The 132,500-nt window shown below is 43.2% G+C and overlaps 5 protein-coding genes across 5 annotated transcripts in view; 2 read left to right on the plus strand and 3 right to left on the minus strand.

Annotated features, from left to right (window-relative positions):
- Positions 1-7,263: 7,263 nt before the first annotated feature.
- Positions 7,264-19,620, plus strand: ace (angiotensin I converting enzyme (peptidyl-dipeptidase A) 1). The gene is made up of 25 exons (XM_044013635.1): positions 7,264-7,669; positions 10,488-10,658; positions 10,758-10,845; positions 11,285-11,428; positions 11,509-11,700; positions 12,084-12,181; positions 12,298-12,467; positions 12,588-12,811; positions 12,907-13,051; positions 13,467-13,565; positions 13,916-14,038; positions 14,124-14,329; positions 14,598-14,734; positions 14,843-15,001; positions 15,186-15,273; positions 15,399-15,542; positions 15,662-15,853; positions 16,202-16,299; positions 16,413-16,585; positions 16,760-16,983; positions 17,080-17,224; positions 17,336-17,434; positions 17,638-17,760; positions 18,416-18,603; positions 19,084-19,620. Exons 1-25 carry the CDS (start codon positions 7,436-7,438, stop codon positions 19,281-19,283), a joined length of 3,864 nt encoding a protein of 1,287 aa, XP_043869570.1. The 5' UTR covers positions 7,264-7,435; the 3' UTR covers positions 19,284-19,620.
- A 409-nt stretch (positions 19,621-20,029) lies between these two features.
- itga3b (integrin, alpha 3b) lies at positions 20,030-45,826 on the minus strand. Its single transcript, XM_044013636.1, has 26 exons — positions 45,386-45,826; positions 31,096-31,223; positions 29,842-29,924; positions 29,026-29,272; positions 28,837-28,929; positions 28,491-28,695; positions 27,955-28,148; positions 27,598-27,686; positions 27,380-27,516; positions 27,155-27,241; positions 27,006-27,073; positions 26,755-26,900; positions 26,527-26,673; positions 26,345-26,442; positions 26,076-26,244; positions 25,182-25,256; positions 25,019-25,098; positions 24,870-24,947; positions 24,667-24,769; positions 24,180-24,353; positions 22,799-22,930; positions 22,577-22,690; positions 22,353-22,451; positions 21,901-22,026; positions 21,548-21,696; positions 20,030-21,206 (listed from the first exon to the last, which is right to left on the minus strand). Exons 1-25 carry the CDS (start codon positions 45,562-45,564, stop codon positions 21,586-21,588), a joined length of 3,162 nt encoding a protein of 1,053 aa, XP_043869571.1. The 5' UTR covers positions 45,565-45,826; the 3' UTR covers positions 20,030-21,206; positions 21,548-21,585.
- A 16,568-nt stretch (positions 45,827-62,394) lies between these two features.
- dlx3b (distal-less homeobox 3b) lies at positions 62,395-64,885 on the plus strand. Its single transcript, XM_044013303.1, has 3 exons — positions 62,395-62,926; positions 63,523-63,707; positions 63,890-64,885. Exons 1-3 carry the CDS (start codon positions 62,584-62,586, stop codon positions 64,211-64,213), a joined length of 852 nt encoding a protein of 283 aa, XP_043869238.1. The 5' UTR covers positions 62,395-62,583; the 3' UTR covers positions 64,214-64,885.
- A 6,530-nt stretch (positions 64,886-71,415) lies between these two features.
- Positions 71,416-75,809, minus strand: dlx4b (distal-less homeobox 4b). Its single transcript, XM_044013309.1, has 3 exons — positions 75,142-75,809; positions 74,169-74,362; positions 71,416-71,837 (listed from the first exon to the last, which is right to left on the minus strand). Exons 1-3 carry the CDS (start codon positions 75,473-75,475, stop codon positions 71,583-71,585), a joined length of 783 nt encoding a protein of 260 aa, XP_043869244.1. The 5' UTR covers positions 75,476-75,809; the 3' UTR covers positions 71,416-71,582.
- Positions 75,810-122,987: 47,178 nt separating this feature from the next.
- Positions 122,988-132,500, minus strand: part of mrtfba (myocardin related transcription factor Ba) — a 32,116-nt gene continuing 22,603 nt past the window's right edge. Inside the window, exon 18 of the transcript XR_006358243.1 lies at positions 122,988-123,003. The gene's annotated coding sequence lies outside the window, so the exon portion shown is untranslated. The remainder of the gene's footprint in view (positions 123,004-132,500) is intronic.

The raw sequence follows: 132,500 nt of genomic DNA on the forward strand, positions 1-132,500 counted from the left end.
ACATACTAACCCATGACATTTTTGTCAAATTTTGGACGACTACTTATCTATGACATATTTGTCAAATTTTGGACCACATAATAAAGTATCCACTTTTTTTATCAAAATTTGGACGACAAACTAAACTTTGAATTTTTTTTCACATTTTGGACAAGATACTAACCTATCACTTTTTTGTCACATTTTGGACGACTTACTAACCTATGACTTTTTACGTGATTTTGTAAGACATACTAACCTATGACATTTTTGTCACATTTTGGACGACATACTAACCTATGACATTTTTGTCACATTTTGGACGACATACTATACTATGACTTTTTTGACTGATTTTGGACGACATACTATACAATGACTTCATAGTATAGTACAGGAGTGCCCAACCAGTCGATCGCATTCTACTGTGAGATCACGGACTGATCCCTAGTTGACAGCAAGGGGTGTTGGAATAATAAATAAAAATAGAAAAAAAAAATAAAAAAATATATTTTTGTGGGTGTATGTGTCTTATGTGACGTTGGCAAACAAAAGGAAACTCGAGCAGCATTTTAAAACAGTACACAGGAGCTACAAGAGGGATTTCCCTACAAAAACGCCTTTACGTGCCACAAAAGTCAGGGACTTGAAAGCACAGCTTGCAGCACGGCAGTCAATCTTCAACAAGCCCAGGAAGACCCAGGAAAACACCGCAACTATTGCTTTTTATCACGTCAGTCATGTCCTTGCTAAGCACAAGAAGCCATTCAAAGACGGCGATATGGTGAAGGCAGCCTTTCTTGAGGCAGCGGATAGCCTTTTTGTCAACTTTAAAAATAAACCGGAGATCGTGGAGGCCGTTAAAGAAGGCAGAGAAGCAGAGACAGAGAAGCAGAGATGCAGAGAGAGAGAGAGAGAGAGACAGACAGGCAGAGAAGCAGAGACAGAGAAGCAGAGGCAGAGAGAGAGAGAGGGAGAGAGACAGGCAGAGAAGCAGAGACAGAGAGAGACAGGCAGAGAAGCAGAGACAGATAGAGAGGGACAGGCAGTCCCAGTATATTTTGTATATTATATCTACCTTTGTTGTATCTGTTTTATTATTCTATTTGGTTCATATTAAGGTCAGTTACACACACATTATCCCTCATGCACACCTTACACTACTGACTGCACTGATATTCACACCATATGTATATAGTAGTATTCCATGTAGTAAGTATAGTAATTATATAGTAAATATTTAGCTGTTCAATAAATTACTTTGTTATTCCTTAAAGTGGTGTATCGCGCATATTTGTCACGCCTTTACAGTCAGGGTGTGACAGAGGTTAGTTACTGCATGCTGGAAACTGTGTGTTGGTTTGCAATGTTGACACTGGACTGGTAGATCTCAGGAGGTTGGCCATTTGAAAAGTAGATCTTGGGTCAAAAAAGGTTGGGCACCCCTGGTATAGTATGTCGTCCAAAATGTGACATAAAAGTCATGGTATAGAGCAGGGGTAGGGAACCTATGGCTCGGGAGCCAGGTGTGGCTCTTTTGATGATTGCATCTGGCTCGCAGATTTCGGCTTTTCAGATAAAACATAAAATATTATCACTTGTTTTAATCCATCCATCGATTTTGGAAGTGGAGGAAACGCAAGTGAATGACATAAATGCAGCACCGTTCTATTCCCTGGCTTTGGATGAGTCAACAGACGTAAGTCATTTGTTGCAGTTCAGTGTGATTGCAAGATATGCTGCTGGTGACACACTGCGTGAAGAGTATTATAACAACATTATTTAAAAGAATAAATTCAGAGGCTTATTATACTCACATTTAGTTAAATTCAGTCTTAAAATATATTATATGGCTCTCACTGAAATAAATTTGCAAATATTTTGCTTTCATGGCTCTCTGAGTCAAAAAGGTTCCCGACCCCTGGTATAGAGTGTCGTCCAAAATGTGACAAAAAGTTCATAGTATAGTACGTCGTCTAAATTTTGTCAAAAAGTCATAGTATAGTATGTCATCCAAATTTTGTCAAAAAGTCATAGTATGTAGCTAGCTAGCTTCTATGCTATATTTGCTAGGAAGATTGGTAAGTAGGTTCAGGTTCAGGTAGGTAGGGGTTTCTGTGTCCCTCACTCGGCTCTTGGGAGGAGAAACTTTCCCAGTTGTTCCTGGCAATGACACATTGCTCAATCAATTGATTTTTCTGTTCTGTGGGATTGGGTGGTGTATCAGCCTATCAATACTTTCCCCAAGGGGATTAATAAAACTAAAATTCTGACCCCTGGAAGAAGTGGGTGTGTGTTTGCCTGTGTCTCATTTGCATATAAAGGGACCATGCATGAAAACCGAGCGTTCTGAAAGGGGCGGGTTTAGCAGGGTTATTGAACTGCTATGATTCTTCATCCTTATGGTAATTTGACCAAAGCATGTCACTGACATGTTCATTAGGACACCAGGGAACTATTTTAATGGGGGAAATAGGGTATAATATGTCCCCTTTAAATTCTATTCACATGCATCCTCATAGCATGATCCGATGGTATAAAGACACCTACGTCAGCTGAGCAAAAGCAGAACACTCTCTAGTTCCATCTATGCCCCCTCACTGACCTCAGACATTATGTCATTTTCATGTTAAGCCTCCAAATGTACAACTGGGATTTGCAACCCTCAGTAACTCCTTCAATCATTACTCTGCTATGTGCACTTTTCCCCTCTGGAATCTCAGAACTGGAGAGAGGTTAAAACCGTGAAGAATAAACAAGTTAATTTTGTATATCATCAACTGCCTGAAAAGCTCCCGCTGCTGTCAGTTACATGTGGTACCAGTTGGGAATGCAAGAACAACACTGTGAACTGCACAGCACTGTCAGAAAATATTCCCTTTCACTCACAGCAGTATTATCTTTGTAGTAATAATACAGGTAAAAAGTGTTTTAACGTATATATCTACCGTATATTAGATCTGATTTGACAGCTTTTGACAGTGTCAATCATAGATTTAGATATATAAATGAATACATATTATGAGTCAATTAGTTAAATCCTCCCAATCAAATTTCTTCTTTCTTTTTTTTAAGATTTAATTCGTAATAGCTTTTTACAACAGGGACGTCATCGCTGACTCTTTTCATATGTTTCAGTTTCACATGTAAAGGATTTTCCAGAATGAATGTAATAGTAGTAGTTCAGTGTGTGGTGGAAGAAACTACACAACAACACACACTCACACAGACACACATATCCAACGATGTGCAACATATACCTGGGTGTGGAAGATTGGATGTTCTGGGCTATCACAGTCTCTCCACACTCCACAGACTTCCATTAAAGGAAAAGCCAAATTCAATTATTGTGTGGGAAACTGCAGGAACACTACTCTGTCCAGGCAACACACACACACACACACACACACAGACAGACACAGTTAACACTCTCTGTGGACAGTTTTACTGTCTCCGAGTACACACAACTGCAAACTCAATTCCAATTATTCTCCAGGCACCTGCTGTCCTCTCCCCAAACTTTTATCAGACCATGAGTCACTGGCTTTTTCTTGTTCAAGATCAGAAATGATTTTTGTCATTCCTTCCTTCGCTTCGCTGTTGATCGCCTTCCAAACTTGACTCTGTCATGACCCGGCGTTATCATCCTCCAGGGTGAAGAGTCTGACACGCCCACCGCTGCCTGATCACTTCTATCAGCTCTGCGAGGACGTTCCCTGTCGCTGCCACAGCCGGGTCAAACGTTTGACACGTGCCTCAAGGTTTAGAGAGGCGTCGCCACATGAGTGCATCTTCACAAGAAGATGCTTTATGGCTCGGCAGATATTGCTAACATGGTGCTGGACAGTGCATGGTGATCTTAATCTGGTAATCTCAATTTGAACGGACTGTGACCTGTCCCCCACCCCGCCACACACACAGTGTGGGTGACGTGATCCCTGTCATCTGCTCGTGGCTGGCGTCCTACATCTGATGTATCGTGGAGAAGCCGTCAAAGGGTCACGTACAATCGTGTGCCGTGTTTTTAAAAATGAGTCCTTCTGCCTTGACCTGACAAAGATCCACACAGCAGACGACAAACAGACTGAAAGTCAGTTTTAATCAACCGTCAGTCGGTAGATTAAATGTTTCACATGCTGGCTTCAGAGTGTTGAAGGCGGTAAACAACTAACACCAAACAGAGGAAGGTTTCACATATTAAGCTGGTTTTTTTGTGCATAAAGATCATATCAATATTTCAGTATATCAAAATGTTTAGGGCTACAACCGTTATTCAGTTAGTAAAACAATCGTTCGCTTCGTACAACAAAGAAATCATGAAAACTGATTAATTTGTAGTTTGAGGACAAAACAAACACCAAACAAGAACTCAATTTATCGACAGATTAATCGATTATGGGAAATAATCATTAGTGGCTGCCCCAAAACCTTTGTTATATTGCTATTAAGATGAAGTCACAACATGTATTGTATTATAGACCTACGTTAAGACCTACGTCACCGTTTCCTTTAACTGTAGTGAACTATGTTATGCTTTAACCTTGTGTAAGAACCATACAAGGTTTATATACTGACATTGTTTACCCAAAAAAAGTAGAACGTCAGCATCATTAAAACGACAGCTTTATCTTGTGCCGGCAGAAACTCATTATCAGCAGAAACTCAACTTATTCCCGCCATAAAAAGTCATCTGTTTTCTCTTACATTTCAATTTGGAGACCTTTGAATAACGATAAGAATAAACTGAATATCATAAACATAATTAGATTAGATGTGGATATAAAGGTTGAACCAAAACATGTTTTGCTGATACGACACGTGACACGTGACACGTGACGCGAAGCTATAGCCGCTTTGCAAATAAAAAATATAAAACAGCAGTCGTCAGATAGATTTTATTTTTCATTCATTCTACAGTGTTAGATATACAAGGAGTACGTGTTTTAATTAAAGCCGAAACTTTGAAATTGAAGTTTCTAACGGACATCGTTAACATTTATGACTTCTTCCTGAGAAGACGATAACTCACTTAAACATTAACAGGTTTCATGACATCGTTCGATGTCACAAACTCAGTCTGTTTTTGAGCCTCGGTCGAACACACAAACATGTTTTGATGCGCTGCTGAATTGAACTCCTATTTCAAAGTCCAGTCATTTGAAGTCACGTGTCCAGTGTCGGGTGAACGATCAGCGGTGATGGCACCGTTACCTTTATGCTCGGCCACAGCGTCAGCTGAGAAGTGTATGCAGTGTCAGGTATTGTTGCTCGTGAGGATGAAATCGCTCCTTCCCTTTCGCACGATAAACACGACTCACTGAGACTGATGAGGGGCGATGGAGGTGCAAAGACTGGCCTGTAATGCGGAGGTGAAGCCTATGTGTTACAGGACAAAGGCAGGAAGAGAGCGGCAGTCAGGTCACGGGTTTGCAACCTGTGGCTCAGGAGCTGCATGTGGCTCTTCAGGCCCTCTGCAGTGGCTCAAGGCGAGAAATGAAAGTCTTTTAATACTTGGGTTACTAAAAACACGCGTCTCATCCCAAGTCTACGGCAAATGCGATATTTAAAAAAAAATGAAAATGAAAACCTCCCCAAACGTGACAATTGTATGCCATGAACATGGAAAGCCATTTCCAACTCTTACAATAACATGTGGAGTCTTGTCCATCCACATGCGGCTTTGTTCAAGCATGAGCTACATAACATCCAAACAAATAACAGAAGGATCTACAAAGTTCTGTGGTTTATTTGGAGGTAGGCCGACATGTGCCAGTGTTGAGTTAAAAACCGCATACTAACTATAGTTTCTGTGGCTCCTGATTATTTATATTTGGCTCAAAAATGTCTCTTCTGATTCTCTGAGCTAGAGGTGACAGGTCAACAGTGATGCTGATGACATTGCTGTGCGATAAAACAGCTGATCACACAATTAACAAGCCCAGTCTTTGACAGCAAATATTGACACAGACAGAGCACACAAGTCCTCCTGACTGAACATATGCTGGAGCTTTGTTTAACCAAAAACGAGAAGGAATACAGAACTTACAATCGTGAGAGACGTGTACCCACAAACACAATGTCAAATGAATGGAGTGAAAACTAGGGCTGAGAATCGGGATCGATACTGGTCAAAATCACTGGATGGGATATCGGAAAACGGAAAACGGAAAATCCGATACTATCCAAAAATCCTATATACTGTATATCGCATGCTTCACTGTGCACAGACTGTAAAAACAGCTTCTGAGTTCATCAGTGGTCTAATCGGACCAATATCGGTATCGGTAGATATTCAAGTTTGTGATATCGGTATCGGGATCACAGGACACAAAAAAAGTGGTATCGTCCCATCCCTGCAGAAAACTGTATCGTCAACAGTTTTCCGACTCTGGATCAACCTCACAAGGTATTAAGTCATATACAGTCACAGAGAAACGGTTGGTAGGCTTTGTGTTTGGATAATGTGACTCATGCGCAGCAGATGATTTGATATTCTTCATTAAGCACTTAGATCTGCACTCCAACTTGTTATACCTGTTCTCTAACAGCACTTTGGGTTTATTAGAGCTCAGTGTTTTGTGATTTTGTGGCACTGAGTACATGAGCAACACTGTGGCATCTGTACTCCCTTTCTTGAGAAAGATGTGTCAACTGTCTTTTCCAAAAATGACTTTCGACGATGCAGGGCATAAGGAAACATGTTGCAGCACGTTGTCTTCCTTCTAACAGATGTGCTGCATTAATCCCAGCGTCTTTCAGGGGGATCGAAATGATCGCAGCCCCTTCAGCATTCTGTGCTTCTGCTTCACTTTTTCCCTGCAAATCTAACCTCAGTCTTCAAATCCTGTCGGTTTTCCCCCCATTTTTACCCCTCTGTCCCCTCTCTCTTTCATTTCCCCTCTCTTTGTAACTCCCCCTCCCACTGTTGTCACTAAGTTGAAGGAGGGATCTGAGAGCAAAGTATGTGGAGTCCCTCCCCAGACACTCCACTGCTGGTTATTGAGGAGACACCACTCTGCAGGCAGGCAGGCAGGCAGGCAGGCAGACAGGCAGGCAGGCAGGCAGGCAGGCAGGCAGGCACCCTGAGCTGCTGTGTCATATCTTATCTCTCATCTTCAACAGCAACTTAGATCCGATCAAAGGTGCTACAGCCTCTCTCAGTTCGGGAAGACCGGTTGACAGGAAAGAGAGCAGAGGGAGGGAGGGGGACGGGTGGGGGTAAGGGGGGGGCAATGTGCCCAGTGCTGTAAAGTGGTAAGAGTGAAGGCTGCAGAGAAGTGTGGGCTGGGTTAAACTGGCACTTAAAAAGAAGCTCGCGTTGGCTGCTGTGCATTTCACCAGCAACCAGGCGGGGACATACAGCTCTCTTCACAGAGGAAAGTGTATCTTAGCTGATCCTTAGAACTCCACCATCTTAAGTCTTTCTCCTTCACCCTGTCTCTGGAGGGAGCGAGCCATGGGCACTGGTGTGGACAGGTTTCTGTGGTCTGTGCTGCTGCTGCTGCCAGCCTTGGGACTCTGCGGGGCTCTGCCAGCAGACTGGCTGCCAGGGGATTATGTGGACAGTGTGGATGATGCACTGAGGTTCCTCAATGACTACAACAGCACGGCTGAGGAGGTGTTATTCCACAGCGTCACTGCCAGCTGGAACTACAACACCAACATCACAGATCACAACTCCATGCTTCAGGTAGGACAACTCCTGGAGGGGGGACGTGTTGGCTGAACACTACTGTCGCTTAGAGTTCTTGGCAATACTGACCCTCTCATCGACGCAGATGCAGTCGTGGTCAAAGGTTACCGTGGAGCTGAGACCATTGCTATTCATCTCGCTCCAGAATTACATGCTCAGTTTCCTCTCACTGCAACTCGGCTTGTGTCTCAACGCAAATATGAAACTGACCTGAATGCCCGTGTTGTGAGCGTCTCCAAGCTTTGAGTACATTCTTAGGGGAGTGTTTTTGTGCACTGTTATTTTTGTTTGTGTTTTATTACATATTCAGCTTCAAAACACAGATGCACCTGTTAAAGGATGCTGTTTCTTACGCAAACTAATATTATCTCCGCACATCTGTTTGTGAGGCGTTTAAAAACCTTAGCTGATGGCAAATGTCGGCGATATCAGAGTTGTACCTACCATGTGCCTGAGGAGCATTTGCAGTAACACAGGAGATGAGGGCGAGGAAATTGTCAAAAGGCTGTATTTGTGCAAAGTCTGGGATTGTGTGTGCCCATATTTCTTTTTACCATCTCTTTAGGAGCTTCACTGGCACATACACTGACCTTGTAAGGACCAGTAGTTCTCATGGAGACCAAAACCTGGTCCAAATGAGGCAGATTTGTGAGGAACTGGATGAGTTTAGGGCTAAAATTGAATTGTAGTTACGTTGCAGTGAGGGTTAGACGTATGGCTTTGTTTTGGTTGTCCAAATGAATGAGTGTTAATGCCGTGTCCCGAGAAGAATAGTGCAACGTGTGTGTGTGTGTGTGTGTGTGTGTGTGTGTGTGCTTGGACAGCTGTCACAGCAGGACTTCACCACACTCTTCACACTTTGGGAAATGGTCTCCTAATGGACTAAACAGGTGTAACCACACCAGTGTTAGAGAGGTCAGGCTGCAGCGTGTGTTTTGTTCTCCGTGTGTGTGTGTTTCTCAGAGACGTGACGTGATGTGAGGTGAGGTGAAAGACGAGCGGGCTTGTAGCTGCTGTGTGTGGGTACGATTCCTCTCTGGCATTCTGCACAGTTCAAGGGATGCAAAGTGAATCCGAGGTCTGAGCTCCATCTGATCTGGCAGCCAGGGGGAGGGGGCGGGTGGTTGTAAGTGGCGGTGACCACTGAGCCTTACACATTTTCTAAGTCTGGCATTCAAATTATGCCGCAGATTATTAAAATAAACAGACAGTAGTGGAGAGAAGAATAGGAACGGATTAAATATGTGTGTGTGTGCACTCACCACATCTTTCAGAGGTTAGGAGGTCGACGATCCATCTTCTTCTACTTTTATCCTCCACATGAGGATCGCAGGCGCCAGTCCCAGCTGACATAGAGCGAAAGGCGGGGTACACCCTGGACCGGTCACCCGTCCATCACTGGGCTACAAAGGCACAAACAACACTTACGGTCAATTTAGAGTGTCCAATGTGTTCGAACTGTGGGAGAAAACCCACGCACACACACGTGGGGAGAACATGTGGACTCCATGCAGAAAGACCCTTAACACAAGCTTCTAAACGTGCTGAATTAAAAAAAAAACGGTGATGAACGTGTATATAAGTGACTGATGCTCTTTGGGCCCCATTAAAAAAAAAAAAAGAACATAAAAAAGTGTCACAATCAAACACTGAGGCTCATTTCTCTGTCGCTAGCACAAACAGTAAAATACGTCAAATGTATCTCAACACGACAAGTTCATATTTAAAACACCACAAATTCTATTGTATTGTTCACTTTTGAAAGCAGTAACGTGTTTAAAAGGCGATCGTGGGAGTTTATGGACAGGTCCCAAAACATTTACAACACGGACCGCAGCTCATAAAACGCAAAGGGCCTTGAGTGAAGAGACATTTCACCCTTATCTTTATTATTTGCCGAGAACGTGATTATCTCGGTGGATGAAAAAAAAAAAGAAGAAGACAGAGATTGAGAGGAAGTGCGAAAAGGTCAGAGTTAATACTTCACCTCACTGTCAGTGGTTTGCCCTCCTGCCGCCTGTTATTTTAATGAAGTCTGGAGGAAAGCAGGACATGACAACGCTTCTGTGAAAACACTGGTGTTATGTCAGTGTTATTGGTGTGTGTGTGTGTGTGTTATACAGCTATGGGAACCAGTTGGTCTGCTTTTTATCGTGTGACTCAGCTGGGGTTGCTTCACACCATAAGTAGCATTTCCCATTATTTATCATGACACAGTGTCAGGTTTTCTCAGCCTTGACCTCATCCATCCCAGCACTGACATTATTGAATTGAAAACACATATATATCCTGTGTGACCTTCCAGTTTGCCATAAAGAGACGCTCTGGAGAGTCACTGAGGCCAGATATGGCCATGTGTACTTGAGCTACAATGGACTTTTGTTCAAATATTATCCCGGGGATTGCAGGATATTTTGTTTTTGAGCGCTAAAGCATTTTTTCGATCCCGCGAGGAAGCTGCGGTGGAGCAGCTGTTCAGGAACACTGAGCCACGATGAAGACATCCCGTGTGATTTGAATAACATGAGGCTGAGTGGTTATTTCTTGAGACATTAATGAACGGTCAAAAACATCTCTGGGGGCTATAAATGTGTGCCACAGCATTTGGTAAAAACAAACAAAAACACGGAGGGGGAAATTTGAAATGAATCAAAATCATTTGCATGAATGTGTAAAGAAGCTAAATGGCAAATGCTGCTTCCTCGCCCGGGGCTTTAAATCTGAATTTCTGAAACACTGTTCTGTTATAGCAGAAATAAATAGGTGCCATAGATCAATGTCATTTATTTCCTCCATCTTCTCCTCTCACCTTTAGGTAAATGCGTCCCTTGAAGAGCAAGCATTTTCTGAAGCCTGGGGGATGAAGGCCAAGAATACCTTCACTGACGCAACTATCAACAAACTAACAGACCCAAAAGACAGGACACTGATGGGAAAGATCAAGATACTGGGACCTGCCAACCTGCCCGAGGAAGAGAGAAAGAAGGTTTGTTTCTGCTCGATATTTTTCATTAGGGAATTCACTGTTCTTTTACTATTTGTCTGTCTCTGCATCAACGTCTCTTCTCTCTCGCCCCTTTTGCAGTATAACACCATTCTCAGCACGATGGACAGTATTTATTCAACAGCCAAGGTGCATCCACAGCCAAACATAAGCTGGAGCCTGGAACCTCGTAAGTAAATATGATGCAAAAAAAATGCTCAGTTTAGGGGCTAAAATGACATTACACAATACAGATGTTGTGGCGTTCTCTGTAAGGAACAGAAGGGACAGAGCAACGACGAGGAATACGGTGCAGAGGGGAAGTCTCTGAGCAAAAATAGTTCTAAGTGGTTAAGATGTTATCGGCTATTGAGAAACTAACAGGATCTGCTAAATGACTCTGGAGAGGTCACCAAAGGAAATGTTATGTTATGTTATGTGCCCGTGAGTGCTGAGTGCAAAGCTATAGAAACAACACCAGGAGCTTTTAACAACAACCACCCCGAGACATAATCGTGAGAAACGATTGCCAACACACGAACACATTGTTGACCAAAAAAACAGGAATTTCTTCGAAAACAATTGAGAAATAAATGAAGTTTGAGCTTTTTTTTTGTCTTTTTCTGCAGATCTCACAAATATTATGGCCAATTCCAGGAGCTACAAGAAACTGCTATACGCCTGGGAGGGCTGGCACAATGCATCTGGTGTCCCTCTCAAGAAGCACTACCCTGGGTTTGTGGAGCTTAGCAACAAAGCCTCCAAAGCTGATGGTAAGAACGCCATCTTCACAGAGGGGCGCCATTATCAAAGAGCAAGAATGATATCAAATAAAAATGTTTGTCCTTTTTAGGATTTGCTGACACTGGAGCTGACTGGCGGTCTTGGTATGATACTCCGACATTTGAAGCCGATTTAGAAGATCTTTATAAGACCATTGAGCCACTCTACAAAAACCTGCATGCCTTTGTGAGGCGCCAGCTCTACAACCAGTACGGTTCCAAATACATCAACCTTAATGGACCTATCCCGGCTCACCTGCTAGGTACAACATGAAACATGCTGCTGACATACACTGTCTCCCGTTGAGCGCTATGATTATATTCCAAAGAGGATTGGTCAGATGCATTGTTGGTGCATTGTTACCTTAAGGCAGCAAATGACTATAGTGGAAGGGAGCACACCCTAAATATACCCATGCTGTGCACAAACTATAGGTTTTAACTTATAGTCAAAGCAACACCAAGACAAAAAATGTAACAAGATGTAACAAGAAGTAAATTTGATGAGCTCGAATGATCTCCATGTAACGTTAAATCTCTGATATTCAGAGAGGAAACTTCTACAATATCAAGAAGTCTAAAAAAAGTGTATAAAATCATCATACACAGTGTTTGAATCATAAGATGATTTCTTCCTCCCTCACAGGAAACATGTGGGCCCAGACCTGGAACAATATTTATGGTTTGATGATCCCATTTCCTGAAAAACCCAACTTGGATGTGACTGATGAAATGGTCAAACAAGTAAGTGTGCTGACGAGATTTTGTGTGAAATGCCATAATCCCAATAGATCCCGTTCTTGTTTTTTTTGGGTGCTCGTAGTGTTGGAGTGAACAGTATGACTGCTGAATTTTCACAGGGCTACAATGCCACGCACATGTTCCGCGTGGCGGAGGAGTTCTTCACCTCTCTGGGTTTGAAGGAGATGCCTACAGAGTTCTGGGAAGAGTCTATGCTCGAGAAGCCCGAGGGTCGAGAGGTGGTGTGTCATGCATCTGCCTGGGACTTTTACAACCGCAAAGATTTCAGGTAGTAGAATAATTTAGATACTGTATGTGTTGATTACTTTTACATTTCATGTACAATCTGAAAAGATCTGCATTGACCCACTTTTAAAGAAGTTATTTTTTGGCGTTTCTTCCTGCGTAGGATCAAGCAGTGCACCACAGTGACGATGGAGCAGCTCTTTACTGTGCACCATGAGATGGGGCATATCCAGTATTACCTGCAGTACAAAGACAAGCCTGTGGGCTTCCGTCGCGGTGCCAACCCCGGTTTTCACGAGGCTATCGGGGATGTGTTGTCTCTGTCAGTTTCCACTCCCAAACATCTGAAAACCATCAATCTGCTGGAATCTGCGACCTCTGACCCTGGTAAAGACGCAAAAAAAGACTTTTTAAAAACAGATCTAAAGCCATCATTGAATTAAAGTGTGAACTCATTAATCGTGATCAAATGTTTTCTCCAGAAACTGATCTCAATTACCTGCTGAAGATGGCTCTGGAGAAGATTGCCTTCCTTCCCTTTGGCTACCTCATCGACCAGTGGAGGTGGGGTGTGTTCAGTGGAAACACTCCTCCAGAGCGGTACAACTCTGATTGGTGGTACCTCAGGTAGGATTTTATCTTCAGGACAATAAAGCCACATATTCAGTAGTTCTGGTGTAATGTCTAATCGTTAGTGACATCCAATCATTTAGAAATAATCAGTGTAATTATCACAATCTGTTTGATTATTGTTATTTTTAAGGTTTATTTTTGGTCTCCACCAGTTCCTGAACACAGTTTGCGGATTCCACAGATGCGTTGCTTTGTAGTCAGGGTAGAAGGCAGTGGTTACTCTGGCTAACGTTCAAATTGAGGTGTGCGAGTGTTTGTATGAAGTAAGGTGTTTCTGGGAGAAGAACACACACACACACCCAGCTGAGACTGAGGAAAAGCAACAATTATAGGCAGGGTCATTTTCCCAAACTTATGTAACCACGTGCCAGAGTGCACTTATCCATCTGTTTCTTGTTTCTTTTCACAGGACGAAGTATCAAGGCATCTGCCCACCCACCAGACGTACAGCTGATCACTTTGATCCCGGGGCAAAATACCACATTCCTGGAAACACACCGTACATCAGGTATAGCATCACAGCTTCAAAAACAGCACATTCTTCCGGAACAGTCATGACAACGGTGTGCATGCAGATACAATGTGCAAAAGTGAATTAACAGGCAAGACAAGGCTGGTTGGCTCCAGTGTGTTGTGTGTAAATTCCAGGCAAATGGCTTTGAACAATACAATAGCAGGAAGTTTGCTGTCGAGGCATTGTAAGAAAACGATATGACCTTGTTTTCTTAAATAACATGTGGGAGGATAGTTAATGGAACATACGTTTTGTTAATCGGACAAACACATTGTTATGATTTCTACTGTTGTTAGTATTTTTTTTGAACGTGCACTAAGGAGATGACAACCTTTCCCCTGCAGGTATTTTGTCAGCTTCATCCTGCAGTTCCAGTTCCATGAAAAACTCTGTGAAGCAGCCAAACACACTGGTGCTCTGCACACATGTGACATCTACCGCTCCAAAGAAGCAGGCGCCATTTTACAGTATGTGATCTCATGCGGCCTCTATTGTAAACATTAAAGGATTGTGGTGGCAGTAGTAGTGTAATTTCCTTTTTACCTCCCCCAGGAAGGTTCTCCAGGCTGGCTCATCTAAAGCTTGGCCTGACGTGCTCCAGGAGGCTATAGGCACCAGAAAGATGGATGCTGGCTCACTGATGAGATACTTTGCCCCCATTATTGAGTGGCTAGAGAAGCAGAATGAAAATGAGACTTTGGGATGGCCTGACTTCAACTGGGTCCCACCCATCCCTGAAGGCTACCCTGAGGATATTGGTAAGCAAGAACTTATCAAAGATAGTGATGTGGTAAACAGGCAGGCATTCGACAGAAGAAAGCAAAACATTTATCCTGCTAAGATGTAACAAAGATGTTGTTTTTTTGCTTTTTTGCCTTAGTACATTTTCTGTAGTCAACTCTGCATGCACACAAACGGAAATGTTCCAACACTGCGGGGTTCACACATTATAATCATAACTCAAACATCATAATTCTAGTTAAATGTGTGTTTTCCAAACTTAATTACATGGATCATTTTGTACAGACAAGAACACGGATGAGCTTGATGCAAAGACCTTTCTGGAGGAGTACAACAGTACAGCTGAGGAGGTGTGGAACGCCTACACTGAGGCCTCCTGGAAGTACAACACTGACATCAATGACGCCAATAAGAAGGAGATGGTGAGACACTCTGACCTCTACTGGGATCGTCTTTCTTTTTTGCACCAAATTCGGGAACTCATGAAGCGTGTCAATGAATCAATAAGTGAGTCTATTCTTCTTCTCTAGCTTGAGAAGAACCTGGCGATGGCAGACCATTCCTTGAAGTACGGACAGAGGGCGCGTCAGTATGACACCACCGACTTCCAGGACGCCTCTGTCAAACGAATCATAAACAAACTCAGTGACATCGAGCGTGCCGCGCTGCCTTCAGCACAGCTGGAAGAGGTGAGGAGGATATGGTTAGAGTGACAACATGAGTTTGAGCCAGAGTTACAGGGTACAAAAAGCAGCTACTCCCAATTGATGACTTATCATATTGTTTTGCACTGTTCAGACCTGTCGCTCGCTCTGAGCAGGTGTAGAACACACCCAACAATCTAACTCTTGGTGGACATGTTTGCCTTTTCAGTACAACAATCTCCTGTCCAACATGGAGACCAAGTACAGCGTGGCGGAGGTCTGCAGAGAAGATGGCACCTGCCACCCACTGGATCCAGGTAAGACAATGGAATAGGTGCCATTCCGAATATAAATTGAATAGCTAAAAGATTTTCAATTAAAACATCGGGGAAATGCATTGTGTGGTAAGTTGCTGTAGTATAGGAGTGTGTTGGTGTTTCAGACCTCCAGAAGATCATGGCTGAGTCCAGGGATTATGATGAATTGTTATTTGCCTGGAAAGGCTGGAGAGACGCTGCTGGAAAAGAAATTCGTCAGGATTTCAAGAGATATGTTGAATTGGCCAATCAAGCAGCCAAACTCAATGGTACGATCACAAATGGATCCTTCTAAATCCAACTTTTCCAACAACTCACCCTGACTGGAAAGTCTATTGGGGAAATACACCTGACTCTTGATTGTGTTTATCCCTGGTGCTCTTTTCAGGTCACTCTGACAATGGTGCTTTCTGGCGCTCCCTGTATGAGACCCCGACCTTTGAGGAAGACCTGGAGACTCTATGGAAGGAGCTGGAGCCACTCTATCAAAATGTGCATGCTTATGTGCGCAGGGCTTTGTACAAAAAGTATGGCTCCAAGTACATCAATCTGAAGGGACCCATTCCTGCTCATTTGCTGGGTAGGTACCAGGAGGAGACTCTCCGTGAAAGAGCTATTGCTTCTTGAATTGGACGCAGTATTCAGAATGTGTGTATTGATCATAGGCTCCAAGTATTTCAGGAGTTTTTAATTATGAAATCCAATGGAAACTAATACTGCGTCCAAAAGTCTTCGTGTGGAGACATATCCCACTGATTTCAGTCTGGATTTCATTTGCTTTTGGAGACATAAAGGATGGGTTTGTGTATCACAGTCAGACAGTTAGACTGACTTCACTTGTTGAAATGCTGGCAGAGGAGAAGATGACTCGTCTTCTTAAGACAACCTCTTATGCTTAGAAATATGAATCGTCTTGTCGTCCTTTCAGGCAACATGTGGGCACAGACCTGGTCTGGCATCATGGATTTGGTTATGCCCTATCCAGATGCAACGCAGGTTGACGCAACGCCAGCAATGGTGGCAAAGGTAAACCAACCAGTTTAACCAACTGTTATCATGGCCCCGTGAAAACACGTGAATGTGTACATTTATTACACAGCTGTTGCTGTTAACACATTTCCTTTCTTTTCTCCACTCAGGGGTGGAATGCCCTCAAGATGTTTGAGGAGTCGGACAAATTTTTCACCTCTCTTGGTTTGATACCAATGCCAAGTGAGTTCTGGGAAAAGTCAATGCTGGAAAAGCCATCTGATGGACGCAAGGTGGTCTGCCACGCCTCGGCATGGGACTTCTATAACCGAAAAGACTTCAGGTTAGTGCTGTATAAACGCCACCATTAACAATCGCAGACATCTTTGTAGAGTGGAATGAAGTTATTTTGAGGGGCAAGGAATGCAGCTCCTTTATACGAGTGCTTCATTTGCAGTGCTACCAAGTGAATGACGTCCAATAGAATGTAAAATGAATGCCTCGATGGTGTCTCCAGGATCAAACAGTGCACTGTGGTAACCATGGATGACCTGATCACCGTGCACCACGAGATGGGCCACGTCCAGTACTTCCTGCAGTATAAAGACCAGCCTGTGTCGTTCCGCGATGGAGCCAATCCCGGATTCCACGAGGCCATCGGCGATGTTCTGGCTCTTTCTGTGGCCACACCCAAACATCTGCAGAGCATCGGCCTCCTGGATAAAGTTGAGAGCAACTACGGTGGGTGACTGTTACTGTTAGTGGTCCCACAAAAGCAGGGGGTTTTAAAACACAGTGTTCAGCTCATGATACAGATGTTTTTGACCGTTCCTTTAGAGAGTGACATCAACTTCTTGATGAACATGGCGCTTGATAAGATAGCTTTCCTACCATTTGGTTACCTTATGGACCAGTGGAGATGGAAGGTATTTGATGGACGCATCCCTCCGACTGAATACAGCAAGGAGTGGTGGAACCTCAGGTAAAGTTCACAAGTGCTTTTACGGTCATCTTGTAAAAGTAGGTGGAAAGCAAATTGTTAAATTAGTAAATTATTTACTGTCATAACCTGTCGACACACTTTGCGTTGCAGGATGAAATACCAGGGACTGTGTCCACCTGTAACCCGCACTGAAGATGACTTTGATCCCGGTGCAAAGTTCCACATTCCTGCTAACGTGCCCTATGTCCGGTAAATTTCTACTGATTCCACAGAACAAGCACGACACCCAATAATTGAGCACAGAGCAACTGATAAATCCTTCAATGCAATCTAATCAACCGTGGATTGATAAGATAAATTATAAAGTGGAACATAAAGTGCAGATAGACACTTTGCTCACAAAAGCGCAGGAAGCATGATGTGACAGTGTCTGTTTGCTGATCTTCATCCAGGTACTTTGTCAGCTTCATCGTTCAGTTCCAGTTCCACAAGGCTTTGTGTGATGCTGCCAAACATACAGGGCCTCTCCATACCTGTGATATTTACCAATCGAAAGATGCTGGGAAGCTTCTCGGGTTAGTGCACACACACACACACACACACACACACTATTGTGTTTCTGACTGTCATGTCTTTTTCAAATGCAAATGAGGGGCTATATCCCAGATTATTTTTACATTACATTACATTACATGTCATTTAGCAGACGCTTTTATCCAAGGCGACTTACAAAAGTGCATTTAAACTTTTGGGTACAAATAAGAGCTAGAAGTAAGTAAGAGCTTCAAGTAGAACAAACTATGAAGTGCAGAACAAACTATGAAGAACTATGAACTATTTAACTTGGATGAACTGGCTAAAAAAAAAACTTGCTTTTCACACTGCCATTGGTTGTTCCACCCTGAGGTGTTATTCTTCCACCACTGCTTTACCAGTGCGTGAAATGTGATGTTACAAGCTCAGCTCTATGATTTTGTTTTATTACGTTTTGTATGGAGCACAGTCTGAAGTTGAGAAAGGGTAAGGTTATGTAAATGGCCTGTAAGATGAAACTGATAAAAACTCACATGCACTGCAAAGCAGGACAGAATTGGTCCTGGGAGTGAATACAGATTAAACACATTACAACTGGTTTAAACTCTGGGAATAAACGTGCAGGTGATGTATATTATCTGTAGAACACACTGACCCGGGTCTTTGCTGAACCTGCCCTCTGCCCTGTGGTTGCAGTGACTTGATGAAGCTGGGTTTCAGCAAACCCTGGCCCGAGGCAATGAGCATGATCACCGGCCAGCCCAACATGACTGCCCAGCCACTCATGGAGTATTTCAAACCTCTCATCGAATGGCTGGAGAAAGAGAACGACAATAACAAGGACGTTCGTGGGTGGCCCGAGTACGACTGGAGGCCTTCGGCGGGTACGTCCTTGCACACTCACAGCATCCACACACGCACACAGGCACGCATTTAGGGAACACTATTTGCTGGATGTTTGGGTAAAATAAGTTTTCCTGCCTCCAAGCCAAATGGTTTTTGAACTCTTTCCCAGAAAAAGGAAAGGCACTATAGCTTCCCACAGATGCATTTGCGTTTTGTTTTTCCTCCTCTGCTGCGTCCCACGGTGAAATCAGTCGTCGGCTTCCTCTTGTTTAACTGATGAGGTCGCCGCTGAAAAGGATGTAAACACATGAGATTAATAACAGTGTCGAGGAGACGCAGCGGCAAAACGAGAACACAGCTGTTGTTGCAGAGATCAAGCGAGAAATGGAGACGACGAACCCCCTTTATCTGGATTTTGAACACATCACAGCAGAGACTTAATGTCATTTTTAATGTAAATGAAAGCGTTTGTTATAATGTCACTTACATTAGTTACTTATTTTTTGGTTTGTGTCCAGATGAAGTCAAAATAGAAGAACCCAAACCAACCACAGTGGACTTCCTGGGTATGAATGTGAACAGCTCAGCTGCCGTCGCCGGCCAGTGGGTGCTGCTGGTGATTGGCCTCGTCCTCTTGCTCGCCACCATCCTACTCGCCTACAAGTACAGGAAGTCAAAAAAGTCTAAAAAGTCCAATTCCATGATGGAGCTCAAGTGAAGTGACTCGTCGTCGGTGGCGGCTTGAGTAAATCCTGACTTACTGTAACCATAACAGTACCAACCTCAATGTGAACATGTGTGTTTTGTGTACTGTACATGTATACATGATCCAATTTGTTTTTCCTTGTGGTCTGCCTCCCTCTCTCGTCTTGTATATATATTATATACACTTGAAGTCGAATTGTGTTTTGCCTATGCAAGAGAACATTACTATTTTGTAATTTATTTGTAATATTTGAATGTTTTCAAATGAATGTAAAGTTGATAATAATTGTATTCAGATTGTTTTTGTTGAATCCCCTCTGCATTTCTACAATAAAGAGATGAAATATTGATTCCGCTCGTGTCCTCATATAAGATGTGAACGCCACAGATTGTGAAAAACATTTTTTTTTTTAATTACATTGAAACTGCACATTTAAAAAAAAAACACACACACACACACACAAAACCACAGAGAGGAGAGTTGTGCATTAGTTTTCTGCCCTTCCCACATTACTCCGAGTCAAAGGAGCCTCTGTGGAGGCACAGTCTCAGCTGTGTGCCGCCGTCGGCTCTCAGGTAGCACAGACTCGAACGGTAATGCAACACGTTCAGTGATTTGTCTTCTCTTGATCCAGTACAGCGTCAGTGCTGCAAGTGTCCGTACTGTCTTGTACAGAAACAAGACAGATCACATGCTCATTCATTCCAACAGTTCATTTCACATAACTATCTACAAATAATGGTGAAACTACGCTTAAATTGCAATATCAGACGGACCGATATAACACCGCGTATTCTTTAATCCAGTGTTGCGACTCCCTGTATGTGATATACCGTGTTTAAAGTTAGAGTGAAACACAAGACGGGGCCATAATAAATAATTACAAAGTGTGCCGAGTAATTTTGGAAAATTCCACATACAAACAGGAATCCATTGTTTCTCAACTTGTTGCTGGAGGAATTTAATGTGGGCAAATAAAACGTGTCCAGCTGGGCTATAAAACACTATTGTCCTCTGAAAACCATGTCTTCTACTGCCACATTTCTCACATTTGGGCAGCCCATGGTCAAGTGGAACGTGAACTTGGCTTGTAACTGGAGAGGGTGCCGGTTTGAGACCCCACCAGGTCAAAAAAAGGGGCTGGGAAGGTGCCCAACCCTGCCCGATGCTCCTAATTCTAGGATGGTTTCCAGTAGGGGATGGGTTAAATGCAGAGAAGGGACTGATAAAGGACCAATGTTCTAATTATTTATTTGTTATTTCTATGTAGCTTGAAAAATGCAGACATACGTCACGCTCCGCAAACGAGAGATCTCGTGTTTGCCAAAAGCCGACATGGACGTGCTGAAGGAGACACTCTTTTCCACTCAAAACAGAGTGGATTCTGGTCATAAGTGCAACTGAAGAATGATATCGCACGTGGTGATCGGCGTGTATAATCGTAGAGGAAATCAACAGACCCGGATTGGAGAGGGAAAAAAGAGATATGGTGACGATAAACTATAACAGGAATGTCCAATAACTGCTCATAAAGAAAAGAAATGACAGTATATATGAAATCTCGAATCGTAAATTAAAACAATTTACAAATATTGAATGCAACCCCCAATTCCAATGTACAACACAACATTCTTCAAAAATACAATCTCTGAAACAATATGTTCAGTATGCCACGGCAGAGTCCATGTGGCTCAACCCGAGCCCAGTGCTCTTTGTGTGGCCCGTGACAGAGTGAAGGTGAGTGGTTCGGGGTTCAAAGTAAAGGACTCAGTAGTAGTAATGCTGCATCTCTGTCCAGTTTGTGATCCAGTACTTTTTCTGGGGCTCCTCAGGCTGGAATCCCAGGTTGAACTGATAACGCTCAGCCTTGCGAATTTTCACCCCCTGGTGCTTTGGCATCATCCGGTAGTAGGCGGCCCGCTTAAAGAATCCAAGCTGGAGGGGGAAAAACGGGAGAGAAGGAGGTGACTTTTTAAGAGGATGCTGTTAAACAGCAGGAAAGCTGGGATTAATGAGGGAGAAGATTTAAGTTTCAGGGGCTGAGGAAAATCAGATTAGGTAACAGAGAGAGCCACAGACAACGTCAGTAAAAACAAAAGCCATGAAAAGTGATCAGCAGAGCATTGCACAGTAGAAGACTGGAAGGGAAATGTTAGTAACAGTAATAAGAGCAAGGTGGGCTCAAGTGAGAAACAGAAGGTGGAGCGTGAAGTTGAATCACACGCCAAGTTGAGAGCTAAAAGACAAATTCCATTTCGAAAGGGGTTTGTTTTTACCCAAAAAGCCCCACTGGTGTATGCTGTTTGAGACCCAGTCAGTAGTCCTCAGTCAACCTCTCTGTCTCAGAGGGCTGGATCTTCATCTCAGCCTTCTGGGCTTTGGCCTCATACATCTCCCTCCTGCTGGCCCTCTGGAAGAAGCCACACTGGGGGTGTAGGAGGAGGAGGAGGAGGAGGAGGGTCAAAGGTTAGACTAATGGCTTAATGTGAAGGTCACAGATGACAGACGAATGACTCGGCATGTATCGTATAACCCTCTGTGAGGGCCTCTGTGTAGTAGGAGTGGAGCGTGTTCGCAGGTCATACAAAGTGTCTTTGTGCGTCCAGTGTGCGATCGGTGCTCGTCTCACCTTCCATAGGATAACAATGATGATTCCTAGTAGCAGAACTCCGGCGACAATGGCCGAGATGATGATCCACAGTGGGAGCTCGTAGGGTACTTCCACTCGCTCCACGGGTTCTATTTCCACCGCGAACTACAAGAGAGGTGGAGACGGTCGAGGTAAGTTAGAAATAAACAAACTGCGGTTCTAATTTTGTTCATTTTACTGTTAGCTAGCTGCTAGCTCGCTATCTAGCTACATAGCCTATAGACCAATTTACAAATCTAGCTAGATAGCTACCTACCTACCAAGCTAGATAGATAGACAACTTAAGTTCTAAACCTTGTTTTACAGTATTATATATATATTTATTCAAATCTTCAACTTGAGATTCAATATCAGAAAAATCGAGTTAGACCTTTTTGTCCAGCCCTGAATCAATACCATGATCACAATCATATCAGTCAGAAATGACGCACCCTGGCGGTCTGATTGACCATCTTGATGGTCGATTTATCTGTAAGGAGCGTCAACGTGGCACGGCCGATGACTGTAACTCTCAGAACATTGGGATAGTCCTGAAAAAACAAACACACACACATGTGGAAAAGAAAGCAGAGAGGCGATGTTATGCTTGGGTTGGGGGTGGGGGCCTAAGGAAGGAATGCATTGTCCTCGCAGCTGAGTGTGTGTGTCAGCTGACCTCCAGCATCGTACTGTTCCACAAACGGGAGCGGACATATATCTTGGCCGAGTCTGTCATGTTGAGCAGCGGGCAGACGAACGTCACACAGTTTGCTGTCCTTTCAGCGCAATCCTTCAACAAAATAATGGGAGACAACTGTGAAACAAAGTCAACAAACACGGGCGTCCACACTATTCTGCTATGGATCTTTGGGAGTGTTCGGGCAGGTCCACTTCTCACCAACTTGTGGGTCTCCTTTCGAGGAGTGAGCAGAGATAAGGCTGCCTGCGACTCGACGGGTTGCGGCGGACTCGTTTCACGATCGCCCGCCGCGATCTGACGCCTGGCGCGCTTTGGCCTGCTCTCCGACAACTGCAGGACAAGAGAGAGAGTGGAAAGACAAAATGACAGAGGGAGGCAGAGGAGACAGAGACGTTACATCACAGGGTGAGTGGTAATTACTGGTTTTGATAAAAAGGACATTACCCAGTTCTCCTCAGAATAGCATTGTCATTTCCATTTGTCTATATGTGGGCCTCACACATTATGATTTTTCTATTTGTGGCTCTGTGAGGTTTGCATGAGGCGACACAAATGTTTTCCCCAAAATGTATTTCTGAACAGCTGTGGTTTGGCCTCAAGGCCATTTTTCACACCACTTCTCCACCACTGAAGTTTCCTTGTAACGCTCAGACTGCTCACTTCATGCTGACGTCAGGGTGAATTTTCATGTCACAAGACTGTGCGCGGCTGAATCACCACAGTGGATCTTCTTTTCTGCACCGATAATTTGGCAGAGATTTTTTTTTTTTTACTTTGAATGACCTTCATGACACAACCTTCTCCATTTATCGTGGCTTGGGAACAATGCCAGGAGTACACTTCTGTTCCCCCAGAGTCTGCATAGACCAGTACATCTGTAGAAATGAGCCCAATCAATTCCTGTGATCTTTTGCTGAGCGAGACCAAACCTACCGCCCTAAGATTTACTGCCCCGTCAGTGAATGTGTTCTTACTTAATATCAGTCCGGGTCAGTGAGGTTGGTCGTTCACCAAAGGCATTAAATCAACAGAAATACTTCCACACAATACTGGAATGAGAGTGTAAGACATTCCCCTGTTACCTCAGCTACACACATAAGCAAAAGTCAGTGTGCAAACACAGAGCGAAACATGTCATTATCAGCGCCTTAGTGTGCTGACGTCAGCATTTAGGTCAAAGGCCTCACAGAGCTGCTCGCTGTACACTCTGTCTACCTCTATTTATTTGTTATCACGATTGTGGCTTTTCAGGAATAGGACTCAAATAGAATCTCAATAGCAACCACAGATGGTGGTATGTGGACGCTGTCTCCAGATTCTAGAGTGAAGACAATGTGGAAAATGACATTTCAAAACAGCACGATTCTATTTTTAATCTATGGTGCCCTTTAAAGTAATGGAGATGCTTTATTATAATAATAAGAGGACACTCTCAGAGATCTATCCCTCACTTCTTCCCCAGTCTAGCTTCAAAATTGAAAAACTCGAGGCAGTTCACAGACGACGTCAGTCAACTGCGTTCATGCTCCGTTCCATCACTCCCTATTTCACTTTTCTCATTTAAAAGTCTGAGCCTTACAGCGAGCTTCAGCGGGTTGACTGCTTCCGGAGCGTTGCACTCCGTCTCCGATTGCCCCTTGACGACAATCTTGGTGAGGTACAGCAGCCACTTGCCGTTGGCGGCCTCAGAGGGCCAGTCAAACGCCAGAGCCAGGGTCCCCAAGTCTCCCAGGGGCTGCCCCCTCATGTTCACCTGGAGGAGAAGCAACAAAGAGAGTGACTTCACAAGGAAAAAAAACAACGTTGTTAAATATAACAACGTCAAAGCTGGACGGTAGCTTTGTGACTCCAAAAACGGTATCCACCCCCACTCACGCTTACACCACAAACCATGTCTCACATAGCAATCTTTTCCCCACGCAATATTAAACTTCTAAAAGAAGGAAAAATGTTGGCTTCAAAGACTGGGTGGGGAGGATGGAAATGTGGGTGAGTCGCACACATACTGTAGATGCAATATACCATCATGGACGTCTAGTATAGTCTGAGTGGCAGCGGTGACTCACGTTGAAGGTGAACTCCACCAGACTGCCCACGTCACTGGTGTTTACCATGGCCGACATGCCCATCACTGTCCCACCGAACTGTGTCTGCACCAAGGTGTTCTCTCTGAGCAGAGGGCGTTCAAGAAAAATGATTTGTACACACAAATGAGAGTGACGTGACATTCCTTTGTGTTTTATACAGCACGTTAGGTAACGGCACTCACATGGAGAGGGAGGGCAGGATGGTGTTTTCGATCAGCAGGGCCACGGGCACAGGCGTCAGGTCGCTCTGCTCACTGAGACTGAAGGAAACACACGTCACCGTGACATCAACGCGTACGGTAGAAAAACACGCACCTTCAAAAGCACTCACGTGGACAGAAGCAGCTGCGACTCCACCTCCTGTGTGTACAGATCGATGCCCGACGTCTCAAACTTGAGGGCGAGTGACACCTGATCCGGAGAGCACGGGCTCAGTGTCAGAGAACAGAGGGACAAAATCCATGAAAGATATGAAAAACGCCATGGATACTGACCTTGTCATTGCCTTTCAGTGGATTCCCCAGCTCACAGATCACTGTGACGTCAAAGCTGCATTGCACGTCATGGTCCTGGACAAGAAAATGACAAACAGAATTAAAGAATGTGACTCTTTAAGTCATAATTATGGAAGCCCATTTCCGCCAGAAAAAAACTTTTTAGCGACTTTTCATTTCATAATAATGAATTTTTATCTCTTAATAATAATGAATTTTTATCTCACAATAATGAATTTTTATCTCTTAATAATAATGAAATTTTATCTCACAATAATGAATTTTTATCTCTTAATAATAATGAATTTTTATCTCACAATAATGAATTTTTATCTCTTAATAATAATGAAATTTTATCTCATAATAATGAATTTTTATCTCTTAATAATAATGAAATTTTTTCTCATAATAATGAATTTTTATCTCTTAATAATAATGAAATTTTATCTCATAATAATGAATTTTTATCTCTTAATAATAATGAATTTTTATCTCTGAATAATAATTAATTTTTATCTCATAATAATGAATTTTTCTCTCTTAATAATAATGAATTTTTCTCTCTTAATAATAATGAATTTTTACCTCATAATTTTGACTTTTTATCTCATAAATTAGACTTTTTGACTCATAATTTAGACTTTTTATCTCATAATTATGACTTTTTATCTCATAATTTAGACTTTTTATCTCATAATTATGACTTTTTATCTCATAATTATGACTTTTTATCTCATAATTTCAACTTACTTTGAGGATATTTATGTTATCAATGTTCTTTTCTGGCACAAATGAGCTTTCATCCATAATTTAGTCATATCATAAAAAAAAGAAGTCAAAACTTGGATCGAGGGGAAAAACAAATAGACATCTGCTGCCCTCTAGTGGACGCACCGTGGACCTGACGCCGGAATATCTCAGTGCATCAGGGAAGGTGATGTTGAGCGCGGCCTGATGGGCGTCCTCGCCGAGTCTCCCAGCTGAAGGGAAGTTCGTCACCTCCACCATCAGCCGTATTATCTTCATGTTGCTGTTGAACTGCAGCACCTGGAATTTGCCGTTCCTGCACATCAACACATTTATGTTTTAATTAGTATTATGACCAACTCAAAAATCCATTTATCTAAATAATGGTGTCAGGAGCTTTAAGGATTCCATTTTACCTGGGGTAAGGCTTTTCTTCATTGTCAACAAACTGAGCCGTGAGCTGCAGATTACTGCTACATTTGTTGTCTGAGCCACATTCATTCTGAAAATTAATCTGTGGGAGAGAGCGGTAAATGGGATTACATTACACCCTACAGTGGCGCCATGACACGCACAAAGGCCTGAACACGTACTGTACCTCGGTTCTCTCAGTGAGTTTTTGCTCCTGGCTCAGGATTGGAAAGGAGTCCAGGTTCTGCACGGAGCGCCGGGACTTAGGTTTCTGCTCGTGCAGGGACAGCTTGAGGGAAAAGACCACGGGCTCCAGTTTGTCCATCACAGGTGCCTGTGAATTTATCCAAGTATTTAGTTAGTCGCTTTTCTTCATGAAATACAAATGGATATTCATATATAACCTCTCACTTACGACAACAAACAGCTTCCGGGTGTCACACGTGGTCTTGGAAGCGGGCAGGCTTATGATGCCAGTGTAGGTGTCAGAGTTATTGTCCTCGAAACGAACCCGAGGGCTTCTTCTCCTCTCCATGTCCGCCTCCACTGTGTACTGCACCACTATACAAATTGTAAACACAAACAGCGCTCAAGCACGCCGCAACACAATGTGTAACAATAACAATACAGCCGTTTCAGATGATGGCGGCAGAAAAGACTACTTACTGACGTTCTTCTTGAAGTCTTTGTTGCCATTGCTCAGCGTGAACGACATGCACAGTGTCGCCGTGATACTGTAACACACACACGGAGCGACGGTGTGAATTTACATTTTTAAAAAAAGTGACCAAGCTTGACATGACACGACATCTCACCACGGTGTATTCCCAGGACACAGATTAGGATCCACGATCTTCGGCTCGACGCGGAAGTCCTTCGTCAAGTGGATGACCGGTCGAGCTCTGAAGACAAAGAAAACAGATGAGACAATTATGATTTACTGTCGTCACCTTTCATGTCACATCTCTTCCACATTCTAACTTTTACAATATAGTTGTCCGTATAAATGTGTGCCGACACCCGTCTTGTTGGTGTTTTACCTGAGCAAGGCAATGCGGTCGTCCAAAGAGCCGACTAAGATGTCCGGGTAACTGTTGTCGTCCATGTCCATGCCTCCGTTCAGGGAATAGCCAAAGGTCTGGAATCCACCATTGGCAACCGTCTTGCCTTCAATCACCTGTAGAGGGCAGAATTACTTTCAAGACTTACTGTACATGGACGGTTACACTGAAGCACATCCGTCAGAGTCAGACGTTACCTGACTGGGGCTCTCAGAGATTCCCTTTTTACTGCCCATCCATATGTAGACCTTCCCCGCGTCGTGGAACGGCGCTCCGACGGCAAAGTCTGCAGACAAAAGCAACAGACTGAAACGTCTCAGGGACACACAGAGGGAGAAAGACAAGCTTTATGTAATGCCCTGCCACTCATCACTAGGTGGCAGCATTGCACCACCTAGTGATGAGTGGCAGCATTGAATCTGTGTCAAAATGAACAGTCCATGAAGTTTCCCATCTGAGATAATTGTGCATAACATATAAAGTCTTTAACCAGTCAAAACAACATTAATTTGGTTTTGTCCTTAATTCTGGGTGCATTGCATTCACTGTCATACCTTGGAATCCATCTTGGTTGACGTCACCAATAGCGGCGACGGAAATGCCGAACCCAGAAGCCGACGGACCCTTCAGGACGACGGCGGCCGTCTTCTGGAAGGATCCATTCTCGTTCATGAAGATGTACACGGCTCCGCCGTGATCGTTCATGCGGTCGAAGTAAAACGGCGCGCCCACAATCAGGTCATTCCAGCTGTCAGGGGCCGAGGAAAATGTGCAAAAATCAACATTCATTTGTCTTTAAATAACACAAATCTAACCACGTAACTCCTGCTTACGATTTAACCGCGATGTTACGATGTTTCTTTCACCTCTGCTCATCGTATTTATAGGATATAATAATTACTTAATATTAACCCCTTAAGCCCGAAAGAAAACGACCGCCGTATTCATCCGCTGTAAAAACAAACTTTTTCTTTTTTTATTAAGTGTTGCTGAAAGTTCAGACCCTAATACTAATAAAATGACATAAAGGACTGATGAGTATACATTTTAGTCTAAATCCTCTGAGAGTAACTGGAGTGAGGAAACATACTCGTCGTTGTTGAGGTCAGTGATGGCCATGCTGCTTCCAAAGTACGAGCCCACTTGTTCCCCGGGGATGATGAGCACAGGTTTGATGCTGTTGTCGGTCTTTGTCCCGAACATCACGGAGCCCTTGGACTCGTCCCTGGGAGACCCCGTGACTACTGTGTAGTCGTCGTGGCTGAGGAGCTTCTTCTCCTCGAGGACTGAATAACCTGTGGCAGAGAGACAATGAGACAGTCGGCGTTAAAAGTTCACACAGGCCTTTTCTTTCGCAGTGTGGCAGTTAAAGCTGGATTTCCTCTGACTCTTTTTCCTGTTGAGTATGATGTAAAAACGACGGCATATTTATTTACCAATATAACTGTTGCGTTTTTTCAGCTGGCCAAAGTTCTTGTTAATTGAGTCCCAAGCGTTCACTGGATCTCTCCATGTCACGTGGACATTTCCTTGGTAATAAAAGCAGAATCAGACAGCGGTGTTAAAATCAGTAACAGGTTTTGCCAGGCAGAGAATCATCCCGGCGTGAACTCCTCGGCACCCACCTTGCCACACGTAGCTCCCCGTGGCACCGATGTAGACGTCGTTGTCCGTCATGCCGCCAGAGATGCCCATGTTGCACATGCCTTCCAGCTCCATGTCAAAGTTGGGGTTGCAGACCTCGTAACTGTCAGTCTGCCAGTCGTCGTTTTGATCGAAGGTCAGATCGTTACTCCGCACGAAGCACTTCCCGATCATCCGCCGCTGCTCCTCTGCGCCGCCCTTGATCTTCACGTACCGGTGCCCACATGCCTGGAGAGATCAGGGCCAGTATATGAGTGTTAACATATATGCATTTTCAGATTATCTATACATCTGTCCTTCTGTCCGCCAGTCTATCTATCCATCCATCTGTATAAGTTTGAATATATATAACAGTCTGAATATATATATATATATAATGAAAATCTGAATAAAGATAAGGACATTTTTAATATATATATATATATACATATATAAACGAAAGTCTGAATATATGTATATATACATGTATATGTGTATATATATATCTATATATGTATATATATATAATGAAAATTTAATTATATTCATGTATATGTGTATATATGTGTATATATATATATAAATAAATGTATATATATATTTATAATGAAAGTTTAATTATATACATGTATATGTGTATATATGTGTATATATATATATATATATATATAAATGTATATATATAATGAAAGTTTAATGATATATAAAGAAAGTCTGAATATATGAGAGCAGGAACCTCTCAGGATAACTTCTAACTTTTCCTACCTGCATTTCTAATTCTGTCTTGTTTAACACAATACAACAGGGCGTCATCTCACCAGAACGCGTCCGGCCTTCTCCACCCTCTGACTGGCCACCGTCACGCCGAGCCACATGCCCTCGACCATCTCTAAAGGGTTCGCTGTGGAGGAGTCGAAACACGGCGGTTACATCACAGGAGACAGAGAGTGCAAACGGAGATTATTATTATTGTTGTCCTTCATTTAGAGAAATACTCAAAAGGAGTACGAGGTGCAGTCCACTGTCAAGCATTTCCCATCATTCATTATATATATATATATACAAAATCATCGTGATTACGGAGTTAATCACAGTCACAGGAAAACCCGGCCCGACAGTAAAGCATCATTCGGCCTTGGTTCATGCCCTGACACATACTCTATTAACCTCAAAAATGTACTGCCACTGCAGCAACAGTCTCTCCGAGCTCAACATCAAACAGGGATGAGGAATCCTTTCATTACAGTTGTTACTTAGAAGCCTCTGGTGCTGCCATATTCCCCCTGAAGGTGGAACAGCAGTAAGCATATCAGCTAAATAACCCTCAATTAAGCAAAGATGCACTTTCAGAGGTTTGTGTCCTGTGGCGCTTTGTGTCGACCCAAAATGGTGTCAGTTATGCTAGTATAAAGAAGAAGTTAGCTGGTCATGATTGGTTATAGTTTACATTCCCTTGGTTTAATATTCAGGGGAAATTACCTGTGTGTGTCAAATGGAAACTTATTTTACTCATAAAGGTCGTGTTCATGTCACGGGGAGTTTTAGATGACGCTTTAGCATGTCTGAGGAAAAACACCTTTAATTTGATTGATTTGCATTAAACTCTGAGGGCATGAAATATGTGTAAACTAGACAATACATGCCAAACAATGACGCTTTAGGATGCATTTAAAGACTTAAAGGAGTATAGTTTTTGGAGTTTGATTGGGCTTCTTTTTCAACTGGAAAACCCTTGGTGGTGATTGTTTGACTTTTCAACACATACTTTCCACTGCTTTCAAACATTAACAGACAGGGGGGGGGAATCACGGGGGCAACCTCACGATACGATACGCGATACATAGCCCAGGATACCCATAATATCGCGATACGACGATTCTGTGATAATCAAAATGTGAAGAAAGCAAAACATTAACGTGAAAAGTGAAGTGCTTTTTCAGGATTTCTCCAGTTATTCACAAGTTACCCATGAGCCCTTGGTTATGACGAGAGGTCATGTACATGGTTTGCTCGGTGTGATCGGGTGGTAAAACACCGCTCACACACCTGTGCGAGATGTGCTTCACACTTACTCGTGGTGACCAGGTCCATTCTGGAGCAGTCGGTGGCGTCCGTAGTAATGGGACAGGAGTAGACGGCACCGGTTTCGTTCACATTTGGTAGGGACTTTGCCTTCTCTTTGGGCGCTCCCGTCAGAAGCCTGAACACACACGCAGACAAACAGATAAAGAGAAGAGCGGGACAGATAAAGATTACTACCACGAGATCATATCAGGGTCGTGTCACGGTGTTCTGCAACGTAAAAGAAGACTAGACGATGGCCTGATAAGCCGGCTGGTCTAAAAACAGAGGGGGGGAGGGATCCTGCGGTTTAATGGTCTGGAGCGTCTTCCTACACATATGACAATTTGATGCTGAGATACTTTTCCATGACGAAGGCGGTTGAAATTTTCAAGCATGATTCACTTAAACTAGACAAGTAAAGACTGAGCCGGTGCGCGGTGACGTGGAGAGTGGAGCAGTCGGTGCGCGACCCGGAACAAGTCTGGGCACCACATACACAAAAGACAAACACGGCTCTCGGTGATGGACCTGTGTCTTTTTTGTCCACTCACCCAGACACTCCCTACATCAGCACCTTTTCACACACACACACACACACACACACACACACCACACAACTTTGAAGTCGAGGGATTAGGCACTCTGTGGGACACACTATTTACTGTCAGCACAAGATTTATTAGCTCCACTTTGTAGGCGGAGAGGTGCAGACGCGGGGCTCGTTTTCGGTGTGTGTGCGACACATGGTTCGCCATAGTGTGTGAAACAAACAGTGTCCACGTGATGTGTGTCGTTCTTCTCTGTCAAACTTTCTAAAAAAGATGTTTCCTGGTACGAAAAAGTAAAAGACGAGGAGTCAAGTTTGTGGCTACATTGATATCGGCCTTCCTTAAATGCACCGATAAGCATGAATAAATACAGATAATGGGACTGCAGACTTAAAACAGACCTTTTCAAGGAGGCTATAATGCCTTGAAAATTAAAATCACAAAGGCAAGATATTTTTCTGTGGGATGAATCATGGCAGAAGGGCTTGCAGTTTCCATCCCTCTCTCCACCACCATTTCATATACAAGGTGCCCTCATACTGTATGTACTTGCAATCTAGTGATGAGAATAATTCACGAGCCCAGACACAATATCCTCTCTTTGATGTGTCACCTGAGCGCAAACGGACTCAAAGTTTGTCCTTGCAATGGAAGCAGTTACAGTTTTAACCTCTTTCTAGCCTCATTATGACCCAAAATAAAAAAAGTAAGTAAGAAACTATACAGGCACAAACAGGGGTGTCAAACTCATTTTTAGTTCAAGTGGAGCCGCACCACTAAAATAACAGCATAGGTATCTGGAAATGAAAAATATAGCGTTCCACATTATGAAGTTTGTATATTCTTATTCTATGTGAGTGGAGGATAATAAGGTCGTTAATAAGAATATTATTGCTCAATGCACTGTGAATATGACAAATAAATGTCATTAAACTTGATTAGACTCTAATTCTAATCAATCTTTTATCCTGTGGGCCAGATTACACCCTCTGGTGGGCCGCTTCTGCTTATCTTTAAAGGGTCGTTGACTGGAGCTAATCCTGGCTGAAATTGAGCAAAAAGGTATAAGCTGCTAGACATGCGGAGACAAACAGCTGTTAACTCATTAAATTAGAGTCTCCACGTAACCTAATCCCAATCTGCATGTCTAAATATAAATATGGACCACAGCTTATCTAACAACATCAACAGGTACAAGTGTTCTTTTTTTCTGATACCAGATCAGCTGTGAATAACAATTATTTCATAATACAATCATTTTTAAAACACTGCCAGAGCTAAGACGGCCACTGAGGGACCGGCAGTTTTCAGTGAACAGGGAGGAAGTGGCTGCAAAGTCTGGTAATCACTCAGTCGTGTCGACAGCACCTGTGATTCCATAGAAGCAGTTACTGTGTGTGTGTGTGTGTGTAAAACCAGGGCCAAAGAGTCCCACTGTGGGTGTGGGAGGCCCATGTACGTGTGTGTGTGTGTGTGTGTGTGCTGCGCCCATTCTATAGATGTAAGCACACGAGGAAGTGAGTCTGTGTTTTCAGCCTGCACCACTTCATTTCTACTAAATCAGACCACCTGATGAGCTCTGCAGCTGTTTCCAAACAGTCACACACACAAAGTATCGCATCTTTCTGAGCTTAGAGCTCAGATTAACTTATAAAACATTTAGAGACCGTGGTAGTGTGAACTTTGCTCTCACTAAAAAAGAACTTAAGGAGAGCCGAGGCCCAAAGTCCAGTGCTAATCACACTCGCTTGTGGAAGGCTTGGATAATCTTGGTCGGCGGCAAAACAGACGGGAACGAGAGTTCAAGCCGAGCTCAAAGCGCGTTCGCCGTCGTCCGCGTGTCTCGGCAGAGCCACGTGGGTCACCTGTGTTTGTTGTGGAAAGTCAAAAACCACAGGTCAAGACACAGCGGAGAGAGTGTCTGAAGTTTCATATCAGGAAGACCTTACACCGAGACAGGGATTAAAGAGGATTTGCTTGACAGTTTTGAGGGTCTTTATGTTGAAGCCATCGCCAGCAGCCTGGTATATCAGCTTACCACGCATAGGAGGAAACAAGTCACTCCCTTCACTGCCATAATGACACAGGGACTCTTCAAATATGCAACAGATAGCCTTCATATCATCATTGTCGGCTCAAACGAACCCTAAAACGCCAACGTTTCAAGCAGTTTATGCGAGAGGATATGAAAGGATTCCACTCTTCTCCACCTGTACATGAAAATGACCACAACCTGAGCAAAAGGGTTGACTCAGCCATGACAGTGCATCTCATATCCTGTCCCGAGTGCAACAATGTGTGTGCCTCGCCTCCTATCTGCCTCCCTGCTCATCACCTCCTCATAAACATGCTGTCAAAGGCCCGGCAACGGGGAGGGGAATGGAAGAGGGGCGCCCAGCAACCGCATTCCTCCTCCCAGGACATGTTGAAATTCGCCCCCCTTCCAATGGAAGTGATCGTGAAGGCTGACTAAACCAAACATTTACTGAGGCAAACACACCCAGCCAAGGTGAGAGTGTGAGAGTGCATTCTTGAAATCAGGACTGAGAAACTCTCCAGACGAAGGGAGTCACTCAAACAAATTCATAAACACAGCGCTGGTGTTTGTCGAAAATACACCGGTGCAGTAATCTTATTTAGCAACGCCTCACGAAAGAAAGAAGACAGGACCAGGAGGTGGGATTGAAAAAGTTAAGTAAGAAGTTTGTAGACAACTGGTGTTCGTGTACAACTACAGTGTCTTTTCTGAATAAAACTGTTTGTTTTTCTTCATTTTAAATTGTTAAAACACTATTTTAACATGAGTCAGTCATCAGTCATAAAATAAATCAGTCAATAAATAAATTGTAAATAAGAAAGTTATTCTGGGGGAAAAATGTTTTCAGGGTTAGGTGTTCAAGGGTTAAAAGATGGGGAAAAGTATAAGTGACCAACAAAGACAGAAGGACACGGAGAATAAGTCAGTGTGCACGTGATGGATCGTCTGTCCAGATAAACCTCAGGGCAACCAGTTTGTTACAGGGCGTGCCTGTCGCCCTCAGGGCAAAGTAAAATGAAGCAACACAGAAGACAACCTCAGGGCCCGTGTTTCCCTGCCGTCAAAAAATAAAACTCAGTTCAAACAGTAGTTCACAGAGTTTGAATAATAACGTCAACAACAAGAATCACCAAAGGTTGCGTACTGTAGCTTTATCTGAGAACCATATGCTGTATAAAATATGTGCACAGCAAAAAAAGCCACTTTTAAATCACGTTACTCTATAATAACTAACTCTAAATGTGTCACTCTCTGCTTTATTGTAAAGAACGGTAGAAAAACACTGTGGGTGGGACCGTGTGTGTGTGTGCATTTACAATCAAGCCGCTTCCACAGGATGTGGATTCGTACAAAAACGAAATTTTTATGACCCCGCCATGAACCTGCTCTACACTGTATCACGTGCAGCAGCAGCAGCAGCAGCTGTGATACAGTGACACACATTACTGTTGCCCCTGGTAACAAGGATTCAGAGAGAGGATCGGTGAAGTGAGGACGTTCAGTTTTTAATGATGAGATACAGACATATTCAAATGTATCTGTGATCTGAAGCTGTATTGATTTGGACCAGGAAGCCGAGTAGCCACACTTTAAACAGGACAACTGAAAGGGGGAGGAGCTTCTACATGAAAACTGTTCTGAATGATGATAAAGTGAGACAAAGACTTCAAGTTAATTGGTATAGGATTATTTCTGTTAACCCTTAAACAAGCCTGGCTTTCAATTTCAGGATTACTTTATCCTTTTTTTCATGCATTTATGTGAGGTTGTGTCTATTGTAAACAAAATACTCACACTAACACCCCTATGCACAAAAATTTACTCATGGAAACCCATTCAAATCACTGTTTTTGATGCATTATGACTTAAAACTTGTCAATTTGAGGGTTCTGGTCCAAAAATTCATCAATGTTCGATGTGTAGGTTGATGGTTTATTTTTTTTTTCTTTTAAATGAAATACATTATTTTATAATTTATACAATTTCATAGCTTAACGTGTGTTAGCGTGAGTATTTTATGGGGGAAAAATGCATATAAACAAATGTTTCTGCTAATCTCTCACATATGCCAGGCTGCATGACGTATATTGAAAATGATTGATTTATTGTGCTTTTTAGACCATAAAATGAAGGTGCATCATGACAAATACTTGGCAATTTAAGGGTTAATGTTGATATTTGACATGGAAAGGAATGGTGTTGGTTTAAAACATTAATAGCTTATTTTTTTATGAACACGTTTCAGTGCTCTAGGTGTGTTAACGTAACTTTTTTTGAAGGCACATCTAAGGTTTAATAGATATACCTAAGAACATGTGAAACAAAGGTGAGAACAAATAAAAGGGGATTCTCCCTCTTAGTGAAACACATAATAGGTCATGAAAGTGCCAAACAAGTACAGACGAGGAACAGATAGTTTCAAGCGACTGGGCTGTAAGCAACTCATATTGAGTCCTTAGATCCACGAAGCAAATGAATGGGGGCTGATATTGAATGGAGCGACTCAATTTGTAGATTGAATTAAACATGAGGACGAGAGTGAGCGAGGCAGAGATGGATGTCCATACGCTCTCGTAATGGTGTAATGACTGAAATATGAGAGGACGCTTGATAAAGGCATGGTGTAGTACAGTGTGGTGGGTAGAGGGATGTAAAGTCACGTGATGAATGTGCATGTGTGTGTGTGTGTGCATGCTCGGTGCCCAGTTCAGTTTTATTGTGTTACAACAGCACAATGATAAATCCAGTTCTTAGTCAATTCAGGAAACACTCACAAAGCAGTAGGTGGGGTGAGGAGAGCACACACAGCTATCAGCCCATTCACCGCGAGCACGCCTTGTTCTTAACACACTCTTAACTGTAAATGTGTCTGGACGTAGAGAACATGGTTCACAGATGAGTCGCCTCTAGACAAACAGTGAGCTCAACCTGCTGTAAAAAGAGAAGTGTTGGTCCCTCACAACTTCCCTCAAGACACCTGCACTTCCCTTTCTGGCGTGATCAACTGTTTCTGCATTCATTGAGGGCCTGAGTCATACGGTGTGTTTGATATTTAACATTTTATACGTGGCAAAATATGGTAAACACACAATTAAACCTCACTGCAAAATAGTGATCCGTCTGGTAAACAAGGAATAAGAAGATGATTGTGTTCTCCAATTCTTGGCACATTAACTTTGTTTTAGTCACTTTTCTTTAGGTCAGTACAACCGCCCTTTTATTCACTGCTACAGCAGATAACATAGACTTGTTCGTGCTGGTGCAGAAATTGCCTGACACCAACATATCTTCAGGGATTATGCAAGTTGTACATTGTACTTCATTGTTCTGTGTTTCACTTTCACCACTAAAGAATTCAACTCACACGTATGCAGATGAGTACAGAACACAAAGTGAAAGTACCACTGTTTTGATACATTTTTACTTAAAAGTACTGGTCTAAAAGTAAAAGTTACTTAGTTACTTTTTTAAACAAGGTTGGGGTTCTTTCTTGTGTCACAAGAAAAGAGGACACAAATCTTACATGAATTGTTTTTGATTAAAGGCAAACCAATTCACCTGTCCTCATCATTCACCTGTCCTCATTGTTTACTGCCAATTTTCTTTTTCTTTTTTTTAATCAAATTATCTTCAGGCCAGCTTTTTCTTTTTTTAAATGATGTGATTTAAAACTTAGCAAAGTACAGTACAAAAAAACACACTAAAGTAAAAGTAAAGTTACACAAAAAAGCTACTCAATTACAGTCACACAAGTAAATCACATATGATATTCAGTATCCCGCGCAACATCCATATAATTAATCCAAAATAATCTGAAACATCTCTAATAATCTAAACATCCAAATAATATAATTTAATTTATTAGATTTGCCTACAAAACATATTGTTTTAATATATGTACATCTATAAAATGTAATGTATATGAGAATAATATTTCACAAAGTCATCACACAAAGTGATCCACACGATCTAAAGTCGTATACTTTACACAATGTCCCTGTCGTATTAAGACAAATCCTTCAGTATCACTGTCACAGGGTGTAAGAGAGCAAACACTGAGTGAAAGGAAGCTAAAGGTGATTTGTTGGCACACCTAGCAAATCATATACAGACAACTGAGGCCAGTGGTGGTTAAAATGTAATTTAAAAAACAAACACACACAAACAGCCCACCTGGTGAGATACAGATCACTGGCTTCAATTTAGTGCGAGTTTTCACACTATGAGATGCATTCATTAGTGATCAAAACAGTTAAAAATGAAAGAAATCACTCTGCACTCTGTGTTCTACACAGACACACACACGTGAGCGCCAGTCTACCAGCGGTGAATCAGCTGGGCAAACATCCTGTTTGATGACCACCATCTGCCACGAGTGAAACAGTAACAGGAGAGCAAACTCATTTAATCCCATTTTGACAAGCTAAACATGGCGGGCTATTCCACCCACACACCCCATGGTAATAAACTAACGCACTTTTCATTATCCGGGGACAGGGGAAAACGTTAATACAAGCGTACGACTGACGCTTGGCCTGTTAACTGTGGTCACACAGAGTCAGCAGTCAGCCACTGGATCCCTGATGTCAAAATGGTTTAGTCCACACTCTCAGCTTTGTGCAGCATTGACTTCCATTCATTTGGACACAAAAGCACTATCCCTAACATTAGCCATAACCACTTAATGCCTAACCCTAACCAGATCATGACACCGGCTTCCTGTGAGTCAAAGGACAGATTTCAAAATCTTACTCTTGCTCTACAAAGCACTGAATGGTCTTGGACCCAAAATACATACTAGACTTATTCGTTTCCTATGAAGCATCCAGAGCTCTAATCATGAATCATGAAGCGGCATTCAGTTATTCTGCTCATCACCTGTGGAACAAACTCCCTGAACACCTGACGTCAGCTCATTTGAATCAGGCCTGGAATCATCATTATTATTTATTTATTTATTTATTTATTTAACTCGTTCCCCAGAAAAGCAGTTACTGCCTCATTAGGACCACGTTTTGGTCTCCATGAGAACTTCTGGTCCTAAAAAGGTTAACAAATACAGTCCGTGTACACACAAAGAGTCTGGACGCATGTTCTTTAGTGACCCCCCCCACATCACATTCACGCGAGCAAAGTCACATTAAGCAGCCATGGGAGAATTCACCAGAGACTCACAGTATCAGTAACAGCGTTCCATTAACATCTTGACCCTGATTGTATATACAGAGAGACGGGGGAGGGAGGGGAGCGAGGGGAGGGAGGGTGTTACAGGTGGACGACCTCACAGCTGTAACCGTGCTTAGAATAACAGTGGTAGCGTGTCTGCTATGTGTCAGGTTTTCACTCAACTATTACTCAGCGTATATAAAAGCAGCACAGGTGTGTGTGTGTGTGTGTGAAACATGTGTTTCTACCTGATGGAACTTGGAACACCTCCAGTAATAATAAAAAAAAACCCACTGGAGCAGATTTGAATGCTTGTTATCGATCAATAAAAGGTCGTAGTAAGTAGTCGGGAGACTTTTTGTGTTGTTAAATGTACAGTAGGCAGCATTTTGAAGGCATCGCTGATCAACAAATCAATAATAACCTCTCAGCAGTGTAAATCACAATGGACAGTGACGAGGAAAAACACAGTACAATTTTATTTTTTACTTCTCTGATGCTAATATCACACACAACCTTGAGTTTCTGGTGATACCAATATTAGTCAGATTTCTTTCTATTTTTACATTGTTTAAAAGCTGTTAACAACACATTTGATGTGTTACCACCTAGTCATAATCAGCCAATTCAAAAACATACTCACCAGGGGGGCCTTAAGTATACCAGGGTATACCAGGGCCTTAAACGTACCAGGGTATACCAGGGCCTTAAGTATACCAGGGTAAACCAGCCATAATCAGCCAATTCAAAAACATACTCACCAGGGGCCTTATATACCAGGGTATACCAGGGCCTTAACGCACAGGGTATACCAGGGCCTTAAGTATACCAGGGTAAACCAGGGTGGGCCTTAAGTACAGGGTAAACCTTACCAGTATACCAGGGAGGGCCTATAAACCAGGGGAGCTTTAAGTATACCAGGGCAAACCAGGCTTAAGTATACCAGGTAAACCAGGGCAGCATACCAGGGTAAACCAGGGGCCTTAAGTATACCAGGGTAAACCAGGGCCTTAAGTATACCAGGTAAACCAGGGGCCTTAAGTATACCAGGGTAAACCAGGGGCCTTAAGTATACCAGGGTAAACCAGGGGAGCCTTAGGTATACCAGGGTAAACCAGGGCCTTAGGTATACCAGGGTAAACCAGGGGGGCCTTAAGTATACCAGGGTATACTAGGGCCTTAACAACAACACTTCTACAGATCCTTTCTTGTACCACAGCGTTAGCAAACACTTTGACTTGGACAATATACTCAACAAAATCCACGTCCAATATCAACAGAGAGTTTCAAAGATTGAAAAAAAAGTGCCTCTGGTCGTCATTTGCATGAGAAACAAGCTAAAAACAATCTATCCATGCACAACGGGTCGGTGAAGCTCACACAAGAATGCTATGCTCCCAACAACATGACTATTTTCATAAACTGTGGTTATAAACTCTCAACAATCCACTATTTTCCCCAGAGATCCTGTCTTCTGCCGCTTTAAAGACCACATGATAACACGCACCCAGACTTGTGCACAGACATACCGAATGTAAACCAATACTCGAGGATCATTTCCCCTTCAAAGATGATAAATGACATGACGAGACAAAGGTATTGAAGCATATAGTTTTTCTAGCTGCAGGTAACCCTCATTAGCCCAGAGGCCAGCTCCACCACTGTTTCTCATGCTGTTTCAGGGCATTTTGTACGAGCAGGGGAGAAAATGAGGATCTCTTACATTTTTGTTCAGACAGCAACAGTCCTCTCTGCAGGTATTTACCAGTGAAAGCGCGACCATAGAGAATCTCTTCAGCGGAGATTAGCAGGAGGCCCAGTGTCCCGCTGGGATCCATTTCATCGTGTTATTAGAAGCTGTCGCTCACTCTGTCGCTACACAAAATGCAGCCCATGCCATTAACAACTGATTGGATACAGACAATAAATAGCATAAAGATCAAGGTCAGTCACCATGGACAGACTAGCGTGTTGCTACAAGGTCTAAAACCTTGAACTACTGTCCACACGTTGTTCACAACGTCACACTATTTTCATTAGATTTTTAATTTCACATTTTCCGTTAAACAGGACAGCTGTGAAAAAATAAACCGTATCATTATTAAAGTTAAGTTATGAGGTGTACTTATTTTATTCTAACTAATCTAGGAGATTTTACACAAACCAGCAACTGATCTACAAAACAACTGTAAATTAAAAAATGTTGATCCGTGTTTCGTCAAACCTGGAAATTGAGGTTCTCAAATGTCTTGTTTTAGTCCACAAAATTATTCCCTTTTTATAGTTTCTTTGTTATATGGCGCAAAGAAATGAAGAAAATATTCATATTTAAGATGCTGAAACAATAAGAAATCTTGTTTTAAGCATGAAAAAAGCTTAAAACCGATTAATCAATTATTAAAATAGATGATGATGAATTAATTAATCTAGTAATCTAAATTATAGTATAACTACGGGAGAGGATTGGGATCAAATGTCTGCTGATAAAAACCTTGCAATGTTAATAAAGTGGAAAACTGCCACAATTTCATAGCAGCTTCTATGTCCACAAAATTCCACAGAAATTGATTTTGCAGTTTTTCAGCAAAAAAACAACACAAATTCCTTGGTGAAGATATTGTTTTTGACAAAATATTCTGCCGCGCAATACAACTTCAATACAACACAACCCAGCGACAGACTTTCGGTCGTTACGTAACAGCAGATTGGAATCCTCCAAGTATGAAGAACAAATATCTCTGTGCTGCTGGAACACAAAAGAGAAACATCAGTAACAACCTGCGCAGCCGGGCTCTGGTCTAATACATGCATGCATGAGGGTCTAATGCACAACACAGGATCCTTATCTGCGAGTGTGTTTCACTGTGGCATGACCGTGGCGCTCTGACAGAACCTACTGTACTGCAGAGACAAAGACGAGTGTCGTGCGTATGACGAGGAATGTTGGAGCGCGGCCAAGCTGGGTCAAACCCACCTGCGCCGCTCTCATTAGCCTGTGCTACAGGATGTAATGTAATATAACACGTGAGGTCACTCAGGTGACGTTAAAGCAGCAGTGTGTACATTTATGTTATTATAACAATCTAACGTTATTTATTATTATTTCTGCTTAATTTAAGCATTAAAGGACCAGAGAACATCCTGTTACTAAGTGCTTTTTTTTGCCCAGAATAACTTCCAATATTTGGCAGTTATTTACAATTTACTGCATGTTAAAATAGTGTTTTCACAATTAAAAATGAAGAAAGATAAATTGGTTTGTTATGAAAAACACTTTTGTGCATGTTAAATTTCACATTTGAACATTTAAAATAACATGTGTTTGAGTCTCTGTCTCTCAAATGCACAAAAACTGGCCAACTCTCTGCTCTCTGGCGAAAAAGATGCTGATTTATATAAAAAAATACGCTCTGTCAAGCAATACTATCATACCCGCACAAAAATGCCACTTCTGCTGTATGAGTTAGCTTCATCTATCTATATTTATTTACTATCTATCTACCACTAAATCTTTAGTTACTGCTGACTGTAGACACGCACAGAGAGAGGAACACTGTGACCACACAGATAACACCTCATCTGTGAAAAGAGTGTCTGATCATAAGTTTCCCCTTATTTTACGATTCAGTTTCACTGTTAATCTTCAACACTTATTTTTTGTGACGTGTTCTGGTGATATCCAGCATCTTTTCAGGCTGACTTTAGTTACTTTTTATTAACAGTAGACACTGCCACACGATCGGCCAACACAAGAGTATGATGATGGCAAGAATGACAAAGACAGGGATAGAGAATCCCAGTATTTGCAAAAGGCAAAAACAAACAACTATGCGTATTCAGCTACATCTGAGTGTATGTGTGTATACAGCAGCAGCGCAGGGGCGAGCGAGGGAAACAAACTGCCCTAGAATTCACTTATGAAAGTTTTTGTGGCCGTCTGTACTGACATAAAACCATAGGCGAGCCAAAACTGCTCTATAGAGAAATGTAATGTGCTTCTGGGTCTTTGTGCAGTGAAAGCTGAGTCCTTGATAAATGTCCACATAGGACGGTATATACAGTACACACAATACTATGGCAGTGTGGACCCATTCACACGGCTTCCTGCTTGTAAAACTTGTTGCTGGCGCGATAAGAGAGAGCATATTTTTTCTGCAGCCACGTTTCTGCACCCACTGAAGTAAACCAGAGCATGTTGAAACTACACATCAGCCTGTTTGTGGCTATAAACCTCACAGCGAGTCGACCAATCTGATATGCACCTCGCAGCAGCAGAAAAGGCCGCATTGGGGGGTTGGGGGGGGTGTTTTGGTGGCTGACAAATTAAATGGCTGACTTTCACGGCCTCGGGCCACGGCAGTCAGACAGGGATGAGCTGGAGAAGCAGAGGCACTTCAACTCTGATTAAATATTCATCAGTCAGAGGAATTAAACTCTTAGACTCAGGTCTCACAGGTTTTTGTCTGTGGGAGAGGATTCTGTGTGTGTGTGTGTGTGTGTGCGTTCCCCAGTCCCCACAGTCATCATTCTCACTCATGTCTTGTCTCAACCTGAAACCTGGCAGGTTGTGACTGTGCAGAGAAGGGTAATACATTCCACGCATACCATGGGGTCAGGGGACTAGAAGAGCCAATAGGTGGCCAGCTGACTGCCCAGTTCCTCCTCCCCACACAACAACAGAGAACAAAAAAAGTCTCTTTAAACAAGTGATTCAAAGAGAAGGGGGGGGTTGAATACCCTGAACAAATTGGCCTCAGGTAGCTCCTATACATTTATATATGCACCCATAATATTCGCATAATAGCCTGTACCTTACACGGTTAAGAAAACATTCATTTACACCCTGCTGTAAACGCTGTGTGAAGGCAGATTTATGTGCCAAGTTATTCCCACTCCGGCTCACTGTTAGTGATGTGGGAACCTGCGACTAAAGAGTGCAGCGAGACACACGAGTGGACAAACACGGAGGAAACAGGCTGTAAAGACTGTGTTAAAACACACACACACACACACCATCAAGACATCTAAATGTCAGAGGAGACGCGCCCACAGTGGAGTCTACTGTCTTACAGTGAGCACTGAGAGGACGCTCCTCAAACAGGAGGTGCCATTGAAGGAAATAAGTGTACATGACACACACGTGACGGGACACAGAGCCTTCTGGTGAGGTGATAAGGGATTAGGAGGCAGTAGATGTGGAGGGCAGACTTCAAAAGTGTAGAGTAAATTGACTTCCACCAACATTCGTCCAACTCTCATGGACGTACGTCCGACAGCAGGTGTAGTTTCATGGTCCTGGTAAAACAGAAGTGAGGACACATTTGCTGAGGACTTCTTATAACCAGGCGTCCACTCTCATTATCGCAGCCATGTGTTCCCCGTCTTGTGTTGCAGAGTCTGTTGACAGTGACTCGACCCGTCCCTCTGGGAGACAGAACCAGGATGGCACATCGATCTTGTGTCGGATGGACACGGCTATCCACTCAGTTAACTGTGTGTGTGTGTGTGTGTGTGTGTGTGTGGGGGCGGGGGTCTCTGTAATGCACATCAGTCCCTGAGTTGACAGCGCAGGACGTTCAGACTCACTGGTGACGACGCAGAGGAAGTGGGCCCTGGTTGGCAATTTTCTCCTTCTTCAAAGCAGAACAAGGATACAGATAACAGCAGTGAACATGCTCTGTGATCATGGAGGCGGAAGGATGGGGAGGAGGGGAGACACACACACACACACACACACACACACACTGTAATTGGCTGAGGGAAATCCATCCCTAAACAATGATGCAGTTTGGGGAGCTTTTCATTAAAGACGCTGTTCATAGGACGACAGGAAATATGTGAACATGAAACTCCTTCTTTGCAACAAGAATGTAAATCCTCCCAAACACGGTTAAGTCCACATTACGCCGTGGTAATAACAAGCTGCGACAAGAGCTCCCTTTACTGTGGAAATACAAAAAAGTCACTTGTGTTGAAGGTAATAGTCTGAGGGGAACACGGAAACAGACTCATGTGAAACAACTTTTCAACAGTTCATGTAACAATGACGCTCACCTGGCCCCAGATGTTTCACCCGCAGCTATGAAATATCATATTCAGTCATGTAAGCATTTTCCCCCCACAATAAGAGTCAATCAGGGCTGCAGCTGTGTCTGTGTGTGTGTGTGTACGGTGTAAAAACATGAAGTGGAGAATTTGTAATTAAAAAAACAACAACAACAGATTCCTGTTTGTTGTTTTAGAATTCATTTGTTGTAACTGTAACAAGTAACAACGTGTGTCCACAAATGTCTTAGACGTTGCTTAAATAAAACATTTAAACCGGTTTGTTCTATAATGTAAGAAAGCACGTGTGTTAAAGCAGTTTATAAAGACGCGGCAGGTGTTAAAAACGCTCCAAAGCTCGGTTACAGGTTGTGCGTAAAAATCAGTGTCGGATCGAAACGCAGATTTTTTCCGCCACGCTCTCCGCTGCTCTTACGCAGGTGCGCGCGCTACACAACCTGCGTGACTGCCGACATTGTTTCCTGTCGCTGACGGACTTACAGGTTCTTCCTGGAGCCCTCCGTCTGCTGATGCAGCGCCACCGAGAATCCAAAGAAACTCCCTTTGGTTGGTCCCTCCTTGATGACAGGGAAACGATCGTCGACATTAAATCCGCTGCAGGTTCGAGTCCCGCGGTGCGCAGCCAGAGCAGCGCACAGTAATAACAGTCTTGGAGACATTGTTCCGGCTGCTCTCAGTGGGGCAGTTCCCGCAAATCCACGCTGGCACGAGCGTCTCCTCGCGCTGACTGAGCTCCAACAGGTAGGGCTGCTTCACAGAGACCTCCCCACGGAGAACCGCCTGTGACTGTGCCCCTCCACGCTCACTGTGTTCATTGCATAGGTGTCGGTGTGTGTGTGCCTCCCTCTGCTGCTCTGCTCTGTCCTGCTTCCTCTCTCTGCCCCTTCACGCCCACTCAGAGCAAGTGCACACTGTGGAGTGTGGAGGTTAACCGTGTCAAACCACAGTCTCTCACTCTTTATCCCTCCCTCTGTTGTTGTCACGTTATCACAGACTTCCTGAAGTCACTCAGACATCCTTTACCCTTATCTTAACCACCACAACTAATACACCCAAGTCTTAACTCTCAGAAAGTCCTTAAATGTCATCACTTGACAATAAATGTCCTTATATATTATAATAATACTAACTGATAACTAGTTAATGCCTAACCTTAAAACTTAACCAGTTCCTCCAACATGAGGTTCTGCCTGCTGGTCCTGACAACGTCAGTGTTTACTGTAACAAATACACACACACACACAAACTTGTTTTTATATCTTTGTGAGGACACACTGTAGATCTAAGGCATTCCCAAGCCCCTTAACCTTAGTGCCCAACCCTAACCCGAACATAGACCCTTAAACCTGAAAGAGGCCTTTAAAGTTGTCAAAAACTTGGTCAAAATGTCCTCACAAAGATATACATACATACACACGCGCACACACAGCCTCAACGCTTACCTTTACCCTAACCCTAAAGTTGTGAGGATCAGCTAAAATGTCCTCCCAACAATGGTTTTGAGCCAAAAACTTGTCTCCCCCCCACCACACACACACTGAACGACACTGAAACTAATCCGCTTATTTCCAAAACAAAGCACCGAGAACAACATGATGCTGTTGGTTTTGGTTCAAGAATTCAAGGAATTTATTGTCAAACTCATTTTCTTTCGCCCCCGATCTCATTTCTATTTTACATTTCAAACTTGACGCTCATCACAAAATGTCAAACTTTTCCATGACTTGACCTCAGAAAACTCTTAAACCTAAATGATCCGTATTTCACGTCTGTTATCTCAGTGCATTTTGTGTGGGAGGGACTTAATTATGAAAGTCTGGCCTGCTGATAAAACGCTTCCACTAATGGAAGCACGGCCCGCCCTCACGTGAGCGCCCTTGTGACAGCCACCCCTCCCTTGCTCCGTTGCCTATATCGCTCAAACGTCTGGCTTCAAATAGGCAGTTCATTAAACCCTTAATCCCCTTAGAGAGTTCATGGAGCAGGCCGGAGTTTTAAAAGAGTATCCTTTCCTTTCTATGAATCCCCCCGTGCCGCCATTTCACTTTTTCCCCGTCTTTCTTTGGAACCCTCCGGCGTTGAGAGACCAGCTGCAGCTTCTCGCCCCGTATTGCCATCGTCCGACCTTTCATCTTGTCTGTTTTTGTTTTTTGGCTGACTCCTGGCCAAAATCTGACCTCTTCTAATTGATGAGCTCTGCTCCCACTCTGAACGTTCTCATGCTCCATGAGCTCCGGACTCTCCTAAGTCCATCCCAAGTGAAACAATGCCCTGTGGGGAATGTAATGTTGTCCATTGTCCGCCGCTTTCTCCGTGCTAATAAAAACACGGAAATGATAAGAGGAACATGAGTATGTTCAGCTCAGGTTGTTTTATTTTAATATTGGACGACAAACTCCCATTTTCAAGCCTCGAGATTTGACCGTGTTTGCGATCAGAAACTCACAGATGTCGATCATGCTGGTGCGTTTACTGTCCATTTCCTTCTATGAGGGAACATCCGTCCATCTTCTCTCGCTTTATCCTCCACGTGAGGGTCGTGGGGGGGAGCAGTGTCAATCTCAGCTGACGTAGGGGGATAGGCGCTGGACAGATCGCCAGTCCATCACCGGGCCTCATCGAGACCATCCACTCTCACACTCACACCTATGCTCAATCTAGAGTGTCCAGAGTGTCCAATTGATCTAATCCCCATATTATATTGCATGTTTTTGGACTGTGGGAGAACCTGGAGATAAAACCCACGCACACACAGGGAGAACATGCAGAAAGAGCCTTGTTCCAACCGGGTCACTAAGGCAAGAGCGCGAACCACTACACCAACCGTGTGGTCCATGTGGGTCAACATATTTTACAGAACATTAGACCATTAACCTGCCAAAATGTTGAGATTTAGGTTCCATTCACAACTCATGGAGTCGCCCTCTTGTGGCTTCACTATTTAAACCAGAATACTAAATCAATATTTGATCCAGTCTATGATTGTTGTGGGTTTACAGGAAACGACAACAACAAAAGTGGTTAACAACCCTGCATTGCACTGTACTCATTTCTCCAGAATTGGACTTTTAAACTGTGTTGAATCCTGGTTCATGCCAGCTAACGCGACATGACAACATGCCCGTGTGTACACTGTCAACAAGCGTGCAGCCTGATCACGGCCACAGCACTGACGCTGAACATGCAACTACAAAAACACACACCGAGAGAGAGAGAGAGAGATTGACAGGAATCCAACCAAACGACAATAGAACAGCAATCTGACCTCGCACCTGATCTGCAACCCCCTCCAGGTCTCAGACCCGCCCATTAACATACGATAAGCGTCGCTCTTCAAAAGTGACAGGTGATACCGTCACGCACTCTTCCTATGGCGTGATCAGTCTGTGGAGTGAGTTCGCGGCAAAATAAAATCCCAGTCCCAGCTTTTAAATGTGTGTGTATTCCCCGGACCCGACTGTAAACCAACACCAGCCTCTGTGTGCCACGGGGGACAAAGACCCAGATGCAGTCCTCACTTCCCCCAGACTTCCCTCAGTCTCACACAGCCCACACAACACATATGGAATGTAATTTGCAACTTATCTCCCCGTTTCCTGTTTTCTCCCCCCCTCCACTCCCCTCCCCACCAAAACCGACCACCATCCTCCCCCGCCGCCAAACTGTACAGAAAAAAAAAAAACCTCCTCAGATTTTCTCTCTGCCTCATAACAGCCGGTGTTTAATCGAGGAAAGGTTCATCTGACATAATTACAACATGTCGCCCTCTCGACTTTCCTGAGGTCTTTGTGGTTTGCCGTATTCACCGAATGGCTCCGCAGAGTCCCCTCAAAGCATCCTTTGAAACGGAGCCGCGGGCCGAGGGGACGGGGTGTGTGTGTGAGTGGGACGCTGTGTTGAGTTCCCGATGTGAGGACGTGATAACAGCAAATCCATAATGGGCCCAGTGTACTGAGAAAACTCAGAACGTGGGTTAGAAAACAGCAGTGGCACAGTGCCGTAAACACGAACACAAACGGGGGCCTCAAAATAGCTAAATGTCAGCCTCACATCGATGAATATTAATCCACAGCAGCCACGCTGGCCAACCCACACACACACACACACACACACACACACACACACACACACACACACACACACACACACACACACACACACACACACACACACACACACACACACACACACACACACACACACACACACACACAGGAGGACATTGGTTGAATATGAGACACAGCACGCTCTCTCGCGCCGAGCCCTCGCTGCAGAGAGGCGACAGAGCCGGCCGTTGCCATGGCGCCGGGGAGTTGCTATGAAGCCACTATGTCCTGAGCCGTGATAGCGTCTGTGGAGGGAAGACAGTGTGGTCTGTTTAAACTCGGGGGGCCAGGACTCTCGCTGGGCTCAGATGACCTTTCACAGGTCCTGTACCAACAAACTGGGGAATTTACCACAGGACAGAGACAAAAAAAAGACACAATTCTTAAATAATATGTAGTTTCACAGTCACAAACATACCATGTACCAGGGGGTCAAAGAATAAAATGATCTGTCCAGTTTGGTCAAGAGGGGGCGACGTAGAGAAAAAAATCAACTCTTCAGTCGCTTAAGATTATATATTCATTGCGATATTTCACAGAATTTCAAAGTTTTTGATGTAAAAATAAATCTTAATTAATAAATAAATCTAAAATGAAGTCAATAATAATGTTGACAACTGTAATTAAAACAGCAAACAAGCTTATATGTATACAGTATTATGCCATCATTATAAACAAATGTCTTATTGTTACTAATATCATTATTCTGTGTTTAAGGGGCTGTGACGTGATATTAAGTAGGCCGCATGTGGCCCACGAGCCGCCAGTTTGACAACTCTGCCCTATACAGTCACCACCAGCCGCTTTAATAGGTACACCTCGATGCATTCACACGTGTATTCAGAACGGTTGATTCTAGTGACTTTGAACGTGGCACGGTTGTTGGTGCATGACAGTGTTTGAGTAACTGATAATCTACAGGGATTATTTTTGGCTGTTCTGTGGCTGAAAAACGTGCCTCGTTGATGCCTGTGGTCAGAGGAGAGTGGTTTTAGACTCATTGCAGAGCAGGTGTGAAGAAGACTGGCACTTAAAGCATCACAACATTGAAGCAGATGAATTAAAGCAGCAATAGACCACATTGGTCACTTTATTAGGTACGTGTATGACCTTAAAAGGTAGTATATGAGAATTTGTTTTTACCATTGTTTGCACACGTGTATCGCACATGCAATTTCTGTGTGTGTTCACATTTGAGTGAGGGGGCTGTATTTCACATATGCTCGTGTGTGTGTGTGTGTGTGTGTGTGGCAGGAAGGAAATGCAGCAGGGGTTTGGGACCCACACAAGGTCTCGCTGTTCTTCTCCAGTTCGTGCCTCGGTACAGGAATGTATAGCCCGAGGTGGAAGGCGTGGATCTGAACCCTCGTCTCCCAGTGTCCTGTGGCACCTGTTTTTCAGCTTATAGCTTTCAGGCAGACAGACAGACAGAGCGATGGGATGGGAGACAGTCGGGGATCACAGTCGCCGTGTTGTGGAAACAAGAGCTCGTGTTAGAGGCGCGTTGTCAGTTATATTTTCTGGTTTTGTTAAAGGGAGTAGTTAAAAAAAATGTCAAACTCACATATATATATAAATATATATATATATACACACACACACATACATATATATATATATATATATATATATAGTAAATAAATACAGTCAGGTTCCAGCACGGCCTAAGAAAGTGGGAAACAAGAAGTCATCCTGTTCCTTCTGAACGAAACAAAATCAGACTACCAGCATTTCTGCCACTGTTGCTGTTGTGTTACACAAACATGACGCCTCTGATTCTGCAAAGAAAATAACACACAGGGGCAGCATTATGACAATATGACAATATCAAGTACGAACGACAATTTGTGCGTGCTGCATTTGAAATTTGTACCGTACAATAGGATTTTTGTGGAGTGTCTCAATGTTTCTTTGTCTCTTAATGTGCAAAAAAAAAAACAGGCCAAAAAAATGGTTCCTCCCACTCTCTCCTCTCTGGCAGAGCGGAGTGAAATTACCGCAATCGTTGTCATGTATAAAAAGCCATTTGTAAAGAGTAAAGAGTTTGTCCACCTTAAAGTTTAAGCCTTTAACACCTACGCCTTTTTTGGGGCTTATTTTCGAGAACGTCCTGTAAACTAAATGCTTTTGCCCATTTTTTCCAGTCGAAGTTAAAATATCTGGCCGCTATTTACAATTCAATGCACGTTAAAATACCGTTTTAACAATTTAAAATGAAGAGAAACAAAAAGCGTAAATACAGTGATGCAAAGTGCGCTCGTGCCAAAGCGTCGCCAGCTCGGTTTTAAAGGGTTAACCGCGATAACGCTGGAAAGTAAAGCTACGGTTACGATACGTCTTCTCTTACTGGAGTTGATCACTTTATAGGAATGCACTTAGAGCAAGGTCATTTGTTTCCCGAGTAGCCAAAGCAGCGCGCAACAAAAACAAACTATTTCAAGATAAGAAACTGGCAGTAAATAACAGTCACAAACCAACGCAGCGGAATCATTCTCCGCTCCTCCGTCTGAGAATGCTGCTTTAACAGTAAGTTAATAATTAACTCAGGAGGAGGAAAAAATACGATTCTGTAATGTTTAATCTACAAAAAGGGAGTTCCTCCACGTTGCATTCTTCGCCCATAGAGACGCGTTTGTTCGAACAAACAATTCTGTGCAGAGGAGTCACAGGTAAAGAAAGAAATGTCAGAGGGGAGTTTGATCTGGCTCTCTGCCCAGAAGACGGATAACCTTGGGCACAAAAGGACATTGAGGAGCAATAACCACTTCAAAAAAACTTACATTAACTGTTCAGAAGAAAGAGCAGAACGTTACAGGAGCGGGTGGATGAAGGGGGCGTGTCCACGGGGAGCAATAACAACATGACCTTTAGCCGGGGCTCAGTCATAACAGAACCCTCGCTGAGTTACATCACACTGGTTATTCAGGACTGGCTGCTGCGTGAGCTCGAAAAGGTCAGGAGAACATCCAGGATCCCCTCCCCTCCTCCTCCTCCTCCTCCTCCTCCTCCTCCCATGAGACACGTTAACTCAGAATTTGATACTTAACCATGTGACGACCACGCCGTCTCTTGTCTGCGCTGTTTACAAAAGCAGCAAATGTCCGTTCAGTGGACAGTTGCTTGTCTTCACTCTTGTCTAACTAGTAAAATACAAAGTCGGGTTTGTGGGATTCAAACGACCTCCACGCAGCGCTGATAGTATTGCTTGACGGATTGTTCAGATGAAAGAGGCAGAATGATAACATCAGTCCTTTGCTCTCACACGCCCGTCTCTGAAAGTTACTTCCCCGCGTTGACAGAGTGGACAATTATCTCCCATGTTTACATTCGCTTGATGCAATTATTGCTGACGGCCCTCGCGATCCGTCGCCGTGGAGACGAGGCGAACGCATGGCGCAGTAAATCTGATGCGGGAGGCTGCGACCGGAGGCCCTAATGTGATCTCACGGACAGAGCGCTGAATAATGGCACAATCTGGAGGCTCACTGCAGCCGATCTGACCCTGCCAAACACACACTCCGCTCCCTCGCTCCCTCGCTCCCTCGCTCCCTCGCTCCCTCCCACACGCTGCTCATCTTCCCCTCTGTGGCAAAGTGAGTTCCCTATGATTTACAATGCTCCTTAAAAAGCCTCCTTCCTGTCTGCTCGGCGTATGGACCCGCCGGGTCGGCTGACCCCTGCGATCTTCACCGGTCATGCTTTAGACCTCCTGTAAACACACACGTGTCAAAACTAGGGCCACGCGGTGGGTGTAGTGGTCAGAACTGGGGTCTTTCTGCGTAGAGTTGCATGTTCTCCCCTCTGCAAATCTGAGGTGTCAAACTGGTGGCCCGCCGGCCACAAGTGGCCCCCCCAATCGATTACATGTGTCACCATCACTTAAATATCATGTTACAATGAAAAAATGGCATAAATTAAATGTTTTTGACATAATAGATTGGTTCTGCATCACAAATCAAAGCACTTTTACTTTGAAATTCTGTGAAATAGCATCATAAACGATCTCTACTGCAATCTCATGATGGAGTATTGCGTTATAACATCATCTCATATTGCCCACCCGCTACTGAAGTTGCTGTTTTCTACGTTTTTCTCTTGACCTGACCAGATACTCACTGGCCTCTGCTCTAAATTGACCGTATAAAGCGGTAGAAAGTGGGTGAATGGATGGATTCTGACTGCAGTGATTTACACAGTTCTGCAGACTTCTGAATGAATTATTGTTAGATGTTTCTTGTCGTGCTCGTAAAGATTCTGAGTGAAAAAAGCTCTCATTTGTGCACAGGTGAGTGTAAAAATAATAATAAAAATACCAAAGCTGTGCTCTCTCTCTCTCTCTCTCTCTCTCTCTCTCTCTCTCCATGTGTGTTCAGCTTCTTCTCAGGGCCAGTGTGTGAATCCACTCCATCCCTCTCCATTGTGTGAATGCAGAGCCAGGCCCTTTGTTTCCAATGGGAGGGGAGGAGGAGAGAGGGGAGGAGAGGGGAGGTGGACTCCACAGACCTGCACATTTTCCACTCAATTGAATGACCCTCTCAGATCATTAAATGTCCATTCATTAGCGAGGGACACTGGCGGGGGGAATCAGCAGCAAACCAAACACAGAGAGGCCCGTCTGGGGGCACACACACACACACACACACACACACACACAGACACTGTGGCCTGCGACACTGTGGGTGGTTGTAAGATCTCAAGTACAAGTGCAAGCACCTGAGAATGTCCACGTAAACAGGCACGATCCATGATTTAAGCATCTTAATAATAATACTAATAATAATGATAATATCTACGACAGGTCCGGAGTAACATTGAATGTTTTTTCTAATTTCTAGTCAAAATATCTCATCACTCTTAATATAAGAGTAAAAATCAGGTGAGATAAAGGAGCTTGTTTTTAGACAGTGCCTCTTAAATATCATGTTAAGTGGAACAGTCGAGAAAACATCTTGTTTTGAGTCATAGCTCAGATTATAACAATGTCATAAGGTTTTTAAGCTGCTGTGTTATTTGTAAAAGATGAATCATCTCGTTTCAAGAAATAGACTTAACTTGAACTGAGACAACAAATCTGCTTTATTGAAAACGCACGGTACAGTGCGGCTATTTTTCTGTGTGCTGCCTAATACGAGTCAGGAATGCTCACTTTTCAAAATGCCAGTTTCTAATCAGATTTCAAGTCGGCGTTGGACTTGAATCTAGAACAGCGTCACAATTATAGAACTAAAAATGTATTAAATACACTTGAAACAAACAGGAGGACAAAAAAAGATGCTACTTTTGACGGGAAAATGTTGATTATGAGACACAAAACATCACAATACCAGTTAAAATACAGCTAACTTCAAGATCACGCTTATCTTGTAAGGCTTAAATATAATGTCTTATCTCAGGAAATCTTGCCAAGAGAATTTTCACTTATTTTCTTTCTTATTACAAGCAAAAAATATCTTGTATTCATTTTTTTATGCTTATTTTTCTAGTGCAGAAAGTGTTTCTCCCTTGTTTCCTGAACTACAGACGTTGTCATCACTTCCCTGATGACACCTGACCCCAGCACGAACGTTGAGTGGAGGTGGGAGGGAGAGTTTGGCGGGCGCTCGCATGTTCCTGCAGAAAAACCTTAGTCATGTTCAGGTGGATTCGAGAGCCGCTGTTTCAACCTGACTTTAACCAAACTGACTCACTCTCTGCCACATTTGATTTAATGGAGATGAATGCATGAGGTTCAGAAGGTGGAGAGGAGACGTGGACACGGAGGGAGGGAGGGGAACTCCTAACATCTGCTGTGCTCAGGCATGTCTACAGACATGACAGCTCTATAGTGTATGCAGCATTAACAAGCCCAGCAAATCACCAGTTTCATGTCTTACACAAGACTGTGATTTTCATCTCCACTGAAGATTCTCAGTCTTACATTCAGAGAATTTCACTTTAGTTTAAGACTGAGAAACCAAGTCTTAAACTATTTATAATTAATTACATGTCTAATTCATTAAACCTAACGGAAATGATGGTGTATTTATTCTACGGTGCAGACATCAAGAACTTCTGAATAAATAGGCCGTCATTTACATTAGGTTTAATTATATAACCCAGTGGATATATGGACACTGATGCATTTAAAACCCTTTTTAATCCCTGACGACATGTTGGCATAAGTGCACGTCGCATCGCCGTAGTTACGCGACGGTTTGTGCTATCAGGAAAATTCCAGCAGTTTCTGGAAGTCAAAGACGACGTGTGTTATTATGGTAATTTCACTTTACGAGAAAATGAGGGGAGGAGAGTTGGGAAAACTGCCGGTACATACTGTAGTTTCCATTTTTTGACTCAAACAAATGTTATTTTAAACAGTGTTTTACAGTTCAAACACACACAATCTGTTGTTTGTGTCCAACCACAGTTGTTTTTCTTGATTTTAAATGAAACTTTTTTTAACATGCTGTAAATTGAAAAGACGTTATTCTGGGGAAAATGAGGGTGAAGCTGGCCCACCCATGGTATGACTGTGATGTTATTTATGTGGAACAAACGCTTTACGCTTTCCGAGGAAAAAGGAAACTAAACACCGCGTTTGTTGTTTCTCTCGCTCAAAGCGACCGGGAAACATTTGATTGCGTCGCGATTGACCAGCGTGATCAGATAATCAGCAGAAACACAGACACAGACTTTAGTCCTCCGAGCATTTCGGTCTGAGCCAAAAACAAACATGCTTGGATTAGGGCGGAGCTTCCTGTGAGAATCCTGGGAGAGGGCGTCTCGTTCTGGACGACTCAAGGAGAGAGTATCTGTAACCATGGCTACATGTCTTCTGTCTTCAGTGCCGTAACAAAGACGGGGGTGAAGAGGTCGAGATGAACTGTGGGATAGCGGGGACTCGTGTGTCATGGGAGACATTTGTGGACATTTGAGTTCAGTGATTACAGGACTTTTGCTGCTGCACATGACTTTAAAATACTAATCCTGATGACTAAGCACCAAAAAAACAACACACAATCAAAACAAATGACTCGCCTCACTTAGAGACTCAGGCCTCAGTGAATACGGACGTTTGAGTGGACGGCAAACAAAGAGGTCTCGCTCTTTCTTTTGATCACTCCCCGAACAGCTGTTTCTGCGGGACACTCGTCCTCTGAGTCACTCTTGGCAGAGTGGAGTCTTAGAATAGATGCTTCTTTTTGTGTGCGCGAGAGTCCTGGAGCTGCCAGGACTGGGGGGGCACTTGTGGAGAAGCCTGTGTGCGGCATCTGGTGAAGGGGGAAAGATGGAGTGGACTGGGAGAGAGAGAGAGAGAGAGAGAGAGATGAATACAGGAAGTGACCATTTAACGGCATCAGACCTTGAAAACAGCGGCTTTTCTTACTCCACGGACAGAACCAGTGGGTCGTCAGGCTGCTGTTGTCCAGCTCACTGTGTCTCTGCTCTGTCACGACAGACTGGACCGAGCCATTCACTGAACACAGTGCACTGGTCATAAGCCTGTTGTCTCCGTACACGTGTGTACAGTTGAATTATACTGGTGAAAAACTGACTTAAGTGTATTTTAAATACAGATAATGATAGTTATTGTTTGATTTGTATGCCACTAATACACAGACTTTAGCCCGGGTGTGATTGTGATGCTATTTAAGATTTAAGGGGAAAATAACTCACTCTTACTCTTTACAAATGGCTTTTTTATATACTTTACAATTAGGCTCAACATCTCCGGATAGTTGAATTATACGAACATGAGGAAGTCCGGCTAAAACTTCACACAAGCAGGTCAAATAGCCGAAATAAGTGTATTTTAAATAGAGATAATGATAGTTATTGTTTTGTTTATAATAGATTTTCTACAGTATTTTGTCTGATACAGAGGCAAAACATTCAAATGTTCAATGTTTATCCATTTTAGGCAACATTGTTGTCTCTTTAACCATTAATATCACATAATATTCAACTATTTTCAACTAGTTGTCCATTAAATAACTGCTAATTCTCCTTACATGTCAATATATCAGGTACAGTTTTACACTGCATAGACCACGGGCGTCAAACATGTGGCCCGCAGGCCAGAACTGGCCCAGCAGAGTCCAATCCGGGTCCGCAGGATGAATTTGTGAAGTTGTAATGCATAAAATTGTTGAAACTGCACTTATTTTGCACTTATTTTTCTCAAGAAATGTCAGGTTTTTTCATAATGTCTTTGGTAAAAAACACTTAATTAAATGGAAACATTGAGTTCTTGTTATTTTACTGCTCCGGCCCTCGACACCCCTGACATAGATTAACATTATCCCCCCCAAATAAGTCTTTATCACGATAATACTCATCATGAATTTACAAAAATAAAGTGTTTTCTATTCACGCACACACAAAAGAAAACAAATATGAAGAGATTACCTCGACTGTGAATACAACACGGTGTGGCCTAAGTGGAGGAGGTGAGTTAACAGCTGAACATGACCTCAGAAAGACAAGAGTCATTAGTGTGTCATTAAAGTCAGAAGACGACCGCTGGCAGAGGACAGAAGAAACATTGAGCCGAGCTTTAGAACGTGTTAGTGAATATGTTTGTTTTTGTTTTGGGGGTGCCCACTTTAAACATCTGACCACATGTGTTCTCCATTAGCTTTTTTTTTTTTGGTTGACTTCTTTGGCAGATGTGGACCCCGGGGAGCACATTACCTGAGTTCTTTTTCTGTGCAACAGTTCTGGTCCTGGTGTGAAGCAGCCTGAGAGAGCAGCACGGGGTCTTGGCTCAGTGACGCTGGGACAGCTTACAACACTGCTGCTGGGAGCCGGGAAGGATCATTTCGTTCCACAAAGATCCCACTTCACGTCGAGTATTTTTAGTTTCCGAGGGATGGGAGCGCTAAACCGCTGGCACGTTTGAGGGAAATGCAATTACTCAAGTTTTCCAATGGCCATTTCTTTGTGCTATTATTCTGTACACACACACACACAATCGACAAGAATTTACTCATGAAGGAGAGAAAGCATGAGATGATTTGCTGTGGCTGCACACAGATGTGCTTCAAAGTCACTCCCTTTTCTTTTTTTTTTATGTCTAATCAGGACCAAAGAGGGAGGACAAGCCGGAGAAAAGAGAGAGTTAGCAGTTAATAGACTTCCAAGACTCCCACTTATGAGAGCGCCTCGACTCCCTGAGTGCACCGTTCAATCAGATCAACACAAACTGGCCAGTGGTGCTTCATTATCTCACAGAGCTCCACTGCTGCTGCTGCTGCTGCTGCTGCTTTGAAATGTTCAAAGGGAGATGAAATTGCGTTGATGGTTGTGTGTGTGGGGGAGCGTAAGGAGGCAAGTTTTGTTTAAAGTCTAAACATCCTCTGTGGTGTAGGTGTGTGTGCATTCTGATCCATATGTGTGTGTGTGTGTGTGTGTAGGGGGTTAAATCTGTGTCGCTATACAGTTCACATGGAGAGGGGGAAGGATTTCGGATTTAGAACGTCTACTTTTCATCCCTCTCTCTCCATCTATGCTACCTGCGACTCTTCTTCTGGCCTCGTCCCAGACTCGTACATGTTTGGAACAGTTGTTCAGAACCATAACAGACAAACAGTCTTATTGGTAACGACTGCTCCAGTTGTTCCAGTTGACTCTTCCTTCTCCCTGAGGTTCAGTGAGGTCGCGGCACAGAGGATTACTCTGAGACAGAAGGAGTTCAGATTCTCCCACATGTTTCAAAACTGGTTAAATGACTCAAAGTCCAACTGGGAAACGACATTAAAAAGACTTTGAGACCTTTTTGGACACTTTAAGAAGCAGAGATGCTGAATTCTGGCTCTAGACTCTGGACTGAAATACAGCGGTAGGGTTTGTGATGCTGCGCGCCACTCATAATCAGCAGTGCTGTCGCTAAATACACCAGACTCCTCTGTTAAATATTGAGATTTTAGACATTTCCCTGGTAATTGTTGGAGATTAAGCCACGTTTTAATGATTCTTAAGTCTTTTTAACTGATCTACACAGGTCTCTTCCTGTGACGGCGCTCTGACGACGTCACACACAGTACCAGAGCGGGTACTAAAAAAAAGGACCTGGTACCAGTTGCTGTGCGAGTGGAAAACTCAACTGAACCGTGAGCCGGTGGAAACACGGCATAATTAACCTCTGTGTGTTTTTGGACATGTGGGCGGAGAAGACCCACACACACACACACACACAGAGGGAGAAACATGCAAAGTCCAAGCACAAAGGCCCGGACCAGGACACGAACCAGCAACCTTCTTGCTTTGAGCCAATAAAATCAAATCAAATCAGAAAAATGTCCATTTTCCGCTCTCGTTCTTGTGCTGCGAGGACATTCTGGTCATAACCTGCTGTTTGTTCTCTCGTGCTTCCAGAAACTGTTGTGACTAGAGCGCAAGAAAACAGAGAGTGTGTATTATTTATCATCTTGAGCTTTTCATAACACTCGTATCGTCGCTGTCTGAAGGAGAATCAGTTCAGAGAGGAATGTAAGTAAAGAAAGTAAAGCTGTACATCTGGTGCTTGAGGTGAAGGTTATTGATAACTGCAGCTACTGTTCTGTGCGGTCAAGGTCCTGGGAAATGTGCAAGACTGCTGTGTCTCTCATTGTGCCGCATACTTCATGACTGAGTACGGCCACAACCGTCAAAGCTGCCTAAAGTGTTTCCCCTTAATTACACTTAATGAAGATTTGAGAAGTTTAAAATGGGAAATAAATGAGGTCTGTAAAGGGAAATGACTTCATTTGAAAGGTTTTCCCTTTTCTTTTTTTACTTAGACAGTGATCAGACCCAGTTAGCCGGTAATTGCTGGGTTGTCACAGTGAAAAGGTCTGAGCTCTTGTTGGAACCCGGCCAGCTGTTCCACTTTTACTCACGGCATGAGGAAAAGTACAAAACATGTCCCCAAACGCGCTCTCGTGTTACCGTGTTGTGAGGGTTTCATTGGCCGACGACTCAGAGAAGTGTAGGGAGTTCATCCGACTGTGAGCGGGGATTGATTTCCACTCGAGCGCGATGATATTTGAGTGTGAGGCTGATGAAACATCAGAACTCTATAACTGGGTTATGCATATTATCGATGGTGTTGACACCAGTTTGAATAACGTCACACATTTATTATACACACACATTTTAAAAAAACAACACGGAAAAATAATTTTCCTTAATTTTCTCCTTTTCATATGTGAAGTATTTCCAATCTGATGCCACCAAGTTTAATTTTAAGACATATGCGCCATCTAGTGTTGGTTCTGTGATACCACAGCTCTTCAGAGGGGTAATTGTGCACACTGGGTCACACCTACAAGCAATTTTTAAAATTAAATGTGTGTACATAGTGTATGTAAGGAAAGATTAAACTTTAATCTCATAATTCCAACTCTCTTTAATCTCAGAATTCTGACTTTCTCTTTAATCTCAGAATTCTGACTCTTTTATCTCAGATTTATGGCTCACTTTAATCTCAGATGTCTGACTCTTTAATCTCAGAATTTTGACTCTCTCTTTAATCTCAGAATTCTGAGTCTTTCTTTAATCTCAGATTTATGGCTCGCTTTAATCTCAGATATCTGACTCTCTCTTTAATCTCAGATTTCTGACTCTTTAATCTCAGAATTCGAACTCTCTTTAATCTCAGAATTCGGACTCTCTTTAATCTCAGAATTCAAATTTTAATCTCAATATCATAATTCTGAGATTAAGAATTAAGTCAGAATTGTTCAAATCCTTGCTGTTTTCTCTTTTTTTCTGTTTTTTTTTAACACACATGGCCCTAATACTCTTCTGTATGTGTTACATAATCTGAACATTATCTAATTATTATATATATATATAACTAATCTAATCCAGTGTCATTTTGCTGTGTGAGACTGAACAGTCAGACATGAGCATGATGTAAAGGAGAATTAGAAAAAATACATCTGATTTTGACTTTAATTCACTGATAACATGTAAGTGAAGTCAAAGGTGTCTGTGTGTTGGCGCCACCAAATGGCAGGAAATGTCACGACATGAGGCGCCTGTAATAAATGGAACGCCCTCATTTTTACTCCATACACAGAACAAACTATCAGAGCTGAGCAGAGGGAGGAGTTTGTCAAGAGAGAACAAACAAACATTTGACCAGAAATCTAGAGAATCATACAAAAGTATGAAGGTTTTAAAAAGCAAAGTCATGAAACTAGTTTAATTGTTGAATAAATTCAGGATCACCACACTTCATTATGAAAATGAAAGTGCAAAACTAATAATAGTCCACGGTTTAAAAGGAACAAACAAGAATGACACAATAAGCACCAGCTACTCTGAGATGCTACTCAGGTTTATTCTGGGGAACTAACCCTTTAAAATGTCGGTTGTTCGGTGTTACACAAACCAACCAAAAGATGGCAGTAGTTTCTCAGATATGAAAAGTTTCAAAGGAAAAGCGCGAGTCATTTAAATAAAAACAAAAAACATGAAGTTTTCAGTCTGTGAAAAATAAAAATGAATTCTTTTTTTTTTTTACTTGACTGTGTGAAGTGTTTGCAGCTTCCTGTGAAGTAACTTTAAAGCTTTCTCACCATGTGCATGCATCTATTTCACAGCCCCAAATCATATACGAGTACATACAGCAGGGGGCGCTGTGCACCGTGCCATCATTTCACAGCAAAGGTTGGAGAAGAAATGGACATAAACATTACATTTGGCAAAGCAAAAGTATATGTATTTTTTAATGATTTTTACGCGTGCAAATGCATCAAAAAATAATAAAAAAAAGATATTATGAAAAAGTATTTTCACATAATCTACTGCTGACATGTAATTCACGCGCACACATTAAAGAAGAATTAACCCTTGGGCGATATCAGTTGAGTGTTGTGCTTATCTGATCCATCTCTTTTCACGTACAGTTCACAGTCCGCCAGCATCGTTGAATAACAATGGGAGTCTGGGAGCGCGATGTGCGGCCTCTCAATGGCCTGAATGAAGTGCGATCTCAAGAAAAACACTGCATACACACAATTAAAGGAGACACTCTGGCTGCAGGATTGGCCTTTAATGAGGCTCTGGGCTTTCCATTGTCACGGATGCCACTGCAGATGATGGAGACGTGTTTTTCAGTCTGACTCTTCCCGCAGGAACGCAGAGCTGCACGTTGGACCGCTGAGCAGGTATATGCAAATCTGCATGCGGGCTTGAAAACTCGTAGTACTGAGAGGTATGCGTGCCGTGCGGAGCACAGGCGCTCACGGCGGAAGGCTGGGTTTCATCACGGCCTCGCCTGCGGCACAAGGGGGGGGTTGGTGTGTGTGTGTGTGTGTGTGTGTGTGTGGAGGGGGAGGGTTGAGCCAATGGGAAGCCAGCATCCTGCCCCGCTCTCTATAACTCTGTGTCACAGAGGCTGAGCCATGGCACAACTGAGTTTCTGCAGCGAGGAGAGTTCCAGTGGACTACAGACTCTCCAAATCCGTGCGTAAAGAGCGCGCACTCACACACTCACAGACTTACACCACTTTACTGCGCGTTGTATCTTACTCACTCCACAGCAAGAGAATCCACGAGTGGACTTCTTTTTTTTTTTTCTTACTCGGGAGGGCGGCTTTCACCATGAGCGCCGGACAGACGTACGAGAAGAAGATTTCGAGTATTTTGACCGACCTGCCAGGATCTATGAGTTGCCACCCGAGCTCCAAGGACTCCCCTACTCTCCCCGAATCCTCCGTGACGGACATGGGCTACTACAGCGGACAGACGAGCCACAGCCACCACGAATACTATCAGACTCAGGCGTACGGACAGCCCATGAACTCTTACCACCACCAGTTTAACCTGAACGGCATGGGAGCCGCAGGAGCGTACGCCACTAAATCTGAATACCCGTACACGAACGGTTACAGACAGTACGGACATTACAACAGAGATCACCTGCAGGCCTCACCACCGAGCTCAGGTAAATATTGTGACTTGAGTTTGTTTGAGTGCGTCTGTGGCGCAGGACGCATTTGCACAAGAGTGCGAGACTGCGGCTAAACATAGAAGGAGTCAAAGCTCGGCGCAAACACCTCCAAGCAAATGTTGAATTTCTTGAAAATATACTGTGCAAATTGACGGCAGTAAATATGTAAAAGACGTGTTGACTTTACAATTAACGACTTAACAAATCAGCATTAGCCAGTTTATTTGATTTATTATGGGAGAGGGAAAAGAAAAAATCACTACCATGTTTAGCGCCTGGTGTTAATGTCACGTCTTAAAACCATGTGTGCGGGAACAAGGCAGCCATCAACAGCTGCTCATAAAATAATAATGGTTTAATTAGAGCCTAATAATATTCACTCCATCCAACTGTACATGTGAGCTGTGACAATCCAATCCAAAACAAGTTCGAATTAGTTTAGACTCTTCAGCATTTTCCTTCAATCCAATCCAATCCAAAACAAGAGAGATTTAGTTTGCACACTTCAACATCTTCATTTTAATCTAATAAACATTTCTTTTTTTAATTCACACGTTTCTAACAATTTGTCTTTGGTTATTGTTCTGCAGTGAAAGAGGAGCCAGAGCCCGAGGTGCGCATGGTGAACGGCAAACCCAAGAAAATCCGCAAGCCGAGGACGATCTACTCCAGCTACCAGCTCGCTGCGCTGCAGCGGCGCTTCCAGAAGGCTCAGTACCTCGCGCTGCCCGAGAGAGCGGAGCTGGCGGCTCAGCTCGGCCTCACGCAGACACAGGTGAGCAGCATCCCTGAACCCGTGTTCTCCATTCATGAATGATCTCAGCGTCACGTGAGTCAGGGCTCTGGAATGATCCGTCACGCGTAATTACGCACGCTTTTGATATTCGATGCGTGCATCCATTTAATTGCGCTGCTGTTTAGAACTTAAAATGAACGACTGCTCTCTTCTCTCCTCAGGTGAAGATCTGGTTCCAGAACAGGAGATCCAAGTTCAAGAAGATGTACAAGAACGGCGAGGTCCCACTCGAGCACAGCCCCAACGCCAGCGACTCCATGGCGTGCAACTCCCCGCCCTCCCCCACGGTGTGGGAGAACAGCAGCAGCACCCCGCAGAGCACGCCGGTCAGCAGCAGACCTCAGGTCCCGCAGCCGACGCACAGCTCGTCGCCGCCCTACATGGAGGATTATAACAACCACTGGTACCAGCAGGGATCACACCTACAGCACCCGGGCACCGTGCACCACCCTGTCCCGCAGCAGAGCGTGGGAGCCGTGTATTAACAGTGACTCCAAAACAACAACAAAAAAGCAGATTTTTGTTCTTCGTTGTTTTTTTTCCCCCCCAAAAAACGAGGTTTCTCCACCACAGAGACTCTGCAGAGCAGCTGGAGCGCGGGAGCAGACCCTGCAACGTTTGGTAGTTGGATGACCGAGATGTTTCAGAACTGGGTTTTTTTCCATTCACAAAGCACATACGGGATTGTGGTCACATGTGGCAGATTATTTAATGGATATCTGGCGTGGTTCTTTATTTTTTTTCTAATTTTATTTTTGTTTTTCCTAAATTATTTATCGCTTCTGTTGTATTTCCTTCAAATGTCTTTTTTTTGTAAATGAACAGGCCTATGCAAAGCCATTTTTCTTCTTCTTTTTTTTAAAAAAAGTCTAACCACAAACTGAATAAAAACCAAACTGTGCAGTTGATCCATGCTACAATCATCCAATCATGCATGCGGGTTTGTAGATAGCGCCTAAGAGGAAAAAAAAAAAAGAAAAACACTCAGGTCATATTTATATGGATTTGTACAAAAACGTCGAAGGTTGTAAATATGTGTTTATATGCAGAACCACTATGATCATATTATTTGTTGGAACGAGCACACTGTGGCGCCTCCAGAACCATTTTTATATTCATGTAATTAGTTCACTTGTTGCCTTTTTTTGTCCATTGAATAAAAGGTGTTAATAATAATTATTATTATTATTGCATTTGTTTTTGTGCAGAGAATTCAGCATCTGATTTACACTATTATTTGACTTATACGCATTTTTCTAATTCACTTTTTAATACAACTACATGTCCCTTCATTTAATATTCTATATTATTTCAACCGTGTCACACATTTCGGAGCGTTATTTAATTCCCATTTCGCCCACGCGTTGTGACGTCACTTTGTGGCGTAATAAGTGTCAGTGAGGATTATTCATGTCTGTTTTTGTGTGTGTCTTCCGTCCATAGGCTGCTGCACAAAGGAGTGACTCACTGTGTGTGTGTGTGTGTGTGTGTGTGTTACTGCGTGCAAAGCGCTGCAGTAGGAGGCGACACACATGCAGACATGTTGGAGTCACTCGGTTTTATGACTTACTCTGTTGCCAGAAAACAAGCGAGAATCTTTTACCCCTTACCCTAACCACCAGTGCTTAAACCTAATTCTAAACCTAATCTAATACTAAAACCAGGTCTTAACCCTGACAAAAGGTGTGTTTTTAATGGGTGTCAGTCAAAATGTCCTCACTATCCCACAATTAGGTATATAAGGTTTTTACTTCACTAATGTACCCATACAAGAACACACACACACACACACAAACAGCAAGTTAAATGCCTAACCTTAACCTTAACATAACTAATCTTAACAAGAAACCTGAGCCCCTAACTTAACCAGTTCCTCAGAAATGCAGTTCTACCACATTAGGACCAGATTTTGGTCTCCATGAGGACCACTGCTCCTCCTGATAAAGGTCCGTGTTTATGCCAGGAAAAGGGTCCTAAAGAGGCTGCAAATACAAGTCCACACACACTCACACTGGGTGTGGGTGGGGCTCTTCGGTTTTGAAGCAGTTGCCGTGGGCGATTTTTCACGCGTGGGCGTGAGAAACGCTGCCAAATATCGCAGACAATGTCTTCGCCTCTCAATTGTCTTTATTTAAACTTTTTTTTTTATACACTGACGACAGAATAAACACACGCACTTAACGTGTTTCCAGGTAAAGGTGCGTGTGTGTGTGTGTGTGTGTGTGTGTGTGATACGGTGGCGCCTGTGAGAACACACTGCTAAATAAACACCACTTCAATAATATATGATAATGACTGTTATGACAGTGACAATGGCTCTTATTGGGAGAGAAAACAACAGGACTTCCCTTCACGCGCCCTGTAAACTAACAGCGAAACAACAACACGCTCAGAGCTCAGGCCTCACACACACACACACACACACACACACACACACACACACACGAACCCGTGCGTTATTATTATTAAATCTGCTGCACTACAAACTCTCACAGCGATGGAAGAAACCGCTAATGGCGATCTTATCCACATGGACCACCACCAAGTGCCCATTACGCACGGGGAATGAAATGCGCCGCCGCGCGCATTAGTGGGTTTTTATAACCTTTTATACCGCTTTCTGTAAGCGGAATGGTATGCGTCCACGCAGGACCCGGGGAGCTCAACTCTGAGACACTCTACGGCACCTTTGTGTCAAAAAACAAACAAACAAACAAACAGTGTTTAAAAGTGTTAAATTAAATAATATGTCTTGAATTTTAGTATTTAACATTTCTGGATTTAGGAGGAGAAAATCATTTGGAATCAATTATTTTATTATAGCAGCTGATTATGGAACATAATCTCACAGCATGTATTAATAAAAAAAGACTCTGTTTAAATGGCTTAATTCAGTCAAACTGTCCTGAAGACCAAATAGTTTGAGTTAATACATTTTGTGATTTTACAGTGATTTAATTGTAATGACCTACTTAGAAAATAATGGAAATAATTAAATATGGTTTATTCTTCTTCTTTGACTTGTTTTCACCCAGGCATTTTTTGATTTATCTCAATTTTACATTTTTAGCACCTATAGCTACCAAGTACCAAGTCATAATTTCTATGGTCAGTGTTATTTCTGTAAACCCTAAATTTAAACCACTCCAAAATACTGTTGTTATCACATAGAAAACTTAGTGAATGAGGATTTATATTCAACATTAAGCTATGAAGCAGCAAACTTCACACACAAACCCTGAAAAACTGTGACACGGCTCCTAATTCTTCCTCCACTAATGTCTTTCCTTTGCTTTCATTTCCCTGAACTCAACACCAGTTGTCTACAGCATCACTCACCACGCCGTGCACTGTGCTGCTGATCTGACAAAAGCGCCGTGATTGCTATTGCATTCTAATATCAATGAAATCTCATCAGGAGCACATGTGATGTCCCCTCGGGGGCTCCCTCAGCGTGTGTGGGCCCCCGGGCTGTGGCCCGTCAGACGTGTCCATATATGTCATCTCTGGAACATTAAGCAAGTGTAAGTAGCCGCCGAGGTGCGTGTGAACTGCTGAACTTGAATGTGATCTCCTCATGGCCGTGCATCACAAATAGAGCGGCTGCCCAGGCCCCTATAAGCCCCTCTGTCCCACCCACCCTCCTGCAAAAGTTAGCCGTGTGATGTCAGTGCTCGTCTCCTGGGTGCAGCGGTATGAGTTGAGATGGAGGTCGGGGAACTGATCTATGGAAAGACTTCGACGGGGCAGCTGTCCCACACTTAGCCCGGGCCCGGGCCGAGTCCTCAGCTGCATTAGCGTCACTCACTCACTCGGCCCATTTTTCGCTGTGGACCGGGATGAGATGAAGGCGGAAAGGCATCTTTGACAGCTGTGGACTCGTGAACCCTGGCCGACCTCAGCCCGGGCCAGGACTGGACTGGCCCGGGCTGCAAAGTATGTTGTTGACTCTTCCTCGCCATATCATCACATCCTGATAAAGCCTTCGATGCTACCGCTGCTACACCAGCATGAGCTCACCTTGACCTCAAAACAAGACACCGATTTAACCAAAAAGACAAAAGGCTTACGATTTTAACTGATGGGATATAAGATAAGTGTCAGTCACCTGAACGTATGAATTGTTGTTTTCATTAGCACATGCTGCACTGAGTCCTTGTTTTAAATGGACTGAAGGCTGTACCAACGTGATTGGAAGGGAAGGGGAGACGTGAGAGACATTCAGCTGAACATGCAACACCAACAGATGGAGTTAAATCCTGTGCACTGCACCTTTAAAACTGCAAAATGTTATATATATATATATACACATACATATATACTTATATATGCATATACATATATACACATATAAATGAGCAATCTTTCAGGGATGGGACGATACCAATTTTTTCGAGTCCGATATCGCAAAGTCGAGTATCTACCGATATCAGCCCGACCTTTTTAGACCATTTCAAGGACACCATTCTCTTAACTGTGTAAATATTGTCCATGCATAGTGAATGTTTTATCCGATCCAGTGGTTTTGACTAGTATCGGGACCGATACCCGTCTTATACTCGCCAGTCCAGTTGTCTACATCAGGGATGTCAAACTCATTTGTTTAAGTTCAGCGGCCGTCACACGCAGCACAGTTTGATCTCAGGATGTCCGGACCACACGTTTAAATATTAGCATAATAACCTATGCACAACAAATGCCTTTTAAGGATGGGATGACCACTTTTTTGGCCGATACCGATACCACAAACTCGAGTATGTACCGATATCAGTCAGATATAGTCATTTTAGACCATTTATGAACGTATGAAGCTGTTAGCAACACATTTGTGCTGAGTTATTTCATAAAAAAAACTTAGTTATTGAAGAAATAAACAGCAGCTCATAAACATGACTCAGCTAAAATGCTTTGTGCCTACAGTTTTATCCGTCTAATATCTGACGTCACCTAACTCAGCCTTATTTTACTGAAGATTTAGAAGCAATTGAAATTGTAATTCATTCTCTTGTTTACCTCGGGAAAGTCAGTGAAAACAGCCAGAAATGTTCTAGTGGGCACAAATGAGCTCTCGGCCAAAATAGTTTTTGTCATTGTAAAAAGAAAAAGTGAGTCTGTGGATAAATGAAGAATGAAGTTGTTTTTACGATGCTTTCCTATAAAATCTGTGTGTGTGTGTGTGTGTGTGTGTGTGTGTGTGTGTGTGTGTGTGTGTGACGAATTCTGGTTCAAACCTTTCTGAAGGTTAAGACTTGGCGTTAAGGTTAGATTTGGGTTGATGTTAGGGTTAAGTTAAGGGTTAGGCATTTATTTCTCACAGTTAAGGGCTAGAGGCATGTATTTTGTCTATTATAGTGTCCTCATTATGAACGCTGCACTGTATGTGTGTGTGTTTTCTTAGGTTTGTTAAGTCTATAGGACATTTCGGACTATGTTTATCAGGAGCAGTGGTCCTCATAGAGACCAAAACCAGGTCCTAATAAGGCAGAACCTAATTTCTGAGTGTTTTTCGGAGTGTTTTTAAGTAATTAAAACAAGTTGCTGTGATTCTTCAGCTTCTTTGGTTTGTGGACAAAACGAGACATTTGAGAACATCATCAAACATGGTCGTAGGTTTAAGTTATAGACATTCACTAGTTATGGTTAATGATCAAGGTTTGTTTAACTGTTCTAATGAATGGAAGTCAACGCAGTGTCTTAAAAAGAATAGCTGTGTGTGTGTGTGTGTGTGTGTGTGAGTGTGTGAATCATCCTAAACTCAGTCAGGCTCTTTCTTTTCACATGAATCATGTTCACTCTCTAACAGGGATGTTGCTCACAATTAACCTGAGACGTCGGATCACTCGGGCTAATAACAATAATCACCCCCAGAGACCTTGCTTTGCCACTTGCTCCATTCAAAGCAACGCGGGGATTTAATAACAAGCCGCTGTCGCTGCTATCCTGCAATTAAAACCCATCAGACACCTCTCTCATCTGATAACACCGAGGCACTGATACACAGTCACACTCGAGCCTTCGTCGCTCATTTACCCTTCAACGCTTCCCTGCTCTTAGGCTGTCTCTTTCACTTTCTCCTCAATGTGCCCGCGTGATAATTGGCCCCCACTATTGTCTGTGCAAAATCCACGAGCCATTATTCCAATCTGGGAGATGTGAAATTGCCTGTAATTTTCCCTGATGCCCCGTCAAACTATTCCAGCAACGACTTGCCTCTTCTTCTTCTTCTTCTTCTTCTTCTTCTTCCCTGCATGTTTAACAAGGCACAGCATCACCAAGGAAGAGGAGCATGTACATGTATATACAGGAGGGGATACTAATGGCACACAATGCTGGTCCTTAAGTGAGAAACTTAAGAGAGGATCACTGATGGAAACAAGGCTGCACTTTTGTTTCCTCTGGGCTGAGGTAAGACTGCATGACTGAGAGAAAGGTTTACATTAATGTGCTTAAGTGTGTTTGCTTTGCCGTCATTAAAAGCTTCAAAAACACCATGTGTTCATTTACCTCAGTGTGATCAGGTTTTTGTGAATGAAAATCACACAACACTTGGAAACACGCTCTATTATTATTATTATTATTATTATTTTTAATACATGTTAATCCCAAAAAACTGCATGTACTGCGTGTGTGTATGTATGTATGTATGTATATATATATATATATATACACACATACATATATGTGTGTATACATATATATATATATATATATATGTATATATATATATATATATATATATATATATATATATATATATATATATATGTGTGTATATATATATGTATATGTAGTTATTTGCTTTTCTAATCCCTGAGTATGACATCAGACAAATTGTAATGTTTGACATGACAGTGGAGACAAAAGTAGCGATGATGGAGGAGGATATAAAAAAGAAAGAAAGAGGAAGATAAGGAATAAATGAGGCGCTGTTGCGTGTTTAAACAGTGCACATACAGCACGCGCCAGACTGTAAATCAGGCGCACTTTATGGATGACGCAGCCGTTTGCCATTTTACTGTCAGTTTGAGGAGGACGAAGATTTTGGGGGGGGAAATGCTGCCGATTACAGAGAAAATGTCCCCTCTTTTTTTAGAGAGAAAGCTGAGAAATAAAGTAAAGGATGTTGAAATAAAATAAAATAATAATAACAATCATAATAATATTAATAATGATAGAAGTCCGTTTTTTTGGAGCTCAAACGTGACAGTCACTGTGCGTAAAGTTGCCAAATCGTCACCATGGGAACCATTTCTTTTCCCTTTATTTTACGCTGTAATTTGAATTTGTCGTTATATGAGTGTGTCATTATTAATATGCTTATTAGGAACGCGTGATACGAAAGCCGGTTTTCATGACCTTACAGTTGCGCGCTCGTTTGTCATTAATCCAGATTCCTGTGATCAGACGTGTGCTCGTTCACAGTCTGTTGGATAAGACAATCGCGGGTATGGCTTTTTTAAATATTTGACAGCGTGAAAACATTTCACGGATGATGTGGCTACCCAAACAAACGTGCCGAGCAAGATATCAGTCATAACAAAAAATTCAAATAAACGTCACCCCGACAGCTATGTATTTGAATAACGCTCGCGTGCAGAACCGTGAAAGTCAAAATAGAGACCAGGACCCACGAGTCCAAACCAGGTCTCTGAATAGAAACCGAGAATAAATCCACATTTCAGTGACATGATGATGATCCCAGAGAGAGAGAGAAGCATTTAATGCCTGGTAATATTCTGCAGTGACATTATTCACACGGAACACAGTGGACAAGGACACGTCCTATAAAACACACGTTTAAATGGAGTTCACGAGGAGGAGGAGGAGGAGGAGGCCTGGGCAGAAACTGTCCACTCACATCATCTGAGGCCTGGGCATCGCGTCCTGGTGAGCATGGTGGTTCGGATACCAGTGGCCAAAACTGTTCATGTAAGTGTTTGGGTGCATGGAGGCGCCTTTGTTCGCCATGGACACCTCCCAGAGCTGAGGCAGGCCCGGCGAGCACGGGGAGATGGAGCTGGTGCTGTGGAGGTGTTCGCCCTCTGAGCCGCTGCCGTGCTTCATGATCTTTTTATACTTGGAGCGTTTATTCTGAAACCATATTTTCACCTGTAGACAAAAAAAGAAAAAAGAATACCAAATAAATGGAAAAATATGAATCAGAACTTGAGAAGGTGAAACGTTTATTTCTGATGGAATAAAGTACATCCAGTTTGTCTGTATCTCAACTCCCATAATATTGCGGGTGGCTTTTATTAGCACACATTTCAAAAATGGGAGTGAATGTGTTGCACAAATAGACCCAAGGTTGCACCACCCCTGTTGTTGTCCTTGCTAGACATTTTTATTCATTTGAACATCTCGATTTTACACGATAAAGTGCATTTAAATCAAATTTCCCATTAGGACCAAATAAACTCATGTAAAAGTTTTCCATTTAATTCCTTTTCTTACTACTTACATGTAGTGGAACGGTGCTAAATACAACTCTTTTTAACTCTAAAAGGGTTTCACTTTATTTACAGCCCTACTTAGAATTTTAGGTTAAACTGGAGTGTGTGAAATTTAGTTATACTTATTTTATATTCCCCCAAGTGTTGGGGAACTGTTGAAACCTTCAGTTCACATCAAAACTCAAAATATGCCATTTTACTTAAAAAACAACAACAACAAAAAACATGCTGATAACAATACACAAAACTAAACAATATATACAATTAAAATTAAGTATAATTTCACTTTGTAATTTTTGCAATCCTTTATTGCAGTTAAACCCCATGCAATAATATGCTCCAAAATGGCATTTTAATTGTAAATGTGTGGGAGAATTTTTGTGAAAGTGCAGACTTATGAATGAATATTAGCACTATAACTTAAGAGGGTGCCCATTATTCTGTACGTTAGCCCCTGATATGTCTCTTCACGCCACTGTGAACACTCTTTATCTTTCTCTCCGTGCTGGCGCACTGTCGTCCACGCTGCTGCCTCACGGCTCAGTGCCGCTTGTAATCCCTTTAAAAAAAAAACTCAAGCTCAAGCTTCTCCCATGATTGTTTTTATGAGCCAAATGATGCGTGAGTGTGACAGCAACAAGCCGAGACGGAGAGGCTTATTGGGAAATAAAAGGAACTCTACACGGCAACACAAGAGCCAGGAGCCACGTGAGAGCGCGGTGGTGGGTCACTAAAACATTCTGCTGATTCTTTTTTTTTTTCCTTCCCTCCTCACATGAGAACAATGGTGTGGAAAAAAAAAGAAGAAGCCACTGAATCACTCAAACATCTGAGGCGAAAACACCAAAGGCTGCGTTTAATTTGAAGCTAATTGTTGAGGTGACTGTGGAGGGGATTAAAATGTGTTCAGATGACAGAGTGGATATTCCTTTGTTTACCCCCTTATTCTGCAGAGAGAGAGAGAGGGGGAGAGAGAGAGAGAGAGAGAGAGAGCGAGAGAGAGAGAGAGAGAGTCCCCTAATGTGACAGTGACACGTGCACCTGTCTCCAAACATGCGCGCATGTACAAACAAAATCTCCTAAATTTGACTTATGCACACATGACATCTTCTTCTGCCTTATGCATTTACTTTATATTTATTTTTATTTATCCTTTGTTGGTGCCATTGAGGTCAAAATATCTATTTTACCATGGAGACGTGGCCACGAGGACAGATCAACAATAGATCAAATTAAACACTTGCACAAAGACAAAGTAGCTTTTGCATTCATCCAACTTAGAAACTGGATTCAAAACAATGGATTGTGCTGTTGAAATAGACGATATTTCAATATTCGCTGCTTATTTTGGTAAAAACAAAGAATTCTTGATTTACTTATTCTATAACGCAGTGGTTGCATATCCATTTCCAATCCCACTTGTGAATGACACATAACCGCAGTTATAAAAGTGTATTTGTTAAGTATTATTATTTATAATAACTGTCCTAGAGCAGCTATAAAAAGGTAGAGGTTTGGGATAAATAATGATAATGAAACAGCTGACAAACCCTCGCTATGTAGCACATTAATGACTTGAAAAAAATAACCCACATACCTCATAAATAAGGTTTGCATTGTAGGATTGACTTCGCGTTCCACAGCACGTAAAAGGTTTCTCGTTGAATGTATGCTCTATAATATTGAATAATAATTATCATAGTTTAATTTTACATTTAATAAAACGTTTTAGCTTATAAAAACCAACCCTTGGTGCTGCATTCAAAATAATTTACTCTTAATATTAACGCCTCATTATTATTATTATCCATACTAACATGGACCTATAGTATACATACATACATATATATATATATATATATATATATATATATATATATATATATATATATATATGTATGTATATATATATATATATATACATACACATATACACACATGATATAGTGGATTCTCCACATATTCCCTCAGAGGTTGAAAGGCCCACCTGAGTCTGGGTGAGCCCCAGTTTGGCCGCCAGGTCTGCGCGCTCTGGTAAGGCCAGGTACTGGGTCTGCTGGAAGCGCTGGTGCAGCGCCTGCAGCTGCAGGCTGGAGTAGATGGTGCGGGGCTTCCGGATTTTCTTCCCCTTGCCATTGAGACGAATTTCTCTGCTCTCACTCGCCGTGGACTTCTCGCGATCTTGGGGAGTTTTGGAAAACAAAACCAACAAGAGGATTGTTTTTTTTTTTTTTGATTGATGGCGTCTTAACAGACATCAAGACAAACACAAACGTCACAGTTGTCACACTTTAAATAGAGCTGTCTATCTTCTGAGACGGTAAGCAAACAAAATCTCAAACACAGACCAGACAGGATTTGTGACTCTCAGGGCCCTGAATGGACCTGGATATACATCCAATTACTCTAAATGTAGCCAAACCAAGCTGCATAATTTTACTATATGTTATTGACAAGCATGCGAGGGCATAATTATACTGCAGCAGCGACGTCGAGTACTTGAAATGCACTTAAGTGGAGTCCTGCACCAACACTGTGGATGAAAGTTTGCTCCTGAGGTACAGACTCTGGCTGCAGCCTCTATAATTGGACTCACCCACAGAAAATTATGGTCAATAAAATTAATGGCGCCGTCTGCCTTCATTATATAACACGCGTGGTAAAGAGGAAGCAACAGAGTGGGCCTTGTTTGGACATAGGTGAGTGAGAATCTCCATGATTTAATTAAACATACACGGTAACACGTTTATTTTTATATATAACAACATTCAGATGGTGAGCTATAATACATGACTAAAATAATGCATGTTAGAAAAAGTGAATTCTTTTTTATTAACGGGGGAAATGAGGGAGATTGCGCGCCTACTCGTGCGTAATTGCGCACAAGGCTCATGGCAAATCAGAGTTTCACAGCTACATAATAAGACGATTTGTTCAGAATAGTGTGCTGTGTCACATACCTGTCAGCTCTAATCTGCCGCCGCCGCCGCCGCCGCTGCTGCTGCTGTTGCTGCTGTGATTGTTGTGCTGGTAAGGCAAGTACGCGGACGCGGCGTGAGCGTTCACCGTGCCGGGGTAGGCGTAGCCCAGCGCGCGGCCATAGGACGAGCTGCCGGGGAAAGGAGTTTCGTGCTGGGAGTGACCGGCAGCGTGCAAGCCATGGACGGGGTAAATGTGAGAGAGTCCGGGGGAGTGCTGCTGGTGAGCCGCGTGTCCGTGGCCGAACTCGAGGAAGGCCGACTTGGAGGGATCTGACGCATTCAGACTGTCAGGCATGAAACCCATAGACATCATTAGCTAATACTCAATACGCGAGTCCATAAACCCGTCGCTCTGATTGAGGTGTTTCATGAGTTCCTTGCTCGGGAAAACAAATCCACGCTCATGTCCAGCGCGAAAAGCGCTCGCCGCGGTGCGAGGACGCGTCAGCGGGCATGTTCGCGGCTGCGGAGGAGGCTGAAAGTCGGCTTAAAAAAGCGAAAGGGTTTGGTTGTTTCCAGCAGCAGTGGAGGAGCTGACACGGCTCTGCCTGCACACACACGCACGCACTCTCACACACTCAACTTGCTTTTCCATCTGCGAGCTCTGTGATTGGTGTTCAGCTGCAGCTGCTGTCACTGGAGCTCCACCATTGACTTCATTATGTGATACAGGATGCGGCTCTGCGGCCAGCAGGGGCCTCCTCCTGCGTGAGATTATGAAATAAATAGCAGTCGGTATTTACTTCTGAGACAGTTGTGGCACAATTGTGGTATTGTTTATAGTGTCCTAAAATAGACGTGAAAACGACCCAAGAGAAATAACGTGTGGGATCGTTCAATGCTGAAATATCCATCAACATAAATCCCCAAATTATTATTATTATCATTGTTAAATTATAGCCGCATTAGAAGAGGTAAAATATTTGAAATGCCCTATGATTACCAAGATACAAAAGGGTTCTTATTCAATTCACCTCAACATGGATTTAAATGATATATTTTTATTTCTAAAGCATGAAAACATGGTTTTAAACGTCTAATTATGACAGATGATAGTGTGCTATAAACTCATTCTGATAATATCCTGAATTCTGCTTCTTTTCTTAATCTTAATGTGCAGGAAACGCCGGACAACAAATGAAAGGAAACATGAGTCTTGAGAGGGCACTGATGTGACAACAACTGTGACTCTGTGATGACAACTTCACTGCTCATCAAACACAATATATAAATGAGTCAATAACAACAAATGCATTCGTATACAACATGGAATACAAATACCTTCACACTAATATCATTCCTGACATTTTCTATGACCTGGTCACAAAGCTCTGCACCCAGCAAGGATGTTTGACTTTAGTTTGTAGAATTAACGGCCAAAAGAGGGTGGGATTATGGTGCAGACTGCAGAGTCAGCAAAACTTGCATGTGCATAAAACAGTGTGGGATTGAGGAGAAAATAAAACTCTGATTCTGATTCTAAGACACCAACAGCCACCATCTTCTGCATTTCATCAAACACAGACTGAATCCTGTTTTATTCCATCTCAAAACTATATGTTGACCTCCATGGTTCAGCAGCAGCGGTGCAGGCCTTGCTGGAGGCTGCACGGCTTCCAGAACAAAGCCACAACTTATTATCATAGTACAAAAGAAAGAAAATATTCCTCACATTGATATAGAATAAAATGAAGAAGGCCACTTGCAGTCTGTGGGCCACGAGTTTGTGATTTTTTTACACACACAAGGCCTGAAGCTGTAAATCCTCACCACAGTTGTTGTATCTATTAGGGAATTTACTGCAACATTCTTGGTGGTGGGACAGACTCGTAGTAGTAATATCTGCGGCTGCTTACATGTGGGTTGTATTTAGAATCACAGTAAAATTGCCATTTTGTCAAAAATAAAAACAAGCACAGGACAAACGTATAAAACAAGGGTCATAAAAGATGGAGCCAAATCCTGTGCACTATTTCGGCTCACCAAATAAATTTGCAATCTCTTAGGGATTGGACGATACCAATTTTTTGATACCGATATCCCAAAATCCCCATACCAATATCAGCCCGATACAATCATTTTAGACCATTTATGATCATTTTTGCAAAGACATCATTCTCTTAACTGTGTGAAACAAATATTGTTCTCTCAAAAAAGAAGAAATAAACCACCTAAACATGACTCGGCCAAAATGTTTTTTTTATTTAAATTTTTTTCGTATTTTGACCAATATCGGACCGATACCGATTCCCATCCCTATACTCGCTATAAGTCCAATTTCAAACTCAAGCGGCCACACACGCAGCACAATTTGATCTCAAGTGGGCGGGACCACGCAGCCAAATAACCGCAACAAGCCACTCAAAATGTCTTAATTTTATTTTCCCCTGAAATTTCTTGAGGGATTTCAACAATATTACGCCTTGTAAAGTTTCACCATTTACAGGCATCTGGAACTGGTTCTGGCCCACGAGCCTTATGTTGGACACCCCTGGTCAATGACCTGGATAACTGAGAACATTTCTAGATGTAAAATAAGAGTTGATAGCAAACAACTAGTCTGTAAATGAGTATAAATAGATGTGAGGTGATGTGTAGACTGTGTTTGTAAAGCGACTGTAATTTAGAGTCCTTCTGTGACCTCAGCTCACAGCAGTCGCACTTTCCTGATGATGATGATGATGATGAGAGACGCAACAACGTAAGCCCCTGAAGACAAAAGACGCCCATGGGTGTAACGTACTGCACTGTACTGGGATGGACGGGCACTTAAGCAGCTAACCCTGTACAGTTGTCAGGTACAAAGGTGTGAGTGAGCACACGCATGATGGTGGTGCATGATGGAGACACAGAGCGAGAGAGGAGCTTTCTTGTAATTATGTGTGTGTAATTGGTGGAGAACAAAGACGAGCCCTGCAGTTATAGGACAGGGATGGGTCCCTGTTGTGTTCCTCTTGATGCACGCAACAGGGATGCTGCTGCTGCTGCTGCTGCTGCTGCTGCTGCTGCTGCTGCTGCTGCTGCTGCACACAGTCACTCTCTCTCTGTTTGAAGTCCAGACTCACGTTAGTGTTTGTTTGACATAGGTGTGCTGTGCGTCAACACCGTCCGTCTCTCTCTCTCTCTCTGGGCTCTGATGCAGAGTGACAGCATTCTTTATGCAAACCAGAGAGCACATTCCCTCGGCTGTGATCTTCCCACCGCCGACTGCATGGCACGTCATGTTTTACAAGTGAACCCGGGGAGCGAGCTGAGGCCGACACTCGAGGCTCCGTCAGTCCATGACCCCGACGGGGACGCCAGCATGCATTACGTCAGGTTCAGCTCACCACATAATAATAATAATAATAATCATAATAAGACACAAGTATGCAGCCATGTGTCCTTCCTCAGCAGCACATACAGTGCAGTGTGATGGGTGTGAAAGGCGAGGTGTGGTTGTTTTGGACAACGTTCTCCTGAGACACAGGAAAAAAACAAAGCATGGACGAAAACCAGACATTTTCAGTTTGAGCCAGAGCGTCCCCCCATAAGCAGGTGTCCCCTGCAACACCTACCAACCACTGGACGAGGCAGTTGTTTTCCTAGCACATCAACAAAAGCCACTGCCAACAATAGGACTGATGTTTTTCCCCTCTGACTGATCTCCGCCTCGGGGGAAGAGTAGGGGGGCAGAGGAGGAGCCCAGCAGTGCAGAGGATCATCGACCTAATCTCTGCTGCAGGCGCCATCACACAGAAACACTCATATCTGCACGGCCAGCGTGTCATTCCTCAAGTGCAGCCATGTTGTTGCTGCTGAGTGTGTGTGTGTGTGTGTGTGTGTGTGCCAGCAGCATCTGAGGGCCCACAGAGTTCACTGGTGTTACCTGATCAGGATTACGCTTGTGTGAAGTCTTGGGATTTAAAGATTAACGGATATAGAACATTGACACACTTGTTTGTGGAATTTTCCTCTGATGGTGTGATTTTGATTCGTATAAAAAGTGCAACTTATGGGCAATAAATGAGTGTTTATTTATTGGTAGTGCATGGATTTAAAACTTTTGTCTTTGAAACCCCTGATAGATCAGTAATAAAAAAAGGAAATATATAGTGTGTATATAAATTTAAATTCGTTAATTAAGTATATATATATATATATATATATATATATATATATATATATATATATATACACACACATATATGTATATAAATATATATGTAAAAATTCGTTTTTTAAAAGAAAAGTTTAACTTTTTTCTGCAAAAAATAAAGAACAGAAAGGAAAAGAAAACTGGGCCTCGATTTCTATGATTTATTCGTTTTATGTGACAAATATTCAGTTTTTTTAGAGCACAATTTTAGCGGGAATTTAAGTGGAAGTAAAACGGATTTAATCACAAACCAAAATTGAATCGAAAAAATGAATAGGAGGTTAAATAAACGGACCGAGCGCTAAACAAGGCCAAGAATATAAAATGGTAAGTAAAAAAAAAAAAGAAAGAAATCCCAAACATGCGAACAAATAACTACAGTAAAAAATGACTCAACGTGAACATAATTGCGTGGGAAGTGTCGGACTGTGTGTGTGTGTGCGTGTTTGATCTCCACGGCGCGAGCTTTGAATTTGTAATTATTTCCAGACTGAAGAAATAACACGACAGCATCCGTTGGACCTAAACTTTTTTTTTATTTTTACTGATACATAATTAAATTTAATAATAAAAACCGCAGCAAGTAAATAATAAAAAAAGCTAAGAAAAGTGAAAGTTTTTACGCTTAATGATAAGCGCGTGAAATGTCGACGTAAAAAAAACAAAAACAAAAAAACAACCCAAAACGTCTCCAATCGCGCATGGCTGCGGCTGAAATGCGCATTTGGTACCAATTCACACACACACACACACACACACACACACACACACTGACGTGTCTATGTGCCCAGCTGACGGACAGGCAGTGGGACAGTAGTCTCAGTGTATATTGAGTTACAGGCCTGCTTCTATGGCTGCACTGATCACGTGAGTCCCTGCTGCACATCTGGAACAAAGAAGCCAGTCTGGGTCTGGACCCTCAGTGTTTACAGCTCTGTTGTTTTTTCACACTCCTCGCAAAAAGCAAAAAAAAAAATCTTGCCCAAACACACATTCCACACTCAGCGAGCTCAACATGGGGGGAAAATATATAGCAACAGTTTTTCCACTGTAAATCTCACCGCCCGCGGTACCCAGGGGAGGGTGGGGTAGAAAAACAAAGGCTAGGAGCCGGCATCATGGATGAGTGGGGGCAACAAGACGGTGGCAGCGACTGGAGGAGTGTCTGTCTGAAAAAGCAAGACAGTTTTCTCTGTGTGTGTGTGTGTGTGAAAGGAAAAGAATCCTGCCAGGCCTGGTGGCTGAGAAGGCACAGAGAGTTGAGCTGAGGTCAAACACAGCTGACATCAGAAGCTGTGCCATGGATTTTAAATACAAACAAATGTCTGTCGAAACTATTGTCACAAGAGTTAACACAATAACCACTAAGCCGAGCTATCTACTAGATTAGTAGTAGAGTACTGTAGATGTGTGTATGTATATATATATATATATATATATATATATATATATATATATACACACACAAGACAAGACTAATGTGCACTTTACGAACTGAACAAGCTTCAACTGCACAGAAGGCCAACGGATCATTACCAGTCAGTCACCTTTCAATGATGTCATCCACTGTATTAACAAGGCAAAAAAGCGTAAGTGCGTTGTCTTTTATTTTGACAGTTTCCAGCATATTCTGCCGCTGACTGTACAGGCGAATAAAAAAAAAAAAAAAAGACAACAAAGCCAATGTAAAAAAAGTACAAATACTTCAATACTTAAGTACAAGATTCACACAACTTTACTCCATAACTTTTACTCCACTACATTTCCTCTAACTGTCTTTGTTACTTGTTACTACCAAATAAAATCAGAAGAAGAAGAAGAAGAGTTGCTAATGGTCTGTATTTATATAGAGCTTTTCCTATAGTCTTAAGTGTCTTTGCTCAAGGACACATGGGCCAGGAATTGAACCCACAACCTCCCAGCTGAAAGACAACTCGCCCTACCACTTTTACTTCTAAAGTACATTTTGTATCAGGAAATAAGTATAAGAATAAGAATACCAGGACTTTTGATACTTAAGTTATTTAAGGAATATTATAAAAAAAGTATCAAAGTGATTTTATGCCAGATACTTTACTCAAGTATCACCTTTAAGGTACTGCTTCTTGTTTTGATTGTTATCTAACTGTGTTTACTAGCACCTAAGGAGATACCATTAAAATACAGCACTATAGGAAGAGATTGTTTCTGTGTGAGGAAATAAATCTCGTCCAGAAACAATTAAACCGACTCAGGGTTCCCACAATCCCACAAGAAGGGCCAACAGGTTTAATGTGCTGCAGATGTTTAGACAAGAAAACAATACCAGAGGTAAAGCAACAGACAATGATTTGCCCCGAGGGAGTCGCACATGCACGGCCAGTCAACACACACACACACACAATGACAGAAGGGTTGCCAAGCTTAGAGACTGCAGGTCCTGTTAAAGACAGGTTCTCCAGGTCCAAGGATTATCCATCTGAAGTTACCCGGCCCTCTGGGTAACGTGAACCCCCCCCCTTTGTGGCCCGGAGGGCAACAGTGTGCGAGGCGAGCATCAGTTTGAAATGCCAGAGGTGACGGGGATGACAGGGCCCCCCGATGGCCTGGGCGGACAAAAAAAGGGACGCGCTCTCCGGCTCAGACGCTGCCCAACTGTCTCATTTTCTCATATTTAAAATAGGGATTTATTTCCTAAACCTACAAGTTCAAACACCTACAGTAGCTTCGCCGTGATACACAAATACTCTTTGAGTGAATTCATATTTGGCCCGATTTAAAGAGAGCCGACGTGCCGAGAGAGGCCCCTCCCTCCCTCCTCGGTGAGAACAACTTCACAAGGATCAAGTTCAACTCCTGACAACAAGCCCCGACTCCGTCAAGTGTTGAGTTCCATTGTGACCTACAATGAGACACAATGGAGCCGCGGCACCCGGGCCTGCACCGCGCCGCCTATCGTATGACGGCGTCACTCAGAGAGAGAGAGAGAGAGAAAACTCTGAGAGACTTAGCTGATATGAAAGATATGTCTGTTTGTGTATCGTCTGTCCTTTTTACATCACGCACCATGTGAGCAAAAAAAAAAACAGAGGCAGTGACCGTAAAGTAAAGAAAGTATGACAATCTGCTAATTAATAATCAATATTTAATGTAGGTCTATATACACATCAGGCAAATGTCATTTCGAGGGGAAGAACTATTGTAAATAATGGTGAACTGCGGGGTTTACAGACTTAGAAAGAGTTACTATGATGCGACATATCGCAATTATTATGGAATTACTGTACATTTGTGTCAATATTTTCAAACAAAATATCAATTCAAACATTCAAAAATATTGTATTTTATTATTTGAAAAAAAACAAACGTGAGTAGCCAATCAGCAGGCAGCTTCCTAAAGCCCCACCCACAAACAAATAAACCACAGTGCAAAAAACAAGAGTATTTTCAAACAATAAAATACAATATTCTTGAATGATTAAATCGATACATATTCTGCTTCTGCATTTCTTTGGAGGCAACATTATTCCCTTTGTGCTCTGTGTTGGTCTCCACCTCTGCCTGAGGAAAACAGCCCAAACTATAGGTTTGTTTGTCTGAGTTTGTAAAAGTCTTTTCCTTAATAACCTTCGATGATACAGACGGGAACCACAGCTGCATGTTCAGATGGCAGAATATCAAAATAGATTAATTATAAAAATATCCTTTTTAGATGAATTATCGTCTCGACTTGTTCACGTCTTATTCTACAGACTGAAGAGAACAGATCCGCACAAATATCACTAACTGGAAACTAACCAAGTTAATTTCACTTGAACGCTTTCAAATCCAAACCGAGAGTTCTTGAGGCCGACTCTACAACATGCACTTGTAAATTTAATCTGGATTCTTTTTTTAATCTGGTGTTTTCACTGCGTGTCTCGGCCTGAATGAACATGAGGATAATGATGTAAAGATGACCATTCGCTCTGATGTCCCTCTGATGTCCCTCTGATCATAACACAATCACACTCACTGTCAAAAAATAATCGCAGTTACATATTTATTCAAAATCGTTCAGCCTTAAAACACATTTCAGGTGTGAAGCAAAAACACTTCAAGGCAGGAAGTGACGTAAAGCGCGGCAAACCAAGAGCAGCTGATCAGCTGATTTTCAGGGGCCATGACGGACTGTTCCGGCTTAAGTAGGTAAGCGAGGTAGGGGCGGAGCTGAGCGAGGTAGGGGCGGAGCTGAGCGAGGCCATTAAACAGACACTTCAGGCTGAGAGATATATGTTCCTGCCTAAGAGTTCTTGGACCTGGACTTTATACACTCACGGCACTTGTTTTTGTTGTGCATGGGTGAATGTGTATTACTATTTATTTATTCAAATTAAGGGTTAAATAAAAATAAATGTATGTCTAAATGACCGCAAACCTGCCAGTCGAGGCTCAACAGTCCTGAGCATGTCCATTAACGGCGTCCGGACGCCATTCACAGAAGCAAATGAATGAATGAATCGCACCGTTCCCTCGCCGAGAATCAATTTACACGACGTCCATGAATAAGTGAACGGTTGTTGTAAAGCCGCCTACTAAACTAAACTGCCTGGCATTTTAAAGCCGCACCCGTGACCCCGGCTTTGTCATGACCATTTTGCTGCTAGTGCTCCGGGTGTTTAACCTTGTCATATTAACGCTTCTGTCACTGCAGGGCGAGACGGCTGGGGCCAGGATGGGCTGGAGCTTTTTTGGTTTTTTTTTCTTTGCGCTCCCAGATCATCAGATTGTTAGTGACTGTGTCTCAGGGCTGCCAAGAAACATCAAAGCCTCCGAGACTTGTTCACTTCATCTTTGAACCTCTACAAAACATGCCCTCTCTCATGCCTGCATTCCTATCGTACGTCTTCTGTCTGTCTTTCTTTTATTAATAGTAAAAAAAAAAAATATATATATGTGTAACAGAGGGAGTGAGAATCAAATCAAGTGGAAAATGGAAACAGAACCACCTTGTTGAGGACTTGTTGTGGGCCTTGTAGCTGCCGCCATGTGCGAGAGGCTCTGACACGTCAGACGCCAGCACTCCGTCAAAGTGAGGAGACAGTCTGAGTCTGAGCAAGCCCGCGCCGAGAGGGAGCAGCCTCCCCGTCAGCTCTTTGCCTAGATTGATGGCTACCTGAGGCAGAGATCAAAGTCAGACAGGATACATACGCCTCAACGTTTAACTCTTTCATCTGCTGCCTTTTCTACATGAGTCACGACCCTTCACCTGACTATCTGTTTGACCTCTGAGTGATGAGCGCTATTGGCCGCTCTGAAAGACGGCGTTTCTTCTTTACTGGAGCAAAAACTGGAAAACCGCCACAAAGACATGACGAGTCGAAAGTGTACTTTTTTTGATTAAAAGAGTAGCAGTCCTTTAAAAATTTAAATATATACACAGTCGAGGTCAACCGATTAACTGCCATTTGAATTATTTCCACATTTTCACTCTGAAATGTTAAGATTTAATTTAAGATTTGTCTTTTATCCAAAAGGTAAATCTGACAAGTTTATTTTGCTAATACCTGTTATTAATTTAGTGTATTTAGTGTAAATACACTGCAATATTGATTATAGAGCGTTCAATATACAGTTTTTCCAGAGATAAATGTGTTATTTGACACGTCTCATTCCCACAACAACAGAGGAAGTTGGGATTGAAAATTAATAAATAAAATTGACAGAAAGTCGACATCAAGGTCACTTCCTGCTAAGAAAATAAAAGCTCTTTACTGTACTGTAAGTTTTATGAGTAAAACTGGTCAAATTTGGCCGAAAAATAAACAAACACAGCAGCGTCATGAGGATTTTCAGTTTGAGAAACGGCCCTTTAAACATTTTTGTGTTTCACTGAACTCACTGATCAGCATCAGCTTCTAAAATACAGCGTGTAACGGTCGGTTCCTCAAACTTCAGCGCTTTTCTCACACTGGCGGAGGGGCTGTTTGCATTCCAGCAGCGAGAGTGAGGACAATTAAGCCGTTTCCCCTCCAATCTATCTCCCTGCAGCCAGCCCGTCGTCCAGGCAGCCCCGGGTAGATCAATGGGAAGTGCAGCTGCGCGGCCAATGTGTGCCAGGGCTGCAGGACCAGAGAGCGAGAAGATTGGGGTTAAAACCCTCCTGGCCCTCAGATTGGCTTCCATACCTGAGTGGACGCACAGATGAACCGACAGCTGTAGCCTGTAGTTGCACAGTGTCATTTCTGCCACTAGGGGTCTCTCGGTTGAGACAGCGATGTCAGGAAGCCGCGCGGAATCATGGGAGTTGCTGTACAGTAGAACTAGTAATACCAAATATTTCCTTGCACACTGTGGTGTCTCATGCAAGTTACAATAGAGAAGGTAAAGTGGGTGACAATATTACAGAAATATGAATTTCTATGGTGTTGGAATATTTTAATGCAGTAATGTCACATACTATACCTTTAAGACTATTAAGGGATGCACGACATTGGACTTTTTGCCCGATATGCCGATATATCAGGAGTGTCAGGGCCGATAACCCATTTATATTGTGTACTATTTATGTTAACGCATCAAAACAAACACTTATTTTGAAATTACGTGAAATATCAACAACAATATTATTATTTCAAGGTCTATTTCAAAAGTTTGACTTTTTTTTCACGTGACCGGCGGCCTACTGGACAAACCAGACACTCGGCCGACCTCCAGGTCATTTGAGTTTGAGAGCCCTGATTTAGTCTCTTCTGTCGTGAACTTGACATAATATGTTTGGTACTCATGTCGCAGCAGACGTGGATATAAAACATCTTTGTTGGGCCAAAATAAATAAGCATAGAAGTCGAGGAGGTATCCGATTTTTCAGCCTACTGATATCGCCGTTATCGTGCCGATAATATCGTGCGTCCACCTCTTGCAGCAGCATATACATTAATGCGTTGCGTAAAAAAGAAAGAAGCATCAAATGTCATCACACAGTCACATTGTCCTGTGTTTTGTTTTGTTTTTTTTTTTACCCCCGGGCTCTTTAGACTGGCCACTCCAAAATCAATTAGCCAAATCACATTTCACAAAAGTTGCTGGAGTTGTGCTTTCAGCAGCTCGGCCCCTCAGGTGTCTCAGTGGCGGCTTAAAGGTGCGGACCGCAAGCCTTGGTTTAAACTGTGTGGGATTAAACCAAACAAAGAGCCACAGATATCCAGCCACACCTGTGCAACTGGCTCCTCAAGGACCACGATTAGAAAGAGTCTTTAGTCCAAATGGCGGATGCTCAGAACTTAATCTCCCAACTCTCGGGCCATCGGAGGTATCCGTTTCCCGCGGCACAGCGTCCTGTACGGACACAGGACCGTCGTATGACAGGGACTTCCATCTCCCCTCTCCTAAGTCCAGGTGATCAATCATTTACATGTGTAATTAGGAACGGGTGTCAAAACAGAAACTGTACACTCGCTGAGGGACCCTGTGTGTGGTGCACTGACATCAGACTTGGCAAGCGGCGCGTAAACAGGGTCAGAGAGAGACAGGGAGGCAGAGGGAGAGAGCGTGAGGGAGGGAGGGAGGAAAATGAGATGTTGAGATGTTGAGGTCTTTCTGACACAATCAACTTCTTACCACCCAGGGGGCAAAACTCCTCCTTTGGCATATCGAGTTATGTGAGAGCATATCTACTGTACGTATCTGGTGACTGCATTGTGTAGCACTTTAACACAATCCACTGAAGATTCACCCCCCCCTCTTTTGATCATATCTTAAATAGTTTAAAAACAATGTGAAGTGAAGGGAAGCCATGCCGTAAGGGTTTATATATATAATCTTGATAAAGTCGATATGGTTACACAAAAGTGTAGAACCGGCGGACTAACACACGGTGCAGTTGGGAGACAAAGTGCTATTATTTGTGTATGTTCACTGGGTCTTCACTGAAATAATAAAAGGAGCTGGTAGAAAATGTCAAAATCCAGGCCAGAATATGTAGAGTGTATGCTGTGCCAGCAGAGTTAAACATGGTACAAATGGATTTGCTCCCCACGAGCTGCCAGATAAAGCTGTTTTGGGTCTGTGACATGGGGCCATTTCGCCACCTAGTGGCGCGGAGGCAGAAACTTTAATCAATGTATCGCTCGTGCTCGGATACAGGGACATAAATAGTAGCCAAATTAACTCAACGTCGTCGAGTTAGTTTCATATATCTGACTTGTAAAGATCAGCGATATCAGTGGATCTCTCATTGAGGAACTGTTGGTTCCTCAATGCAGTAGTGCTCTTCTCACACTGGTAGCTACTGTAAAGTTAACCGTGTGTGAAAATGTACCGACTGAAATCATGTGCAGAATTTGTTCTGGATCAGCACTAACACTGATCCCCTTTAACATTTCTGGCTTAATTCAAGTGGCTCATTGGTCTCCCGAGTGCCCAACCAGCCATTCAGTCATTGGGAGTCATAACAAGGGATTACACACTGCCACAACAAACATGTCCCTGTGTAAAGTGATGTTTAGAAAAGGCACGATGAAAGGACTGAGAGGGATGCTATGGCTTTACTTTGCCAGGAAATCTCATCCATGAAAACACAAACAAACCCTTTACAGTAGCAGTCGGACATTCACAGGCACAGTTTGTCCACCTTAACAAAACATTTTCCCGCACTCACTGAAAATACCAATGCCCAATAATCCACCTGTCACCCGAGGGGGATAGGTGTGGTGCTGCGGGGCTAAGGAGGGGATATGTGCAGGCCACCGTGACTTATGTGGACTCATCCAGCCGCCACCTCACCTCAGCGGCCAGGGGCTGAGTGGGTGTTTAAAAAAGGCAAGACTGAGGCCTAAAGTTTAGAGTTTCCCGACACTGAGTGCTTGAGCTTTGAAGAGGCAGCTCCAGTAATGAATTGGAGCATTGTCTGCTCGGAGGGGAGAAGCCTCCGGGTGGGACATCACATCAAAGGAGGTCCCGCTTTATTACTTGCAGCGTCAGGTCAGGTATGCAAACTGGACAGAGCCAGAAAACGTCAAAAAAAGAAGAAAAAAGTTAGGTGGGTTTCAGAGGGTTTTATGCCAGAGGGAGCTGGAGACGTTCAGTGGAAAGACGACGGCAGAAATAAATGCGATTGGTTTAGAAATCACGTGAAAAGCAGATAGCGGCGGACACAAGGAGGCACGTGTCGACTGAGGAGTAAAACACAGCATTCCTCAATTAATATGAAGACAATGTTCGATGTGAAGCAGCAACAAAACACAAGTCCCCACATTTTCATCAGGGCTGGAACGAAACCACTTAGTGGTCATTTCATATTAATAAACCAAACATGACTCAGCTAAAATGGTTTTGCATATAGGATTTTTGGACTGTACTTTACTCAAGGTTTAAAAGCTAATGTGAACAAATTAAGTTGCGACTCATTTCTCAATCATGTATCTCTGTCAACTAAACTCCAACACATCACGTAATAACATCACGTTACTCTGCTACTGATTAATGAAGGAAACATTTTAAAAGAAGCTCATCTTAGACATGTAAGAATATACGATTCTGCTGACTCATCCATAAATGACAGGAGCTAAAGATGAAGCAGGATATGATTGTGCTGCGTTACGGAAAGACGGCTCATTAGTGTTAAAGATGTCAAAAAAGAGGAAACCAGGTCACTTTCGGTTTGAATGTTGTCAACTAATGTTTGGCGTCTTGGGAATGAGACTGTACAATTTTGGGTTTCATGTCATGCTACCAACTGCTTTGGTGTCGCACCACAGCGTGACACACCCAGCTGTGGTCTGCAGCATGAGACAAGTTTTCTCTCAGACATGTCCAGCCTCCATCACCAGCAGCAGCAGCAGCAGCAGCAGCAGCAGCAGCAGCAGCAGCAGCAGCAGCAGCAGCAGCAGCAGCTTCACAGTGCAGACACGGTGAAGAATGCACTGACCGCTCCTCCATCGTCCCGAGGCCGGAGCAGCCTCGTGCTCACAGGCTTGTTCTCTTCCCATGACATTCTCCTCCTCAGAGTGAAGAGGGGGAACAACACACCTTTGCTTTGATGTCAAAGTGGCTCGGGTGCTCAGAGGACGAAGCAATCACGCGCGAGACACAAACACCTGGACGGAGTGGAACTAAACAGGAATGCACCTTAAGATGGTGACGGAGCAGATGTCAGATCAGCAGCGTGTTTCCCACTGAAGGACCACGTGTGAATCAATACAATCTCACAGATGAAAGAAGATTAAACTGCAACACAGATATATGACTATATTATTATATTATATAGAACTACAATAATCAATAACTAGGTTATTCCCAGCTAACACAAAAACACACACACACAAAATAATGAGCAAAAATCAGGGTTGAACAATTAATCAACATTGCAATTTTCTAAATATTGTGTCATTTTAGATGAATTATTGTCTCGATCTATACACATCTCGTTGTACAGACTGAAGGGACGTCTTTGTTTCTCACAGATCTGCACAAATATCACACGGTCGTCATTTTAAATGTGTTTTTTTGAATGAATGAAAATGAGATTAATGGTGTAAAAATTCCCTCAGATATCCCAATTCCTGTCAAAGGTATGTTCAAAAAGCTAAATATCAAAGCATGAATGTGGCAACGTCACTTATTATTATCATTTTTTACACTTTTACGGTTTGTTTTGAACCAGAAAAAAACAATTCCAACTCAGTGATAATGTTACTGTAGTTACTATTTTGCACGCTTTACTTCAGACTCTTATAAAACATCAACAAAAGCCATTTTATGGTGTGTGTCTTCTTAAATGTCACCATGTGCACTGCTTGTAAAGTCAAACTCATTGTGAAAATGCTTTGATTGACAGGAAAAACCAACGCTGACAGGGAGACGAGTGGTTTAGTGACAGTTGACTGACATCATGGCCCGAACGTCGGAACCAAACTGAATCTCTTTTGGATCAAATTCATTCCCCCGCTGTCTCCCCGTCTCACAGGAGACACCAGTGTGAGAGACAGCACATATACAGTATATTCTCCCTCCCTGTGTGGTGGATCGCTTCCCTGTGGGAACAAACACCGGCTCCACTCGCCCTTTTCTCCCCTTCTGCTTCTCACCAGCTGGGCGCTGCTGCTGCTGCTGCTGCTGCTGCTGCTGCTGCTGCTGCTGCTGCTGCTGCTGCTCAGCCACCCAGCCATAATGTCATAATTGTCTGGTTCCTCTGCTCCTCTTCAAGCGCCGGGACACAATGGACGGCAGCTTAGGGCGGAGTGTGAATAAGGGCCCAGGGAAACTGGGTGGGTCCCAGATTATTCCCACACCTGCTGCTCCACGAGGTGGCAAATCAGTTGGGAGTTGTTGTTTTTTTTTTTAACTAACCAGTCAAAGTGCCTACTGTACAAGCCCACAGGGGCAATGTAATGATCTGGAGCTGCTTCAGTTGGTCTCGGCTAACTACCTGCACACTGAATGACCGCGTTTTCTGGCATATTCCAACACGACAACGTCAGGTTTTTCACAGATGGACCGGCCACCACAGAAACCAGACCTCGACCTCACTGAGAAGGATGTGACTTAACACAGCGTCCCGCTTATGGAATTAGATTTGTGTCAGTGTTTTCAAACAACACTTTTTTAGAAGCACAAAAAATATCGATTTAATCATTCAAAAATTATTGTATTTTATTGTTTAATATACACTAGTGCTTTGCGTTGTTCGTTTGTTTGCTTCGTGGGTGGGCCTTAGGAAGCTGCCTGCCGATTGGCTTGGAGTCGCTGTCCGTCTGGAAGTCGTCAGTCGACAAAATAATTGTGAGTATCTAACGTTTATAATCTGACAAACGTTAGATATTTACAATTAAAATATTTTGTCAGATGATGACGGGGGAAGCCTGTGGCTACTTCGGGTCCATTCAGCTGTCGCTCCAATACTCCTGCCAATCAGCAGGCCGCTTCCCAAGGCCCCACCCACAAACAAAAAAACCATGGCGCAACAAGAACAAGTGTGTTTTAAAACAAAAAAATACAATATTTTTGAATGATTAAATGGATCTTTTTTTTGCTTCTTAAAAAGTGTTGTTTGAAAATATTGATATATTTCCATACCAACTCCATTAGAAGTACTAGAAAAGACAAACGCGATGCCACAACAACAGCTGTGGGCAGTCTATAATGTAGCTGCATAAACAACATCGAGTGGTTTTATGAGATTGGCACGTTTAATATTACTCTCCCTATTGATGAACAGATTTGTCAATGCGTCACCAAACCACTTGAAAGTCAACAGCCCTCCATCAGTGGAGCTCCCCAGGTCTCAATTAGCCCTGATGACTTACCAAGTGGGAACTTGTGTTTAAATCAACCAAGGAAATTATTGCAGGGGAGGCGCAATAATTGATTCTAGGCCCCTGAACCACAAAACAATTACTGATTACTTATCTCTGTTTGTCAGCGATGACAACAGGGGTTTCAATAAAACAACAGGAGGGGAAAACAAAACTGCTCACAGGAGACCGGGCCTCGCACGGGGACAAAAAAAACTTAACCTGGGAGAGGATGTTATCTTGTGTATAGATTACGCAGAATAATTTGAAATCAAAAAAAAAAAGAAGAAGATAAATCTAGCTTCTTTTTTTCTTCTCTGGCATTAACATGATAAATCTGTGGCGGATTAAAAATGTTAATAAAACGAAGAAATGACGACAATGATGACACATCCCTTATTTTTCATCATCCCCCCGGTGAATAATAGCCTCGTTAAAAACGCGAGCGTAAAAAAACACAACTGGGGGCACATGGGATCGAGAATCAGGTGGATTGGATGCGGCCTCGTCTGCACAGGTAAATGAAACCACGCTGCCATCTGCCATGAGCACACGATGTACACACTCGATGTAAACCCGAAGTCCTCGAGATTTCCTTATAAGTCACGAAAGCTCATTTGTGGTGGACGTGACCGGCATCAGCAGTGATGTACTTCCTGTGGGTTTGTCCCCTCAGTCTGGCCCACAGTGAGATCTCCAGATAATGCTTTAAACTGGGGCTGGTTTCTCGCCAGCTGCCTCCTCCGGTCACATTAACTTGGACCTCATTAGTCATAATCTGCTCCCCAGGGCCCGGCCATGAAAAACCTCTTGCCTGGCAACTGCGTAAAAAAAATTGCTCCGAGCAAAAATGTTTCCCGAACCAAAAAGATGGAAAAAAAAAAAGCCCTAAAATGTCTTATCTGATGCATGGAGCTTTGGCAGAAAGGAAAGACTCCTTCTCTCAGTGTGGAACGTTCAGATAACAGAAATAGAAAGAGAGATCTGCATGTGTAGACAAACACGGTCTGCCGAAAGCATCCATCCATCCATCCATCCATCCATTGCAGATGCAGTGCAACAGCACATTTATTTGTGGCCGTGCTATTGCTGGGAATATACTTTGAAAAAAGGACAAAGAGACGCTAAGCTAAGCAGCAAGCAATAACCTGAGGACTCGGGCTGAGGAATTCAGACAAGACAAACTGTTAATGCTCACATACAAACATGTAACCTCTTCATTGGCTGTGTAGGGGTTAGCACTTCAAACACATCCATATTTCAGTGACAGAAGGCCCCCCCAGGCTAAAACAATCCATTTTCTTGTAATCTTTTTTTAAATCCACCCTAGGAGCAGCGAGACAGGCCTGCAACAATGGGGAAACTTGTCGGGAGAAGATACGCCATGGGAGACGGTATCACAAGCTGAACATCACAAACAAGTCTCTGGTTAAGTCACTTAAGGCAAACGGACTAGGTGATTCTAAAAAAGAGGAAAAGAGATGTGATGATGAGCTGATTTAGGATTAAAGTGTGGGATTAAATGCTTCAATGCTCCATTATAACAGAGACATAACAGCAACGGAATATAAATAAATATTAATATGAGACGAAGATATCAAAAAATAAAACAACATACTCTGCAGGTATGACAGAAGGGGCTGGACAGTCGGGTCATTATCAATAATTATCATTGGTTTGAAACTTGGTTTAATGGAGAGAAAACACTTTTTAAAACCCTTTAACAGCGAGCGTATCACAGACGACACGTTTGTTATCTGTAAGCGCACTTACCGTCACCGCAATTACGCAAATTTTCAACGGATTCTGAAAACTGAGAAGTTACACGTCAAAGCCAACATGTGGTTATTACGGTAATTTCTCTCGTGCTTCACAAACACTCCATTTTTTTCAATTTGAATTATGTTTTATTGTGTTCGAATTTCAAATATAACATGCAAAAAAAACATTTTTTTCTTCATTTTAAATTGTCAATACACTACTTTACCATGCAGTAAACTGTAAATTACTGCCAGATATTGAAATGAAAATGGGCAAAAGCACTTATTTACAGGACATTTTCTGGCCCTTTTATGGTTAAAATAAGCAAACAAATAAAAAGTGCAGACAGACATTTTGAGGCTTAGGTGTTAAAGGGTTTTAAACATAACTTTTGCACAAATCTGAGGCAAAACACTGAATAGCAATGATGTGTTGTGTCTGCTCAACATTCTGAACCTCTGTTTTATTGATATTGAAGAAAATGACATTGTCAAATAAATGTTATTGAATTCTGGCCCAGTATAAATGAATCAAGAGTTGATTTCAGATGTAAGTTACATCTTTCCTCAGGTGGCTCACGTCTTCTCTGCCAGTTTACCGTCATTGTCATGCAGCTCCTGCCCAGGGCCTTGACGGCCACAAGGGCCCAAAATGGCTCGGGGTGGGGGTCAGCGACTATTGTTTTACAATAAGGTTTAAAAGAAAAAACAACAAAAAAACATCTGTTTTGTCTCTTCCCCTTTACTGCAGTACACACAGACTGCAGAGCCAGGAGGAATGCTGTGCTAAGTCTGACCAACAATGGCAACAAAAAACATCAACAAAAGCCAAGAGGGCCAAACCCAAACTAAGTTGCCTCCCCTGGACTTACAATGCTCCTGCTTACCTCACACACTCCCTCCATTACAACTCAACTTCTGCCCCCTGCCAAGCCAGGAATGCTGTGGACAGTGACCTTTTCACCCAGGTGTCCCACCTTGGTTTCTCAGGAAGATTAGGAGGTGGAGGAACTGGGAAAGTCCATCCCACTTGGAGAGGATTCCAGGTTTGCACCCAGGTACTAGGTTTGGTAGATTTTGTATTTCCTGCAACAACTAATTGATTGATCACCAAACTATTTTGATAATCAGTTTGACGGTTGTATTAATAAAAGCGAGATTTGTGATTTCAGTGTCTTAACTGGTTTCTCCATCATAGCACAGTTCAGTTCGGTACAGTACGGTACGGTACGGTTAGGGGTGGTAAAGCCCTGGGTCAGGCTTGCGTTTCGACGTGTCAGCAAGATACGCAGCGTGACAACAAACAACAACAACAACAACAACAGACAACAGTTTTTTTCTGCTCCGTTTGCGGCCGTTTGTCTCAACAAGACGTCAGAAGCTTTGTATGAGAATAGACTGCGGGTGTTGAAGAAACAACGGTTTCTGTCGCCCAATCATCTGACTGTTGTGGGTCTAGCTCCACCTGTACTGTATTGTACCGGACCTCTGGTACCCCAAGGGAAGGGTAGCGAAGAATAGGTACTGAACCGTTCCACTCCGTGGAAACACACCACTATAGACCATATATTCAAATGGACAGTCTTCTGGTTGCACCTTTCGCCCCATGTCAGCTGGGATTGGCACCAGCGCACCCCGCAACCCTCATGTGGAGGATAACGCGGTAAAACAAAATCACAAATCCTACTAAGAACTCAAGTTTTTAGGGGAAGTCACAGTGTCTCCTGCAAACAGGAGAGGCCATTAACTCGTCAGGAAGATGTCTAAGATCTTATAAATGAAGAGATAAATCAGCATAGACTTCTTGCAATCGACGAGTCGCCCCCTGGTGGCTAGCTGCGACTTCCACCCTAAGAGGGCCATGCTCAGTTCTTACATTCTCCGGCGCCTCTATGATAATAAAGTAAAAGGAAGTTATGAGTTTGAGGTTTGGGAACATTTTTCACCATTTTCTAACAAAGTATGAACCAAATAACCATAACAAAAATAATCATTAGCTGCAGCCTAGAAACAACTATTTTCAGCTTTTATGCTTCACTGGTTTGGCTGTTGGCCAAAGAAATGTAGAGCCAACGCAACAGTTTGTTTAACAGAGCTCTCCACCATGAATCAATGAATGCAGCCTCATTAACGAGGCTTCTCTTCGGTGGCTGCAGCCTGTTAGTAAACACAAAAGTGCGATTAGTGAATTTATGGGCTTTGCTTTCAAACTCGCTTTCCATTGACATCAATGTTGTTGTTGGAAAGGTGCCCAAAACCAGGGTTCCAGGCGCCTGCGAGGATCCCGGAGAGAAAAGAACCACAGGGAGTGCTGTCAGGTGTGCTCATCAGGTAGCATACATCTCTACACCAGCTGTCTGGGTGGCAACAGTGGCCCACCAACTGATGACATCACAAAGTCCCCTCAGGGAGCGTGACAGAATAACCACAGCATGTACACAAACTCATTACTTTTACTGCTTTACGCCACCGAACTCTCTTCAGCACGTGATGCGCGTCTTAATCCAGTTTTTAAACAAGACTCTGAATGCCTCTGCTTCTGTGTGTGGGACTATAAATTATGGAAAACAGGCATTGCTGCATGTCTCTACTGCATGTCTTGCATCGAATAATCATGTCCAGAGAGGTGACGCGTGCCAAAAAACAAAAATGTCTTGGAGCAAATAACTAAAAAGTGTTGTAACAGAATCCGCTCTACATCTGCGCGGCACATTCGACGATTACCTCAGCCGCGTTGAGTCACTCTGTGTTTGCGCGGCGCTGCAGAGACAAACAACAGCAGCGGTCAGAAAAGCTGCTGATGCACGGCATATATTAACGTCCCTCTGCAGCAGCTGGGCGTTACCTACAAACCAGAACCGGTGGGTTCTCTGCAAGTGGAGCGTTCACAAGTCAGAGAGTCTGAAATTCCAACACTCGGATAAAAGCAGTAATCCACGCTCGGCGCTCGGTCCTGATAACTGTGGGTTGGCAGCCATTATTTCAAAGAGTAACCAGATGCTGCCACAGCATGATCCCTCCGTCTCCAGGTTATCAAATCTTTAATCTTCACTCTTCGTCTTGTTGTACACAACACTGGCTTGAATGTACACGTGTGATCTTTTCCATCTTTGTAAACGATGATCGTGAAACTCGAGCTTCATGAAGGTGAAGCTCTAGTTTTGGTTGCCTGTGGATTAACGTACATTTACATATTTGTGTATGTTACAGTCAGACAGCAAACAAAACACTTCCTACTTCCCACTTCCCACTTTCCATGTTAAAGGAACACTCCGTATAACATTTATTGGTGAAATTGCATATTGCAAATGGATATCCCTCGCCTCAGGATTCCATTCCAAGTTGGAAGAATTTATATAGCCTTCAGTATGGATGTTTATTTTGCTCATTGTGGTCTAAAATGGTGGCCTCTGTATAGAGCTGACCTGGCTCCTGATATAAATATGATTTCTGCTCAGTCTGCCCGTGTGTGCGTGGGTTTTCGCCGGGTTCTCCGGTTTCCTCCCACAGTCCTAAAACATGCAGATTTGGGGATTCGGTAAATTGGACACTCATTGACCGTAGGGGCGAGTGTGAGAGTGAATGGTTGTTTGTCTCTACATGTCCATGTGATGGACGGGCAACCTGGCCAGGGTGGGCCCCGCCTTTCAGCGTATGTCAGCTGCGATTGGCACCAACACCCACCCATGAAGTCCGGGGGGTGCTACTGTGGTCCCCTTAACCAAAGGTGTTTTCAAAAAATCCTTTGTCCCAAACGCCATCAGCATCCTTAATTCAACAATGCACTCTTAAAGGCTTATGTTACCCCTCGACTACTCCGTTCATCAAAGGATTGTCATCTGGCGGTGCCGGCAACCCACACAAGACAATCCAGAACTCTTTCCACGCTGGTGGAATGAAACTAACAGGCGCTACCAGAACCTGTCTATCTTCAAGAAGCTCTTCCAAGAGCATCTTCTGTCCTAGCACTTAGCACCTACCCGTACCCCCTCCTCATGCACTTGGAGTTCTTCCCTTCCATGTAGCTTATTCCTCTCATGTAAGTCACTTTGGATAAAAGCTCCTGCTAAATGCTTAAATGTAAATGTCGACAAAGTGACCAAACCAACAGACATTCACTGGAGTTGCTCTACTCTTTTACTCTTATTTGAATGCATGTTTTTATTGTGTTATTTTAGCTTTTACCTCTTGTTCTTAGTGTAATCAGAGTTGTGTTGTCTGTTATTGGTGAGCCAAAGACAATTTTCCACCTCGGTGGCCAATAAAAACGTATTCTATTCTATTCATTGGGGGTAATGAAAATCAACAATTCATATAATGAGGTGATGTATGAATCAACATAGTTTCTTATAAATTTTCTTTGGTCTTTGATTATCTATCACCTTAAAGTGAATGCATCCTTTCCACTGGGACATCAATTATGGTTGTGTAAAGCACATTAACATTAAACATTAACATGTTTTCTCTTTCTTCCACATATTTACGGTTGGCGCTCCTGGGCCCATTCACTAATCTTACCGTTTAAATCAAAGTACTTAAATCTCAAAACCAGCAAAACAGGTTTGAACAGCAAATATAGCTTTTGTATGTTTTAACAAAGAAATTAAGTTTTTTAAAAAAAAAAAGTGAATAAATTACCCAGTCACAACGAATACTTCCACAATTTGCTAGATCCCAGCCACCCTCTTCGGATATTGACCATGACTCTGGGTTGGCATTGACGTTTCCAAAGTAAATGATTTGCTCAGGAAGCGTAACATCACATCACAGCTACCTAACAGGTCTAAGTAGTATAATGCATTGCCCTCTTGTGAATTTCTTTTTTTTTCCTCACACACACTCTGGTGATTATTTTCAGCAGGAAGGTGGAGGTTTGCATGCATCGGAAACGCGATCCATCAGACTCAGAGTGAGGCAGAGGCAGAGGCAGAGGCGGGTGGGCCCATCCCGGCTGACAATATCCAGACACTTTCCTGACAGCTCAGGCTTCACAGCTGACAACCAGGTAAAGCCGGGAGAGCGAAGAAACAAGAATCTGCACCGAAAATCAAATAGGTGCTTTGTTAAAAAGCAGGGATTCTGCTTAAAAGGACCCGCGTCAACACATGACGTATGATTCAACATCTTACTGTAAATCTGCAGTGTAAAGAGAGACGTTGTTGACACAGAAGTGTTTGGATGTTTTTCTGTGCTCGCACACAAACAGATTTCTAATTGTCATATCGGATTTCCGCAGCGCCTCTAACAAACAGAAACATGCGCGCTCATTGTCCGGGCCCATCTGTGCTAATCCACACAACCGACTTCCTGCTGCAATCAAACCCCGTGTAAACTTCACGTTATGAACAAGATGGCCGCCTCTGCTGCATTACTTCACCACCGATGGGTCTAAATCGACCCAATTACCTGCTGCTTCCTTGAATAGTCAAAGCCGAGTTAGTGAAACTTGCCAGCAGCGGCTCCGCGAGAGCGTTTCGCCTCATGTCGTTTCTTTATGTGTGCTGTGAGATGACAGTTTTGAGGAGATCGTCTCTGCTGTGACTTTGGGAGCGTGCATCATCGCGCAGACTGACGGCAGAGTAGGCAGTCATGTCGACCATCACAGTAGGAGTAGTATTATTCAAAATGCCATTCTTTTAAGCCCACAGATGTTTCCATCAACACACACACGTCCATCTCGCAGCAAAACCACAGAGAGACAGAGAAGGTGACAGATGAGACTCTCCTCCCCGAGTGGGTTAGCATATGGTAGCAATCAGGGAAAGTGAGGGTCTGCTGGCCCAACAGTAATTAGCGCGTGGCCTCATGTTCATGTTTCTTTTAATAGCGCAACACGGTCCAGTGTGGACTAAAAATAAACAGGGCAATTAGGGGCGGCGAGGAAGGCCATCATTTGAGGGCTCTGACCTTTGAACCGGGGTCACAACCCATATAGAGATATTCATGTGGACCACCTGCAGCCCCCTCTGGGTCAACAGGGGAAAAGGAGCCATGTTGTGTTTATGTTAGGGGTCAGTTGTAGAGAAAGGCCATTGGGTAAAGTAGTTGTGTGAGTAAACGCTGTCTATTTATATCGTATATACATATATATACATATGTACACACATATATATATATGTGTGTGTGTGTACATACATATATATACACACATACATATACATACACATATACATACATATACACATATATACATATACACATATATGTGTATATATACATATACATATATATACATATGTACACACATATATATGTGTGTGTACATACATATATATATGCACACATACATATACATACATATACATATATACATACACATATACACATATATACATATATACATATACACATATATACACATATGTGTGTATATACATACATATATACATATACATATATATACATATACATATACACATATATATATATATACACATACATATACATAATGCTCGCGGAGCTTCAAAGCCAAGATGTAACACTTGGACCACCTGTTGGGAAGTTTAAACTTAGCCTGGTGGTTGGTCTGATGCTTACGTGCAGAAAGAAATGGGTTGAATTGATCAACCAAGTTTGAGTCTGTCGATGTCATATTTAGTATCTGCTCAGCTCGTCTGGAACCTCGCCAGACCAGGTACTAAAAAAAAGAAAAAAAAAAGCACCAGGTACTATCACTCATGGAAAAGCAAAAAAAACACGAGTCAAGATTTAGCACCGTTAAAACAGAAATAGAGATTGTACAGGACCTATCTCATCTCTTAATGAGAAGGTCAACTTAAAATACTTATAATTTGAATTAAAAAAACTTGCAGCTAAGTAGTGGAATTACTACTTATCTGGGAAGATTCTGATCAAATTAGTGTTAGCAGTAGGTTTTGATTATTGTTTGTCTGAAGATGTTAAACATTTCTGTCATTACGTTTTCTGTGGGAATGCAAAACCATGGATACACCCATAGACACACAGAGACTTTTTATTTCCTAATCCTATTCCCCCTCCCACGGCCCAAGTGTTTTCTCTAAATTATCCATGTTTTTTAAGGGGGAATTCAAAGTCCTCGTCTACAGCATGACTGTGTTCCTCTGCACACTGGCTTGATGTCCGGCACAGATGTTCACATCAGCCCAAGAACAACAAGTAAAGCTTTTCACACCTGGCAACTCTCAAACAGAACTTGGCACCAAAGAACCTGCAAGTTGTCCCAGATTGACCTTTCACCCCGTGTGATGTCAATGATCCTCTCGACCAATCAGACGCCGGGAGCTGCCCTTGGACTTGCCTGGCCCCAGACACAAAGACAAATGATTCTATCAGATGAAATGTTCTTTAATGGCAGGCAGCGAGGCCAAATGCGGGTCTGGTTATCATTCCAAATGAGGCTCATTCGAGGCCAGTCTGTGAATGAAAAAGCTAAACACTGGCAGAGACTGGAGGGAAAACGCTGTGTTTGTTACCACAGGGACAGCACACAGAGAAACAGCAGCGTAACAATTTATTTCCTTGTGTCAATATCGCTTCATCATCGGCGTGTTCTCGGACTTGACTGACTATGAGAATAACTGGCAGGCTGTTAGGACTCAAAGAGTCATTTTATGTAGCCGTACATATGAAGCAGATTATGGCCAATATGTTCTGACCTCAATCTGCCAAGAGAAACAGCACGAGCAAGCCACACATCCACTGGCCTCGTTATTTTTAAACCCACATTTGGACTCGGCGCTCTGCGCCTACCACAGCAGAGGGCTGCTGGAGCCATCATCAAACCCGACACAAAGACATTGTCCCTGAGAGTGCAGCTTCAAAAGGAACAACAAGGTCAAGCGCCGTATTTTTAGTCTCTGGTTCAAGCTGGACCTCGCGTAATGGTATGTCATCATAATTTAATATACGCGCACAGATGTATGATCACTCAGCCGTCGTCATGTTACTCAGGGAGGAGGTCAGGGGGCACTTCACCTGGCCACGGTGTGACCTGGTCACTCCTGTGGCCCCTTGTCAGTGGATTAATCCCCCACCCCCGAGAGAAGAAAGACCTCTGCAGCACTTATGAAGCGTTTGTTCCCCCCGTCAGCCTTCAATTGAGGATAATTGTCTCTTTTAGATCTCAAGGGCCTGTGATCTGCCATCCATTGAGTCCAAGAGAGGTTATGTTTCACCTCAGGTTGAGGAGGTTGGTGGGGCCTTCCTGGGGTTGGATTCAAGGAGGCCTTCATTTTTTTTTTAACAGATTCAAATATGCCGGCCTTGGTATTAGGATAAAACCCGAGAGCATATGTTCTGGATATAGTGCAAAATGACCGGGTTTACCTCTTTTTATTCCCAGTAAGTCACGTTCAATATCACACGGGAAACCAGTGCAAAAAACAAGACACCCAACAGAAGAGTCCGTCATGCCATCGTGAGAACGGCATCAGGGTTTATCTGTCAGTTTAATCTCTTACGACCTGAAGAGTCGAGTCAGCGTCTACGCAGCCAAAATAAAATAGAAGAAGGAACTATAGCACATTCACCCAGGTGTCATGTTTCCATCGTCAATCTGAGCCAAAGACCATACAATCCTGGGTTGACTGCTGCTCGAGTCATATAACCCTCCATTGTAACCATACCCACTGCAGACAGAAGCCAAATATTAGTGTTTTGGGGTTTTTTGACCAGTGGAAAAGACGTCAAACTTCAGTATTGGTCCGATATTGGTCAAAACCACTGGATACAATCCAATAATCCTATATATTACATGCTTGGGCAAGTTTGGGCTGCTTATTTCTACATTTTGGGAGAACAATATGTCTTTGACAGCGTCATACGTTCATAAACGACTTGAATGACTAATATCAGTGGATAGAGTTTGTGATATTCAAGTAAAAATGCTGTGTTCTATGTCCCTTCCACATCCAGTGCTGCTGACATCAGAGAGGGTTTCCTTCGCTTCCTGCCTTCACTCAATACACCTGCAGCTGCACTCGCATAATCAACTCCCAGCGGCCGATCCTTTAGTGCAACAGCTGTGCACCAGTGAGCGCATCACATGGGGAAATTAGCATAAACCGAGGCCCTCGACTGATTGTTGCGTCTGCACAACATAACAACATAATCATTTTCGAAATGCGGGCGCGCAGCTTGGATGTTGCCTCGACTCTCGAGAGTCATGCACACCACACACACACACACACACACACTTTTTCTCCCTCTTTATCACTCCATCTCTCTCTCACACACACACACACACATAGAGTGAGTCTGAATTGTGGGTCAGTGCTCATGTGGTGACAATGTGTGCGCTGTGCTGTGGCAGTGGAGGCAGCAGTCAGTCTGTAAAAAGAGGAAGTGGTGCAGTATACCCCGGAGGAGTCGAGTCCCAGGGAAGAATGTTTATCCTGTCCACCGCCTTTGATCTTTCACTGTTAATCACTTCCTGCACACTGTATATGAACTGAGCTCGGCTGGTGATAGAGGGAAAGGAAGAGACCTTTTGTGTTCTTATATATTCTTAAAACAAATGCCCCGCCCCCCCGGACGGTTGTTCACACCACTGGGAGTGAACTGCGCTTAAATTTGACGTAGACTTCCAGGAAGAGCGAGGACAGAGTTACAGTAAAGCTGCCATGCTCGGGACGTCTGAGGCCCTGACGCGCATCTGCTTCGCCCGTGCGGTTTCGAGAGGCGGTGACAGTGCAGTTTGTGGTCACTGCAATTCAAAAACCACTGCCAAGTTTTCACGAAAGCCTCCAACCCTTAATGCCACCGATCACTCGAGGAGAGACTCCGGAGGGCTCGCTCACGTCTGGGTTTCTCCTTCTGTCTCCTTCGCGCCGTCCTGTGCGCTCACACATGCATGGGTGAAAGACCCCATGCAATCACACCTAACCCCTGCACACTTTAACCCCCCCCCACCCCACCATGCCCCGGCATCTGAGAACGTTTATGCAGCTTTTGGAATTCAGAGGGCCCAAATCCTGCACCTGGTGACTGAAATTCAAATGTGCAACCAAGGACATTCGGGCTTAAATAAGAACGTTCCTGATATCCTGCCAAACCTCGGCTACATGTTTGACTAGAGATGTGCACACACACACACACACACACACACACACACACACGTCTGTGACAGGTTGAATAGCAACCATCGCCTGCTCTGGCAGTTGACACTTGGTTAGTTGCTGTGTGACGGGTTGGGGGGGAGGGGGAGGGGGTTAGATGTGCTGTTGAAAGACAATACACAGACGCTTTTGTCTCCGCGTGACCCGTGTTGTGAAGTGTAGTTGCTACAGTAGAAAAATAATAATAATAATAATAGTAATAATAATAAAATAAATGTTACCGCAAGATTATCAGAGGGACAGGAAATGATTTAGTTATTAGAGACTTTGTTTTTATTAATCGAGGAGAGGACGTGTCGGCCATTGTGTGCTCTTGTGTCTGTTGTGACTGCGTGTGTGTGTGTGCGTGCGTGCGTTTGTGTAACGTGCATGTCTGTGTATCGAGAGCTTTGACATGAAAGGTCTCTCCTATCAGTCATTCGTTGATGCCCTGCAGCCAGTTCTGCAGCATGCATCCTGCACACACACACAAACACACACATTGACTTCTATTCATTTAATAAACAAAGCATTAGCCCTCACCATAACTTCACCACAATCCAAATTTTAGCCCTAAACTTAACCAGTTCCTCAGAAATGAAGTTCTGTCTCATTTTAGGAGCAGGTTTTGGTCTCCATGAGGACTACAGGTCCTGACAAGGTCAGTGTTTATGGCAGGTAGTAAAAAAAAATCTACACCATGTTCCCTGAACAATTACACAATGTTCTGACTGTCCCCACAAAAACCAAAGGCTGGATTTGATATGCTAATTCCTCAGACTTTCAAATAACCACACGAACCACAAACGGAGCCTCGCACAACATCTGAATTTACAACCCTGGTTTCTCTTCTGACTCATTTTTTTGTGTCTGTGCACTTTCCTATGACTCTGTGTGTGTGTGTGTGTGTGTGTGTGTCTCTGATGGGGCTTGCGTGACTAGTAAGCAGTGTGAGCAGAGAGTGGAGTGGAAAGGTTCCTCTCTTGCCTCAGGGAAATAGCAGCGTGTTGTGTGCATCTAACCTCTTTTAATCCCACTGAAACTTTTAAAAGGCAAAAACAGTCATACCCTCAGGTAGCTGCACACACACACACACACACACACACACACAGAGGCATGATCACATGAGGCTGAACATACATGAACACTATAAGTTACCGCAGAGCCTTTGAGCCGTGTCATATGCGTGGGGTAAATCAATAACCCCCACCCTTAAGGAGACAAAACATATCTTCAATCTTTAATTCTGCATTTGCAAGTTCAATTTCAAAAACAGAAAAATTCATATTAAAATTAAAATTAAAATTAAATTAAATTAAATTAAATTAAAAAAAATGAGGATTACACATGCAGCCGACAGTCCGTCTCTCTGCTCATCACAGCACTTTCTGCCGCTGTCTGCTTCTTGGCACATTTGCTGTGAGTCAGACCAGGCAGTGCAGGGCGTGTCATAGCTCCTCTGCTCTCAAACAAAACATTATTTCTTATTTTAAGTGGCATTTATTTATTTAAACTGGGCCGTGCCAACACGGTTTGTTTTCCAGCACCGGCGCGCCGAGAATCCTTATGATCTGATCTAATTCTTCTGGAAGAAGGAGCGCGGTGACTAACCGTGGAGTCAAACCTGTTTGGCTGACTTGAGGAAATAAAGTCGGCGACAGTGACGAGGAGCGCGGAATTGCAACAGCTAGACTCAGCGAACGCACTCGCGTCACAAACACTATTGAAGAAGTAGGACAAACAACTCAGTCCATAGATGCGTCTCTTCAAACAGGTGGTTAAGCTTGTGGGATGTTTGTAAGGTTTAGGAAAACACTGTGGTTTGGGTTCAAATAAGTACGTCTTTAGTTTGGAGGACCTTCATTATTATGGTCACAATAACAAACACGCAGTAGAAGCTGCGGCGCATAACCTTGGGGGACTTTTTTGTTTGATGCCGTCTCCGTTTGGTCTCCTTAGGGGGTCCTTAGGGGCAGCCTGTGGCCAAGTGGAAAGGGAACTTGACTTGTAACCAGAGGGTCGCCGGTTCAAATCCCCACCCGGCCAAAAAGGGCTGGGGTACCCCTGAGCAAGGTACCCAACCCCCAATGCTCCCCGGGCGCCACTCAGTGTGGCAGCCCACTGCTTCCCCTAATAAAAACTAACTTTACACAAATGACGCCGCGTTATTTTGCGTACTGCATCTTTTATGTGAAAAAGGGCTCTGTCGAGCGATACTGGACCTCTGACCTGACTGAGGGAGCGTTTGTGTGTATACAGCAGCAGTAGAGGGGTGGGCGGGGGCGAGTGTTTATGCCGTCAAATCGCTGAACCTCACGGATGCTTCTTTTTTCGGTTGCCGTCGCCGACGGGATTGTTGAGTAACTTGGCATATATCCAAAATGAAAGTTATCTTGTAAAAAGCAGCAGAAACACTCGCTTATATAACACTTTCTGATCATTCTACAGCCCGAAAAATCAAAACACGGCACGGGAATGAGCTCCATACAGAGAAACACCACGCGAGAGTCCATGTGGAGCTGATAGGCTTCATCAAGGATCGCGGTTTTGAATCTAACTGACATTTATTTGTGTTTAAGTTATGGACTATAATTTTAAAGGTTGAGGAATGTTCGGTTTTTTTTGGTTCTCCAGTGTGAAAGTCGAACCATCCTCCTCTTTGAACTCCTCTCCAATTTGTGAACTTTGTTCACTTGTCTTCTGCCCTTAATTTGCTCAGTAAGAAAAAAAAAAGAAGTCAAAAATCTCAGACACTATTTTTATAGCACGGGTTTCAACACAAAGGCCATCTTTCTTCTCTTATTAGTGTGGCCAGGAAGTGTGCTGAGAGTGGGGCTTTGTTGAGATCACACGCTGGCAGAGGTACACAAACGTTCTGTGTTGCGTAAACGCAAACATTTCATTTTAATTCCACACTGAAATTCTCGCATGTTCGGCGCTAAGTGCTTGTGGTGTTGTAATTCATCAGCGATCTCTCGTTAATGTGGGCACAACTGTGGTGTCTTCTCTTCTTTCTTTTCGGCATTTTCTGTTAATGTTGTTGTTGTTGTTGTTCTCCCTTTTTTTTGTGACAGATGTTGCTGCTCACGCTCACAGCTGTTCTCCTCTTCAGTCCAAACAGAACAAACAAATGCAAAAGCTTAATTGAAGTGGATTTTCACTTTAAATAAAGGCTCAATTCACATCCTGTGCTGACATGTTGTTTAAAATGGTCATTTTGCTAAAGGTATAATGCATCTTACTTTGTTTTATACAAGCTTAATGTGTTATTGTGCCTTTCTAAATACAATTACAAATGACAGTCTCATTTAATGTAAAGAATAACTAACTTAATGCAGACTGCAGGTTTAGTACAGTTAGCCCCAAGCTGGTGGGTTGGGACAGAGAGAAGGGGGTAGTAACAGACATGGAGGCGGGTGAATGGGGACGGGACGGATGGGGTTGGGGGACACCCTGCTGGTTCCCAGCCCAAGTAACAGAGTAACAGGTGGAGGGGGCTGACCCATGTGTGTGTGTGTGTGCAAGCAGATGAGAGCAGGGCCTTGGGGACAGTGACGGGGGTTCACCTGTTCCACTCATGTCCTGACAGGTAGAATGCCCCTCCTGTGCCAGCAAACCCATCCCACCCCCACCAGCTTAACCACAGCCACCCTGTCCCTATGCAGCACCTAACAGTTTCTTTTATTTCAGGAGTCAGTCTGGTCAGTGCAGCGGTGCGTTATGCTCCCGTCTGTGGGTGGATGTGTGGCAGCTTAAAGGTTCCCATCTGCTGTCGTTGACTTGATGCCAGGGGAGCTGGGAATGGCTGCCGTTGCATCTGCACGCTACCTGCTGCATGCAGGAAGTGCAGACAATCACAGAGGCCTGGGTTCGAGAACGTTACGCCGTGTTTGTGTTGGAAGCAGTGAGGCGCTTTTTGACACTTTGCCATCGCAGCAGAACAAAGTAACACAGAGTCAAACAGATGTTGGCGGAAACGCATAGTGTTCGATTAAATGTTAACATCCCAGACAAATAAACTGTGAGAACTCAAATCTGGTACTAGAAACAATCAAGTCTCACTATATGTTTTATACATACGAGCCTCATTTGTACACATCCATCTTCTTGAAGTGAACAGTTGTCCTCCCTTAATAAGACATTGCGAGTGTCCACAGGCAATCATAACCACGCGCCACTAATAGCAACGACGTGTGTTCTCCAAGGATCTACTTCAGGCCCAATTTTATTTTCTATTTCTATCAGTGACAGTGATTAATAAATTACAACTGCTATGTCATTCTGAAAGACTCTCCTTCATGACCTTCCTATAAAAGGTTATTTGGCTTCTGTCTTTTTTTTTTTTTAAAGGGATATATTCCTATTAATAGCCTAAGATTTTACAACTTTAACTTTCATTTAAATGTTTTCCTTATGCTAGGAAATGTCTCCAGTCCAATATTCTCATGTCATTTGTCTGTAAAGCAGTTTGCTGACATATTGCACCAGCAGCTGTGACATTACATCATTACATCATTACATTTTCCTCTCCTGACATTATTAAAAAACATTCTAAAATCATCCCTTTTAATGTGAGATCATTGATTATTTACTCATTCAACCATGTATGTTCTCAATGTCTGTATGTATATGTCATTTTGCATATTTCTGTTGCTCAATATAAGCATCCTTTTCCAAAATTCTGCTGCTTTGGGCCAGTCTGTCATGTTGTCATGTGTGTCTCTGTGTGTTCCAGCCCACAGCAGGAGACAGGGAAGTGGTGACCTGCTGCAAGCAAACACAGAGCTTTTGTTTGTGGGAATCAGCCTCAGGTGCAGTTGACCCCTGACCTGTAGGCCTGCAGGTTGAACAAAGGGCCATTAAGTAGCGCTGGGCATGTCTCCACTGCAGAACGACTGAGACAGAGAGGGGTTACAGAAAGAGTGCAAAGGGTCAGCACTTCAGTTCGAGTAAGACATGCACATGGTTTTCATTTTCTTTTTGGGATTAAATAAACCCAACAATACATTTGCGCATCATCTCTAGCCTAATAGGGGCCGGGTCATGTTTTCCATGTCCGCATGTCTGCAGAGGTCTGGGGTCCACTTGAAAATACATCATCCACTCACTTTAGAGGAACTCGAGCACATCGCTAGTTTGAGTTGGTAGCATGCTCTTGTTTTGGTTAAGCGATAACAAAGAAATTTGCATGAGGGTATGACAGGAAGTCCACTGTCCCTCACAAAGAATACATGAATGGTGCCACTAAATGGAACACTAGACTGATGTGGAGCCTTGTTTCAGTATGAGAAGAACCATGGTCATGACAGAGCTAAATAAATAAGCTAAATAAGCTCCTAAATTAAGAATAACGCCACACATATGTGACTACTTTGGTGTCTGATTTGGGATGTTTATCACTTCACTGGTCCTCTTCATGGAAGCCGCCCCATCACACAGGTGCCGACAGCCACTATCAACACTTGTGAATCCAGACCAGGCCACTTTATCATCCTCCAATCACCCGAAACAAGGTTCCCTTGGAAGTATCCTCTTGTCCCCCTGTCACGGCCATAACAAAGTAGAGACAGGGGCATGTCCTTGGGGCTATAGCTGGTGACAGGTAAGTCCCTCTGATTCGGTGGTAACACACAATGCTACTCAGTCTCTCTGGGACCCAGCAGGGGGAACAATAGGGTCACTCAGGAAAAGGCTGGTGTGTGTGTGTGTGTGTGTGTGTGTGTGTGTGTGTGTGGTGTGCCTGCCCTACACCTGAAACTGCAACAAAATGAAACTCAAGATTTGTACCATTTTGCATTTTACTGTTAAACTGTTGAAAATGTTCAAATTGAAGTGTGTGGTGTGCAAACTGCACTGCACGGTGATGACTGAAGCCAGGATTTGGTCCCCCACTTATCCCCCCCGAACATCCTCCTACTTTCTGGCTCAATACTGCCACCTAGTGCGCACTCCCAGAGACATAGCAGTGAACTCAGTCCATCAGACATCGAGTCATGCAGTTCTGTGTATATAACGTGACCTCAACGCAAGGGAAATGCATTGAACAGGATGAGGTGGGATTTTCCATTGTATCCTGGAGACACTTTGTCATCTGTGAGCTGAGAAAGACACTTTTCCAGCATAAAAACTGCAGTGGACACGTCTGAGGTTCACATTTTGAACTGAAGCTGCTCTGATTTGTTTTTAAAATTCCATTTTTTCCTTTTACGATGGACGTCAAGAGCGAGGTGAAAGGTCACTTTGTCCCGCACAGCTGATACAGTACTCGTGAAAAGGTTTGTCGTCACATCAAAGTTCCCTTACTGAGTTAGTTAGTTAGTTAGTTAGTTAACTGCAATGTCCTTGAAGAGGAAAAAAAAAAACTTGTGTCGCAGCCAAGTATGTTTGGTGCAATATGCAAATGACGGCTCCTTTTAAGGACACGGCGGCTCGATGGACAGACATGCAAATTGGATAAGACATGAAAGTCATTTTGGACGCATTAACAAAGTGTTTCTGTCCCCAAAGCCTTTTTAGCTGATGATCTTTAGCTGCTATTATCCTAATAGAGAGCACTTCATTAGCCGTCCTCCTGAGAAGACGTCAAAATGTAGATGTAATTAGCGATGAAAGGAAACTGGAGCTGAGGGTGTGTGTGTGTGTGTGTGGGGCACCACCACACCTCCTGGAGATCTGATGAGCTACTGTAAGTAGAGGTGGTTGAATAATTCAAGAGTGGATGGCGATAAAGCTGCTAAGCTGCCGCCTCTGCCGGGGAACGGGCTCCGACGTGGCAGCGGCGCACAGAAACTCAGCAACATTTTTATTTAAAATCATTAAATACAGAATCCAGTCTAACAGTCCCTGCCACAACTTCATCCATGTTCTGACCAATATTTATACCGTAAAAACAAAGGTTCAAAGTGCATTAGTTAGAGTGGGTTGGTTGTAGTTACTGTTTTCTGTCGTCTGTCATTGCTGCAACAAACACAAAAGCCCGTTTAACAAACTGATAAACTGATTGAAAATCAGAGCTAAATGGAGACATAACATTGGAGTTACATGTTTCTGGTGGACAGAGACACTCAGCCACTTACTGTAGATTTCAGCTCACCTGTTTGTATGATATCAGCAAAGAACTAGTGTATTTAGATCAGAGTCATTTCCCCAAACAGAAGACTGTACTTCTGTTTTGTACAGTTCCTCACTGTATATACACTTTATTACCAATACAGTCATTGTTTCGATCATCTTTGTTTGATCCTTTTAATCATTGGTTAACTATATATTGTTATTAATGTTATCCAGAATCGACCCTGTAAACACATGATGTTCAATTCCAAGATTGATATCTATTATTGGGATTAGAGGACGGCGACAACAATGGCTTCAGGATCAAAATAAACCGAATCCAGACGAAAGAAACTGCAACGCTAAGAGAAGATGGTCAGTATCAGACAGATGCTGCCATTGTGAGGATTGTGAAGACGAGGACGACTCTAAATTCTCAGTGAAGGCATAAAAGCGCAACGCATGTAGGGAAGCAACTAGGCATGGGACTATTTTTAAAAGTTTAACTTCTGTCTGCACAGATGGAGTTACATATTTGTTTGTGACGTCACTCGTTGATGTTTTTCTTCACTCACGATAACACAAATTCACCACGATTAACATACTTTAAGTGCATTTAATCCTGATAAGCAATCAAATCATACATTGTCCCATCACTAGGACCAACACACATGTTTTTGCATGTGAGGGAACGCGCGTGGGTCTTGGCCCCGTCTACACCTTGTAGGGATTACAGGTGTTAGGTTTTTCTTTCCACTGTGCAAGAGGAACCAGGATCCTGCTCCTATGGGCAGTGACATTTGTAGCGGGGAGCATGTGAAACCTGATGATATTTAATAATTCATGGAGACTCTGAAGCGCCTTCATCTGCGTCCATTAGTTCCTCTAAGACCTTTTGGCCTCACACTACTTTGTACCTCCTTGAAAACAAGAGAGCGTGACTGCGCCGCCGCTGCCCGCACTAACACCAGAGGCTGCGCTCACGGTGACTAATATCGGCTTTTACATGGACTCCGACTTCGCCCGCGTGACATCCGCATCCCCGTGCGTCACCCATTCACTCTGGCAATTTTAATTGGACATGCACGGGAGAGCGGAATGATGGTGTGAAGTTTCAGCGCAGTCCACCGACACTTTGTCTTGTTTGTTTCTCCGAACCAGTTACACCGCAGCTATAAATCTTAGCAGGCGGCGAAGAGACAGGCAGGGTGGAAGTGACAAGAGAGCCCGCTGATAAATAATGCACTCAGTGACACCGCTGCGTCCAAACGTCTTGACATGAGATGGTTGACGGGGTTTGCCACGACATTATGTAAGTGGGAGTGGTTATTTGTGTATGTAAGGGTTTGTAGAGGTGCTTGAACATCTTTAAGGCCCTGCTCTACGACCTGGCACAGCACGTGTGTGTCCGAGGCAGCTGTAGCATCGTTCTCTTTGGTAGGAAGGCGTTCTATCCCCTGCGTCCAGACTTGGGGAAGTCAGATACTAGTACTACAGGACCCTGACGCCAGAGTCCACGCAATGCGACGCGCACTACGGCGTGTGCTTGGATTTTGAATAAAAGGCTTGAAAATGTACGTGTAGTCAATGAAAATAAGTCGCATCATTTGAAATACGTCTGTGTTTTCCTTTAAATGTCTTTATCTTCCTTATATTATAAAATATAACGTTGGTTTATAATAATGAATTATTTCATACTGTACGTATTTGTGTGTATAATTGTGTTGTTCGCCACAGCTGCATGAAAAGGCTTCACAAAGGAAAGTGCTTGAAAGCTGCTTCAATTCAACTAGAAGAATTATAGGGACCCTTGTTTGTATGTGTGTGTGTGTGTGTCCCGGACAATAGAAGACACCACTAAATTTTGCAATTAAAAAAAAAGTAAAAAAAAACAACAAAAAACAAAAACAAAAACAGTTGATTCCATCTATACCAAACTGGCAGCACAACAAAGAGAAAACTAATTGCAGTATTGCCTTGAGCAGTCAGTGAACTTCGCGAGTCAGGTTCGTCTAGGGTGAATATTTGATTACCATGTGTCAATGTGTTGGCCGTGCTCCAGCGTGCCACCCAGTTTTCTGTCAGTGGTGACGAAGGTGTCGTTGGAAGAAGAACACACACACACACACACACACACACACACACACACACACACACACACACACACACACACACACACACACACACACACAATGACCACACCCAAATCAACGTCGCTTTATTTAACATCTGATGCCGCCGAATCCGTGTTTGTCCAAGGCTGCAACCGATCATGTATGTTAAAAAAAGAACTTCTGTTCCAAATGAACAGATAGTCTTTTTTTTTGATTAAACTTGACCTCCAGCTGTTCGTGTTGTTGTTGAATGAGCGGCTAATGGGATGTTTAATGTCACACCAGTCACTCCACCACCCGCTACAATAATTGGGTTAATTAGAGTTTCCCCTGCTTCACCATGCCTGATTATGGAGGAACCCTGATATTCAGTCCACATATGCCATTCGTATGTGGCCTCTGAAGCAAAATATTAACTTTAAAAATATCAATGTGTCTAAAGGAGTGTTCTTTCTAGTGGAGAAAAGTGATGGAGCACAACTTCATTTCAACTTCTGCCCCTGCTGTGAAGCTACCCCTCCGATAGAAAGTGTTGTTGTATACCTGTGTGAGAATGTGGGAACTGTTGCCTCTGCACGCCACTGCTGCGGTTACCATTACACAATGGGGGTCGACGACCAGCTCATCTTAAACGATCATATCAGCTTGCCTCACTCGGGGACAAGCGTATGAAAGGACGTGAAAGTGCAAGGCAGCGCTAATGTAAATAATCGACAAGAGAAAGGGAGTCAAAAATGCCCGTAATACTGACACCTATTGTGCTTCAAATGGGCGCACGCGAGGCCAGATACTCTCCATACGTTCTACGCACATATTTGTACACACGCAGCTATGCTGTGCACAGAGGCACGGCATGAGGTTAAAGAAAAAACACACCAGCACATCTCTATTGTCACTTGGACACACAAAGGCATCGGTGACAGCTGAGATCAAAGAGTGTTTAGGTGTGGCTGTCTTCACGGCGGTAGGAGTCACTCTCTTGATCTGTCTCAGTATGCATTTCATCTTTTTGCATCATGACAGTTGACGGCAATACTTCATTTCATTTGTGATGCAATGACAGTCGTCACCGGACGAACCCCCGCGCGCACTCGCACGGAAAGCACTCCTGCCTGTAAAGACGGATAGATTCTCTTTGCACGTTTTCTTTGTCAGGCTTGGGAATAACTTCAGAGGAGAGGCTGGATGAGGGATACACAAGAGGGGGGAGAAAAATACAAGAGGAATATAGTATTGTTTCAACACGACCAAAAAAAAAAACAAAAACAAACACGAGATATGTAAGAAAAGCTCGGGCCTGGTTAGCAGCCCAGAGGGACCCCTCGGATCCAGTGTCTCCACCAAAGCTCTTGTTTTCCAGTACACAGAGATGGAGACAGTAGACACAGTAGACACAGTAGGTAAGTGTTTGTGTCGGGCCAGTACTAAGCCCCTTAGACTCCCGTTAGTCCCCTGACGTCTACTCGGGTTCCTCGTTTTCTCAGGGCTGGACCTGTGTTCTGCTCCCTGAACGCAACCATGACACTGGCCTTCAGAGGCCACAAACACAAACAGTAATTGTGATCGAGTCACACAAACAGGCACATACGCACACATACACACAGTCTAACACCCATCCCCGTGCATAAAGAGCATCCCACTGGAATGCGGTGGTGTGTGCGCCTGACGCCACGCTAAGCCACCTCAGTCCTGCTGAGGAGTCTACTTTTGCAAGCCCTGCCGTCTGCGTCTCGCCATCACAATCATGAGAAAATCACCGGGTGCCTGCGGGGCACATCTCCCAGGTTACAGGTATGCCTGTTGACACACGCTTAATCCCCCTCTCTTTCTCCCAGGTCGGTGGTGAACGCGCTTGGAACGCCCTGTCTAAACCGCAGACATCATACAGGCCGCTGAGCAGGGCAAGACATGTCGGGTCACGTGACGCAACCACGGGCTACGTCCATGCGCCTTGTAAACACGCATGGACGCAAAAAGTCATGTGTGTGAAGTGCACACACATTCACACACATGACACGCATGCTAGATGTATTTACCAGCCATATGTGCTGCTGTTTGCCCCCCCGGGGCAAACTCTGAGGCCTGCAGCAGGGCCACAGTTATGCCTGTTCAAGTCGAGCTGCTGACGGATGGGAGTGTTGGCACATTCCTCTGACAGGTGATGGGAGCAGCACCTATTTGATCTGCCACTGGAGTGCAGAGAGAAGAGGAAGAAGTGGAGAAAATAGAGTGGGCCTTACAGCCTGCTGAGAAATGATGTGACAAAACATGGACACTGATAAAGCTGAAATGAAAAATAAGACATATACAGATGCTAAAATATAATCATTTTTGTTATCGGTGAATTTTCAAATGTACTGTTTTCCAAAAAAAACTGAAAAAAAAGTCGTAAAATTATGCTTATTTACTTGCATTCCTGAACAGAAACATGAGATTAAATGTTATGTTTTATTAATTTCTGACTTGAGCAAGGCTCAAATTTGGTTATAAAAAGGTGTATTTGGTTCCTTATTTGTCAAATAAATAACAATATGGACTACGGTTTAATAATGTGGCCAACAATGTAATCACAGCTACATTTAAAATTGTTTGTTTTTATTAAAATGGATCATCGGTGTAGTCATAAACAAAACAGAATAAAATGTAGTGTGAGTGAGTCAATTAAAATAAACACAGACACTTTTAGGCTTGAGGCCTAAGCACAAGCTTCATAGCCAAGTAATGAATTGAAAAAAAAAAATAATTAATAAGCAAAAAGAGAAGAATTATGATGATTTTTACAGTAAATGTCACGTTAAAGAATCCGCTTAATTCTAGGTTTTAAAGGTCTAGGTGAAATGATCTTCATTTGGCAGAAATTGAAGGTAAAATAATTGTATTTCATATATACTTCAGTTAAATTTAATGTTAAAAAATCGTTAAATTGGTTACATGTGTTGTGGGTGAAATTTGAAGTTTGATTATGTAATGCATTCTACCTTTCCCGTTACTATTTTCCCCTCTTGTTTGTTTCTTTCCCTTTCTTGCCTTATAGAATTTATAATTAAAAACAATTATCATTACTCTTATTATGGGACTTAAAAATGCAAGTGTGATGTGAATAACGTTTATTTGTGTTGGCAAAAATCAAACGCATTGTCTGGCTTATTAACAATGGCCTTCAAACAAAGTGAAAATCTTCCAAAGAACAAAAACCCGACAGTGACATTCATGTGGGTACAGTCATGCTACAAAAGCTTGTTTCACAGTAAATCACTCACCAGCTCAGGCTGCAGCATTTTTTCCAACATTTCACTCTACCTGTGACAGCACAGAAATCCCCTTTTATTCTCATCTAGGCTCGAAACCACACTGTGTACATCACAACACGCGCTAAGACGACCGACCGCAAATGCAAACAGTGCCACAATGTGCTGTATACACCTTAATGCGCCATTGTCTCCTCTCAGAAACCGTGATATCTTTTCATGTGGTTAGAAAATGCAGGCTTTGGGACTAAAATGCCACATTAGATGCCGAGTATTTGTTTTGCCGCCATGGCGACTAAACCCAGGCGTCAGAGGAGACGAGTAGAAGCCTGGAAGCAGCAATGAAGAGATTCTGATTGATTGGGTCGGCATTATCAAAAAAAAAAAAAAGCAGTGGCACAGAACTGCAATTCTGCCAGAAAAAAAAGGCTTGGATAATAAAAATATCCTCAAAGTATGTCGAAATTCTGACATTTAAAGAGTCTAAATTACAAGATTAAAAAAAGACCAGAATTATGACTTTTTTTATCTCATAATTTCGACTTTTTATCTCATAATTTTGACTTTTTAATCTCACAATTTAGACTTTTTATCTCTTAATAACTTTCTATTAAGAGATAATTATGACTTTTTAGCTCAGAATTTTGACTTTTTATTTCATATTTCAACTTTTTATCTCATAATTTCGATTTACTTTAAGGATATTTTTATTATCAAGGCTAAGTTTGACCTCTTTTAGCTTTCGTCTGGCAAAAATGGGCTTCCATAACAATCAGAACGTATGCCTTCTAGAGAAAGGTGACTGTATGTCAGTACAGTGTGAGAATAACGTGAGCATGTGCGACATCTATCAGCAGAAGCTCCACTTTCAGGTATCCGTCATTCTAACCAGAGACACAACAACAAAGTGACTGATAACATTCACGCCCCCCCCTAAATAAGTATTAGATTTCAAAGCCAGGCTTGACCAGGCACGAGCGGAGTCTGAAGCAATAGAACGCTCAGTGACGAAGCGCAAACATGACAATAAAACTCTATATATTCATCAAAAGAGTTCTGTTTCGTTTAATTAAATCTACTTTCTTGTGGTGCGAGTCTCCCTGGTGTGAATCTCATTGTAAACAAGGCCATCTTGTATTTCCTGTTGCCTGCCAGCCTGCCCGGCCATGCCATCTCCACGGCTCTGACTGTTCTGACAAGCCCAAACGTAGAGACAGGAAGTTTGGTTTAAAATATGTACTTATACAGTAGTGCTTACATGGTTCTGTGAAATAGAACCAATACTATAAATGTGTGTTTGGAGAGTGGGGGTGGATGTCGGATTGTGGAGGAAAGGTGGTTCAGCCACCGCCCTGACTGACTTCCAGGCCCCCCGGCACGAACCCGCAAAAACCCCTCCCCGCTCACCCCTGCAGCGGCCGATGCCAGATTCAACACAGCGTCCCGCGAAACAAACACAAACTCCCACTGTTCTCCTCCACGTGGCCTGCAGCGGTTGTGCAAGGAGTATGGTAGAAAATCCTTGTTTATATCGCAACCATAATACAGCGGGAATCTACAAAGAGACGCTCGGGCCCACGCCAGAACCACTCAAAACATTACTGACCACCTTCCAAACATTGAGCCTCGGCCCTCGTTGCGACGTAAAGGTTTTCTGGGCTGCAGAGGTTTGGCTCGGCTCGGGGAAGAATTCCTTTCATACCTCTTAAACGCAGGTTGCAGACAGTTTTGTTTTGGCGTGTGCGTGAAGTTTCTGTTTCTCGCTAAATCGATGCGTTGCGTGCACTTTTGGGTCATGTTTCTGTTCAGATGCGTGGGTGTTTGAGTCTATACGTCAGGTCGTAAGGAGCTCGCGGAGGGCTGGTCCCCTCATGTCCCCCTCCATAAACCTTCAGCACGCCTCCCAGTCTAAGCACTGCCACTCTGTAATTGTGGAGAAACCACAGCACACAGCCCCATATATAAATACCCTTTTCTCCCAGCCTTGTCAAAATAAAGGTTGTGTGGGGAGAAAAGAAAAAAGGGCTCTTTTTTTTTTTTTTTTTTGGTGGCCCTCTCCCCCACTTTGGAGCTATTTTAGTGCAAACTCTTTACCTTTGGTAGAAGCAACATAACTTGAGTACGATACGCCGAGATAAACTCAAGGAGGTTCCGTCCTGCAACATTAAGAGAGCTAAAAATAAGCCTGAGGGCCTTTACTCTGAGTTGTGAAACACCTACTGCTGAGTGAAAAAATAAAAAGGTTAAACCTATTAAACTTCAAAATGTTGATATTATTACGAACATGACACTGCTGCTGTTGCCGGGTTAAAAATGACTAGAGCACCGTCTGCGATAATGTTGACACGCCGCCTCGCTTTGATGCACTTTCAGTGTGCGGAGACTTCCTTGTTGTCTTTGCGACCCACTCACCTGTCTGTGTCTACAGCACCTCTCGTCTGCCCATGAACATGTAGAAAAATGCTTTAAACAAACCCTGACTGACTGCATTACTAAAAGAGAGAAAAAAAATAACTTAAAAATAAGATTAAAAAACATGTTTTTTCACTTCCTGTGTTCAAAAACTAGGGCAGAAACTCACCGACAGAAAGTGGGCCAATGACAACATTGCAACAATGTGTGTCATGCTCTGAAACTGGGTAACTGGGAAACATGTTTCCAGCCACTCCTTCCTATCACGGCAAAACAGTTCGGCTCCTGCATACAAATCTGTGAGAAGAGGAAATAAATCATTTGTGTCGAGAGATTTTTGTCATAAACGAAGGAAGTTTATTTGGATTTTGGATTTATTTTGGGATTCTTGCGTAGATTAAAACAAATGTTGCCACCTCATGTCACACATTTTCCTGCAGCTCATCCGTCTTTGTCACGTCAAAGCAAATCGAATCTGTAAGTTGAGCGCCTTTTAACGTACGAGGGGGGCGTGTCTCGCGCCGCAAAAGGTCACTCGTGAGGTAGAGCCTGTGGACGTCAGAGAATCGTTCAAAATCACATATTTTGACTCGACATCTCTTCCTCCAGGACACGGCTGTTCCAGAAAACTGAGCCCTGCTTTGTTTTTAAAACAAGTCCACCAGACATCAAACTGTCTGTGCATGTCAAAAATCACTCGTGAGTTACTTAGACGAGTGTGCCAAAGAAATCTGTCTATGTGGCGAGAAGCGGTTCTTCACGGAGGACTTAGCGGAGCTGCTTCAGCTCAGATGTAAAGACCGGACCCTGCGTTGATGCTGCACTCGGATGCAAAAATATGCACACGTCATGTGTACGTTTTGAGCATGCACATTGCATGTTTTCCTCCCCAACTTCTTCCTCTCTCTCTCTCTCTCCGCTTCATACAGATACACTCTCGCACTCTCATGCACGCACACAGGCAGGCAGCCATGGGAGGAGGGAATGCGAGGAATGCTCCAAACCCCGGGCTGGTGTTCTGACTCGTCCCAGACTTCATGCCGTCACCACCGGGGTCTGTGGCCAGACCTCCCTGTGCCAGACCCACTGGCTCCAACACCCGCCCAGGCCAGCCGAGCTGCAGCTCGCGACCCATAATTAACCAGCAAGCCGCACTGCACTGCCCCCCACCCCCCACCCTCCCCACGCGAGTACTGCAGGGGCCCCTCGGAAACTTAGAGGAAGAATAGACGGCCTCGTACTGCAGCTTGTGGATGACGATGGAGGAGGAGGAATCGATCATGTACAGCGTGTATCAGAAAAGGCCGGGCAGTATCTCGACTTTTAAATGATATAAATCCATATTCACGCACAGTTATAGAATGACACAATGACGTTTATACCACCCACAGCTTTGCAGCTCAACAGAGGGGTGAGCAAGTGCAGGGGGGAAGTATTCCTCATCACCCACACATCAATTTTGGTTTTATATGACTTTTTTTTCCAATTGTTGAAGTCTTATTCCGTGTAAGAAGCAGCTTTGATTCGACTCAACTCAGTCTCTTCTCTTCTCGTCCCCTCTCTGTGTCACACACACACACACACACACACACATGCAGAAACTTTATGACAAACACACGTGTCGTACGGTCAAACTCGTTAAACATGCTTTAGCTGGTGATGCGCATGACGATTATCGGCTATTACTGAAAGTCGCACACCTGCTGACGTCAAAGCAGACTTCAGAGGAAAGTTAATTAAAAAGTTTTTTTGCAACAACGTTTCAGAGAGGTCGACTTTTAGAATGAGTTTGTTGAAACAAACAAAGAAAATACTGGGATGTAAAAAAGGTATATCGCCATTTGACATAGTCAGTAAGTTGCAAAGCCAAATGGTTTTCTGAAGTTCACACACACACACACACACTTCGCATGAGAAATCTTTGTAGTACCTTTTGATAAAGAAGAGGTAATTGTGTGTGTTTGTGTTTTGAAAAGTAATGCCAGGGTGGTTATAATTCTCCCAGACTGGCATAATTATGGCTGAGATCTGTGAAGGTTTTAGCCTTTAGGAGTAAGCGGTGATCATCCTTGCTTGCTCCTCTTGTTCGGGCAGGAAAGACTCATTTCATTCAGGGCGAGGTTTTCTTCAGATCACAGCCAGAGGGGTCTCTGCAGGAATCTCGTACCAGCCGAGTTCAGTCAAACACAGGTTCTGAGCACCGGTGAACAGGGTTCTCCTAAATGATTACTTTTATTGATCGGGAAAATGTGAGCCGACGATAATTTTTTTTAGTTTTATCCACCGACTAATTGAGCAATTATTTCTCCATTACCACTACTCGACTAATATAACAGCTGGTGATTACTTCTATGTCGCCGAATCTATTGATTAAATCATTTAATTAATTACGACAAGCTCGTCAACGCCTTTGCCGTGTAGTGCAACTGATTATAGAACGAAGAAAACACAGCTTGTCACGGATAATGCATCGTCTAATGACAACGTAAGAGCTTAAACGTATCGCAGCTGAATTACGGGCGCATTAAACCACGGACTCTGTACGTCACATTAGGTGGAGTGAGGGAAATGATGTATGATGACGTTGTTGCACAGTCACTGTTAGATGCAGCGAAACGTAAAAAACCGCTCAACGTGTTTCAATGGTTCGTTGTATATTTAAGCAACACTGCCCCCTGCACTTCCTGTATCGCACTGCAGCTACAAATTAACATTTATGTGGTTTCATTTACTAAATAATATTATGATGCGTCATATAATCATTAAAATCTTGTTTGTTATTTGTTTTTTTAATCACAAGTAATCATGGCATCATTAGTGGTGAATTATAATCATGATTATTTTGACAGGAACTATGATGACAAATTTTTACATCATTATTCTCATTTTCATTCAAAAACCATACTTAAATGGTAAATGGTCTGTATTTATTAGGGCTGCAACTAATTATTATTTTCATAATTGATTAATTGAGTAGTGGTTTGGTCCATCAAATGTCAGAAATCTATCGATCAGTGTTTGTCAAACCTGGAAATGAACGATGTTCTCAAATGTCTCGTTTTAGTCCACAAACCAAAATTATTGAGTTTTAATGATTACTTTGTTATATGGAGCAAAGAAACCAGGCAACATTCACATTTAAGAAGCTGAAAAATCATTTAGAAAACACTCGAAACCGAATAATCCAGCATCAAAACAGTTGACGACTCTTTTAGTAATCGATGAATCGTTTCAGCCCTAGTATTAGTATCGCGCTTTTCCAGTCTTAAGTTTTGCCATTCACCCATTCATACTCAATCACACACTGCCGTTAGGAGCAACGTGGGGTTAAGTGTCTTGCCCGAGGACACATCGGCGAGCAGACTGGGGGAGGTGGGAAACAAACCCACAGCCAGAACGATGACTCGCTCTGCCACTGAGCTACCGTCGCCCGACGATTACTGTGGTGCCATTTGTGCAGATCATTGAGAAACGGACAATAATTCATCTAAAATGATATTTTCACACACATTTTGGGATTTTGCTTCTCCTGCTGTTTTAAAAGTGCGATGAATCGTTCAGCCCTGTGCTGAATCTAAAAAACTTACATGTAAATAGTTGGAGAGCAGTGACTCCATCGAGAGCCAGACACAGAGTCTTAAAGCTCCATCCACGCTGCCGCCTCTTCCCTGTCAGGAGGAGCCTCCTTCCCGCTGATGTGGGGTCATGGCTTGTAAATTTAACAGGGCTTCCTCGAGGAATACCTCATCCTTTGAAAGAGAAACAGGAAAATTACACGGTGGACAAACCAAACTTGGTTTTTCACCCCCTTTCCTTGCACTGTAATTTGCCTCTGGAGCTGCTTGGCCTAAAATAACCTTAACCTAATATTCACAACATAGGTCGACTTTGAGAGATGCTGGAGGTCTCCCCGTGGGTGGCGGCGGACGGTCATCAGCCTGTGGGCGCTAAGAGTTTGTTTACTTGCTTACCTCTCTCAGATACATCAAGCAAACATAGACGAGGCACACATCTCACCACAGCTTACCATAGGGCTATAAAAATTGTTAATCTTTTCCAAATTCTCAATAGGAGCCATGATTTTTAATGCAGTAGGCGTAATGTGGTCTATCACCGAAATACTCTGAATAAAATCAAATCCTCAGCCTCTTGGCAAATTGAACCCAAGTCCTGTTTCAGCATTATTCCCCGAGTCTGCAGAGCTCAACCAGAAAACCACAAAACCAACTGATGGGCATCAGAAGAGAAAATGCCCATGATCTCACTTGAACCAAAGTTTCCTACAGGCAGGTTTTTCATTAATCTGAGGCTTGCGCTCTTCTCTGTATCCTCATCGTATTTCCTTCATCAGCAACCATGACGCCCCAAATGTTTATACAGGCAAGGTTTGAAAAGGATCGCCTCAATCTCAGCCTCGGTATGCACTTATTAGATAGAGTATCCATAAATCTGACAGTGATTAATGATATCATGGAAAATGAGTGTGTGGTTTTATGTGCTTATTGTGCCGCGGCACATTCATACAAACGTATGACTGTGCTGATGCATGTAAAAGGTTGTGATTTAATTTATTGCAATTGGTTTTAATTAAAGGGGTTACAATGAAAGTGTGAGTGAGCACTTTGATCCCAATTGCCTCATCAACGCTAATAATAATAATAATAATAATGATGATAATAACAATAAATACACCTGCATTCGTTTGCTGCGACACACCAAAGAAAATGCCTGCAAGCAAGAACAGAAAAGCGCATTTCCCCATAAAAGTGCGTGTATTCTCACACACACACACCTCACCGCAGGCACCACACACACTGGTTCCCATATGGAATATCGTGGGTGGCGCTGGACCGGTAGAGGGCTCTGTAAATAGCTCAGGAGCAACCCCTCCATTTGAGCGACCCAAATTTCCTTTTCTGAGGTCTGCAGCCTGGGCTGGAAGTGCTGTGCAGCAAGCCTCTAGTCGCCACGGGAGACCGCAACGGGCCAGGCTGACAGCACTTCACAGGGATCACGGCATGGAAGGGGTGACCAGATGGCCCTCTATGCGCACACACACACATCACATGGGAACCCAAAGCCTTCACACACACCTACGCAAGGGCGATCACACACACAGGTTTGCGTAGTTTTTCCATTGATTTGCACAGTCTCACAAATGACTTATCCTTAACCTTAACCGTAACCGGTTAATGTCTGACCCTAACCACAATTAAAACACTTAACCAGTTCCTCAGAGTAGTTTCTGCCTCATTAGGACCAGGTTTTGGCCTCCATGAGGACATGTTTATGCAAGAAAATGTCCTAGAGGTAACACACACACACACACACACGGCCACAATATATGCCATTCTAAAAGTATTTTTCAACTCAATTATTAGTTCTGTAACAAAATGCCCAAAAAATATTACTTCCCAGAGTTCAGAGTAAGTTTCATGGTAATATTTGTTATTATTGAACTCTTGAGCTAAATCAGTGGACACACCTCACATATGTGCATATAGCGTCCCCGCATGTACATCGCGTGGGCGCACATGGATGGACTTGTGTGTCCTTGTGTAGAGACATGGAGAGACAAGAGACGCACAACCACACGCGCTAGCAAACACTGCACGCACTGTATATCCAGGCACTTGCATTGCCAAGGGGGCGGGAAGACGGAAGGATGTGCGTGGAGCTTGTTTGTTTGGTTTGTATCCGTGTGTGTGTGTGTGTGTGTGGAAGGCAATTAGTTTGTTTTACTGTCTGACTTTTGTGACATTGGTTTGTATTATATACAGTGTGTGTGTGTGTGTGTGTGTGTGTGTCTGCATTCATGTGCTGTGCAGGGATGGAAAAACATTGAAATGGAAGAGGTCCTTACCGCCACGACCACTAGCCACCACATATGACAGTGAAGCATTCACACTGCAGGTACCGTATCATGAATACCCAAGTGGCAGTTTATATCTTATTTATGACATTTGTTTGTGCTGATCCTTGACACTGTGTGATAAATTAACAACCACTGCAGCGATACAGAGTAGTAATTAAAGAAATTGTTTGACAATTTGGAAAATAAACTTGTTTGCTTATGGAAGATTGATCCCACCCTCACACAGGACAGTGGTATCAATCTTCTCATCTTAGGATCGCGAATCTGTGTTTTCCCAAACGCCGCTTAGCTCCGAATGTTTCCTAGCAATGAGCCGGGAAAAGCACAAACAAGACTTTGGAGGAGTTAAGAGTTTAGACATGGTAAGAAAGGTTCTTTTCCCCTTCCCCTGCGTTGTGGATCTAAACCATAAAAGTTCCAGCCAGTTGAAGTGGTATATATATATACGCTATATAACGCTTTTTATATAGCGCTCGCAGAACCTCTGCTGGGCGGATTACGCAGTGTAGTGATAGCGTTGGCATTCGTTCTCATAAATGGTTTTTATAGGTAGTTGGAAACCATAACTATGCCAAAGGAGTGTCACTAAACAATGACTGTGCCATTGTCAAGGGTTTGCTCCAGCATGTCCTGCACACTTTCTCTGCCAGGGAACACAAAACATTTCTTCGAAGCAGAAATGAACTACAAAAACGATCAAACACCGGGCGCTACCTTCAAAGGCCTTTTGTCACAGTTCAGGGACTGAATGTTGCCATTTCACACTGGCCATTTTCTCTACTCGGGACAATATTTCATACGCTCCTTCTGAGAGGACCTTGTGCTTCCTTTTCCTGTGGTTTGGCGCGGGCTTAGCTGTCGGGAGAGGGGAACAGCCAAACCCAAATGTAGATGAACAACTTGGCAGGCTGTCGGCGGAGTGTCCTGACCAGACAAAAGCAGGGAGAGAAATACAGCCATTTATTTATATTCACTGTGGTTTTGCGTGTATTGAGCCCTAGACTTCCAGACCCCGGGTGGATATTCCGTCTGAGGACGAAGACAGATGGATGGCTTTCCATTGACATACGTAGAGGAACATTCAGGATTAATGTCAGATCCATATGTGTTAATCGAGTGTGAGGTTTTGGATGTGTGGTCCGCTCCTCGTCCCCCCAACACTAGTGATTTTTACCTAAATGCTGTAGATCCAGCTCTCAGAACAGGTTACGCTTGAAGACAGGATCGTCCTCTGGTGAACGCATGACATTCTGAATGATTTCCTGCAATGACAGCAGCAGGGAAAGTATGAAATTTGAGTGCTGTCAGAATCACCAGCTCTGTCTCTTTTTCTATGGGGGGATGACCTCACCACTGTCAGCCAGGGAATGGAACCAATTTAGAAGAGTTCCCCCTGAATTGCTTGTGTGTTCATATTTGTCAAACTCCACAGTACATCTGCACCCACTTCCACTTCAGTTACATGTATACATTACTACTGGGGAGCGTATCTGAGGAGTGTGGATGGGGAGGGGACGGGGACGGAGACGGAACAAAACTGAAAATTCTTCCAACAGAAAGTGCTCATGCCTCACTGACTCACACCTAGGCACTGTTTCAATGTGGGAGAGCCCATAAAATCATCAACCAAAGCTATTTCTATATAGGCTTAGGGAGGGAGGGCTATATATGTTCACACACACAAACACACGCACACACACACACACACACACACATACACAGTGGCTGTGGCGAGCGAGACCTCTATGGTCAGGAGTCGGTGCCAAGAGCAAGCCGTACAGTGGAACACTGGGAGTCTTGTGCCTGATTTTGGAGCCTCTGGCTCTCGCCCGACCTTGCTTCAAAATACACTGCGGCTTCGAGGAACAGCACTCTCAGCAGTAGGGAGGCCAGGCATGGAAAATTTAGACGCAACAAGAAAGACAGAGGGGGGAGGAAGAAAAAAAAAGAAGAAAAAAAAGAGGCTGGTAAAATTTATGTGCTCATTCACATTTGCGGCCGTGAGCATTTTCTTAATGCTTTTAACACACCAACTGTACTGTAACGGGAAGAGTTCGCATTAAAAATTCAAGAAAACCTGAAAAAAAAGGGCACTCCAACAGTGGCTTGTGCCTGAAAACCAAATAACAGTGTTGCAATGTGATGACAAGTTACACAAGCAGAATGTCATGTTTTGTCAATTTTGATGTCATGTTGCACAGAATACTTTACATTTTTCTTTCTTTTTTAAAGAAAAGAAAGAAAACTGTTTAATAATCAAAGTACAAATTGGCAAAATCACAACTTTCCATCCAGCTTGATAAAGATTAATAGCGATAATGTGTTTGCATTACTCACTTGTTACAATGTAAGCCTGCTGATCCAGCAATTGTAAGCATGACACAGTCGAGCTGCGCTGACATCTCACCTGACACCAAGGCATAATAACACCTTGTCTTGCTAATAGAGTGTGTTTTTGCTGCACTACCCTGTAATCTCTTCCCTTTCTGACGCGAATAAGTGACTCAAAATATCAAACTGGCCTGCAGTGAAACCATCCATACAAACACAAATAGTGTGTCATACGAGGACAAAAAAAAAAAGCGTGCGCGGCTAAACAGGAGTGAGCTCATGTAAGCCAGAAAAGGCAGCTTACTCTTTTTGTTTTTATCTCCAGGCTATTTGTATGCAGCTGATCTTTATTGGTCTAAAAAAAGGAGTAAGATAGGAGGAAACACTTCTCCATAGAGTGTTGGACATCAGGCTCTTGTTGACTTTACAGCCGATTTCACATGTTGACTCAGTCAGTGTGTTTACATGCACGTTTTTAAAAGTCGTGATTTTAGTCGGACTAAGACAATAATTCAGTTTTCTTAATGTCATGTAAACACATTAGTCCGACTGAAATCGAGATAGCCTTAGTCGGACTAACATACTTGTATAATGCGATTCATAGTCCGATTACTGCAGGCATATGCTTAGTCAGACTGGAGTCGGACTTGGCGTTCTGCGCGTGCGCCAAAATTGCTCAGTCTACTTTGTGTCACCGTTTGTTTTTCTGTGACATAAAGGTCAACAGGAAACTGATTCTCTACCTTATAGACATACAGCGCCACCTCACCTACGGAGGCGGAGTCAGACGTATACAGCAAATATATCGACTTTCTCCTCGGACTCCTCGATTAAACTTGTGCATGTGAGAGTTTCGCTGTTCACCAAGAAGAAATGTGTCTCTTTTTTTTTATACATAGAGAATACATAGAACTGACGAAGCAAACAAATCGCACACATCGAGGTACATCTGCTTCTCCATACTTTTGGGTGTCAACACAACTACAACAGCGAGACAAGACAGAGAAACGTAGTACACGATGCACGACAGCCACATACAGCAACAGTAGGTCTTCTGGTTTGTCTTTTTCAATGACAAGCACAGACGACTGTCGCCTTCTACTACAGAAGATCATTTGATGGAGGCACAGAACGCGTCATATTTTGTCGCTGGCCGACCGTCAGACCATCTGGTTCTAAACTGCTTTGGATGGTCGACTTGTGTCTTTGATAATCACACTTTTGCAAATGGTTACACAGTGCCTTTTATGATAAAAATGAAAGAAAGCAATTGAAACTGTTTAAAAGTCAGGCAATCAGTTCAAACAAGCCATAAATTAGGAAACTCCAGAGTAAGTAGTGAAGAATAATATAACATTTATGAGAGCTTTTTAGAACCATACACAATACACAGAATGAAAGGATGTATCCGTGGCCATGCCTAGAGCAGGACTTGGCTCATACCCTAATTTGGGATAAAAAGAAAAGGGTGTGTGTGTGTGTGTGGGGGTTGTGGCACCGAGTGGCATATGTTCTAGCCTCAACTTTGAAAACTACCCATCTAAAAAGCCCCCGGTCTATTTTTAGAGGGAGTTTTATATTGTGTGACTTGTTGAGATTGCTTTGAAAGAACACAGGTGAGCAGCAGCACGCCACATAAAAACAGGCAGGTACAGTTGAAGTACCATCTGAAGGCCCAAAATCAAAGTCAGTGGAAACTGTCTCATTACCCAGTGGCGGCTTCCTTTTTCCCCTTTCATCGTTTCCATTTATTTCACCGGGAAAGAATATCAGTGTCGAAGGCTAAGCTAAAACACACACCATATATTCAAACGTGATCATTTCTGTGTGGCCCCATCCTGTCTGCCACAGCACTAATCCTATTGCTCTGATACACAAATTAGTACACAACCACAGCATTCCTAACCCATTCCGTTGAAATATAAACACCTGACACTCGGCTCAAATTCACAGGTACTATACGAAGCACTGTGTGCATTTCTACTGCTTTGCATAGTGTGTGTGACATAATTCGGCAACAATAGCCTGCATATGATATTCCATGTAAACAACACCCGCAATATTTCATTATGAAAATTTCATTTTGGAAAAATACCGGTGCTTTCCTCTCTCACACGAGAGGATGAATAACGACTCTGGATCTAAAATCAAACATGTTTTGTCTACTAGTCACTCACGGTTTACACCTGAACACACCTCAACACACCTCAGCACACCTCGGCAAACTTCAACACCTTATGAGTTATGATGCACGGGCACGCCTGCGGGTGAAAGGAGACAAACTGAAAGGAGGGGGAGGGGGAGAGGGAGAGGGAGAGGGAGAGGGCTCATAACAGAAACTGGGCTCGGAACAGGGGAAAAGAAGAAGCATGAGTAGAGGGGTGGAAGGTGGGAGGTGGGATAGAGAAGAGGAAAAGTGGGTGGTGAAGCGGGGGAGCTGTGAAGAGTGAGTGAGTGAAGCACTGAAGGAGGCTAGGAGAGGATGAGGGGAAGAGGGAGGGGAAGGGGGGGTTGCTTCCTGTCGCCATTCCAGCCTGCCCACATAGACAGTCCAAGAAAGAGAAAGAGAATATCTGGTCTGACTGCAGGCCACATGACATTCTCTCTGGGTCCCTCGCTTTTCCTCTGCGCCGAGTGATGTGCTCCCTCCTTCTCTTCCCGTTCCCTCCCCCTCCTCCCTCCCTTCCCCTGCCCTTCAAAGCTTTGACATGTCATCTCCCACCACAAAAACAGAGGTGGGAAGACTCGCTGGCGCTACCGCTGCCTCAGGGTGTCTGGCACTAAAGCTGCCTGCAAATACAGCAGGGAGAGGAGGAGGAGGAGGAGTGAGTGAGTGAGTGAGTGAGTGAAGAGAGAGAGAGAGAGAGAAGGAGGAAGGAGATAGAACTCAAAAGAGAGACAGAGAAAGGAGGAGTGAGCAGCACGGTGTGCATTAAACAAGACTCGAAAATCCCAAGGCATCAAAGTGTGTGTTTGTATACGTCAGTGTGTGTGTGTGTGGGGGGGACAGGCTGTTATTAAGGTAGAGCGACTCAGGAAGATGAGTCCTGTCTGTCTTTTAAGGTGATACTGCAGCAACCACACTGTCTGCGTCTTATGCCTCTGTCTCACACACACACAGCAGCAGCAGCTGACTGAAGCTTATGAAGATGGATTGAGGGGGGAGAAGTCTATGGGGAATCTCTGTGATACAGAGTTCTTGCAGAGTTCTTGCTGTGTGGCCTGTACCGCCATCAGAACCACCAAAAACACAATAACACCCATAAAGGTTCAACAAATGGCATGAATTGTGCTAAGATTAATGTAAAGTATATGTAAACCACAGGGCCATAATTTAATGCATCTTCCACTGAGTCAAATGTAATTTTCTCCAGGACACTGCAGCACTTTCCTGTGACTCTAACTACATACCATGGAGAGCCATTCCTCGCGAATAAATGATTCCAGGCCAACTGTTTGCAGCTCGAATACCACCAAATTTGCAGATTGATTTAAGGGGCAATTATGCACTTGGCTTTTGAACCTCTGAGGCTTTGGGAATGAATTGGTGATTGGCTCCTCTACAAAGTAAGCACATCTGACTGGATGAGGACTTACCATAGACTGAGAGTGTTGGAGAAGCCACAAGAGCCCAGCAAACAAGAACATCACTAACAGGGCCAATTACGGGCCTCCGGGGACCCGTGGGTTCTGACCTAAGAACCAACAGATGAACACTGTAGAGAGTTAAGCTATGAAAACACAACAAACAATCACACTCGGAAAAACGGGATCCACCGTATTTATGACCCACTTAATGGAAAGGGGATTTGATATTTAAAAGAAAACATTCAACATCTAGGGAGACGTTCAATTAGCCTGTTATCACCCAGTCTGTGCATTCATTATGAAGCTACAGCGAGGGGAAGCTAACACAGCAGCACCTCTTGAGATATAAAGGTGCCGTGGACTGGGGCTAGCATACCTACACTCAAACTGTAGTCGTTATGAGCAGCAACACAAGGACTTAACATGACACTTTGACTATATGTTGATAATCTCAGATTATGAACCCAAACACATAACTCTGCGGTTAGCCATGTTCTCCTTTGGCTAACGTCCTGTCCATTGCCGTCATTAGCATTAGCATCGAGTACCAGCAGTCCGATACAGACAGCTAATGCATTACCACCATAAACACCATTTCAAAGACATAATGCTCCGACTGTGTAACAAATATTCTAAAACAGGTAGAATTTAAGCAGCTTGTTGGACATTTTATCGCCTACAGCGTAAACTCTCGAGCAGAGAGTTTCTTCTTCTTTGCAGAGCTCTTAAAGTGAAGTACTCCAAAGGTTCTCCTTGATTGACTGGACCAGCCCCGAGACTGAGAGACTACTGTCACTAACTATACACAAGTTATTTCTCTGACCAGGCCATATTTTACTGTTAAGTAATTAAAAAAGAAAGAAAGAAAGAAATATTAGAGGCACCATTTTGACAATTTTCTGACTTTCGGCCGAAGCTGAATCACCTGGCAGCTTGCTGTTGTTTACACATAGGAGTGGTTTCAGGCTTCTCATGAATCTATTCTTCGTGCCAAAAGATGTTTAGTCACTCATATGCAAATCAGGTCGATGTTGCGTGCCAGTTTGTATGCAAAATTTATAATTGGCATGAACTTATTATATCAAGGTCACCTGATGGAATGCTTTGAAGTGAGGTTCCTACCAGCAACGTAATACCACAGGTTGGTACATAACCACCCAGTTATGACAAATTAATAATACCTCAAGCAACTAACATAACCTGTAGTGTCACTTCATGACTCTAATATGCAAATGTGACACTAAATGAACGTCATAACCCAGTTTCAAGCCAGCAAGCAATGAAAGAATTCAATTTGATCAGGTTGCCAGAATAGTAAACAACCCTAAGCAGCTGTTGGTATGATGGTATGTTGGTAATATATCTCCTACAATCATGAGGTCATAATGTAACACGAATCCATCACAACAATTTTGAACAACTTCAAAAGACGGGCAATAATCTGCTTTCTAGAATAGCAGCAACACTGAGGACATATCGAAATTGTACATGGTTAATCTAACACTGAGGTTACAGTGACTTTGGATAACTTCAAAGACGACTGCCTCTCACGGCAAATCTGTTAGCTGCTGTTTGTGTTTGAGGACACTTCAGTCAACCTCCGCCACCTGACATCGCCTCCACTCAAGTGTGGCCTCTGCGATAAGACATCTGACACAACGTGCAGATGTCTCCGTCTCCGCACAGGCTGGGGAATGCCTCCTTACCTGCCTGTCTGTCTGTCTGTCTGTCTGTCTTTCAAGAGAAAGTTGACTGGTCGCTCTGGTGTCTTGGTTCATAAATGTTGCTGCCATGATGACACCAGCCTGTCTCACACACTACTGGATATATAGAGACAGAACCACCACAGTGCAAGCATGAAGCCCCCAGTCTGAGCATGCAAAGGCAGACAGTGGTATTCCACTCTCAGAGAGCCTTGAAGAGCCAAATTTATGCCTCTCTAGAGAAACCACACTAAAGTGCCACAGGGCACCATACGGGAAAAACAACTCAAAGAGCGAGCGAGTAAGGAGACATTCAGACTAAGTCACAAACTTAGATAATTTATAGTTTCTTGTATTCCAAGTTGTGCTGCCTACCATTGTATGGATGGAGTCTGAATCATACAATGTCTGATCTATTCTGGTGTGTGATCATTGAACATGAAAACAATTAGTATCATCCCACTGAACGTAAAGCAACCAGATTATTATCTGCCTTAAGACGGTGCAATTGATATGTTTTTGGTAAACACTACGTCCATACTTTAATCCCTTGTCTCTCCAGAATTTATGATATAAATCTGCAATAATCTCACATTAGCATCATCCCCTAATAATGATATTGTGATGTCAGTTCTTTGACTTTTTCTCACTCGCGTCTACATTGTGGTCGGAGTCGAATGTCATTACACAAAGTACCAATTTCTCTTGATTTGTGCAAAACAAGTCTTTTGCAGCAACAATGGTTTCATCTTTTAATGGGGGTAATTTAGTACAGTGAGAACTCAGTGTGCC

Source organism: Solea senegalensis, linkage group LG18 (assembly GCF_019176455.1).
Source record: "Solea senegalensis isolate Sse05_10M linkage group LG18, IFAPA_SoseM_1, whole genome shotgun sequence".
Lineage (NCBI taxonomy): Eukaryota > Metazoa > Chordata > Actinopteri > Pleuronectiformes > Soleidae > Solea > Solea senegalensis.

Coding starts and splice junctions, on each gene's coding strand:
- dlx3b (XM_044013303.1), top strand. CDS start 62,584: ATGAGCGCCGGACAGACGTACGAGAAGAAGATTTCGAGTATTTTGACC. Junction 62,927..63,522: donor GGCCTCACCACCGAGCTCAG/GTAAATATTGTG, acceptor ATTGTTCTGCAG/TGAAAGAGGAGCCAGAGCCC. Junction 63,708..63,889: donor TCGGCCTCACGCAGACACAG/GTGAGCAGCATC, acceptor TTCTCTCCTCAG/GTGAAGATCTGGTTCCAGAA.
- ace (XM_044013635.1), top strand. CDS start 7,436: ATGGGCACTGGTGTGGACAGGTTTCTGTGGTCTGTGCTGCTGCTGCTG. Junction 14,039..14,123: donor GAAGCAGGCGCCATTTTACA/GTATGTGATCTC, acceptor TACCTCCCCCAG/GAAGGTTCTCCAGGCTGGCT. Junction 18,604..19,083: donor CGACTGGAGGCCTTCGGCGG/GTACGTCCTTGC, acceptor GTTTGTGTCCAG/ATGAAGTCAAAATAGAAGAA.
- dlx4b (XM_044013309.1), bottom strand. CDS start 75,475: ATGATGTCTATGGGTTTCATGCCTGACAGTCTGAATGCGTCAGATCCC. Junction 74,363..75,141: donor CGGCAGATTAGAGCTGACAG/GTATGTGACACA, acceptor AAACTCCCCAAG/ATCGCGAGAAGTCCACGGCG. Junction 71,838..74,168: donor TGGGGCTCACCCAGACTCAG/GTGGGCCTTTCA, acceptor TTTTGTCTACAG/GTGAAAATATGGTTTCAGAA.
- itga3b (XM_044013636.1), bottom strand. CDS start 45,564: ATGTCTCCAAGACTGTTATTACTGTGCGCTGCTCTGGCTGCGCACCGC. Junction 26,245..26,344: donor GAAGAAAAGCCTTACCCCAG/GTAAAATGGAAT, acceptor GTTGATGTGCAG/GAACGGCAAATTCCAGGTGC. Junction 25,099..25,181: donor CACTGAAAGGCAATGACAAG/GTCAGTATCCAT, acceptor TCTCCGGATCAG/GTGTCACTCGCCCTCAAGTT.